We start from the raw sequence: 121,474 nt of genomic DNA, 5'->3' as shown, positions 1-121,474 counted from the left end.
TAAACACAAAAACAAAATATAGTAGAATCTCGACTATCCGACCTCATGGAGAAATGAATAACAGGATTACAACCTCCTTGATCCGGCCTAAGGCGACTTGAACTCTCATGCCTAAACAGAGCACAAAATTATAGCGCCAAATATCGTCTGCTAATTTCGACTGCATTTTTTTAATTGAATTTTTTTCATTTTGTTCTTATTTAAAATCCTTACCACAAGTAAAATTTGGAGAAAAATTGAATTAAAAAAATAATGGAATTTCACACTCATCTCACACAGGCAAGCTCCTTCTTGCTACGTTCTTTTTCGGCCGGAAATCTAAATAATCAACCCTTTTTTTGTCCGAGTTGGGGCGTTTAGGAGTCGAACAAGTAGGCTTCTTTTTTTTCGCGAAAAAATTCTACGAAAAAACGACTTAAACACAATAATAATGATAATAAACGAATACGGCAAGAATATATCCTACGATGGGATAACAGTGAGCAGAGCTACTATGAGGGAGGGCAAAGATGGCGCATGAGTCGGCCTTCCCATTCAAGAATCTATAATCCGGCATAGTCCCTTTTCGCCATGACGTCGCCAAATCATGTCGCCGAAATCAGCACCGTCTTAACGCATGGGCCCACCCGGGCACGGCCCATGGGCCTCAAGAGAAGAGGGGCCTCACAAAACTGAAATCAGGTTGAATTTTTTTAGAATTTACAAGGTAGGGCCGCAGAAAAATCACTTGGCCTGGAGCCCATGATGCATTTAAGACAGCACTGGCCGAAATTCGCCATGTTTGTTGCTAATTTGGCAAAAAGAACAGAGAAATGGGTTAATTTTCATTTTTACATAAGATAATGACTATTTACAGGCGAAAAATTACACAATAAATGATGAATAAGAAATATTTATATAATTTTCGCATCAATAATTATATTCCTGGACTGGTTTATGGTATGAAAATGATGTTTTTGATGGTATGGGGAGGGGAAGTAGGAAGTGAGCATTTATAGAATTCCTATTCTTCCTGTTATTCGGCCCGTTCTTCCTTCACATCAAGCCGGATTCTACTGTGCGCATAAAATACAAACGCAATATACAAGAACATATTACATATATTATTATATAATAGCCCAAGGGATTAGTAGCTCATAATCCGTCTAGGGCATATTGATATTATATACAGTATATTAAGAGTTGACAACAGACCACTGATACAGATAATATTCAGTCCTCATTACATTCGTAAAGACAAAAAAAAGAAGGTACCGTATTTTCCTGCATATAATCCACGATGGCGCATAATCTTCATACGAAATTAGGAGAAAGAAGAAAAACAACGTATAATCCGCGGCAGCGTATTATCCGCAGGATTTAAAAAATAAAATTAAAACTTACCTTGTGTTTCAATAATCAATCCATTGTACGATAATTAATGAAATTTATTCACCAAACAATAGCATTATTCACACACAAAACAAAATTTACAGCTCAATCAAGTCTTCAAATTCAGACTCATCTGAATTGGAATTAAATAAGCGCGACAGTGCTTCATCTAATTCGAAAGAGTCAGTGTTCATCAAGAAGATTTTCATATTCAGAATCACTGGGATTCAATGTTTCATGTCCACATTTTGTAAATGAACTCTTATAGCAGAGTCACCTCTTTCCAGGCATTACTAACCCGTAACTGGCGTTATGAAACGTGCGTAACTGGTGTCGTGGGGTCATTTTTTGACCCCAGCAAGTATTAGTGAATTTTAAAAATCAACAAAAGAGTCTTCATAAAAGCAATGGGGTTTCACACGCTTTCATTCATCCGTCAATTAATTCACTAAATAATTTTTCAAATTTCTTTAATTATTTTCCCAAAATTTTTCTTTTATTAAGACACACATTCGAAAAAAAAGGAGGGATACAGGCTTCTGAAAATTTTTTTAAATTATATATAAAAGTTTTTGAACGCAATTTTCATGAATGAACAGATTAAAATATACTCAGAAAATAAAATTTACAAATTAAAATAACGTTAACTATATTTTCACAAGAACCAAAATTAATCTTACTCTAAGTCGTAAACACAGTACTTGCAAACAACACCATGAAACACTAATCACACGGATCTTACGTACAATTCACTAAGAGTACTATCCTCATGCTCACCTTGAATATCCAAAGTTTCACCATTATTTTGAAACCGTTATCAAGAAAACTGGCACTCTTCCGAGACGACATTTCGATCTCGACACTCCGGCTGTCAGACAAAAAATGGTGAGGAGGGGTCATTTTGACCCCACGAAACTTTGACGAATTAAATAACGGAAAGAAAATATAGAACAAACTCATAAATTTGTCAAGAACGTATAAACTAACTACAAACGTAAAGCTTGAAAGGTACTGATAACAGGATGCTCCGGATGCATTTCTTTCTCATGGGAGTGGTATGTTGAGCCATTACCTCCTAGAGATACAGGTATTGGTTGAGCAATGCGTAGTTGAGGGCTAACCCACTGAGATACTTCAGCGTATGAAACGCGGCGTGAATATTCACCTTTTATGTAGGAATGAATTCTTTCCGTCATCCAAAATTTTCCCAATAGGCTCTAACTTCGCTTTTAAACGATCTGTTCATTCCTGAATCTGACGTAGTCTCGCCTGCTGACCAGCGATATCAAAAGTCTCTCTGCTTGGGTAGGATATAAAGCAGCTGCAGAAAAAAAAAAGCTTCGCAATTTGACTGGCTATGCTATTAACGGCTGTGTATATTCGTGGACTGTATGTTTGATTTCCAAATACTAAGCTAGTTCTCACCAGAGACAGCGGATCGAGTCATATAAGTTCGCACCACTATGAAGTTATAACAATTATTTAATTACTTAAAAACACTGATAGGACCAAAATATCGGGGGAAAAAATCTATTAAAAAATCTAGAAAAGATGCAATTGTGTATCTGCGGAAGGGATACAAAATGAGTGACTAGGCTACGAGATGAGTACATATGCCAGTCTGTTGCTTTACAAATATCATAGAATACACAATTTTTACATGAAAATAGATGGAACAACAATCCAGTTGCAAATTATACGAAATACAAAATAGCAATAACCACTGCATTAGATTAAGCAATTCAGCACGCGATGCACTACAATGCGCAATGTATTACAATAAGCAATACAGCATAATACGGAATAAGCACTGCATTACAATGAGCAATACGGCATAATACGGAATAAGCACTGCATTACAATAAGCAATACAGCATGCAATGCACTACAATGCACTACATAGGTGATGCATAACAATACGCAATGCACACACACACCACAATCAGCAACGCACCTTATTGCAGTGCACCACAATAAGATATACAGCACAATAAGCAGTAGGCACGGCATTATGATAAGCAATACGGCACAGGATGTACTGCAATAAGAAATGCATAACAATATACGCAATGCATCACAGGATGTACTGCAATAAGTAATGCATAACAATATACGCAATGCATCACAATCAGCGATGCACCACAATAAGCAATACAGCACAAAATAAGCAATACAGCACACAATAAGCAATACACACACAATATACCACAATACGTAATGAATGCACCACAATATGCAATACATACTGCATTAATGCATAACAATATGCAATGTACCACAATATGCAATACATACTGCATTAATGCATAACAATATGCAATGTACCACAATATGCAATACATACTGCATTAATGCATAACAATATGCAATGTACCACAATATGCAATACATACTGCATTAATGTATAACAATATGCAATGTACCACAATATGCAATACATACTGCATTAATGCATAACAATATGCAATGTACCGCAATATGCATAACAATATGCATAACAATATGCATAACAATATGCATAACAATATGCAATACATACTGCATTAATGCATAACAATATGCAATGTACCACAATATGCAATGTACCACAATATGCAATACAGCAGAATAAGCCGTAGGCATGACATTATAATAAGCAATACTGCACACGATGTACTACAATACGTAATGCAATGCACAATACGCAATGCAGCACAAAGCGCAATACGTACTTCATTATAATAAGCAACGTTAATTTTTAAAGGGATGTTGGAACTCATATACATAGTACTCATATAGTGCAACATTACTCATATAACAATATTTTTTATTTGCAAAAATACTCGACGCTTGTCAGGGTTTTCTCCACATACTGGAAGCATTGGAAAAGTTACAAAACATTGTACGGATAAACGTGACTCAAACGCATTGTTGCGGAGCCACGGTAACCAATGTGAACATTTTAAAAGGCACTACTGCGGCCTACGAACTATAACGTTTCTTTATCCGCAGAATATCGTTATATCGGGATTTCGCTGTATACTAATACAGTGGGGATCCCGCTTATAACTTTTTCGAAAGACCGTCATGAAAATTTTATAAGTGGGAAATCTCGATGAGTAATTAGTAAGAGTTGAGACCATGAAAATCTGTCGTACTAAGTGGGAAAACGTCCAAGTGAGAACGTTGTAAGCAGGATCCACTGTACTTTAATTGGAATGTCAATTCACTGTGATTTTCAATGTTGATTGAATGTTGTGTGAGTTCTCTTTTAAACTTAAGAATTCATCTAACAAGGGAAAGTGAGGTCTTCAAAAGTTTTGGAAAAATTACTAGTGATTCTACTCATTTAAATATAAATAAAAATATAAAAACATCCGTCGGAATTACTATGGTTCACTCAAAAAAAGTGAATGAATATTAACATTTTTAACACTTGTAGAGTCCAAGAATGAATTAGAGTGTTCGTATGTTGTTTGAATGACGTTATTCTATCAGGTTAATATCAGGTGCAACACAGACAAAGAAAGACAAATAAAAGAGATATACAGTTGATTCCGCTTATGACGTTCCCACTTATAACGTTTTCCCGTTTAATACGACTCATTTTCGTGGTCTTAACTCTAAGTATAATTGTCATTAAGATTTCCCGTTTAAAGCGTTTTTCCGCTTACAGCATTTTTTTTATGTCGGTTTTTTTGAAAAACGTTATAAGCAGGATCCACTCAATAGTTTCTAGAACAGAGAAGCTGGAAGAAAAAAAGTGAAAAAAAAAACAAAACGTTTTTTTTACAGATATCGCCAAGAAGCGTGAGAAGCGATGAGTAGCCAACTGTTATCATTTCTAATAATTTCTGCGACCTTAATAATTGCATTCCGTCGTTATTTTTTCATTTTAAATGTGTTTCTGGGTGAGATGAAAGTATTTGAATTTTTTTATAATTTTTTGAGGACGGCACCTTGAGACCGTTTCCTTGTAAGCTACCGCCTGGTAGAAAAAGAACCGTAAAGGTAAAGAGTTCATTCACCGATGAAAAAAAAATCACGATGGTGTAAAGGAAACTACGAACCACAAAAAAACTGCGCATTTTCTGTGAAAAGACATCCTCCATTTCACGGAAAAATGATTTTTCGAAAAAATAAAAATATTGAAGTATACACACACACACACACCTATATTGAGTATGAACGTGGATTTTTTCTATTTTGAAAACCCAGCTTGGTTGATATTGTTAAACAACAAGGAGAGATTTTTTTTCCTAAATGTGGCAGATCTGGCCACATAATCACAATGGTGACTGCGAGTGCTGCATCTAGATTCATTTTATTATTAACGGTCGTGTGTACAATGACTTTCTTTATCGCAGTGTTGTTGATGTATGAAGTTACGCCATATGTCTCATTTCAAATAGATTGTTCTTCGAATGAATTGGAAAATGCGAAGAGGCGAAACGGTAAGCTCTCATAGCAAATCATCATATGAAAGCATATACTGATTAGGAAAAAGTGTCCGATATGTTTCTTAGAATGAAAACTGAATGATAGAAGCGCCAGCACCTGGGGACTATTTTTTAAGAAAAGCAAAACAGATTTTTTTTTTTTAGAAAAATCTTAATTCCAAATTCTCAAGTCGATTTTTGGTACAACAAATGCATAGAATTCTAAGGTAGGGGGGTTGATCTTCATACTTTTATCTTCTTTCTTCTTCTAAGAAGCAGAGGTCTTCAACCTTTTTCTAGTCGCAAGCACTGCCTGTACCCATCATCAAAAAAAGAGCGCCGTCCCAAGTAGCACAAAGATATAGATCTATATCGTAAAATTTCAGTTTCCAATATAGATCTATATCGGGCCACGTTATCGTTCTGGCTAAAAAAGGCATAATCGGAGATAAATAGATCTATATCGTGAATGTGATATATTCAAATAATTCAAATTTTGGACGATAGATGGCGCCCTTTCGGGGGAAAAAAAGTTTAACTATTTGGAGGTGGGTGGGTCTGAACCCATGTAACCTAAACCCTTCCCATCTCTTACCCCGTATGTTACCAACCCACCACTACAGCACTGATTGCTAACTGTTATTATAACATTAATTCACAAGTTAATTAACAAGTAACTAATTTTTTTTTACTTTTATTATCAATCAAATTTATTCATTTTCATGTATGCACAAAAGTTGCAAAATAGAAATTGTGAGACATATTTATCATTTTGAGGCAGATAATTGAAAAATTATGTATAACACAAGAAACAAATTAATGTATTGTGTAGTATATTAATTATTTAAAATTATTAATTTATGCTAATAAAACAAAAAATACAGAATAAATAATATGTGAAAAATATGGTAAAAAATGAAAACATCAAAGGAAAAAAATAAATAATTTTAAGAAAAACACACATACAACAAAAACAAGAGCAATTTTTTTTAATTAAAAAATATGTGCAATTATAAAGTGTTAATTAAAGTTACGGTGGATAAGTTCTCGCTCCTCCTAAAATACCAACATCTACGATGTAAAACATACACAGTAAGGATTCAATTATAACTGACGAAATGATTTTGATATATCAACATAATCAATCCTATTAAAATCAAAATTTCATATAAAAATTATTCATTCAAACGTTTTTAATTTCAATTCAAACAAAAAATTGTACGCTCGACTTTAAATTTTCTCCAAATTTTTATTTGAAGGAAATATTTTTATTTAAAGGCACACAATATGTTGATATATCAGCATATTGTGTATCTGATATATATCTTTGTCAGGTTCACGATATAGATGTATGTCATGTTCAGGATATAGAGCTATGTCTTCTTTGATAGATCTATATCAGGTCTATATGGAGAATCTGATATAGATCTTTGTCAGGTGCACGATATAGATCTATGTTTTTCAAACTGTATTAAAATAATTTATTGTCCCAAGTTGCTGTCCTTCAAAGTAGAGATTATTCACATGGAATCAAATACATATTCGGCTGAAAAATTAAAGACTTGATCAATTAACATCATAAATAATTTGCACCATATAAGACGAGATCGTTCTATATCATAGTTATGACATCTGTGTGATATTCCTATGGCATTTCGATATATAACAATATGGTGCAAATATTGTACTATATCGCTGTGCTACTGGGGCTTATGGCAAGTTTGACATACGAACGCATGCAATCAGGATTGGTTTCAATCCTTGAATGCAATTTGTAAAAGGTGTTCAATTGGAACGCTGTTCAAGTGCTCACGAGCACGAAGTCGGACACGAGCATCGATCACTCTGGGTGCTTCAGGGAGCACTGTGGTGCTCGCGAGCAAGGTTGAAGATGCCTGTTCGAAACCAATAATAGGCACTGATGATAGGCACGTAATTACCCTCGTTTGTAAGCTTGCGATCGTTAGTTTTTGTTTGCACAGCAATACCTGACCACCTCGATTTATGTGATTTCGGAATTAAGCGATTTTTTCTATGAATAATGTACATTCCTCAAATTAAAGTCTACTCACGAGAGTATTGCTGTGCCGAATGTGTAACACCACACACAATGAGTATAAGAAGCTGTGCTCCTACTGTTGTTAACAACCTTTAATTGTACTAAATGTTTGCAATGCATTACAATGGGGCACTAGAATTCCCTGATAAACAAAAAACAAAACAAATTAGTTTTTGTATAAAAATTTGAGTTCTATATGCTTCTATGTCCTAATTGCTGATTAAAAATGATAGTAAATGTTGTACCCACATAATTATCGTCTTTTTCACTTTTCATATTAAAATTTTGAGTTTGCTGGGTTTTTAACCATAACTCATTAAATCTGTAAAGGAATAAAAAATGAGTAAATTAACATCATGCAAGTCGGAAACACATCATAATAAATGTATTCATCAATTGTGCAAGAAGCAATCTTGTCAATAGAATATGTTTTTCATTTAATTGATACTGAATGGCCCTTTGATTGTACATCGAATGAATCGAGAAACCCTGCACCATATGTGATACTGAGTACCATGTGATACCACCAGGCATTCAGTTTAATGGGAAGGGGGCATGAATAAAAGCACTTTTCTCTATAAAAAAAATTTTCACTAAGTTAATTCGAGCTCAACGACCTTTCATGTTACAAAAAAACACAGATTTTTAATGTTCATATATACACTGAAGAGCCAAAAAAACTGGTTCACCTGCCTAATATCGTGCAGAGCCCCCGCGAGCCCGCAGAAGTGCCGCAACACGACGTGGCATGGACTCGATTAATGTCTGCAGTAGTGCTGGAGGTAATTGGCACCATGAATCCTGCAGGGCTGTCCATAAATCCGTAGGAGTAAGAGGGGGTGGAGATCTCTTCTGAACAGCACGTTGCAAGGCATCCCAGATAAGTTCAATAATGTTCATGTCTGGGGATTTAGGTGGCCAGCGGAAGTGTCTAAAGTCAGAAGAGTGTTCCTGGAGCCACTTTGTAGCAATCCTGGACGTGTGGGGTGTCGCATTGACCTGCTGAAATTGTCCAAGTCCGTCGGAATGCACAATGGACATGAATGGGTGCAGGCAAAGCCGCTTGAAAGGTAACTCTTAAAGGACTCAATGCAGCTTTGGGTGCAGGTGATCAGACAGGATGCTTACGTACCTGTCACCTGTCAGAGTCGTATCTAGACGTATAAGGGGTCCCATATCACGCCAACTGCACACGCCTCATACCATCACAGAGCCTCCACCAGCTTGAACAGTCCCCTGTTGACATGTAGGGTCCATGGATTCATGACGTTGTCTCCATACCCATACACGTCCATCAGCTCGAAGCAATTGGAACCGAGACTCGTCAGACCAGGCAACGTGTTTCCAGTCCTCAACCGTCCAATGTCGGTGTTGTCGGGCCCAGGCGAGGCGTAAAGCTTTGTGTCGTGCAGTCATCAAGGGTACACGAGTGGTCCTTCGGCTCCGAAAGCCCATATCGATGATGTTTCGTTGAATGGTTCGCACGCTGACACTTGTTGATGGCCCAGCATTGAAATCTGCAGCAATTTGCGGAAGGGTTGCACGTCTGTCACGTTTAATGATTCTCCTCAGTCGTCGTTGGTTCCGTTCTTGCATGATATTTTTCCGGCCGCAGCGATGTCGTGGATTTAATTTTTTACCGGATTCCCGATATTCATGGTACACTCGTGAAATGGTCGTACGTGAAAATCCAAATTTCATCGCTACCTCTGAGATGCTATGTCCCATCTCTCGTGCGCCGACTATAACACCACGTTCAAACTCACTTGTCTCGATAACCTGCCATTGTTGCAGCAGTAACCGATCTAACAACTATGCCAGACACTTGTTGTGTTATATAGGCGTTGCCGACCGCAGCGGCGTACTCTGATTGGTTCCATATCTCGTTATTTGCGTACGCATGCCTGTACCAGTTTTTTTGGCTCTTCAGCTTATTTGTAACTTGTTGTTCATTTGTAGTTTATTCATTAATGCTGACTTTTGAATTTGAGAGATTAGGTAAAAAAAAACAGGTAAATGATATGAAAATATGCATTAGATTTGTTTTAATTAATAAGCAATCAGTTTATTTAAATCAATAAAATCTGATTTTTTTGATTGTTTTTAAAAAAATATGACTTTTTTTTATACCCTGTGTTAGGCTTCGAACATATTCGAGTCCTTTAAGATTTCCCAAAAAGCCTCGAAAACTTGTTGAAATATCTAAGATGATCTCCCAGAAACGATTCTAGTGTGAGATTAATAGGCTTGAGCATTGAGACTCATCTGACCACTTGGAAATGGCTGTTTCTTCGTTATAGATAAAGCCTACTCACGCCATTGCGTGAATACCACTGCTTTAACAAACAAAAAGTATTAGTGGTCCGCTTCGCATTAAAATTTCAAATGTAAGCAGCAAAAGCTTTGAAGTGTGATGAAAACATTGCTTTTGTTCCCTAGTTTGATTTAAGCCAAGTATCAATGAACTTATGTGCCCGTCTGAGATTGATACGGGGGAAACTCCTCCCAGTACTTTGTTAATTACGTCAACGGGCTTCTATGTATTTCACTACCTATAAACGGACACTCCCCGTCAGCGAACAGAAGTTTCGATCCCAAGGATCGCCGTCATCGAGAGGTTCCACTGCAATTTGTCTTGCTGGAATGTGCGTGATAAAATTGCACACACTAAGCAGTCAAAATTAGGCCACGAACGAAAATTTGAATCTTTTACACCTTTTTCTTGTTTGTTTTTGATTGGACAAAAACAAAAAAACACAAGCAGTAGGAAGAAAGCATTTAAACTCTTTAAAATGAGTTTAGGACGAGATTCAAAACACTATGGTGCCTCAATATCGACCCTGAAGAACAAAACAAACAGCAATGAGATAAATGAGACCAAATTAGCAGTTCCACTCTCGGTGCCGCCTCAAAGAATGGGCCAACACCTTCTAGAGCAGAGAAGAGCCGTGCCAGCACCTTCTGCTCTAGGTGTTGGCACGGCCCGGGGTTTCACAAAAATGAGAACTAGTTGGAATTTTCGAGAATTTGCCTGGAAAAATCACTTGGTCCAGGGCCCATGATGCTCTTAAGACGGCATTTTCCACTCTAAGGACTTGAAACTGCAACATGGACAGACAAAAAGGTTGAAAGGGGACGTGTATCAAAAATAACCAACCATATTACCCTCGTTCATTATTCTATTTGAACAATGTGCGTATGACTAACTTTTTGGCGCATTTTTGATAGTTACTAAAATAAATTTTACACCTTGATATTTCTTATTTTACAGGCAACCGTTCGGTGTTTTCGATCGCATCATACGCTGGTGAAAACAAAGATGCTTTCAATGACATGATTGGAAGTATTTTGCATCCCAAAACACATTGTGAAGTACCAATCATCCTTGGTGGATACAAAATGCTTGACGATAAGATAGACGGTGATAAAATTGTGTGCATTAAACCGGGTCACGGAATTTCTTCTGATTGCGTAATTTATTCATTCGGGTTTGTACTTTTTTGTGGATATAGCTTCCGACTTTTTCTTAGTCCCCCCCCCCTCTTCATTGTTAAACCCAAGCAATATTTTTGGTGCAATAAAAATGGTACGTATAATCAGAGCGGTTTTATACACGATGTAGTTCTGACGAGTGTAGGAAACTATTGAGCAGCTGCTGAAAAGTGGTAAATAGTGGCTTTTTGTGCTCAAGCCTCTGTATGAGAACGTTAATTCGAACTGTGACAGAGGGGCAGTATTGATTGAGGAATGGAGTAGGAAAGTCGTATGCATTGAGATTACGCATTTTGAATGCATTAAGTCAGGAGCGTCTCGAGCGTACCTGCCGCCCGGGTGCAAAGGCCTATTCGCCGCCCTACAAACGACTCTGGTGGGAGGCTGAGAGGGCCTTTGCCTTGGGGAACCCTAAAATTATACAAATTTCTTTTTAGGAAAAAAACCCGCACACCATACCATTGTTTATCGAGAAAATATTCGTGACCGTACGTCCCGCTTTTGAAGAAATTGTCCTATTTTCAAAGGAGTTCTGTTTTTGGTCCAGAATTATTTTACCGCTCTCATTCATTGCAATTCCTTCGAATTCCTGGAATTTATACATTCTGACCGTCAACCCAATGCTGCACACTTCCTGTACTTTCTAGTGACGACAGCGCAGCATTCACCGTAGGTTTCGGAGATTCCAACAATGCATTTCTTCTCATCTCTAGAGACTCATCAAGGCCCAGTACCTCATCTGCTGTAAGCCCTCATTATATTGTCCCAATCCCTGAAGCAAACATTGCCAAACGAAAAAATAAGCGAAAAAAGGGGATCAGCAGCAGTTTTGACTTCAATCCCTTATAAAAATGATCTCATAATAGTGAATTAAGAAAAAGGAGAAAATGAAAGACGGAAGAAACTCAAACTGGAATTAAAAAAAGGAAAAATGTATAAAAAGAAAAACGAGGTAAAAAGAAAAAAGAACTTAAAGGGGAAAAAGAAATCCAAAGTGGCTAAGCGTGCTTTCTTTGAGGACACTGATGACAGTGACGTCAGTGATTGCCTCTTCTGTGGAGACTATTTTTCCAAGTCCAAACAAAATGAAGGATGGATCAGATGCTCAAGCTGTCTACATTGGGTACACGAGGCTTGTTCCGGTTGCGGGGAAGAAGGCAATGAGTTCATCTGTGATTTTTGTAAATAAATTAATAAAAATACAATAGCTAGCAAAATGTTGTGAAATAATTTTTAAACGCCAATAATTTTTAAATAAATTGGACAATTTGTTATAAAATTAGTTTAAAATGTATTAAAATGTTTCAAAACGTATTAAAATGTTTCAAAACCTTTGTATTGAATAATAATATTGCTTTCATGAGAGAAAATACGCATTCATATTCCTTAAAATGCAATCAAACAATTATTTTTTGTATCGGGCAAAATGGCCACTCGGTAGGGTTGCGGGAAAATAGTTTTTCCAACAAAACTAATCGAAATAAAGTCAAAATAATATTTTTTTGCATGAACTTAAATATCTAAACTATCTTATACAAAACTTTCATTTGTTTTTTTTCAATATTTACTTATCGAAAAAAAATATTTTTCCTTAGCGTGGCCATTATGCCCACCCTTCCCCTATATCTAATACATCGTGTTTTGTAAAATTTTTGACTTCGTTCACCTCTTCAATTTTCATTTTTATAATCAAAACTCCACTAGGTGTTCACTATTACCTTCCTTTCCTGTACATCTCCTTTTTTGAAACTTCGCTTCTTACAGTATATTTCTAACCTTTTAACCTTGAATCCTTTTAATGTACTGAATTTCATAATTGAATTTACCATATTGAAATTTGCATGCTCTTCTATAAAATGTATTTCTCAATTTATAGCAACTCAATTTATTATCGAAAATGTTTATGATAAGGTAAGCGCTGGAGAACATCGATTAGTAATTTAGAACTAGTAGGCCTGGCCACCCAACAGGAACGCCTATTTCCATTCAAACCATGCAGAGAGAAACCCTTTCCCCCGGTGACGACCTATGAATTGGTATAATATATCTTTCATGTGTTCATTTTTGTATTTTCTTTGAAGTTAACAACAAATTTTAATATGTATATTCCAGTGTGAACAATGATTGGTCGTTCGAAGACGCAGCGTGGAAAAAATTCAAATGTGAAATTCATGCCTTTGATCCCAGCATACAAATGAGAGACCACTTTCGAAGAAAAAGAATATGGTTCCATAGTTACGGGATTGCGGATTCCAACGAAACTATGTAAGGAGCTGTCAAAAGTAGACAATTGTGTTTTACTTAATTTCCCATTTTGCTTCTAACTGCAGTATTTGAAGTTCTCGAACTTCAAAGTATTCATTCGAATATGCATAGTTTAAAGTTAGGTTCTTTACGAAGAGATGTTATTCGCTGATATCAAGTTCTTGCTGATGTGTTTAAACGTTCCCGTTTTCTGTAACATTCCTAGTTTTTGGCCGATAAATCCACCGTCCCGAAAAATGCTTTTCGAACGCCTGTTTACCCGATTATTTTGTTTACGTAATCAACGTTTAATGAAATTTAGTAATTTATCAATCAGCGCAAAACTGCTTTATTATAAATTTTATAACTACCTGCGTGTGTTTTAGTCTCAAACATTCTAGCATTGAAGAACCCAAGTCATCTTCTCCGGCAATCCTTATGGAACAGGACGAAGCCAGGGGTCCTACCATCCCCTCATGATTATAAAAGGATATCCGAGAGAAACTGACGTGTCTAACACTAGCGATTATTATAGGTGTCCATTCTGAGAGCATGCACATTAGACAAAAAGATGTTCGAGAACTGATATATTTAATTACGGTCGGCCAGCAGCAACTGTTGAGCAGTTGGTACGCCGACGTGTAGAATCGGAAGTAACCGAAAGGTGCATGGGTCGAATCCCATTCGTGACGCTGTTTTTCCCCCTTGTTACCTTACATCCTTAATTTTTTTGAACGATTATATATATTTTTTATTTTTTTTTTCTCTTGTAAAGCTGTTATTGAACGTCCAGACATTCCCGGAGGTGTGTGGGGTCACGAAGGGCTTGCTGCGGGAGATGACGTACCAGCCAGCCACACACGTTTTATTACTTTTCGCATAATAAAATGAAAGTATTTGAGGTTTTGTGTGATTGTATTATAATAATTTTTCTCAAAAATAAATAAAAACATGAATTTTTCCACAAACGCAACGCTATCGCGAGTGTAAAATACCATAATATGAATCTCACAGTCAGTGGTTCCTTCCACTTCTTCAACAAGCATCGTTTTCCCTCCGTGTATTCGGAGGAAAACCCAAAGAATAATCCGAAGAAATAAAGTAGGGGGGAACCATGAACCCCTTTTGTTTTCAATTCTGTGCCGTCGTTGTACCAACTGCTGAACAGTTGCTACTAGTCGTTCATGATTAAATATACCAATTTTCGAACATCTATTTGTGTCTAAAGCGCATGCGCTCTCAGAATGAGCACATATATATATATATATAGTCAGTTTCTCTCGGATACCCTTTTATAAGCGTGGGGAATGGTAGGGCCCCTGGTACCCAAACTTAAAAAATTATTCTCATTAATTAAAAATAATCGCTGGGTTTGTCTTGTAAGGTGGGTGTCCCTGATATGGCCATGCTAAGGTTTGAAAATTTTCCTAGACGAAAAAAATCAAAACCATTTATTTTATATCGTTCTCAGGTTTTTTAATGGACTTTCATAAAATAGATTTCGCATTCCCAAGAAAATACTTTTACTAGTCCAAAAACCAAAAATCCTGAAGTCTAAAGTGGCCATATCAGGAGTATGTGCACCTGATATGGCCACCCTTGTTCCATATTCTACGAATCGTGGCTTTTCAAGTTTCATAGGGCAGTTTTGCTGAAATTAAATAATTTTTGTGGGAAATGAATAAACCTGATACTAAATAATCTTTTCTTAAGTCAAAAGAGGATTCAAAACAACATATTCCATTAAAAAAGAAGTTAACAATTCATTTTAAAAACAAAATCTTTGTCAGCGGCATTGAGGCCAATATACTCTTCGTGGTAGAAATTGCCGCAGACTACGCAGAGTCGCATGTCCCTGACTTCGTTCGCCTGACAAAGACTGCAGCAGCACCAACTTTCCGCTGCTGTGGTTTTCTGAGTAGTTTGTTCTTTGGCTGGTTGGTCAACGGCTGTTTCGCGGTTAGTTCCTTTTTCGGTTTAGACGATTGAGCTTCTGTTGGCTGGAAAACATTTTATTTTATCCCACGCGAATTCATGGCTGGTCTTATGACCCTCGTTGTTTTTCTCTCCCTTTTTGGCGTTTGCAGAAGTGTATCAAAGCTGGGAGATTTGCTGCTGCATGATTCAATTCCTGGCACAGGGTTAATCTCCATCCATTCACAGAGCACCAACATCAAGAGGATCATCTGGATCAGACGATGATGACCCAGATGAGGTGCTCCAAGATGATGAAGAGCTGACCTGTTCCTGATATGGCCATCCGTGGCCATATAATATAAACATGGTCATAACAGGGGCACCCACCTTACAAAATATATAAGTGTATATAAGAATATTTTTGTCTGCACTAAATGTACAGATAGTAATCTGTTATATGCAGTCGCGCAACTGGAAACAAGAATTTACTCTGTCAGCCGGGGCAAGTATTTATTTTGGAGCCCCACTCCCCGTAATATTGAAAGAACAAAGAGCAAACTGAAGTGTTCCCGCTATATTTCACCAAACATCAACTCTGGCCATATCGCTATATTGCAAATTACTGCCATTAATGAGATGGGTTGGAAATGAAGGCACTGGTCTCGCCTTAAGTTCGTTAGGGAAAATATCTTAACTATATCCTCCCTCGGGTTCGAACCCGGGACCGCCACCTTCACGGTGGTAGGCGAGCACCACCATCTCGGGTGGGTTCAATGCTTAAGGCAGTGCACGTACTGGTCTAGCGTGTGGAGCACCAGACCCATCGCATCCTCTTGTGACGATGATCACGAACTCGCCAGAAAGGAATATTCAGTACATAGCAATTTAAAAACGAGTTAATTGTTCCAAGCTCACAGATCCCGTGAATTTCACTGAATGAGGATTATGACTAAAACCTTGTCTTATTTTGTTTGCTTTTATGCTTTTTCTTCGAGAAAAAAAACTTGCATATGCTCATTTTTATAATTTTATGCAGGACAGTTGGGAAGCAAAAATGGAAAATGATGACTTTTGATTCTATATTGGCTGAACTTAAACATGTCAACAGAACCATAGACATTCTGAAAATGGATATCGAAGGTGCTGAATATTCAGTTCTCGAAGATATTCTCAATAAAGGATTGTTAACGGTAATATTTTATCATTCGTTGCTTTTTTTAATGTGATATCGTGAGTTCTCGAGAAATACTCCGTTTTTAAAGTTCCCAAAATGTGGAGAATTTTGAAACCTCTAAGATCAGGGTTCTTAACCTTTCCACAAGAAAGAAAATAAAGTATACCGGAAATCCTTTCTGCCTATAAGATGAAGGCCACGGAACCCCCCCCCCCGCCAATAAAATTAAAGCCCCGGGGCCCTTTACAGAATAATATTTAGTACATAGTAATGATAAACTGATTGTTTTTTCCTCTAAGTTCACGATTCCCCCACCCCCGAACGTTATCCAAAGACTCCTAGGGTTAATAACCTCCTGCTCCAGATACAAGCACAAAATACGTGAGCTTAACCGCACCCGACCAAGGGTTGATAATTCATTATTTCTCTCATTCCATAATGGGCACTCCCCGTTAGCTAACATTTTTGAAGACTATTGAACAGGGCCTCAATGTATTTCGCTATATATTAACGGGCACAACTCGTTTAAAGGGCAAAAATTTCGATCTCATAGTGTCCGTTACCGAGAGATTCCGCTGTATGCAGAGGTGGATTTATGGTTTAACCACCTGTGGGCTGCACAGAATATGCGGCCCTTCTCCAATTCTAGTCCGATTCTCTTGACCTCTCATACCTCAAATTTACGGTCACAGACAACAGCCCACTTAGCCCCCAGCCCATTAAATACCCCCCTGTCTTGGTACCCCCTTTAAACTACCCCCCGGTCACTCACATTCTTGGTCACTTTTTTGCACTTTCACCGACCAGGTCTGTTGCTCTTTAGGCTACTCTTTTTGTCGCTCATAGACCCGGTCTCTTTGTTCACTCACGTACATGTAAGCTGTTTAGATCACTCTTTTGGTCGCACACCGACCGTTCCCTCGCTCTCTTAGATCACTCACTGTCTTAGTTCCTTGCTCTCTAGGTAGAGGTGGATTTACTGTTTTACCGTCTGTGGACTATGTTTTTCCACCCTTCTTCAATTCTACTAATTTTCTTGACTGCCCATGCATCAGATTTGCCGCCCCTCCGAACTTGCCGCCCTAGGCTATACATTGAGCTATAGAGAAACTTTCCTTATAGCTCAGTGAGGCTATAACCCGCTAACCCCCGCACTTTGTAAATACACTTCTAGCTGTATACCATTATATAAAAGGTACACGGGGTATATTATGCTTTGTGAAATTTAATTAACTTCTGGGAACGGTCAAAGGATGAAGTTTTTTTTCTGTTTTATTTTCCAGTAGAAATGTGCTCGGTGCGCTAACTGCGCTTACAAGGTTACAAGGAGGTTTCATAAGTTGGGTTTGTGATCACTGTTACGCGTTGTACTCTTTCCGTTTCGACTACTTCTGAAAGTGCAAATTGACCTGATACCGATATTTCGAAGTCAAGTTCTTCCTCCGTTATAATTTATTTAGTCATTTAAATAAAAGAGTATAATATTTTTCTTTGGGGAAAGTAAGGAATTGAAAGGGTTGCACTTTCCTCACGTTTTTCCTGCGTTAGGGCAAGTGGAATCCAATGAATTCAAGCTGATTCTGTTCCTACTTGCACCGGCTTTATCAACTGTGGTACAAAACTGAAGGAAAGAATAAAACTTCTAAGTCGGCACAAGCTTCTTCTATTGACCTACAAGATTGAGTATCGAGAAATAGAGGAAGAACGAAATTTCACAGCGGTTTTGCCAGGGGCGGATCTAGAGCTAGCTGTTGAGAGGGGTGATTTTACAAATCGCTGAAAAATAAGTCTCAGCAGTTTTTGACCCATTTTTGTCTTTCATTTTCTACCGTATCACAGTCCCGTTTTTCTGTTTTTGCCTCCATCTCGACTTTTTTGAAAAATGTCCCGGTTTTATCCATTTTAGTCGAAGTTTTTTTTTTTTTTTTGTTTATCTTTTTTTCATTTGTTGTTGCACAATATAGAAATTCCGAAAATTTCATAATCATATTTCATAATTATCGAAGATCGCTTGAAGGGGGAGGCGATGATCACCCATATATCTGCCCCGGGTTATGCTATGGCCCCACTATGCTCCACTCCCCAGACGATCAAAAACTTATTTTGATGCAAAAAAAAATATTTTCATTAAAAAAAATTGAAATATAGGAAGAAAATTCCATAAAATGCTATTATACCCAATTTCTGTTAATTTTAATGCTGTTTGAAAGCTAAGAAATCAAAATTTCTCTTTAAGAAATTCATTGCTACTCACCTTTAAACCTTTGTGCCTCCTCGATCCTCCGTACGACTCTGATTGGGATTGCCCTGCGAAAATATATATAGAGCGGCAGGGAGAAAGTAGACGATTTTCCCTTGATCACCTTGCGATCCTTGGTGACCCCCCCCCCTTTCGAAGAGCATGTATCCGTTTATGTGCGGAAGTCTAGCAAATCACTCAAGGACAACACATGTGACGCACTGAATGGGCACAAACCCGTTTAGCCGACTTATTCCCCCTATAAGTGAGACAGGACAGCGTGGGATTATCTGTTGAGGTCTAAGAAGCCTACTAGAGAAGGAGGTCTTTTGAGGACTAATCAATTAGGGGGGGGGGAATAAATATTAGTTCAGGTGCCCACAAACTGGGAAAGGTTTTACTCGTTTTTCGCATTCCTAGTAAAGATGCCATTAAGAATATTTCATGTTTTAGTGAAGGGCGGTTGATGACGTAAGCATCATTCAAACCCCCTTGAGCAAATCAGAGATGAAGTGATCATAGGCATGAAGTGAGCATGAGAATGATCATAGGTAAGATGAAGTGAGCATATGAGCAAATCAATGAGAAAGTGACCATAAGAAAGATCAGTTATGCATGAAAGTTAACGAAAAGCAAGTGACCCACAAAAGTAGTAAAGATGCACGCCAGTGAGAAAATAAGCATAGGAATGAGCAAGTAATTGAGCAAGGGAGCATAAGAGTGGCAATTGAGCAAATAAGTTAACAAGTTAGTGAGCAAGTAAGCATCTTAATGAGTGAATGTGCAAATCAGTGAGCTAGTCAGCCTAGGAGTGGCAATGGAGCAAATACTTTAGCAAGTGAGCGCAGAAGTGGTGAATGAGCATGTTGGTCAGCAAACGAGTGTAGGAATGAGTATATGAGCAAATCAGTGAGCAAGGGAGCATAGAAATGAGTGTATGAGCAAATCTGTGAGCAAGGGAGCATAGGAATGAGTGTATGAGCAAATCAGTGAGCAAGGGAGCATAAGAGGGGCGATTGAGCAAATAAGTTAGCAAGTAATGAGTGAATGTTTAAATTATAGTGAGCTAGTGAGGATAGGAGTGGCATTGAACAAATATATTATCAAGTGATCACAGAAGTAGTGAAAGAGCACGTTAGTGAGCAAATGAGCATAGGAGTGAGTATATGAGTTACATACCGCGACCGGCGAATGTGATTCGCCATACGGGAGTAGGAGTGAGTGTATGACAAATTAGTGAGCGTAGGAGTGAGTGTATATCAAATTAGTAGGCTTAGGAGTGAGTGTATGACAAATTAGTGAATAAATGGGCATGGGAGCGGGTGTGTGACAAATTAGTGAGCAAATGAGCATAGGAGTGAGTGTGTGACAAATTGGTGAGCAAATGAGCGTAAGAGGGAGTGTATGACAAATTAGGGAGAAAGTGAGAGCTGAAGTGAGTGAATTAGAAAATTCAGTGAGCAAGTGAGGTTAGGAGTGGCGATTGATCAAATAATTTAGCAAGTTAGCACAGAAGTAGAGAATGATCAAGTGAGTATATAGCGAGTGTTTTACAAATCAGTGACTAAAGGAATGAGTGTGAGGAAAATCGGTGAGCAAGTGAGCACTGAAGTGAGTGAATTAGCAAATCAGTGAACAAATAAGCACTGAAGTAGGGTATGAGCATGTTGGTGAGCAAATGAGCATAGGAATGAGCGTATGAGCAAATCAATGAGCAAGGGAGCATAGGAATGAGCGTATGAGCAAATCAATGAGCAAGGGAGCATAGGAATGAGCGTATGAGCAAATCAATGAGTAAGGAAGCATAAGAGTGGCGATTGAGCAAATGAGTTAGCAAGAAATGAGTGAATGTTGAAATCACAGTGAGGTAGTGAGGATGATAGGAGTGGCAATTGAACAAATATGTTACGAAATGATCACAGAAGTAGTGAATGAGCGCGTTAGTGAGCAAATGAGCGTAGGAGTGAGTGTATGACAATTTAGTGAGCAAGTCAGCGCTGAAGTGAGTGACTGTGCCAGTCAGTGAGCAAGGGTGGTTAAGAGTGGCGATTGGTCAAATAATTGAGTATAGAAGTAGAGAATGATCAAGTGAATATAAGAATGAGTGTGTTACAAATCAATGAGAAAAGGAATGGGTGTGTTACAAATCAATGAGCAAATGAATGAATGTATGACAAATCGGTGAGCTAATGAGCACAGAAGTTGTGAATGAGCAAATCAGTGAGCAAGGGAGCATAAGTGCTGTGATTGAGCACATAAGTTCGTGAGAGAGCAAATTAGTGTGCAAATGAGCATAGGAGTGAGTGAGTGAGAAATTCAGTGAGCAAGCAAGCATACGAGTGTCGATTGAGCAAATTAGCGAACAAGTGAGCACAGACGTAGTGAATGAGTGTTCAAGTGATCATAGGAATGAGTGTATTGCAAATCAGTGAGAAAAGACATGGGTGCATGACAAATCGATGAGCAAAGAGCAGAGTAGAAGTGAATGATCAAGTTAGTGAGCAAATGAGCATAGGAGTAAGCGAATGAGCAAGTTAGTGAGCAAGTGAGCATGGGAGTAAGCGAATGAGCAAATCAGTGAGGAAGGGAACACATGAGTGATTGATTAAGCACATCAGTCACAGAAAATTAGTGCTCACCGACTTCCTCATTATCCCACTCACTAGCTATAGTCATTGAATTCAATTCAAATAATTTGCTTGTTGGTAAATTTCGTGGCAGTGACTGGAACCTGACTGACACTGAACTGGTGTATTTAAATAGCAGCACACACTGTAACGGGCCGGATTCATCGGCATCTAAACTAAGACGTTACGTCGACTGCACTGATGTGTGTGTGAAGATACCTTTATAGTTCAAATGAATTTTTTCCCTTTGTTTACACTTCTTTCATTTATGAACTGTTCATGATCATCATTTTGTGAATTATTCAATCCCTAAACTGTGGAATATATTTCCAAAAAATTCCTCAAAAATTGGAAGTCGTTTTTTTCTCCGTTTCACTTCGTGAACAACCAGCCGGGGGTTCCCGTTGTTCCCAAGTGGATCCCATCGTCAACTAAAACAGAAATTAATATTGAAAAGGGGACACACTGCAGAAGACAAAGTTAAAACATTAGTCCTAAAAACTATGATTCAAAAGAACCTGCTGGCATATTTTCAAGACGTTTCGTTGACGTCTCCAACGTAGGTACTAGGCTGAATTTACACTAATGAAAAAAAACGGTTCCACTTACCTCAGTGTACCTTATATATGTATGTATGCAGTGGGTGCCCTCATTAGGACGAATTCGCTTATACGAATATTCGCTAAATGTGAATTAATGTGTGCCGTATACATATAGTATCTCAAATGAAAAAAAAAACCACTGAAATTGTGTGGCGCTTTTTTTTACGCATGTGTCCACTATTGAGTATTTTGATTATATTTGACATCCATACTTTCGCAAGGGCAAATTATTTCAGCCACCTCGTTGAGCAATTTGCCTGTTGTGGCCCTTATATTTGTACCATAGTAACTTCAAGTAATTGAAGTTCAATAATATTGGTGCCAGATACTTTTTAAAACCTGAGGAAGTGATGAGCATGACTTCAACAGCGTTTATTTGTAAGGCAATGTCTGGTGGGAACTTTAAGACACATACGAGTGCCAATCATCTTCATCAGAGCAGTATCTTTTCCTTTCTTCATGGCTTATTTCAGTTGCGTTATAGGATGTTTATATTTCACGCAATCTCACAGTACAGTATTTGATTTATTTTATACTGGAAATGAAGTATTTTCCAAATACGTACTGTGTTTGATTCACGACTCGATTCATGCTTAAAATTTCCGTTTGTACGAACAGGCTGTTAACAACTTATGTGTGGAAATTCATCTGCTGGATAATCCATATTGGAGCAGTGTGATGCGGCTTATGAAACGAATAGAGAGCAATGGGCTCAGGCACTTCAGCACCAGAAATAACACGGTGATGCCTGCTATGAAAGTTCCAGGATTTTACTCCCGATACGAGCATCTGTTTTACGAAATCGCTTTTTTGAGAATATAATGCCCTGTTTACATTTTGCAATAAAATACATATTACTTACGCTACGTCGTCTTTCTTTTTTTTCTTAAAAATTCTGAGGGTGAAAACTGAATTTGCTTAAACCGTGTAAACTTTAATGAGCTCCGGCGAGAGAGCCGTGGTCTTGGGAAATTCGAACTCCCATGCGTATATATTTTATTATCGGGACCCGAAATCACTCATGCTCTTCCCAGTATCATTCTTGAGAAAAGCCGCCACGAATAAAATAGTAATAAATACGCATATATATATATATACCCGCGTTCATATGACCGTGTAATAAAAGTAAAATAAATGAATTTATGTCGGTAGAAATCGAATGGGGGATGAGAAAAGTCAGATCAGCCACGGCGGTGTGTTTACATGTCTGGCTCAATGCTTCATTTAACAAGGAGTCGTTCAACTTCGAAACCTTGAAATCATCATCATTCCCAGTCAATATTTATTGGATCTGAAAGTGAAAATACTGTAAACAATATACACGAGATCGAAAGTCACAGTCATCCATCCATGTTTTTACATTGTCCAGCTTCCACATATCAGTTCGATTATCTGCATCGGGTCTTCAGTAGTCATAGGTCCGCCGTCGTCTAGGCCGGCAGCAGGTTTTATATGCTCGCCTGACTGCTGCACTCTCGTGAGGGTGGGTATGTGGTGTCAGCAACTCCTCTCAGTCTTGGCCGCACTCCCTCACCTGAGTAGTAGGTTTTTGTGCGGCTCTACAACATTTCCATGAACATTAGTGTTAATCTCCTAGTCTATAAATAACTGCTGCATGCCCATGATGATACATACGTCGGGTCGGGCCTCCTCGGTTCGCGTGCTCCTCTGGTTTTGTCGTGCATTTGATGCAAGTTCTGCTCTAGGAACCTGACAAGACCTATCAGGCGACGGAAGTTCATAGGACTACGAAGGGTCCCTATCTTCCAGGGTAAGGTATGAGACTGGCATCTTACCAAAGTGGGCCATTTTTGGACACCGGAATTAAGAAGCTTCACAATTACAAGCAGAGGGGGGTTGAACGCTTAAACCGTTCTAAATAGACTGGAAATGGGCCGTGCTCTGTGACCGCTATTATTTTTTCTCTGGGCCAAACGTGATGGTGCCACCGGACCCGTCGTTGAACTTTATAGGCGCCTTTGGCCGCATTGGAATTTCCACTACATTGCCAAGTCTTCAATAGATCCTCGCGCAATAAGCGTTGGCCAAAGCTCCTTGACCAATTACTACTGCGAGACAGAACAGACTCGTGAAAAACATCGTGAGACGAAACCGCGTTCGGAGCGTCAGGTTCACACATGGAAAGTGAATGATTTGATGCCAATGCGTCATCCTCCACCACACTGATACGACTCCCTCAGTACAGATCTAAATTCCGTGTGCCCAAAAGAAAACCGTGCTTTATTTTGCGTGACGCAAATAATTAATTATTTAATAAATTAATGCTAGAATACGATGGTGCAAACACAGACTATTATGGGGTTAACCAGGACTGGAATAGGGTACTTTTCGATGTTGAATCGGTATTTTGTTTGTCCCACGGTGATCAAGGTATTCGTGTTTGGCTTCTCAAGCTCTCAAACACGAAGTATTCACTAAGCAGTGCATGAAGCGGTTAGTGAAATTTGCTACTTCCGTTACGGTATGAGGGCCTAGCATATGAGTGCTGAGGGCCTAGGGAGGCTTTGTATTTTGACTGAAAGAGGGAATTCCGATGTTTATCGAGAGATTCTAGAATATTACATGATACCATCGGCTGAAGATTTATTGGCTGATGATTTCATCTTCTAACACTTCGAAATCGACCATTGCTTGGCTCGATAAAAAAAATTAAATTGCTTTCTTGGCCTTCAAATTCACTAGATTTGAGCCCTGTCGAGAATTTACAGGGTGTCACGAAGAAACGCCTTCTAAAGTTTGCTCCAAAAGACAAAAATGAACTTTTAATGAGTTTGAAAACCACGTGGGTTCAGTATAAAAATGCAAAAATCTAGTAGATAACATGCAAAAGCATTTACAAGAGGTTATTAAATCTAAGGGAGCTACACAAAGTATCGAAAATTTAATTGAAGCAATTTTCAGCCATTTATACATTCATAAGTTTTGTAACATTATCGTAATTTTTTTGTATCAAGTTAAAATTATTGTAATTTTGTGATTTTTCCGAAATGCCGATTTTTTTTCTAAATTTGTAACGTTTAAAGTTTTATTTATGTGTTATATTTTTCTGCAATGTGTAGAATCAGTCGACTTAGTTCGAAAATTGTGGACATTTTCATTTCAGTGAAATAAAATTGATTTGAAAATTATGTAATACATTTTTCACGTTATTCGAATTTTTGAATCGAAGCTGTATTTTTCCTTGATTTAATAAAAGCAAAAATTAAATTTCTGATAGCAAATTAAAATAATCAGGTGAGGATAGAAAAGAAAAACCATATTCAGTAGTGGAACCAACCAAAAAGAGATAACGGAATTATAGACCACCGTTCGATTGACAATTCTCCATTTTTTATATTTTATGAACGCATTCTATCTGCAATACATGTAGAAAAGTAATATTTAAAAAAATGACATGATGTGTGTCACTACGGCTGTTCAAACCATTGTTTCGAGCGAGATAACCAACATTGCGAATTTCTGATTAAACAGGGGAAGATAACAAAAATAACAATGCTATCTGTTCTTTCGTTATGTGTTATCTATCGTACTCAAAAAAACTGATTAATTCGGTGAAATTTCATTCGTCTCTTTCGTTCTATTTCTTCCTCTGAGAATATTTCTATCACTAATCAATGTGTTCAAATCATCAGTGTTTAGGTTTATTATTTGCACGATGCATATACGATCAGTCTCATAAGTGTTGCCTTTTTTTGTGTAATAAAAATTAAACTATAGCACACCACACGTCATTAACACTTTTTTTTTTGTATAAAAACTAATAATTATTACTGGCGTAAAACGATAACAGAAAATGGGTGTTCGAAATGTTCATAACATTATGACACGAAAACATAGTGTATACCTAAAATGTCAACAAATCTTGTCTGGTCCTCTTAAAAATTCTTTTCCAATTCTTATTCCTAAGTACGGTAGAAGCTACGTATTACGGACCACTTCACAATTTCGCCATCTGTTGATTTTTTATTATCCAACTCATCATTATTGATTTCCATTATGTCTTCATGAGTAGTACTTTCATATTCTAAGTTCAAATTACTGCTGATGTATTCCAAAACGATCGAAATTTTGGTATTCGGTTTCTTATGTTATTTTTGTGCTAGAAAATCGATGTAAATAGGATGCTGAAAGTCCTGGTAGGGAGTCTTGGTCAGTCCCGACAAAATCGTTGACCTAAGAAAAGTCTTGTCTACAGTGCCATAACTAGGCAGGTGCACCCGCACAGGGCCCACTTGAAAAGAGGGACCCAGAAGGGGGGCCTAAATGCAAATTCTTGCACGGGGCACAGGAATGACTCGTTACGGCACTGATTCTCTGTGTATATTTACTGCCAAAGTAAACCGTAAGGACCCGTTCAATGTCCGAATTTCGGGCTTTGGCTGGCCCCTTCACACCGATCTATATATATATATATATATATATATATATACGATCGAACCCTACGATTCGGGGTCATCGTGACATTGGCCTATTTTCTGTGTGATAATTATGGCCATCGAAAATTATATTTAACTATGGCAACTCTAACAATTACAGGAATCTGAATATCGATATCTCAGGGATCGATATGTAGGGGCTCCCGGCCAAAGCCCAAAATTCGGACATTCGTCAGGTCAACTGGGTGGACCGGTTCGCCATCGGGCTTTGGCAGTAACATATACTGCGGATACTATCGACCGCCCAATAATTACACATGTGATTTCTTGTGAAAAACTGATATGGAGAAGTATTTTCAGGTTTTTGACTTTGACCAATAATTAAAAAGTTATAACGCTTTAAAAAATTATTACTTCATAAAGCCGTGTTTTCCTAGGAGTAGAATTTCTGCGCCATGGGCGGCGTGAAAACGCTGATTGGTTAAAAACTTTAAATTCAGGTATTTTTTACCAATAAGAGTTTTCACGCTGCACGAGCTGTAGAAACCTGCTTCTAGGAAAACCTGATTTAATAACGGGACCATTCAAGTATTACGTAAGCAGATTTTCAGCCATTTTTAACCCACCCCCCCCCCCTTGTCAGCAAAACACTGACCCCCCCCCCCCCCCGTCAGCAAAATTTCGACAGCAGCTTAGACTATTTCATATCTTCAAAAAGGGGTGGTTGATGACGTAAGCAACCTTCAAACCCCCCCCCCTGTCATCAAAAGTCAGCAAATCGGAAACCCCTCCCCCCCACCACCTCGATGCTGACGTAATACTTGAATGACCCCAAACGAGAAAGCAAAAACTAATTTTTTTTCTTTGTGTGTGTGTGTGTGCACTTTCAAATTTTCACGCGATCGTTAAACCAGAAAATAATTTTTTTTTGCTTCGATCAAAATTTGCGCAGAATGTCTGTATTCGTGATTTGTCTCGTTTAAATGAATAATGTGTCGCCAATGCAATTTTATGAGATGAGATTTTTTTTTTCAAGTTCCAACTTAGAAGTTTCTGAAGATTTTTTGTTGCACGAAGGCCTCCACAAGCGTGGGGCTGACAGAGCTCCAGCCCTGCAGCACGAGACAATAATCATCACAATTTTTGTTTTTCTTGCTATAAATTCATTATAGAAGGACCCTGTGAAATATCTGGCTTGGGGGCCCCGCCAGAGATCCAAGTCTACAAGACCCTGGCTCTGTCCTTGAGAGATATAACCTCTAGGACAGGCGCGAATCCAGAACGATGTGACGGAGGGGTGGATTATGTGAGTTAGTTTGATCATATCGTATTTTAAATTTTCCCTTATTCGGCTCTTGGGAGGGGCGGTCAGTACCATCGCTCCCCCCCCCCCCCGATACCACAACTGAGTGAAGGCAGACAACTTCAGCTAGGAATGGAACAGAAGCAGGCATCGTCAAAGCTGCAAATGAAGCCGAGTTAGACATCTTCATCTGCGAATGAAGTCTCGTTGATGTATCTCTCTCTCTCATTGGTATTATTTCACTGTTACCATAGGCGGAGATAGACTTGGAAGTCTGGAAGGCACGATGATGATGATGTCAATTTATGTATACATATATACATTAAATCAGTCAACTCCACCTTTGACGCTGGGGGACAATGGTGAAATATACGTCCGATCCTAAAAGGGGAAACACTTTTCTACAGGATGTTTTGTTAATGGACCGACAAACTCAGAGGGCTGTTAGTAGGCATCAAGAGAAACAAAAATTGCGATGGAGCATGGTGTCGCAAACCACGTTGAGAGGGTGAAAATCGCGAAAATCGCATGCAGGCTCTAAGTCCAGAGGAGACGAAAGGTGGATGTCAGCTGATTGTTTTTACGTCGTTATAGACTATGCAATGACTTCAGCGACCGCCACTTCCAACAACTCTTGTAATAATTAATCAAATAAATCTTTTTGTAGTTATTATCGTACATTTTGTCGTTCCAGCGTGACGTCGAAACCTGTATGCGTTTTTTGCGATTTTCACCCTCTCAGCGTGGTTTGCGACACCATGCTCCATTGCAATTTTTGTTCCTCTTGATGTCTACTAACAGCCCTCTGAGTTTGTCGGTCCATTAACAGAACACCCTGTATATTAGTTTTTCACATGTAATCACGTATGTAATTATGGGGCGATCGATAGTATCCACCCTGTATACATGGTAATGCGTCGTAAGATTAATATTATTGATATATCTATAAATTGTAGAATTTGAGGTGTCTATGTTGAACAGTTAAATTCAAAATCAAATATCCCATTTTATGGTTCAAATATTTTGCCCCCTATTGCGGCGACACTTTTTCCACCTAAATCTAGTCCTGTTCTCTTCCAAGTCCAAGGCAAGAGTTATTGGCAGGGCCCCCATATTCAGAACTTTTATTGAGCCTCCTACTGATTTTCTAGTAAATTTAAAGAGGGAAAAAGCATTCTTGTCAGCCATCCTCACCTTAGTCAGCCATGCATGCAGATATTGTAGAGGGCCGAAAAATGCCTAACCCTTTCAACGATTTCAATAAAAATTACAAATTATATATATATAGATATAGATATATATACAAGAGATGCTGTACGGTTGTGTGGGCATCGTGATGGCAGGGTCGTAACTATGATTTTTGAGAGGGGGCAAACGCAATTTTTCCGTCATCACATCTGTAAATTTCGATAATTTTATAACGGTGTTTTTTGTTACCTCCTAAAATTTGCCGCAAGATAAAGTTTGCCACCCGGTGAAATTGTCCCCTTTTCCCCTCCACTTCCGGCTGGTCCCCACATCCTGCAGCGGGGAACTTTGGAGGGAGACGAATCACTTGCCATGGTCACTTGCTTCTATAGTGAATTTATATAGTGAATACATTCATATAGTGAATTTATAGTGTGAAAAAAATTATGAACATTGTCCCGCCCCCCCCCCCGAGCTGGAGCCCTATCAGTCCCACGTTTGTGGGAGCGGAGGGGGGGGGGGAGGGTTACGGCCTCGGATTACGAGAACCAGGCTTCGAATAACACAGGTTTTCCAAGGGAGCGCGAATGTTAATCGGGCTCCCGTGTCAAAAAGTCTGTCCTCAGAGCTAGAACCCCTAGAAAGGTTTTTAAGATAAACAGCAATAGCGAAGGTGGGGGTGGGGGGGAATTGGGATCTGGTCTCCCCGCCCCCGTCTGAAATGAGAGAAAATGACAGAAAAAGAAATGGGAGAAATGATTGACTGAAGGAGAAAAGACGACCAAACCTATTGCTCTATCACTTAGGTCCCCCCCCCCCGCTCTCTTCTCCAACGTTAGAGACTATATCATAGTAACTTTTTCTTGTTATTGTTAAAATATATAATAATGTTTATTATACATTGTTATTATATATATAAATTTATAAATGAAATATATAAATTTTGTGTTACTCTTAAAATTTTAAAAACTGAATATGCACAGTTAGTCTGTAATCAAAGTTGTATGTTCAAAGCTTTCAACGGCCTTACCTATCCATCAGAAAATTATGAAACTTCAGGAACGTCTTAATGGAGAGAGAGTTAGGATATACATACAATGCATTCCGCTTATAACGTTCCCGCTTTGAACGACCGATTTTGTGGTTCCAGATGTTACTAATTCTCATTGAGATTTCCGTTTAAAGCGTTCTCCCGCTTAAAACATTTTCCCATGAGAATTTTTGAAAAATGTTATAAGCGGGATTGACTATTTCGAAGTCTCCCTTCTAAAGAAAATCTCCGCATAGCCTAGAGTTTTTCAACTGCTGACGACACTGGAAGCATTCGCAAAAAGTTGGGTGACAAAATTGTTTAAACGCTCATATCTCAAGAAGTAAGCAACGTAAGTTGCAAAAGTATCGTCACTTGCACATTGCAAAGACAAATCCAATGATATGACTCCTGTTTTAATGTGATCCCGTCTAGGCACTAAGCCCGCTGCCCTGATTCGTAACGAAATTATTTCCCGAAAAAAAAGTTCGAAATTCACGTAGACGTCAACGGTGTCGGGAAATACAAATACGAAATTGGAAACCACAATAGGCAAATTGTCCAACGAGATGATTAGACATGACTTTCCCTTTCTGACCGCACCGGTTCTAGACATTTTTCAAGCGTAAGCGAATGATATTTTGGCGATAAAAAATCGCCCCTACTCTTCAATTGGTACCCTAAAAAATCGGCCCTTTTCAATCGGTGCCTTTTATGGCCATGTCGCGAGACTTTTTAACGGGGAGATTAGCTCGTATTTGCACCTCGGAGTTGGGAACCACAGAAAACCAACTTCTCCCGATTACCACTGTGGCGACGGTTGGCTTGAACTTGAAATACCAGACAAATACAAACCTCTAGCATAAAGAGGATATTTGTTGGGAAAAGTAGCAACAACCTCCATCAACATCAATTTATCCACCTGACCAAACATGAGAACACTTTTTCAAAGTAGACAAGCCAATGGCCGTACCATGCTAAAAACACCGGTTCTCGTCCGATATTTTGAGCTGTAAAATTCCAATGGGGGGAATAGGTCGGGTCAAGGCCACAATTAGGGACGAAAAGCAGGCAGGTATGGCGCTGTCCAAAAGGGGGCGCAAATTTCACTCTTTTAAGCTCTCCTTCGTCTTCACACAACGAAATGTCCCAGTTTAAAGTTGGTGTGCGGCTTGAGAGAGGTAAAAAAATCAGGTTTGTACCAAAATCCCTTGGCTGAAGCCCTTTCAGCCTCCCACTAGGGTCGTCCTTAATTAGGAGCGGTAGGTGAGCTAGAACCACCCCTGCCCTCAAAACGATTTCGAAGTTTCGAAATCTGCAAGAAAGAAAATGCCGTCATGATTAGGCTGACCATATTCACTCGAGAAAAATACGTGAAATTTAGAATCAAAATATGGGGGAATACGGAACATTGCCAATAATCGCCAAAAATGATGCCAAAAGTAAGCAAAGTTGCCAATTTGTGCTAAAATGACAGAAAAGAAGCCAATAGGGGAAAATGAAGCGCCACTTCAAATCGCAGTGAATTAAAAAAATATAACAAATATGTGAAATAAATATTCTTGTTTGTAGTCGTAATTATTGTAATGTAATTTCTGAGTTGGGAAGATCATTTTAATCGTTGATTTCAAGAAGAAAAGTCAAGTTGGCTTCGTTGAAAACGTGAAAAACCGGGATATTTTTGCAAGAAAATCGGGACAACCAGAAAAAAACCGGTACTGTCCTGGCAAATACGGGAAGTGTGATCACACTGATCATAACAAATCTAACATAAAAACGCCGTGTCTTTAAACATGCCGCCTCATGAATGGCGCCGGACCTGTGCATCTATGACACAGCCTAACATAATTTTTTTTCCCTATGAATTCAGTGTGATTTCCAGCGGCTCTTCAGTTTCCCCTCAACGACAATTTTTTACAGATTCTGTAATCTTTTCCTAATTCCTTTGTCATAAGTAACCGTTTGGTGGTTTTCTCACAGATGTCGTGCGATATTTTCCTGTATTTGCGTATTTCGAATCCCAGTATTTTGTATTTTGCTCGACGAAATATGGTCACTCGAATTGTTCTGTTTTGGAAGGACAAAGCGAGGAATCGCCTACCTTTGCTACACGCATGCGTAGAGACCCGGGTCAAGGTTTGATTTGTAGATTATCTTCTAGGTTTGATGATTTACTTCTTCCTCGTTCCTGTTGTTGTGTAGTGCAGTCGTTAAAGAGACGCCACTGGAATCGGAGAAAGAAACTGCATTAGCTCCTCCAGCTTAGATTCGAGATGCAACGGGATAAGGCTGCCGAGCAGTTGAGTGCTCATCAGGAATCGCAGAAAGTATGTATTTACGGGTGCCGTTCACGAAAATGATATCAACGCAATACTACGTACTTATTTTAACAAAAAGGAAACACTTATAAACAGCCCCCGCCCAGAGGCAATATTGTCGTGAAGGAAACATTGAGGGTTAAAATTGTCAGTTCCCGTATATACAGGAGGGTGAGTTGCATGTACATTCATTCATCCATCCCAGCTTCAAAAGTGAAGTCGACTGATCTAATGTACATATGAATTGGGATCATAATCGCACCCCCCCCCCCCACAGGGCTATCTCAGCCTATGCATTCATTAATTATTTGGAGAGGCTGTGTGCTCCATTCTTAAGATTTATAGGACACCCTCAAAATCCAGGTTCTATGACTCTGCCCCCATAAAAAAACCCCATGAGCTGATATAAACGCATCAAATTAATTAGGGAGGAGGGGGGGTTGCAAATCACTGACTGTGTATATTGAAGCTGTTGAGCAGTGTTTCCCAAAGTGGGCAATATCACCCTCTGGTGGGCAATGGAATGGTCCAAGGGGGTGATAGAACCTACTGGTTTAAAATAGGATCCTATGGGTTTACTTGAGTTGGGGGGGGGGGCGGAAAAAATTTCTGATGAAGGGGGCGATGGAACAAAAAGTTTGGGAGACTGTTGAAGGAGGTGGTACTTTCTGCCCATGTCAATAATACAATTTTTTTAATTGGAAGAGTGAGCGGTAACCTTCTCCCACCCTTACAACTGCCAAACACAACTTTAATATCCGTCACAAATGTGTTCACTAACTAGCCAAACTTTGACCATATTTGCAGAAGTCGCCACAATTCAGCACAGTTGGGCCGTACTTGTAGAGACTGCAAAAATGACTGGCAGCTATTTTACTTTATTTTTGTGCAGCGATTTCTAGAATTATGGACATTTCTAGTTAAGGGCGTAGCGGGGGGGGGGGGGGACTTGGGGGTCTGGTCCCCCCCCCCCCCCCGAAATGTGAGAAAATGACCGAAAAAAGGTTAAAAGATGGCCAAATCCATTGTTTTGTCAGTTTGGTCCCCCCCCCCCCGAACGAAATTTCTGGCTACGCCCCTGTTTCTAGTTACAAACCACTTTGTCTTTAACCACATTTAGCACAAAAATGTTTCAACCAGATTCTTCCTGCTCTTTCTAACTTGATTACAGTAATGTGGGTTCACAAGGAATATATACTTTATGTATGGGGGGGGATGAGGGTGGATTGATCGAATGTATATGAACTGGCTTCATGATTCTCCTTCCCCCCCCCCCAGACTTTTCAGGTCCATCTCTGCCTATGATTTTATGAAATCTACTGATGTACCGTGTATACTAATGGTTCTTAATGTATATGTGTTTAGGTTAAGCACCTAAACACATATGATGTGCGATATGTTAACCTGTTCATGGACAATGTGAATGCAAAGAAATAGTGAGAAATCTGTTCCATTAGAAAAATAATATAGTATAAAAATAAAAGATCTAGAAAATATATAAATTACCAGTGTTTTGTGATGAAATGTGAAATAGTTTTGGCATCACCCTCTTTCTCAAGCCGCCACTGCTGACTTGAGCCTAAATAAGACCAGTTTGCATTTACTGGAAATTGGAAGACTGGACACACCCTGCTTCCCATTTCGGAGAGATATCAAAGTATTCTCAAAGGATGAATGTATCCATAGTTTTATTATAAACAAGAAGATATTGTTGTCCCAGACACAAGGGCAATAAAAAGTATAAAAAATAAGTTAAAAAATTATCGCCAATTTAAAATTACATAACAGATAAATAAAATCTAAACAATGTCAATTGGCAATCAAAATTATAAACAAAATCATAAGATGGTGTATAGTCCATCCCATAAAGAATCTAGCTTCCACATATCAGTTCTATTGTCATCATCAAGTCTTCAGTAGTTCCTTACCTATGGTAACATCCATATGTCACTGCTGTAATAACTGACCATTTGTAGATTGCCGTTGTCTAGGCTGCAATTCGTACTCCCTCACCTGACTGCTACATTCCCTTGACTGCATATATGTTGGGTCTGTGCCTCTTCTTGGTTTGCATGCTCCTCTAGTTTTGTTGTTCATTTGATGCAAGTTCTGCTCCAGGAACCTGACAAGACCTATCAAGCGGCAGAAGTTCATACGACTACAAAGAGTCCTTGTCTTCCAGGCTAAGATATGAGACTGACATCTTACCAAAGTGAACTGGGCCGTCATTATTTGACCACCATTGTCCCACCTGTGGGGATCGATTGAATCGTGGACCTTGTAATGTATATTTATCATGGTCCCCAATTTAATTACTGATGCGCTCATGGTACATTTACTGAGAATTTGTAAGTCAGTTTATATTACAGTAGATCCCGCTTATAACATTTGCCTTTAGAATGAGAACTGCTTAATAAGACTTCATGGTTCCAACTCTTCACGTTTTGAGATGCCTGCTGCAGATGTAGGTGAAATGCCAGGAATTATTTTTCAGGGGTTAATTTTTGCACCATGGCTTATTAACAACCCACACACTGTATTAAACACCAGCCATGAAATCCTAAAACAATATTTAAATTTATATTAAAATTTATTTGGTGCTGCGTGTGAAAAACGTAACACCTAATAAACCCTCTTAGCGGCATTGATGGATATCTCGCCTGCTTGTCTTTTATTTTATCAATGGCAAGCCTAGATATTTTATAAAGTGGATTTCGAACTGGGACACATTTTCTTATCCTCCCTTACTTTGCAATTGCTGAAAATCGGGGGAAAGCTTACTCCACGTAAAACGAGATGGGCTATCTATAGCAAAGCTTGAAGGGTCACCATGGCGTCTTCTAAATTTTTTTCAATTTTGTCAAGCCTTGATTTGTGTGTGTGTGGGGGGGGGGGGTGATGCAGGGCTTGATATATTCTAGGTGCCAGGACATCGCCATGACAACTAGAAAATTTGTATAGGTTCCTACAATTTTCTATATTCAGTTGATAAATTGGCATCTAAGAATGACAAAAAAAAAATTGATTTCACTACAGTACATTTTTTAACACAGGAAGTAGTTACTAAGTCCTACAAAAAAGAAAAATATGTATATTTATGACTTTCTCGAGCAAAAACCATGCTTTCGGCCCGTAAGGAATTTGGATGGCACCTTAATTGGGGCTTGACAAATCCCTGGCGTCAGGTCAACTAAAAAAATTGTTATTGAGGCCTAAAATTTTCTATGTGATTATTAGTTTAAGAGCTAAGCATATTTCTTTCTTTTAAAATATTTGGGCTACACCTGGATTTTTATTTTTTCTCAATTTGTCAAGCCCTGGTTTAATGATTTCTGTTATGCTGTTCCCAAGTACCAGACAGTTGCAGTGTCTGGAATATTTCTTCAATGTTTGACTGGAACAAGTTGAAAAATTCTCGAAAGTGTGAACTCTGTTGAAGATCTTCATTATAAAAATAATTTACACAAATGAAAGCTTGGGAAAAAAAATTGTTAGTGTGCAGCTCTATAATTATATTTAAGGAAACCAGAAAAAATTATTATAGGGGATTAATTTGAAGCTTTGTCATGTAATTGTAGATAAAATCTGCCATACTCAGAAACGAATTGAACAGGTAAAGGAGAAAAAATTGTAATTTATGTATTTCTATTTTTACTGTCTTGTATTAATATTTAAAATGCATGTATTTTGTTTATAGACTAAATAAGTGATGAAATAGAGCTTTCTGTTATAATAGTACAATTTCTTTCTGAAAGCAAAGTGCAGAATGTGTGTGTTTGTTTCTGAATGGGAGATGGTGATTGTATGACTTTGAAATCGTTAGGGCCAAAAACCTGTTTTAACTACTGCTGCTGGATGCCCGATCGGAGATAAACTTAATGCTCTTACTGTTGGACCTAGAGGACCTCAGCTGCTTCAAGATGTTGTTTATCTTGAGGAAATGGCACATTTCGACAGGTAAGTTAACTCTATTAAATACAGTCCATGCTGCTTAATTTGATCACATCAAGACTCAAGAGTTTCTGATAACAATAACCAAATGATAACTACACACCTAAAGAAAGTCCTGTTTGCAAGTAGTTACTGTCCATCCTGTTTGGTTGAATATTTGGTGAAGGGCATATGGTAAACTGGTATTGGTAAAATTGGACAACTGTTTCTTTTTCATACAACTGGTTGCAAAATACTGAAAATCAGTCTTTTTTTTTTAATTCTGTTTTAAAATGGAACTTTTTTGCCTGTAAGCTTAATATTTTTTTATTAAGCCAGGAGGAGGTATTGGAATGTAACTGCCAATACATCATGGATAAAGATTTTTTTTTTTAAATTTACAATTTGTTTTATTAGTTCAGATCCTTCAAGAATGTCGTTTAGAAGAAAAAATTAACTAAAGGAAAGGAATTTTTTTCCCTTCATACCTTTGCCTTCACTATAGAAAGGCTATTGCAAAAGTAGATATACATGTATATGAATTACACAATAATATGGGCTTAACATTACATTAAGTACAGAAATGTTTGTCAATGAGGGGGATTATTCCCATGTTATATTAGTACATTCTGTTCTTTGTGAAAGCAATAATACCTGTCCGTGATTCATCAACTGTATTAGCTTGTAACCACTGTGGCACATATAAGATTTTTAAATTCAAAAACAAATACACACACCAACAAATAGGAATTCTGTTATGACCATCATACTGTTTTTTTCATGTGTGTTTATGCCTAGTAAAATATATATTTCTATAAAATTCTTCGCTTTTAAGACCGTTGGCAGCAAAACCATGTTTGTCCTCTTTGACAAAAATTTCTTAGTTATGAACATGGTATGAAGAACAGTTTGCGCTATAGTATTTTTATTGTCATCAATCATTGAAATCTTCATTGGAAAACGGAAGGAAATATTAAATTTATTGAAATTAAAATAACACTTTGAACACCTGGTATACATAATGATGGTTCAAATCCCACTTGATTCAACTTGAATCGCCAATCTTTAGGGAAGAGAATCATCAACAGAGGACACCCACTCAAGCTTCTTGACTTCTGCCACCTTGGGATCAAGCTTTAAACTCAAAGGAAATATCCACACATTTTTATTTCTTCCATATTGTGTCTATTTTATCAAAATGCATTTTCTGATTGTTTAAATTTTCAAATGACTTTGCCATAATACCTGACAATTCCATGTATAACTACGTAAGAAAAAAACAAAAGAAGAACCTAGAAATGTATTTACAAATATGCATATCATTTTTGTGATTGGATAAAATTTATTTCTCTTTTCAAAGGGAGCGAATTCCTGAAAGAGTTGTCCATGCAAAAGGTGCTGGTGCTTTTGGTTATTTTGAAGTAACTCATGACATCACAAACTTCTGCAAAGCTAAAGTATTCTCTGAGGTTGGGAAGAAGACACCTGTGGCTGTAAGATTCTCAACAGTTGGTGAGCATATGCAAATATTTGGTCTCTTTCACATAACAAAGTCTGATTTCATGCCGTATTTATTGCCATCCCACCAAAATAAAACGGGACAAGGAGTCTGTTGATTCCAGTTTTTGATGCAATCAAATGAACTGGCGTTGATAAACTCATTAATTTCAAACAGATTATGTCAAACAGGTCATGTCAATTAATTTTTCCAGCCCACTTAAAAGCAGCTGGCAGACTCACTGATTACATATTCAGGCTCTTCTTTAAATTGGCATTAGGTCATTCTCAGGAAATTAGACAAAAGAACAATCATCAAAAATAAATGTCAGTGAAAAAAATTCTTATTTGACAAATTATTTTGCGGATGGGAAAAAAGTTGTGTTTATTTATCTCATCTTTCTTAAGAAAACCCCCAATCCCTATCTTACTCATGTTAAATTCAACTTGCTTTATATGATTTCGTCTTGCATGATTTGGAGAACCAATTAATCATAACGAGGGATGCCTGTACCAGTAAAAGATTGTCAGAGCCAGGCAAAAAATTATCGGGCAGTAATGGTTCCTGCCTCAACACTGACTTTTAAAACATTTTCTTGTTACTGTGGTTCCCGAACAATGCCTTTCACAGATGTTTTACAATGGTTGATAACTTCTTTAATGTTCCCTGTATAACTAAATTAATAAAGATACAAAGAAAGCCATAAAGAAAAATTTCAAGACTCCAGATATATATCTTACTAAATTAGATGACTGGATTAAACTTAGAAACAAACAAATTAAATGAAATTTTCTCTCTCTCTCTCTCTCTCTCTCTATTCCAATAAATATCCCGCAATTGCTCTCAGCCATTCAAGATGAAATGTATAAGATAGAAAGCAGCTGCAATCATTTTAATTTTAATAGAGCAAGGTTAAATCCTGACGTGGCTTCCTGCGACGACAAAACCTATCGATACTTTTAGTTCAGTGCCTTTAATTTATTTTAAAAATTCGATGTATCACATTAATGTGTCTATGGAAATATGATTAATTAAAATAATATGAAGCTCCAATAAAATACAATTTTCATAATTTTTTCTTTTAACTGTTTATCTTGTCTTTTTGTTTCGTTCATCATTATGATAGATCCGGGACATTTCGAAAGTGTTTCAGGCATGTGGGCGCTCGTCTTAAGTTTTACATGAATTTCGATTTCTGAATCGATCCTGAGGTGCTCAAGCACCTTCTGACAGGGCCGTAGCTAGAATTTTCGCCACCCGGGGCAAACAACATTTTGGCCAGCACACCTCAAAGTACTGGAAGTGCTCAAGCGTCCTCCGCCACTGTGTATTTATGGTTTTGCTGCCTGTAGGCTGTACAAATTTTGCCACCCTTCTTCCGTTCCACTCTCATATTCTTGAATACGTATGATTGAAATATATGCCACCCATCCGAACCTTCCGCTATGTAGATGTAGTATTGAGAAAAAAAATATTAAAAATAAACTTTTTTTACGAGCCGAGATAAGTCATCTCTCTGGCCTATAGTATTTATGAAAATAATCACTTGGGCTGTTTTTTCCCCCCCCTCTTCATTTTGTACCTATTACTTTGCTTTTAAAGTGGTATGTATATGAAAATTTGACAAAAAATAGTTTCGAATTGAATTTGAAATCTAAAATTATCTGTGCTCGAGTTCTTGTTGTTCTACCTGGACTGGAAGTATTTCTACAATATTTTAATATAAACGGCTGAAAGGCATTATATATGCTAATGTTTCGCATATATAATGTTTTTCGCAAAATAAAAAAGTCAGATTTTTTCAAACACCACTTGTTCAAGTGTCTTTAAACATTGTCTCTCTCTCAGCACTGAGGTATTACATGCTTTGGCATAATTTTTTTTAAATTAAAATGCCGAGAAGGAATTTCGGGTCACAAGATATGGGTGAATTTTGGTTATTTTTACAAAAGGTTCCATGTTGAAATTAATATTCGAAAACAAATAACAGCTAAAATTGTAAAAGCTCTCGTTCAATTGTATAAATATATCCACAGACTTTGAGGGAAAAAAATCGAGTTCCTAAAGTGAATAGTAAATTTTTAAGTGATTTTTAAAAACGGGGATGTTTCTCATAGGAAAGCATGGGAAGCCACAGTTTGTTTGGGCTTACCTGGTCCCTTTAAAAGAGCGATCACTGGCTTCATCTGGCAACCCAGATTCACCATACTTTCTCAACAGATGCGCTGGTCACGTCACCTCCTGTTATTCTTTCCTCCATGGCTGTGGTACCATATCATTCTATCCATTCAGTAATTCTCTCATTCTCTCAATGGTATGATTTATTAAAACATTTCTTATATGATACACTGTACATCAGTATTCTTAAACCTTCTCACATGTATATCAGTGAAAATGTGTGAAAAATTTCACAGTCCAAAAAAAAGGAGAAATAGAATGAATTCACAGACTTCTCTTTCTTCTCTTGGTGATGGATAATGCAGAAATAAAACCCAATATCGATAAATCTGGTCAAGGAATGAGAATTTTTTATTACAAAAGCATTTGTTTTTCTTTGTTGAAACAAAAATTCATATACATTAACTGGGTGGCTCCCTATCAATCCTATTGAGAATTAGTTAGGATTGAGACCACATAAATAAGTCGTATGAAGCTGGAAAACGTGATAAGCGGGATCGACTGCATATTTTTTCATAGCAAACAAGGTGTCTGAGCTTCAACTGATTTGATTTTAGAATTTTCATCAAATCTGGAATTATTTTTCTCATTAATTCAGAATTTTCATCAATTAGTTTTCTTTATTCTGAATTTTCCTAAATTTTGAATTTTCTGGATTTTTTTTTTCATCGATACCGAGATTATTTTCTTTCATGAATTCTGAATTTCAATTGATTCCGTTTTTCTAATATTAATTCTGAATTTTCAATCCTGTGATTTTTTTTTTTTCATTAATTCAAAGTTTTCATCGATTTAAAATTTTAATTTTTGTGTTAATTTACAGATTTAAATGTGTATTTTTTTCAGTATTCCTGTATATATATTCTGTGGTAATGCATGAATCTATGGATGCCAGATTCCCCTCCCCAGAAAATAGATAAAAAAGGGCTAATGAGCCCCAAAATTATTTTCTTATCAGGCTGCACGTCTGATAAGGGTAACCCTGTGTATAGCAGTTTTTATTAACCTGTTTTGGTCTCGCGAACCATTTTTTCCTGTATCTGTTAGTTTGCTTACCCCCCTCCCCCTCCCCACATGCAAGTAATTTCGTAGGTGTAGAGCATCGTTTCTTAAACTTATTGTACCCAAGTCTCTCTTCTCCTTTGTCATTGCTTAACCGTGACTCCGTGGAATTGTTTGAAAAAGGACCACTTTAAAGTCTTGAATAGGCACACATCAATAAATCAACTTGTCCAATGCACATTTTGAGAATGACTAGCATAAGGGGCACCTTCAGCAGGGTTGTAACTTGGTGTTTTGCCAACCCCACAACTTTAAAAATCGATAATTTCATAACTGTGTTCTTTGTTCCCACCTAAAACTGATGACTCATAATTTTTGCTGCCTGGGGCAGTTGTCCCTTCCCCTCGCCCCCACTAATTTGGCCCTGCTTTCAGTGTCATCACGCATGGCTCGGACCTCGGGTGTATAAGAGGGTATAATTAGATCTGGTATAAACATTTCTGAGACATATGTAAACTAAGTCGGTATCCAGCTGTATAGGAAACCTTGAAAATGTCTCGTGATGCTCTTGAGAGGCCTTAAGTACCTCAAAATATATTCTGTTACTATATATATAAAATTGGGTTTCACCCTCTGTTGTAGGAATGTGGCGGTTGAAGACAAACACTTCCTTCACAAATCATAGATAATTAACATTTATTATACAATTAAATTTACAAAACCTACAAGAATGAGCGGACCACATGTCTGTCTGATTTGAGTCACAAAACACAAGTCCAGTTCCACCAATGCACAGGCATGCTCTTTTCCCTATTATATGGACAGCACCATCCAGTGGTGGATGCTGCCACTACACCTCATAGATAGCCAAGTGCGTAACAATGATAAATTAGCAATTCAAAATGTATTTATCAATTGTACTCAATTTTACAGTATATTCAAATGACCCGCAATATTATTCTGTGGTGATGGTTTTCAATTTAAATTTTGGAGGACGTGGCAAATTCAATGAACATACAATTTATTTGAATTGATAGGAAAAAAGTTCTAAAATATGCATGCTGCAATTATTCAATTTTAGTTACGCCCACTGCTCTGTCTCAACAAAGGTGCAGGTGATCGAAAAAGACATGGGCCATGCTGGAAAAAATGGTCCATACCAGAACTGCCCTTAGAGGTGTGAGACAGGTGCAGTCGCACCACACTCCATACTTTATAAGGGCCCCAAACCAACACCACCTATAGAAGGTAGGTGGTGTTGCCTGAACTCACTAAATTATTGGAAGCTTTCATCAGTTCTGAAATTATTTCGTGTATTAATTCTGAGTTGTCATCAATTTTGAAATTTTTTTCTGCCATTGATTCTGAATTTATCTCAATTCTGAAATATTTCTTTCATCAATTCTTATTTTCATTGGTGGTGCTGGAATTATTTCTTTAAATTATTTTTTGATTCATCGCCTGAAAATTTCATTAGTTTTGGGAATTGTTTCTCATTATTTAAATTCACCTTCAGTGCTGAATTTTCATAAATTTTTTCAGGAAAAGTGCATTTTGTTAAGAAAGGAAATTTTCTTAAAGCAAAAAATTATAAATTATGCTAAAATTATAGCGTTGCGATGTGCCAGAGATTGGAATATAAATTAAAAATGCCAAAAAAAGGAAGTTTTAGCTAAAATATATGTTTAACGTAACTGCTGAGACACAATTTATGCAGATTTTGTGAGAATGACTCATATGGGTTGTCCTAATGAGTAGTCAGATTTCAATACAGATAAGCTAGAAGAGCATTTTGATATGCCACTTGGGGAGTTATCTCTTGATAGCAGCATTTGATAGAAAAAGCATTGAAAAATGTTAATGAGTAATTGCTATCATGGTAATTATCATTGCATTAATCTTTGCATTATCATTGCATTAATCTTTGCATTATCATTGCATTAATCTTTGCATTATCATTGCATTAATCTTTGCATTATCATTGCATTAATCTTTGCATTATCATTGCATTAATCTTTGCATTATCATTGCATTAATCTTTGCATTATCATTGCATTAATCTTTGCATTATCATTGCATTAATCTTTGCATTATCATTGCATTAATCTTTGCATTATCATTGCATTAATCTTTGCATTATCATTGCATTAATCTTTGCATTATCATTGCATTAATCTTTGCATTATCATTGCATTAATCTTTGCATTATCATTGCATTAATCTTTGCATTATCATTGCATTAATCTTTGCATTATCATTGCATTAATCTTTGCATTATCATTGCATTAATCTTTGCATTATCATTGCATTAATCTTTGCATTATCATTGCATTAATCTTTGCATTATCATTGCATTAATCTTTGAATTATCATTGCATTAATATTTTTATATATTTTTCACAACTTTTGATTCGTAACTTTCAAATCAAAAGAAAATTGGCAAGCAAAATAGAACTGAAATTTTCAGTTCTATTTGCTTAAAAATGCTTTTATTTTATAAATATGGGCAATGGGAAATTACACTCACTATTATATTTCAGGTGGTGAGAGTGGCTCAGCTGATACATTGAGAGATCCTAGAGGATTTGCTGTTAAATTCTATTCTGAAGAAGGCAATTGGGATTTGGTTGGCAACAATACACCAATTTTTTTTATCAGGGATCCTCTTCTGTTTCCCAGCTTCATTCATACACAAAAACGCAATCCTGTCACTCACTTAAAGGCAAGTATGAATGATAACTTTTTTGTCTATGTTTAGTAAAAATATTGAATATTTTATTTTACGTTTTTCCCCTCAAAATATTTAAGTAACAATATCAGTATGTTCAACCAATCATTGATTGTATTTATGCATTCTTGGTTCTTTATGTTGTACCCTTATTGCTAAGTTTGATACTTCCTTTGTTCTGGTGACCATCATAAATCAACCACACATTTCTAATTTTCATAATCATCTATCAGTTTATTACTATTTGGTGCAGTAGTCCAGGTGGATAAGATACTCATATACTGTACCAAAGGATACCGTGTCAGAATCCTGACACTCAGAGACAGCAGAAACGGTGATAAAATGACACCATACCAACACATTGTTGCTGCAGGAAGTCCTCCACCGAGAGTCAGAGTTGCAGCGATTTAAATCAACTGATTTAAAGAAATCACTGATTTAAATTAATTTATTTCAGATATGAAAAAATATGTTTTGATCAAATAAAATTATTTATGCAGCTTTAAAGTGATTTTAATTTTTTATTAAATTATTTTAATTATATTTTTAAATATTATTTGTAGTATTATAATATATATTAATATATTAAGTATCAGAGATACCTTAGTCGTACAGATTTAGCTGATAAATGGTTACCCAAGATTTAAATAATGAAGTAAATATAAAAATCATCTAATGACATGTCTTGTAAGTCCTGCTCGGGTACCATCGTATTGAATAAGTGCTCTAAGTGTAATTCTAGTGCTCTAAGTGTAATTCAAATTTTCATTATCTGTGTGATGGTATGAATGAAAAAGCTTTTCGGAAATTTGCAACCGGTAAAAGCAAAAAATGGTTATGTGCCATATGCCTTTAAGACACCATGACTTCATCTGCAAGATCTCAAGATTGGGAATCTGAATCCTCCCAAGATATCCTTCACAAAATAATACAGCAAAACAACAAACTTAAAAAGTTTGTTTCCCTCAAGATGTATGGTTTTACGTAAGCAATAGATTTCAACAATGAAACAATCAAAGAACTGAAAACAGCTATTGAAACTCTTCAAAAAACAAACAGTGAACTGATTTCCAAAAACTGTAACTCCTTTCCATAGAAAACATCAAGATGAAAAAGGAAATGAAAAATTTGCATTATGTGACATGATTGAACTAAAACAATATTCTAGACATACCAATATCGATCTCAAATGATCCAGAAACTGAGAATGAAAATCAACAATTTTTATTTTTTAATACAGTCATTGCCATAAAAATTTGTGCACCAAGAAATAATTGTGGGATTGAAATGAAAGTTGGCCTGAAGGTACATGTCGGGCAGATATGCAAATGATTAGAAATGCAGCGTGATTGTGCATTGCGTAATGCCACTAGAGGGCGTTGAACTTTGTTCTCCTTGGAGTATAAAACAGGTAAGCAGAGCTAGCTGGAGTGTATTTAATCGTTAGCAAAGGAAATGCTGAGGTAGACATGCCGTTACGCCGTCGTCGAAGACCATATGAGCAGTTGTCAGAGTTCGATAGGGGAAGAATCATCGGGATGATGGAAGCTGGGTAGTCAGCTCGGCAAGTAGCTCGTCAACTTGGCCGTTCTGATTTTACTGTGAAGAAGTGTTGGGACCAGTGGACAGAAGAGACGTCATTTACACGGCGACCAGGTTCAGGACGCCCTCAACAGACCTGTCGTCGAGAAGACCGTCACATCATCCGAAACGCACGCGTAGAGCCAACTGCCTCATTGGCCGCTATCCATACACAGGCAGCAGCTTCACTACGGGCCCCTGTGTCTTCCCAAACCATCGCAAGGCACCTGGCTGAAGGACATCTGGTATCGCGACGCCCATTACGTGTGCTGCCAATGACACCCACCCACCAACGCCTCCGTTTGGAGTGGCGTCGAGCACGACGGGATTGGACTGCAACGGAATGGAACCAGGTCGTCTTCAGCAACGAATCGAGATTCAACTTGAGCAGTGATGACAATCGTGTTCGTGTGTGGAGGCCCCGTGGTGAATGCTTCAAGCCTGCCTTTGCTTTACAGTGGCACACCGCTCCCACAGCTGGTGTCATGGTATGGGGTGCCATTGCTTACGATACACGGTCACCCCTAATATTGATCTATGGCACAATGACAGCCCGACGGTACGTCCATAACATCCTTAAGCCACATGTGTTGCCACTCATGGCAGGGCTCCCAGGAGCCATTTTTCAAGAAGACAATGCTAGGCCACACACAGCAAGGATGTCACAAGACTGCCTCCGCCACATTACCACCCTTCCCTGGCCTGCTCTATCCCCAGATTTGTCACCAATCGAGCATATCTGGGACCATTTGGGATGGCAAGTTGGACACCCTACGAGGTTGGTCGAACTAGAGGTGCATTTACAGCAACTGTGGAACGAGATGTCTCAGGACATCATACGGAACTTGTATGCCTCAATGCCTGCTCGTATCGCATCGTGCTAGAGGGAGTCCAACAGAGTACTAAAACTTCTGTATATAGTCAAATATAGAAGCGAATTACCTTATTATCAATATGCCTGTAGTTGCCTCATATCAATGTATTTTGTATCAACCGCTACTGCTATGTGAACATGTATTTCAATATGATTATTACAAAGATTTATCCAAAATAATTTTTTTTATTATTTAGCTTTATTTTTTTATTGACTTTTGTGCTATTTATCAATTTTTTTGTCTTTATTTTTAATTAGTCGCTCTGTACAGGTTTATGCCTCTAGACGACAAACATTGAAATTTTACTGTTTTTGTTACTAATTTTAAAAATAAAAAAATTTGAAGTTATGGGATGTGTGGCAAAGAGCTGACTTAGAAAATCAGTCATTTTGCATGGCAATCGATGGATGGACGAATATCCATAATGAACCATTTGTGTGAGTGAGTGTTATTAAACAGTGTGGTAAAGTCATCCATGTTGATACTATTGACACATCTGGCACATACTACTACTAAACCACACATGCACCTCGTCCATATTCTTCTGTGGAACCTCTAACGAATCGGTACATGCTGGAATGTACATGTACGTGTTGTGAACCTGATGTGAAGTTTGTTTGTGTAATGTTTGTTTTAAGTGCTGCCATCCGACACCTATTTTTGAAACTAAATGAAGTGTAACGATTGAATAACTATCATTATAGGCCTGTTGCTCTCTGTGATGAGTCTTTTTAACGGGGAGATCGGCCCGCATTTGCACCTCAATATTGGGAGCCACAGGAAACCAACTTCAGCCGACCACCACTGTGGTGACTGTGGCGTTTAAATCCCCCTGCCCTGGGGTCCTCGTGATGGGAGTCCATCACTACGACCACTCAATCTGGCACATACTGCAAATTATTTACAAATTTGTTTTTTTGTTCAGTGAAATCAGCAGAAGAAAACTTCAGAAATGTAAAATATCAAGTTTTGTTACAAATAATAACTGCAAATATGGTTTCTTCCAAAAAGACTTCGGATGAAGATCTTGGTTATTTGGGACTTGCATATGGGTGCAGTGGCCCACATTTTGAACCTGCTAGCCAAAGATTTGGTTAAAACTGTTGTAACAAAGCACGATACAAGTATAGTATATTTAAATATTTTCACAATCATCTCTCAAGCATGGTATCATACAGAAGGTGGAAGTGCATTGATACTTCCTGTAGAGGTATGATGGAATACTTATTGTCAATCTCTTGAATCTCATGTTAAAATTGGTCAGTTGTTACCAATGTTTGTGAAGACGACATATCCCACAGATAGGTGAGTACATCTCCAGTAAAATTGTAAATATTGGTTTAAAAAATAAATGTTGAAGAGGTCATGATTGCGATTTTTAAATCGATAGCCAAAACTATTGATTTTGTGCTAAAGAACAACTGCTCCCTAGCTTAATGGGTATTAGCATGGAAAAAGCTAAGATTGAAGATAAAAGAAGCATCAACATCAAACAATAAAATGTATCTGTTTTTATATGCTTACAATCATATTAACAGATGCACACTTTGATGCATTTATTCTAAGTGTTAATTTCTAATATGGGAATTGATGTTACAAAAGAAGAGAGAAATAAGGGTCTTGAATTTATCAAACAAAACTGTGACTCTAGGTTCTTGACAATTACATTATAGTTTTTGCAGAAGTTGCAGCCATTTCATGCCAAAAATGTTTTTTTTTAACCCTAAGGTTGTTGATATAATGTCTCATTTTAAGCGGTCGAATAGTTTTTATAATGTTTTGGGTAGATGTAAATGGGGAGTGATATGCGATTTTGAACATGCTAACCACAGCCAAAGTATTAACTGCCTGTACTGAAAGGATTTTTTTGAACATTTGGTGTAGTGTTCATTCCAAATAGTAAAACTAGTCTTTCAAATGAGCAATTCTTTAGAGTAATATAATTCAATATAATACACGTAAGATATCTATTTAATAAATGTAAGGTTTTCCCTTATAATAAAATGTTCGGATATATTTCACAAGTATATGATTATTTAGTTTGCAAATATTTTTTGAATAGTTATTTTTATAAATTAAAATTTCTTTAATTGTATACTCTAAGAAAATACAGACTAATGGCTAGTATGTTAGTAATATATATATTTAAATATATATTTTGTTAAAATCAAAATCGTGATTAAAACAACCCTACCGATAGGTTAGCTCACCAACCTTTCATATGAAACAAATGTGTCGAACACTGCCATTCAGATTTGGCAATAAAGTGTAGGTCTGTCTAATCAGCCCTTGTGTGCAGAAAATGGCTGTGGTGCAACAAAAATGATCAAATGATTATTGTTTAGGGCCTATTTAAGTATTGCGTAAGCAACAAAGTGGGGGAGAGTTTTGCCTTTGCTTGCTTTTCATGACAAGGTACGAGAGGTTTCTCAAACTTTTATGATGATCCCTAAGCCCCACACTCATTCATTGAACGATGGCTGCAAAAACCTGATCAACCAGTTAATTATACAGAGGCTTTACTCTTGTATTTTTTTCATTATTCCAACAGGCATGATAAGCATAGATAAGTAATTCAGAACTAATGGGAAATGAAAAAACTTTGTTATATGTGAAAATTTGTAATATGTGTTCACACACACACCTTATAAGCAAGTTAGACTGTATGAATACAAATAAAATTTTAATTCTTGACTTTTACAGGATGTGGATATGTTTTGGGATTTTCTCACCCTACGTCCTGAAACCACCCATCAAGTATCATTTTTATTCTCTGATCGTGGTATACCTGATGGCTACAGACATATGAATGGTTATGGCTCACATACATTCAAACTTGTTAATGCAGAGAAAGAAGGAGTTTATTGTAAATTTCATTACAAGGTAATTATGAATGCTTTCAATATAATTTTTGAGAAAATTGCATCCACACACACATAGATATCCTTGAAACTTGTGAGACTATATCATATTACAAAATCCTTTTTTTTCTGATGAGTTTTAAGTTCATTTAACTATTCTGTTTTTTTGAAAAACTTCTTGATCAGGCTGTCATTGGTACAAGTATATCTACATTTTTTTAATGTCAGTAGTTTAATTATTACATAATCACAATTTGTATTAATGACCTTTTCTATTACACAGAGTGCATAGCTAACACCTACCAAAATTACTGGCAAACTGTTGATCCTAGAGTCATACTTCCAATTAGAAAAAGTATACAAATAATGTGTAGACCTCAGATATGTCATTCACATTGCAAGGGTTTGTATAGTTATTAAAATTTTTAAAAAAGTATCTTCATACGGACTCGCTCTGCTCAAAAATCCTATTAGAAAGTTGCTGCCGTCACTCTCTTGGGGCCAAAAAAATTCCATGTTTCTAAGTGCAAATATAGTGCTATTTTTTTCCCCAAACTTTTTTCCTTTGGTTTTTGAATTCAAATATCTCAGCGAATTTTGCAGTTTAAAAATATTTCAGCACTTAGACTTTTTTTTGGTCTCTGGAGAGACAGAGCTACAACTTTCTAATAGGGCTTTTGAAGAGCGCAGGGGTCCATGTAAAAAAATTATTTTTTTTATACACATATATTTTGATTATTATATAATCCATTGCTACATGAAGGATGCATCTGAAGTCTCTCTCTACACATTAATTTAGATATATTTTCTAATTGGAAGTATGCCTCTAGAATCAACTGTTTTCCAGTAATTTGTATAACTTATTGAGAACTTTGGTCTCAACTTGTTATAGCACATTTACAGATTTACCCTTTAAGCAGCATTGATGGAATATCTTGCCTTTTTAAAACCTTTTATTTTAGCATTTACATGCCCAGATATTTTGTAGAGTATATTTTCAACAGAACACTTTTATCTGTATCCCTTAGTTTTAACATACTGAAAATCTGGAGAATGACTACTCAATTGAAACATATGACATTTTGAAGGGGGTTTAGTGATTTCTTTTGATGAATTGATGATAGTGATTTCTGCTTAAAGGGTTAATGAAAGTTGAAATCATTCTAATTTTTATTTGTTAAGAACTTTGATGGTTGACAACTATTCATTAGAATAATATATGGGTAAAATCAGGGTTGGCGGAAGTGAAAAATAATTGCTGTTGCTCGAGCTGAGTGCACTTGATATTATGCTTCAAATATGTATGTGACCATTTGTCTTGATTTCAACATGTCCCATTTTTGGACCTTTAAATTATTCATCTTCTGAAATTGAAGTTTTTCCTGTGCAAATTTTTATTGTTGTATACATGACTAACTATTACCCGTACTATTACTAGTAGAATTGGAAAGTTGCATCATGATAGAATAGATATCGGAAACATTAATTTGGATCAATTTTTTTTAGTTTTTCTTAGGGGGAAAAACTGAACTTCCCCCGAAAAAAAGTCCACATTATCAAGCCAATCCTAGCAAACCTTAAATTTTGATTGAATTGTTTAAAGTGCTAATCCTGTTTTCATCGGATACAACATTATTTCAACTCTTGATAAAACAATTGAGTGATGCTGTTAATATAACCAGCACCTCCTAGAGATAGAAGGCTTCCGCACGCTGCTCGTGCCGTCAGCAAGTAGTTCATTCTCACTCCTCACTCATTATTTTCAGCGAAAATGCTGAGTGAGGATGAATGATCTCTGCTGCCCATGTCAGTATCATTGCTATGTGGAAAATAAACGATCGGGCTCAGAATTGGTAATTTCTATGCCCCACATCCAATCACTATGCAGTATTTATGAGCCAACCAGGGAGATTCTACTCTAAAATAAGAAGAAACAAAATAGGATGCTGTGATTCAAAATGTGGCAAACTTGCTAGGTAGTCCTAATGTTACAGATGAACTTGGTAACCTATGCGAAGACCTGCTATCTCTAGGAGGTCCTTATATAACTGTTTTTTGCAAGTATAAGTAAATTGAATTAAGTAAAATATCAGCACCAAGTATACCTTTGCAAAAATCTTCTTTTTGCATATGCAGAATTTTTCCCATAGTGGAATTTCTTTGTGATCAATTCTGAAACAGTTGCATATATGCCAAGATGCATCAGAAGAGTGTTGCATCTGCATATAAAAGAAAACACTACAGATTTTTTGCTTATCACATCACCTGATCATATCCTTGGGTCTCCAATCTGTGGCTGCTATCTTCCAGAAATTCAGATCCCAATGTATTTGTTTTTATTGCTTTTTTCTTTAATTCAGAAATACTGTATGAATATACATTTATCTCAATAACCAAAAATTAATTATTGCAAAATATAATAAGATTAAAAATTATAATTTTTAATCGTACTCTTCTACAAATCAAATGTAAAGTAACCCGTTTTTAAAGTGTAATAAAAAATTCAGTGGTTCATAGTTTTGATTCCAAGAGAGTATCATTAGTGTGTAAACTTTTCTCCAAATATGCTTGAAGTAACAAAAAAAAATTAAAAAATTTGTTTCAATGTCATTTTCTTTTACACAATTGTAATTTACTACAATGAAAACTTGCACCAAAAATAAATAAAAACTGACAAAATTTTCTCACTTGATTTTGTCTTGACCGGTTGTAATTTTGTGAATCCATGTTTATCAACTTTTTTTTTTTTTTTTTTTTTTTTTTGCAGACCAATCAAGGTATAAAAAATATTCCAGCTCACCTGGCTAATGAGTTGGCTGGTTCCGATCCTGATTACTCCATCAGAGATTTGTATAATGCCATAGAAAATGGATCTTACCCATCATACACCTTGCATGTGCAGATAATGTCTTTTGCAGAAGCAGAGAAGTGGAAATTCAACCCATTTGATTTAACAAAGGTACATTAGTGAAATACATTCATCTTTTTGAAACTGTCCACAGCTTTAACTGCCCATTGGTAAACTATGAAATTTAAGAAAAATCTTCATGAAGGAAAAGAAATTAAGAGCAAAATAGTTAATTCTGGCATTCACTACTCGCTAGATATGCAGTAGACTCAATTATCTGGCTTTGTGCTATTCTGACTTCTTCCAATAATCTGACATTTTTAGGTAGGTTTTCTTCGTGCCTGAAGAAAACATGTCACTGCATATCTGTGCGCAGAAGTTTATATTATTTGAATGCACTTTTTCAATTAAATTCCAGAAATCCGGCAATTTCGTTAATCCTGGTCTGATATGTGCTTGGTTAGTGAGTCTACTTTATTTTTTCAGGAAGTTGTATAGTACACATAGTATTTTTCTGCAAATATTTGACCAAAATGATCGAGCTTCATCGGGCTCTGAGTATCTAAACATCTCAAGCAGGGTTCCCAGCAACCTTGAAAATCTATGAAAATGTAAATATTGGGCAAGTTTCAAGGAGTATGCAAAGGTTTGATAAACCTCAGGGAAAATAATGAATTCTGTGCTAGAAAAATACTGAAACTCTTGAAAAACATTTGGAAGGTTAAGATTTTGAATTATATTTATTTCTTCAGGGGTTGTATTTTTTCAGAAGTGTATTTAGATGAGGTGCTGAGTAAGCTACAGGTTTTGCAGCAAATTTAGAAAGGCAGCAAATTTTGGTACTTGGGGACAAAGAACATTTAATTAGATTTCGCGAGAGGGGGGCAGAGGTAAATTTTTAAGTTCACAAGACAAGTGGCAAAACCATAAATCTGGTTTTGGTGAGAGAGATGATCAAGCAGATTGTGCTTGGATCCCTGCCCAGCAGTTCTATATCTATTCTCATTTCTTCACTAAAGAGAATATGTCGTTGAGTTAACAAAAATGTGCTTTGCTGATTAAATATCTTTTTATAACTGTTTCTAAAAAATTAATTTTTCCCCATAATAAATATACCCCCCACCACAGAATTGACAGTTTTCCTGCCAAATAAGATTATTTTAGACAGTGTCTTTTTTTAATTTAAAACTGTTCAGCTTAAATGTTTTTCTTTTTTTTGGGGAGGGGGTTGTTTCTGTGGTCTTTTTCCACTGAGATAACATTATAAGACTTTGTTGTTGATGCATCTTTTTGCAAGAAGAAAACTGTTGCTTTTCCAGTAAGCACTTTTTTTTTCATGTGTGAGCCCTTCACTCCAGAAGAGAAATCAAATTTAACCCGCACAGCAAGTACATGCTAAAATTTTATTCATTAGGATATATGAAGTCTTCGAATTCAGTGGCATGCACACATCACTACAAAACTTAAGTGTGCAGGAAGGGCTAAATTAAGGAATTTCTTTGAATCGGGTGAGAATATTTTCAACACAATGGTATTTTATTTTGTAAAATATTGTGAAGTTAAAGGTTGTGCTTTAAAATTGCAGTTCATATTTTTAATAGTAAAAAAACTGCAGGTAATGAAAAAGTTGGAAACCAATTTATGCAAATAAAGAATTTTTTTAATTTCAAAATAAAACTAAACCATTAATTCTAGATTCTTTTAAGAGATTTACCAATTAGGTAGAGGAGAAGTGTCAAAGTTACGTTGTCATTAACCGAACACTCAATAATAATTGAATATTTTTCAAAACTGATTACATCACAAATGCACAATTTAGAAGTTTCTAATGAATTCTCAATTTTTGAACATTAACTGTTTTTTCCATGCCCCCACATCCTGCAGCCGGGCCCTTAGGCTGAGATCTTTTGTGAGCCTCAGACAAAATTTTTCAAGGACCCCCTCTATAGTGAATTTATAGTGTTTTTATAGCAAAAATGATAAGAATTGTCTGGAGGCGTAAGCCCCATCCTTGGGAAAAGCCAGTTTTTCCTGTCCCTAAAAATTATATCTTGAAGGGAAAAAGCCATGCTAAAGATATTTTGCTTTTATTAAATGGATGAATGGTGATTGATTATATCATCTTTATATTGTATGACATGGTTATGAATTTTTTTTCAGGTGTGGCCGCATTCAGAATTTCCTTTGAAACCTGTTGGTAAAATAGTGTTGAATCGCAATCCAAAAAATTATTTTGCAGAAGTTGAACAGTTAGCGTTCTCTCCAGCACATATGGTTCCTGGTATCGAACCTAGTCCTGATAAGATGCTGCAGGTTAGTAAATATCAGTTATCATGTATCACAATATATTTAATTTTCTTTCCATTTCACCTATATTCTGATTTCTAATGTTGGAATATTTTTGAACATGTCTTTTTATCTTGTAACCAGTCAACTGTTCTATTATTTTCTTGGTGTGCTGCCTGCAGTTCCCTTCCCTCCCTTTTTTTAAGATGGGGCGCTTTTTCCCTTTTCTTGGAAGTTTGAAGCTATTAATTTTTTTATTACTTTTTTATGAAAACATTGAAATTGAGTTTATCATGTTCTTTCCTGTACATTTAAAATCATCATCGATAAAAATAATAAAACTAATTACTAATTAGTGTTTTAAATACACTACTGGCCACCGTAAATGCAACACCCTGAAGGAAGCATGCAAATAATATGAAATTTACAACATGCATTAGCGGAGGTGAGATATGCAAATGATTAGAATTTCAGCGCAGACGCACATCACGCACGCCTGTGGTGCCACTTCAAAGCGCTATTTAAGGCTTGGAGATTTCGTCGATTTGAAGTATGGCAATTGTGTTTTTCTTGTGGTTTTTTCAAAAAACCGATCAATTATGCCTCGTAGAAAACAGCGATCATCTTTTGATCAAGTATCCGAGTTCGACAGAGGAAGGATAGTGGTCTACCGAGATTGTGGATTATCTTTCAGGGAAATCGGTAGTCGTGTTGGACGAAACCAAACAACTGTAATGCGGATATGTGATCGTTGGATGCAGGAGGGTACGACGGACCGACGTGTTCGATCACATCCACCTCAGTGCACCACTTCACGTGATGACAGGCGTATTGTGCGTATGGCAGTGACGGATCGCTCAGCCACATCACGAACCATAGCACAGCACATTCAGTCTGTACCGCATCATCCAGTGTCTGTGCGTACCATTCGACGCCGTTTACAGCAGAGTGGTCTGTCCGCAAGACGTCCATTGCTTCGTCTACCCTTGATGCAGAACCACAGATGTCTCCGCCGCCAATGGTGCGATGAAAGAAGGATGTGGACGGCACAATGGAATGAAATTGTCTTTACTGACGAGTCACGCTTCTGTCTGCAACACCACGATGGTCGGATTCAAGTCTGGAGACACCGTGGAGAGAGGATGCTGAACAGCTGCGTTATGCACCGCCACACTGGTCCTGCACCGGGTATTATGGTATGGGGCGGTATTGGATATCACTCTCGCACTCCTCTAGTACGCATTGCCGGTACTTTAAAAAGCCAGCACTACATCTCCGAGGTGTTGGAGCCAGTTGTCCTTCCTTACCTTCAGGGCTTGCCCACAGCCATATTTCAACAGGATAATGCGCGACCACACGTGGCACGCATTCTCCAAAGGTTCTTCGTCAATCGCCAGATTGAATTGCTTCCCTGGCCAGCTCGCTCTCCGGATCTTTCGCCGATAGAAAACATGTGGTCCATGGTTGCTCAACGATTGACCCAGATTACATCCCCAGCTGCCACACCAGATCAACTTTGGCAACGCGTAGAAGCTGCTTGGTCTGCTGTACCCCAAGAACACATCCAAAGTCTCTTTGAATCAATGCCGGGGCGTGTGGCAGCGGTGATCTCCAACAATGGTGGCTACTCTGGCTACTGATTTTGGCAGGAACCACACTTCACAAAATTCTATAAATTTAATCATTTGATGCTTGGTCAACATGTTATCTACAAAATAAATATTGTTGCCATATCTCTTGTCTTTCTTGGTGTTGCAATTTGGGTGGCCAGCAGTGTATAAAAGTATTGAATTTTTAATTAAATGCAAAATGTGTGTGACAGCATAGGTTGTTCAAGTTCAAAATGAATGCAGGAAAATATTTCTCTGTAATTCACGTTAAAAAGGAGGTATTGAAATTTAAAATGACATGTAAATAGAATATTTTTTCTTGTATGTTACTAATTATAAGATATGGGAGTGAGCCCTGTCAGTCCCATTCTCGTGAGGGCTATGGCGGGGGGGGGGGGGTTTAGGTTCATAAATATGTCCTGTGACTGTAAGAAATGTTGCTGATGGATTTATGTGGATCCATAGCAGCTAAACCTTTGCTAAAAGATATAAGTTAAAAGAACACATCTTTTTTTGTGTGTGTGTGTGTGCGCGCACGAATCAAAAATCGGGAAAAAAGTGCTTGGAGATGTAGCCTTGCAAAGCATGTTATGATAGTAATAATCTCAGACCTTGAAATATAACTGCTCAACTCCATCAAATGGTAGGATAATAAAGTAGATGGATGGCTGTGCAGGTGGCAGCACATGTATGACAAATTATTCCATCATGTCCATGTGGTAAAGACTGCACGACGGCAGATGCCATGGTAGGCATTACCATTACATATGGCCATGATGGATGGTAAATCCTGTCGTAACAAGTTGACTGGTTAAGCTATTGAATAATATGGAAGAGTATAGGTAAAATACTCAGAAAAAGTCACCAACAAAAAAGGCAAATAAAAATTAATTGCAAAAACTTATGCATTTTGCAACTCAGAGTTGTGTGTCGAAATGCATAATATTTTTTTTGTAATTTCCTTTTATTTGCCTTTTTTGTTGGTCACTTTTTCTCAGTATTGAAAAGTCTGACAAAGGGTTTTGAAAATTTAGACTTGTACCAAGTTTAACTATTGCCAACTTGTATATACCATTTGAACTTATACCCCAGAACTTTTCCTTTGGGTGGTAGCGAGAAACAATTATATGCGAGAGCTTGTGCTCAAAGCATGATAAAAATACACATTCAAATTCTAATTGATTCATCAACATTGAAATAAAATCCTAGTGAACAAACAGTCAACTAAAATTGTCTGTCAGCTGATCCACCCAGTCAGAAGAACAGTAGCCTAGTGTGTGTGTGTGGTTTTTGTAGTTTCACAAAAAGATGAATTTCATGTTTAGAAAGTTGTGCAAGAAAACTATTTTTTATATAATGCATTCTTTATTTGATTCTAAATACTTGAACACACTCCATGATCTAGCAGATATTTATTTAATATGGACCTGTTTTCACACATTCAGACCTGATAACTCTCCGGATTTAGGTGGGAGACTCAGGATTTCTCATCCTTCCTCTTGCTCTCTGGATTTTGGCAGAAAATTAGATTTTACGCAAGCTTTCACGTTGTCGTGACATCAATGACTGCCATCATCGTTAAGGAAAACACCCATATAGGACAGCTGTGGTAATTTCCATCGAGCAGCCATAAAAAAGGTCTTGGTCACCGCATTTAAGCAACTGGCAAAGATGTGACTTTATTTACTGCGCGTTTATTGACAATCATTTATCAGGGGCGTGACCTTGGTTGCCAAAATTCCTGTATAATTGTTATTGTCTTCCATTAACAGCCATTTTTCGTCATCAGCTGTGTATTTTGAAGTTTTTTCAACTCTGATTAAATGTCTTCAGAAAGAAAATATGAAACTTCAAGCTGTATAAAGTTAAATAAGTAAGTAATGTAAAGCTTTTAAGAGTTCATATATCCAAGATTATCAATCACTGATAGCATCCACAAAAGGAAACACTTATGTTTTATGAACAGTATAAGTAGATGCTTCTCCATTCTGCATGGAAAGACTGACATGGAATTATATTCTGCTCAGGGGTAATATACTGAACCTGCCTTGGGGGAAATAATGGAACTTTGTCTTAATTGATTTTTAAAAAAAAATTCGTTTTTTTTTTTGTTTTTTTTTTGATCGAGTTTATGAGTGCCGGGGGGGGGGGGATCTCCGGATTTCTATCTTCCAAAAGTTAGCACGTCTGCACATTGCTGAAATTGATATATTTTGTGGTCTTTTTAAGCAAACAGCACACTATGTTTGTATCGTAGACATACACTCATGTGCAAAATTAAGAGAATTAGCACATGTCAAATTTCTGAAAAACTAGTAGACAGAATTTAATGAAATTTCGTGTGAATACACAGTTATAACAATGAAAGAAATGTACTATATAAAAGCCATAGTGCGCACACGTGATTGTCAGTAAAGCTCATCATTGCAAGAATGTCCTAAATCCATGTTGCGAGATCGAACCGAAAATGAGATATATGGGGTATGGTCCCCTCTCAGTCAGACAGGTCGCACAGCGCGACGGCATACTGGACAGGAGACAGTTGAGTCCCTGTGGCAATCGGTCCCACTCTTGCAGCAACTCAGTTTTCAGTTCTGAGATGGTTCTCTGAGGGGAGTTGCAAAATGCAATTGCACTCCCAAGAGCATCCCAGACATGTTCTATAGGGTCAGGAGATTTGGCTGGCCAATCCATGCGTTGAATATCCTCACTTTTCAGATAATCATTGACCAGGGGAGCCCGATGTGGACGAGCGTCCATGAACAGAAACCGAGGGCCAATTCCGCTCCTGAAAAGTCGAACGTAGGGCTCTAAGATCTCTCTATACCTCCTAGCAGTCACTGACCTTCTGCCAAACACATGGAGAGGTGTGGGGCCGTCCAACATGATGCTTGCCCAATCAGTGACACCACCACCACCATAGTGGTCTGTTTCCCTGATGTGGAAGGGATGGTATTAGGTACCAGGCTCTCTCCAGAAGAGTGTACATCGAGAATCAGTGTCCAGGCTGAATCTCGACTCATCTGTGAAGAGCACGGTGCTCCACTGATGTTGTCTGCACCATGCTAAACGCGCTCTTGTGTGCTGCAGTTAGTGGGATGCAAACAGCGGGTCTTCTGGCATAAAGCCCTCTCTCATGAAGCCTTCGGACAACAGTCAACCGTGAAACTAGAGTTCCAGTGGCAGCATGCAGCTCACGTGAGAGCTGTGATGCTGTAGCCTCCAATCTACAGACGATTCTTCATCTCATTCAATCATCCATATGTTTGTGGCTACTCTATAGCTTATAAAATTTACCAAACTCTTGCGAGAAACACAGCAAAATGTCGCCAAGTAATATGAATACACGAATTGCGGAAAGCACCTCATGCTCTTATCATCCCCTCTGCAGGCACAGCTCCGCCCACACACGCACGTGTACGCTTACGTATTCGACACTGAATATTTGCATACTTCTTCTGTGGCATTATTAGTACCTTTGGTTCAGTACTTTTTGTGAAAATAAATGTGCAAATTCTCTTAATTTTGCACATGAATGTAGTTTAATGGCCATTCTTGTTTGGGTGCCAGGAACTTTTTTTTTGAATATTCAACTGCTGCTTCATTTTTAGGAGACTCGTGGACCTTCTGGAGATGTTTTGGTGAGGGAGAGTCGAGGAAATGACCAAGTACATTTTGCTGGGACCCCTTCTTTTAAACCAGACGAGAAATACACTATCTTGTTTCTAATGCGTGTGTACGTGTATTCTTTCACCAACTTGAATTAGAAGAAAGGGGAAGGTAAAATATTGGTTTGAAACACTGTCTTCAACACTTTTTCTCTGTTTTCCCCATTTCCAAAATGTTAACAAAAAATAGTTGTCACACTTTGCAGCTTTCTACAGCTGATAAATGACTTGCATTCCAATCAGATGAGGTTGAAATGAGATCCCTGCCTCCTACTTGCAATATGTTGAACTTGTCATTCATTTTAGTAAACATTGCTTTATATCTTGTAAATATGTTTTTGTTAGCCACATGGTGTATTATGTTTTTTCCCCATATCGTGTAACAAAATCACAAGATGTACAACTTTTTATAAGTATTTATCTTGTTTGGTTTTTCAAGCTTTTGCTCAATAAACTGTTTATTCTATAACTTTTCTAGAGCAATGTATGCATCAATGGCAGATGAATGAATTGTATTCATTCAAAATTTCTTAATATTTAGGGTAGGTTGTTTGCATACACAGACACTCATAGACACAGACTCGGTACAAACTTTTTGCAAATACCTGTGAATTGTCCCTATAGATCCACTGCAAAGAACTATCAGAGAGATGGACCGCAGTGTGTAACTGATAATCAAGGTGAGTCTTCTTCCAAAATTTTATTTTATATTTTAAAATGTTAGTGAGGACTCAAAAGAAATAGGTTATTTCGAAATTTGATATAAAAATATTACATATGCAATGCATTCAGACTATATGTAGCATAGTGGTTAAAGGAAAATTGTGTAAGCTAAAAATAGTAGCTTTGGGGTAGTGCAACCAGTTCCATTGTAATAATACCACTAACAAGTTATAGCACATGAAATATTTGGAATTTCACGAAAAGATACTTAATTTTTATTTTTCTCGGGAGAGCTTCCCTTCCCCCACTGTATGGCTTCTTTCCCTTCCTTTCTACTGTGTATCAAACTTGTGCTATCATGACCTAGTATCATTACTTTAAAGTTCGAACAAGGTTATGTACTGTATTGGTACAATTTCTGGGTTATCCAAGAAGTTTTTTTGACTTCCTGGAAACCATGCAAATTATTTTTTTTTTTTTACGACAAATTCTCTAATCCGAAAATATTTAATATTTATTTCTCCTTTAATTTTTCCCCCTTCAACAGTACTTTAATAACTGCTGTATTTTTAACTGTTGTGACGGTCAAGGCCGACCGTATTCACGAATATAGGTGGCGCGCCCGAGATTTGCTCTTATGGCAGTCGTGTTCGAGAGTGGTTCGAATGAAGTTGTTGTGATGTTGCCCACACAGTGTATATGTTGTTGTAACCGGATTCCCCCCCCCCCCAGATGTAAAATTCCAGTCCCTTGAAAGTAAAAATATAGTAGTTTCAACCCTACGAGGCTACACTGTTAATTTATCCTATATCCACCATCTCCTTCCTTTGAAAGAGTTATGGGAACAGTTCCTAGCAACCTGGGAAATCGGGTGAAGTCAACAAAATTAGAAAGTCAAGGAAAATATAAAATATTTGCCAAAAGTCCGGGAAATATGCAAATAATGTGATAAATCAAGGAAGAGTTCTGCAAAGGGAAAAAACTGAAATTTGAAGAAAAAAAAGTGGCAAAATCTTGAATTTTTTTTCTTTAGAAGTTTTGGTCAGGGAAAGTCAAATTTTTGTTATGGTCGGGGAGATTTTGCTAGTTAAAGATTGTGTAGCCTCTCAATGTGCTAAAAATAATATGGTATATGCATGTAAAATTATGTAAAATACAAGTTATATAAAAAATTCATACGTACAAAGATGGGACAAAGAAATGAAAACCTGTTTTTATGTTGACCAAATTCAATGGGTTCTTTGGATGAAGACCATACACATACTCGTCTCATTCTTTTATTCACTCATCAGCAGGTAGATTATGGTGTTTTTGGCATGCTATATATGGGGTTGTAAAGTCACATCCTTATACACCTTTTATCTTATGAAGTTAGTGATAGAAGCATACTCTATTAGAAAATGTATACAAATAACGTACAAAAACTTTCTAATTGGAAATTGGACCGTTCAAAATAATAAATTTTGTTTCTCAGTACATATTAGACCTGTAGTAAAAACAATCTGCAAAGGGTAGGCTGACTTTCAACATGATATTTACATGACATGAAAATTCAAGCATTTACCATCTCCACTTCAAAATATGGAAGACAGATGACACCAGCTGCAAGAACATGAAACAAGCTCAACTCTGACAACATAAATACATTAGGGCCGTGTATATGCATTCACAAAGCGTTGCATCATGTACTGATTTATTCGCTCTGAAATTTTGCAGAGGTATGTGTACGAGGTGCATGTTTGTTAAGTAGTGTAATAAATGACATGGGGGGGAGAGAAAAATAGACATGCTATTTGGATACTCTTTAATTTAAAGTATGTTTGTCACTAACTGTTCAAATATAAAGGGTGTGTAAAGATATGACTTTACACCCTCTATTTATAGTTCAATAATTATTATTAGCTAATTAATGTGCAGAATTAATGTTTTTAATAGCCATCAATACAGACTCGATGGTATTATCAAGGTTTTTACGAGAAAAATCCAACCCTCTGGATCAACAGATCTATACCTCAAATTTAAATTTGGTTTCATGTTCAGTTATTGGCATTTTGAAATGTAGCTAGCACCACCTATAGAATGGGGGCGCACGTGCTCTCACGCACAACATTGAACGATAGGATTCACCAACACAAATCCAGCATAGCCCCGCTATTCAGGTGTAAAATTTGTAGCTATGAATTGCATCAATTGTGATAGATCAGATTTGTGGACCTCAGGGAAGAAAAGTTGAAGCTGAGACTTCTTGCGTGATAAAAGTTAGAATGTTTTTCTATAAATAGGAAAATAAGAGATGACTTTCATAAACTTTTCATGATTGCTCTGATGGGATTTAAATCGGAATCATCTGCTTGAAATGAATTAAAATATAATGGGTTTTTGCAAAATAGAAAAATCAGTTGGGGAATTTATAGATTGATTTATCAGTAAAAGTATACTGTGCTCTAATTGATTAGTATATTTTAGTTTTTTTACATTGATATGTTAGTTCCTCAGTGTTGATAGGTTTCTTTGCAAGTTATGTGTTTTTAACATGGTAACTAAATGTAGTTAAACTAGTAAATTAAACTTTCCATGGTAGAGCGTTTGATTGCGCATGTTCTCAAACATTAATCATTCACCTGTTACATGTACAGCTGATATTTAAAAAAAATTTTTGATTTAGGTTTGCCAACTTTTTTAAATTGAAATAGAGCAGCATCCACTGAATTGCACAGGAGACAAAGTTGTCAAAACAAGTTTAAATTGTGTTTTTGTTGCATAATTAGCAACGTAATCATTTAGGAATAAAAATGAAGGAAAGGAGGAAAAAATATGTTCACTTGTGTTTTACAATAAAGTTTTAGGAGAAGGATTCTACCCCTTCACTGTTCAAGACTAAAATACAGTATAACTGTCTTTTCTTCAGAAGAGACTTCCTTGTTATTGGTTGTCTAGCTTAAGAGCTGGGAGAAAGGTCTCTATTTTCACCCACCTATTATCTCCACTTAGTATAACTGCTGAATGATCAACAACGTTGGTTGTGGTAAAAGAAAATTCACCAGTTCCATCTGATCATAAATAAATACAGTATAACTACTGTATTAAATTTCCTGCCTATTGAATGAAAAACTAAGATTCATTAATTTTTTTTCTCTTCGAAGTTCTATAAGTTGAGTCTAGTAAAAATTATAAAAACTCAGCACTCATTGTAAAATTAGGAATAACTTTATACATGACATTTATGTAATAAAATTATTATTAAAAATTCCAAATCAACTTGTTTTTTTCAGGTGGAAGCCCAAATTATTTTCCGAATAGTTTCAGCGGTCCTGTAGATCATGATAAGTACTGTGAACAGGCATTCAAGTGTTCTAGTGATGTGAAAAGATACAATAGCTCAGACGAAGATAATTTCACTCAGGTTGGAATATTCTGGAACAAAGTAGGTGGTGTTTTTATTATAGATTTTTCTTATATTGCCATAGATATTACTATAGCTATGCACATATGAATTGTCCTGTGTACTTATCCATAGGTGCTGAATGAAGAAGAGAGGAAAAGATTGGTAAACAATATTTGTACTCACATTGTACATGCAAAAGAATTCATACAAGAGAGAGCGATCAAGAATTTCAGCAAGGCTGATGTAGAATACGGTCGTTTGATCAAAGAAGGATTGGAGAAATTAAAGGTTGAATTCTGTTCTTAGTTTTTTTAGTGTACATTTTTAATGAATAATTTTAGCCTTTATCTAGCAATTGAGAAAAAACTTTATGGAAAATTTCAAATGATAAATTAGTTTCTTGTGATTGATTCAGCACCAACACACATGGTAGCTGTTATGAAAGAAAAAGAACAGAAGGCTCTTTATTGTTATTTTATCATGAAATTTACAACTTTTTCTCTGGTGCTTTTCTTCATGGAGGCATAAGTGGATACAAGTGTGAGTGGGGGTATCACTGAGGGTGTTCTCCCCACTTATGCCAATAACACATTTTTCATTGAAGGGGTGTGACTGCTGCCCCCATCACCCTCCACTGTGTCCACCTGTGGGGGGGTCGGTTGAAATGTGATGTCCTTCACATCTTGACAAAATATGTCATTCTAACACAAAGGGAAGAAATTCATTCCAACTCTACCTGTTTTATTTTGCTTCTTTTCTCATCAAAGTTTTATTGTAACCCTGTGAAGGAATTTTTTTCTGTATTTCTGTTTAGTGATCCGCTATATATATATATATATATATATATGTGTTTTGTGAGAAAGAAAACACATATCGGTGCAGTAGATTCCTTTTTCTTTCTCACCTATCTTTTCACCCCCTTCTATTTCTAACGCGCGAACAAAGAAACCAGCTATTTTTAGATTTATCTCTGATACTTTGAATACAGATCATCCAAATTTGTTGCCAAAAGCCTGTATGTGAAGGGGTTAATATGGCAGCAAGTTAAGATATGAATGCACATCTTGTGCGCATTGTAATAAGGACAGGATGACCAATGTTTCATAAAATTTGAAAGAATTGGAATGTTTGAATGCGGTTAGTGAAAAGCTCATTTCAACAAGGAGGGATTTTTTTCTGCAATTAGTTCTAATTTTTTTCAATAGATGGAGCTGCATAAAAGCCCATTACATCTGAAATTTGTTTAATCTTTCTGTGTCCAAAACGTTTGTAACATTTCAGCTGGTGCTTCAGGGCTGAGGTAGATCAACGTCATAATGAAAACCTTATATAAGTGCTAGTAATAGGAAAATTCAGGGGAATGAGCTGTTAATCATGCACCCAGCATTTTATAAGACTGATTTGCGTATATCCAGTGATTTGCGTATATCCAGTGATTTGCTTCAGTGCAGCATGCTTTATAGACAAAAACTTGAACTAAATCTTACCTGTACTAAAAGTGCCATGCCACCACGGTCATAACTTTGCATTTTTAAAAAAAAAAAAATTGTATTTGACACCCCTCTCCCCCGGGTCACAAAATTGACTTGTATACTGCTCCCCCAAGAACATGTGTGTGTTCGGCATGAAGAGCATGCGGAACTGATTGAACTTTTGATTGAAAACACCTGATATTTTCATAGACGTCCAGTTTATTGGCAAGAACAGCAGTTTAGATTACTTCTGTCCACTCATCCATTAGTTCACTCATCCCAGTTCTCGAAGAATGACCTGAGCTTGAAATAGTAGTCACGCCAAGTAGTCTTTCGATTTCTTCTATGTAGCAAACAGTTGGCGAGTTTTTTTGACATAAAAATAATCGGAAACGTTTCAGGAGAACCCCCTTTTGCACGTCAATAATTACATGCTTAATCTTCAGGTTCTCGTGTAATGAGCGATGTTACACTACTTGTCAGAACCATGATGAGGTGGGATACCAGAAATTTTTCAGTGACCGTCAATTTGAGTTGCCGTTCAGCAAGAGATAGAAACAATGTATCACTGATGATAGAAGTAACTCTTTCGTAAAATCTTCAGCATAACCATTGGGGTTTCTAAATGGCAGATTTTGATTGACACAATTAACTCTAGCTCTTGAGCTAATACGATCAGATCACGCTTTTTACCTTTTAGCAAAGTAAGCCATATTTCTAATATATAAATCAAAGTTTTAATAATAAAATAAAAATGCACTTTTCAGATGCACAAAGTGACTGTAAAAAAAAAACATTGGATGTTCGTTTTCGCAATCGAAATAAAACTGATTAAGAGTATTTCTTCTGTTCGATCAAAGAAAACGTAACCGTAACACTTTCCACTTGAAAAAATTGCTTTAGCAAATGAAATACTAAACACCCAACGAATGAAACACTTTTGAAATTTACGAACATTTTCACACTTCCACGATTTATGAAACCGCTCCCCCCCCCCCACAAAGCTCAGACGTTAAACTCGCCCTGTACATTCACATTAAATGGTGATAAAAAGCCTTGATGAACCGCTCAGGTTGGACGCGATGAATTATTTTCAGGATGAAAATTAACATCAGTGAAGGAACTTTCATGTGCCAATTTGTAGATACATTCAGGTTGAACATTGGCAACTCTTTCCAGGTTAAGAAAAAAAGTCATCTTTTACATTGGGTGACAATTTGTAGGTGCACACTGTTTAGAAAAGCAATTTATTTACACACACATTACAACATGGAAGAAACAGTGCCTACAACACAACAGCATGACCTGGATGATGATCGCTTCTCCCCTTGATACTCTTGAACTCTTTTCGAGAGCTGATCTCAAGCGCCACCTACATTTACAGGGGTGGTCGGCCCTGACCGTTATAATTTTATAATATGTTATCGTAAAAGAACCAGTTACATCAAGAGCCAGAATATATAATCAAATGAGCTAACAGTTTTCAGTGGTTTTTGGCATGATAAAGTCTGATTTGAAAATATTGGCTTCAGCTTTCATGACCAGCTTTCAATGAAATAGTTTGACTTGTTAGGCCAGTCCAAAAAAATTTTTTCCCTCACATTTCTCCCACATCTATGATAGTCATCTTTAGGGGTTTGTGATAACATGTGGGTGTTTGCAACGAGTGAAAAGGCATCATACATCTTAGCCATTCAAGTTGTTCCTTATATAGATTTCTGAGATTTTATAATGTTCCGAGAGTTTTATTGGCTGGTTAGACTTGATGCATAGGCCAATCAGAGCCATTATGCATCAGGTTCTTGTTTTTAATACATTTGAAATTGTGATTTTTAATGGGTTTGATCATAAAAATTTTTGAAATTGTGAAGAAAGAAAATTATTAGTCCCTGTTAAATTTCATTTTTTTGAAAGACATTTAAACAATTTTTTTCCTTTATTATTGAAGAAAAATTATTTATTGATAGTGTGTGTTAGTGTAATACCAGTATAGTTCGATGGTTAAACATTTTTTGTTTTGTATAAAACCTTCTTGAGTAGTTGCGATAGAACAAAAAAAAAGGTGATGTTATATATCTTTTTTATTCCAGAAAGAACATTCCAAAGTATATGGTAACCTTTGAAAGAAAGATCCAATGACAGAAGTCAAAAATTGTAATTCTTTCCAAACTGAATTCTTTCCAACTTGAATTCTTTATCCAAACTTTTCAACCATAGACGTTTTAATTGTTTTTAATTTTAAGCATGATGAATGTTTGTTATATTTTGATTCTTTTGATATATATTGATTCATGCTTAAAAGTTTATGAAATTTGGTAATTATTTTTGATATTGTTAATTTACTGTTTATTTTAAATAAACTTTTCTAAGTTTCTTTCATAGATTTATTGTAGTTTACTTTCATGTTGCATCTGTTGTAAATTTATAAACTGCTTTAAAATGGTACAAGTAATGTTCGAAAATTAAAGATACGGCTATACTATTTACTCAAAATATTTTTGTTTCATGAAATGCCAAATTATTCACTGGTTCGTGCATTATTTTTCTATATAATTGGCATCATTAGTCCGACATTTACTGAGATTCAGATTTGAGTATCTTGGCTTGTGATGAATGCATATGGACCATTGTTGCTGAATATTATGCAAGATTATTATTAAAGAATTCACAGCACCACATCCTTACATTTTGTTGATTTGGTTTGCATAAATGCAGAAAATTTCTGTGTGTCTGCTGGATGCTCACACTTGAAGAAATGTATGACAAAGCATGCTTCGTAGTTGCTAGGATTCTGAATCGCTGCCACCATTGTAAACTCTTGCTGCTTAAAACATACTCGGCATAGCAGTGACAAAAGACCATGAAGGAAAGGCTAAAGGATGATATATGGTGAAAGTCACCACTGCTAACATACGCAATAACACATTACTTCTCTGCCCATGTATTGTGTATCTTTACTTTTCAAATAATCCTTGTATATAAAGAAATAAAGTAATGGGTTATGAAATATATCGGGTTTCACACCATTATACAGTGAATGGGAGTTTTGCTATCTGTAATAATTGAACTTGCAAATGCCAAGGCAGTCACGTAGGAAAAATGTTGATTTGCGGCAGTGTTTCCTCAAACTTTTGTTATTTGTGGCTCCCTTTTCTTTGTCATCATTCATCTGTCTAGGATAGTATAGAAAAGATGAAAAGATACACTTCGAAGGACTGAATGGGTATATATCAATACAGGGCAACTTGTTATAACATCCCCCTTGAACTCATAGCGCATACTTTGAAAACCACTGACTTGAAGAATAGATATATGTTTAATTGCTTTTTATAAAAAAAATGGCTATATATAAAGAGAAAAATGATAGTACGTGGGGGGGAAAGAAAAGTTCAAATATAAAGTTAAAATCTAGGAAATTTGTTAATTTAGGATTAGAGAAACATGCCAGTTTCATTGAAAACTGAATGTTCAGTCTAAGTTAAAAAAAACTATCATGAGGGGTGGGGAGAATCCTTATGTTTGATGAATGATGCTGGAAGTGTTCGAAAACTTCCTTAAGGGGATTTAATACCTTTAACATGGTAAAACACTATGCTCTAATATAGTTTCCCAACCTTTTTGTCCCATCGCCCCCTTCAGAAAATTTTTTCTCCCAGCACCCCCAACGCAATCTAACCCATACAATCCTATGCTATACCAATAGCTGCTACCGCCCCCAGGAAGCGTTAACATCCACATTGGGAATCACTGCTCTAATAGAAATATCATTAAAACTAGTATTTAACAATTGATTTATTTTAAATTTTTCACTTCTTAATTGTATGTGTTATATTAGGTAAAAAGTTTTACATATCTTAGATACTTAATTTTTTGTGAATTTAAAAAAAAAATTTATTAAAAACAGCTTGCACGCAGGATGAAATACCATGACATCAATGTAACTGAATAGAAATTGATTTTAAATAAAGAAAGCTGTTCAATTTATGAAATGAAGCAAAAGGTTGAGATTTCATTGACTCAATCGTATTTAAAATTGAATTTTAATGTTTGAAATTTCAATTTTAAAATATATTTTTAAATAAGATTGAGTCAATGAAATCTCAAACTTTTGTTTCATTTCATGAACTGAACAATTTCCTTTATTTTGATTCAATTTTTATTCAATTACATTGATGTCATGGTATTTTATCCTGCATGCAAACTGTTTTTAATGCATTTCTTTTCTTAAAACTTAAAAAAATTAAGTATCCAAGATATTTAAAACTTTTTACCCGCATGGGATAGCAGATACAATTAAAAACGTGAAAAATTTGAAATAAGTCAATAGTTAAACACTGTTGTTAATGATAGTTCTATTAGAGCATAGTGTTTTACCATTTTAAAGGTATCAAGTCCCCTTAATTACTTTGTACATGTTTTTTTTTTTCAATCGGAACTGCACAGCAGGACTACATTTTATTTTTTTATTGTAAATTTGTTAAAAATGTGGTTCCTAATTCGGTATCGGAAATCTGGGTGCATTTCATAAATTCTACCAAAAGCTGTAGCTATATTTTTCACAATGTTTTTGAGCCTACTACTCCATGGTTTCCTACCTTTTTCTCCTTCAGCTACTTTGGTAACTTCTAAATTTTATTAGTCTTCATTAATTTACTCTTGCCAGTTTCAGAGATATATCACTTCTACTTCAACAAATTCGTTGCCGAAAATCTCTAGAAAAGAGTTTAATTCAGCAATGTTCCTACATTTGTCCAATTTTTGGGTGAAAATTTCGAATAGTAACTTTTTTCTAGCTCATCAGTCAACTAATTAGACTAACCATATTCTATTGAAAAAAATACTGGAAATGCTGATCCTAATTTGAGATATCTGCAATTCCCACCAAAAAAGTTGTTAAATGTGGAATAAATCACCAATTTTGGCTGGAATGAAAAAATATTGCCCTTGGTTTTGAAATATGATTAAAATATTAACTATAATAGATTAAGTTCACGTTTAAGTTTAATAATCAATCTTCTCCCTCTAAGTACTCAGTCTTTTTTCTCGATTAACCATGCTTTTTAAAATTCTCCATGGACATTTTCGATACCACCGGTATTATCTCCAAGCCAACATATATCTTTAGCAGACTTGATCATCTGCTTAAGATAAACCCTATCTCTGCTTCCACGTTTGCTTTAAATTTAGCTTCTTTCCGCATACCATTTCTAACTGGAACTCGCTCCCCTCCACTGTCAGATTCATCCACGGCATTTATATTTTCGAAAAATTTAAAACTTTTTTTTTCTGTCACCATCAACCACATTCTCGTGTTTAGGCCTCGGCCAACATTATTGTATAAATCTACTCTGTGATTTTATATTAACTCGAAATGGGCCCGTTTCTAAGCAACGAAAATTAGTGACGATTTTATGTAATGGAAGTTAGTAACGTTTTTGTGAGAAAAATCTTATGTTTTTGTGTTACGGAAGTCTGTTATGATTTCGGGTAAAGTTTTCATTTAACACTCTTGCATATATCGGGACCCATCGGGACCAAGTTACGTGCATGTACCGAGAGGCTCCCACATCCTACAGCAGTGCCCCTAGGCTGGAATAGATGGCGAACCCCAAAACCAGCTTTTCCACGGGTCCCTCTGTGGTTAATTTATAGTGTGAAAAAATCAAAAAGTGATAAAACACTCCGGCCCCTGTCAGCCCTGCCCTTGTGGGGGTCATGCCGAGAGGTGTGCCATATATCACCAGTGTTCCCAACACTGGGTACGCGGTGGGATTGCACATATAACCTTCATGGGGAAGTTAAAAGGTTTCATTTCCAAAGGCCTTTGATGAATCTCATTGTTTTCTCGCTGCTTTAACATTGATACATTTGCGATAGTGGAATCTCAAGATATATCCGGTCGGGGGCCCCATAAAATTTGCAAATTCGGTCATGGGTAATTGCGTGGATGGCCTGGATTTTATTCGTTGGTAAAATGAATTCAAATGAACATTTGTTGTGTCCCTCACAGGGGTATACCCGATAAGCTTCCGAGTCAGGGGCCCCGTTTAATTCTGGGGGGACTAAGATGAATCTCCTTTTCTGTTGCTTAACACTGTAGAATTTGCAACAGCGGAAGCCTGAGATAAATAGTCTGGGTCCCCCGCAACTGTTGATGTGGGGCCCTCGATTTTATTCGTTGTAAAATTGATAATAACGAAAAATTTTCATGGCCTCTCATGGGGATGTCCGACAAGGCTACAGGTCTGGGCTCCCATGGGAAATTTGACAGGTTCCATTTCGGGGCCCCTGCATGAATTTCATTTTGTTTCACATTGTAAAATTTGCAACAGCAGAAGCCCAAGATAAAGCCAATCTGGAGGCCCACTAAATTATGCAAAGTGGTGTCCCGGATAATTGGTTGGGGGCCCTGGGTTTTATTCTTTGGTAAAATGAATACAAATGAAAATATTTCATAGCACTCGCCGCGGGGGATGACAGACAAGTTTCCAAGTCTGGGGTCCCATGTTTGCAGGTTTCGTTTTGGGGGCCTTTGATGAATCTCATTCTTTTCTGTTGCTTAACGTTGTTGAATTTGCAATAGCAGAAGCCCGAGATACAGCCAATATGAGGCCCCCTAAAAGTAGGCGAAATAGTGTCCCAGGAAATTGGTTGGGGGGGCCCCCGTAATTTATTTGTTGATAAAATGAATACAAATGAAAACTTCTCGTGGTACTCGCAGCGAGATATCCAAGTCGGGGGCCCCATGTTTACAGGTTTCATTTTGGGGACCCTGGATGAATCTCATTCTTTTCTGTTGTTTAACATTGTAGAATTTGCAATAGCAGAAGCCCGAGATAATTCCAGTCTGGGTCCCCCACTAAAAATCTGCGTATTGGGTCCCTGCTACTAGATGTGGGCCCTAGATTTTATTCGTTGTAAAATTCATAAAAATTAAAAATTTTCATGGTCCCTCTCAGGGGGGATGTCTGACAAGGTTTCATTTTGGGTGTCCCTATATGAATCTCATTGATTTTTGTTTAACATTGTAAAATTTGCAACACATCGGTAGCCCGAGATAAATCCAGTCAGGGGTCCCATTAAAACACTGTGAATTGGAGGAATTTTCTGGGGTTGATGAATCACATTTGTTTTTTGTTGCTTTATTACCGTAAAATTCGCTTCTTCAGTAAGCTGGTGCTTTCACGTGTCCCTTTCCATAGCACGCTGATGAAGTGGGGCGAAATAAACAAAAAAGATGGAATGTCCTCCCCACTTGTTAATATAACAGTCCCTGTGGAGGCTGAGATGAATATTTTTCCTTGTAATCATCTCCAAAAGATACGTCTTTCGAGAAATCTTATATTAACAAGTGGAGAGGACATTTCTTCATGAATGTCGCCATCTGGTGGCCTCCGTGTATGTACGGAGCCTTTCAACATACACTGCTCAAAACAATTAGGGGAGCAAGCAAAAAAGTGAAGAAAACCGTGCGAGACAACCACGTATTGGCATACAATGGATAGTACACGCGTATCAATGCGCAATACAGAGAAAAGACGTAAAAAAAATTTGGAATTAAGCTTTAATTCTTTGAAAATATGGAAAAAACATGAAAAGATGATTTAGGGCAACAATTTGGTTACATGTAAACGATAAAAAAAAAGTACTGTTTAGACATGATGCATGAGTTTTAATAGGGCGTGTGGTCTCCTCGAACAGCTAAGACTGCTGCACACCTGTTTGCCATGGATGCGATGAGGTTATCGATCAGACTGTGGGGAATACTGTTCCACTCCTCAAGAAGTGCAATCTGCAAGTCTCGGACAGTAACAGGCGGCCTTGGTCGCGCAGCAATGCGTCGTCCGAGTATGTCCCAAACATGCTCGATTGGATTCAGGTCAGGAGAGCACGCTGGCCATTCCATACGCTGTATTGTTTCAGCTTCAAGCATGTTCTCCACCAGACGAGCTCTATGTGGTCGGGCATTATCATCCTGGAAAACAAAGGAGTCTCCAATAGCTCCAGCGTAAGGGATGACATGAGGTCGCAGTATCTCGTCTGCATACCTTCGGGCCGTCAAAGTGCCATTCCGAATGATATGCAGGTCCGTACGTCCGCCTATACTGATTCCACCCCATACCATCCAACCAGCTCGTCTGTATTGTGGCCTTTCACAAACGAATGCGGGGTTATTTCGAGTGCCCCTGTCCCTCCATACCAGAACACGTCGGGTGTCACACTCCAGACTGAATCGGGACTCGTCTGTAAACAGCACTTGGCTCCAATCATGTTGCTCCCAATCTCGATGTTCAGCAGCCCATCTTCTTCGGGCCGCACGGTGGCGTGGGGTCAACGGACCATTGGCCTACGTGCATAGAGCCCTTCCTCATGAAGCCGATTACGTACTGTTTGGCTGGACACCCTTCGTCCTGTTGCCAAGAGCAACCGTCTTTGCAGCTGCGTAGCATTCTCTGTTCTGTTTCGACGAGCTGTTAACCGTACGTACCGGTCATCAGTTGCTGTAGTGGCGCGTGGCCGACCTTGCCCTGGTCGACGTCTAACATTTCCTGTTTCTTGGAATCGATTCCACAGCCTTGCAACAACACTTCTGGCGACTCCAACAGCATCCGCGACACTACGTTCGAGCAAATGCAACCGATAAATTTATTGGTTTCTTTTTTCAAGTTTTATAAAATTGCGTGCAAAATTCATCTTTAAAAAGTAGTCAAAGATGCGGACGAATTCGATCTGCGTCGTGTGAATAGCTTCGAATAACCTAATGTACAAAACTTGAATGTGCAGATGCGGAGCCCGCACTTAGGTTTTGACACATGCGGACGATGTCCGGGCCCGCATGAACACCTCGAAGATGGGGGTGAATTTCGGCTAGTCTGAAAGGCTCAGTATATTCCAATTGTTACAACTTCTTCTAGACCCACATCCGCTCCGTGTGAAAGGGCCCTTACTCTGTGGAGCTTCTAACGAATTGGCACATGGAATGTACGTGTGATGTGAAGTTTGTTTCTATGTAATGTTCGGTGCCGTCTTAACGCATGGGCCTACCCGGGTACCATAAGAAAATGAGAACTGATTGAAATTTTCAAGAATTTGATAGGTACGACCTCAGAAAAATCACTTGGCCCGGGGACCCATGGTGCTCTTAAGACGGCTCTGGAAATGCTTGTTACAGTACTGCCATTTATTTTTCAAACTATGAGAAAAGTTCACTCTAGAAATCCTCTGCGTCCCAAGAACGAATTAATTTATTTTTCACTGATTCCTAAGTGAAAAATTATTTTGGTTTGCGAACATTCGGGTTTTTTACGGACGGACTTCTGGAAGTTCGTGAACCGAGGGTTGACTGTATCTCCTATTTCATTCGCATTAGTCAATTTTTGCGGCCAATAGGAGCTCGTTCGGCATAAGAGTAAGCAATTTCATGATCACTATGTATCGGTGTAAATTTTTACTTTCAAGTGGCTTTGACGTGAAGAAAACATTGAGAGGGCTGATAGTTATTGGTCGTCCCGTATATACGGGACTTAAGCTTGTACGCAGGAGAGGGAGGGTTGTATTGTATGTTGTACAGTGTATCACAAAAGTATGTGGACACATTCGGGGGAACCATTTTGCGTGTCCAAAGAAAGTGTAGGTTCGAACCGGCCAGCTGAAGAATTTTGAAAAAGCAGATAATGACAAAATTAAAGCATTTACTTCAGAAAAATGGATACAACATAAATACACGTTAGAAATTCCGTAGGTTAACTAAGGTGCCAGATTTGTTTCCTTTAATGATATTTTTTTATATAAAGTTTTGCTGAGAAAAAGAATTTTCTGACCCAAAAAGAGTAGATTTTTTGAAGTGTGCGTATCTAGTGCTGCAATTACATTTTGTTGGTGAGCCGAACATCAATTTTTTTTTTTCAGTTCGAGCCCCTTGCTTCGGCTTTTTATTGACGATTCAAGAAATAAAATTGCCTTGACGAAACGAATTACAAGAAAGGTCTTTCAGACAAAAATATTATTTTTGGGAAGACTTGAAAAGCCTATTACTCTTTTTTTAAAGGCAGTCTAATTCGAGGCACTTTCTTATATAATCGTTAGAATTTAAAAATATAGGAACACTTATGAGTCATATTAAAAAAAAAACAAACTTGATTCTATTCGGTCTGGCTGACGGGATAGCTGATGGGAATGAGCCGACAGGAGTAGAAAAAAAATTGACGGGTGGACGCAGGAAATCTTCAAAAGAGTTGGGTGGTCAATAATTGGATTGAAACTGCTTGAGATTTAAACAGGCTGTTAATTTGAATACCACAATTGAATTTAAGATCACTAAAAAAATACATTTTTTGCTGAAAGAATTTTTTATAATCAAAGGCACACAAAATTTGCAGAAAAATAATTTCTAGCAGAGAGGCTGGTGAATCAAATTGAGGAACAACAAATACAGGCCACAACAGGCCAACGAGGGGGCTGAGAGAAAGATGCCCATATGGATGTCATATACCCTATTAAAAATGCAATTAATACATGATGAAATATTATACAATGCCCATACTTATATGGTTTTCTGAATAGCTTCTCGATTTACCCCAACATGTTTATCGTGTGAATTGTGTACTACCTCCGGGGGAGTAAGCTATTCCATTAACCCTATTAGAGAAAAATTCCCACCTAGAATCCCCTTACCAATCGGTATTGTAAAAGCAGTCGATTGAATTAATAAATCATCTCGTTTTGAACACTTCAATCATATCTCCCTGTTGTTCATATCCCCCGATAGTATTTCTTTTTTTACGGCAGAAATCGTTTTTGCCGTGCACGAACTTAATTACCCCTCCTCCACAATTAATATTTATTTTTCTTATGTATGTAATAACAATTGCTTTAAAGAACCTATGCTTTTATAGGTCGGTGCTTTTTATATGTCATAGAAAATTGCCAAAATTTTTGGGATCTTATAGCTCTTCAGCTCAGTGTATTTCGTAGAGTTGAAAATGTATTCTATCAGATTCAATTTCGAATCTGGCAACGAATCAGAAGTAAACAAAACCACGTTTTGTTAATCCAGAAGTATTATTATCGATCTCTAATACCACGTTTTATGTTGAAAAGGAATTTGTTACTGCCATAATACACGAATCTTGGGTGTGGAAAAAAATCGTTGATAAAAATGAGTGGCCACGTGGCAGACGAGATCGCCAAATTCATTCAACCAAGCCCTAAGATTATCGATTATGAAGATGATCTGAACTCCGGTAAGCTCCATGCAATTGCCGGCTTCTTTTATTTATTTTACGCTTTCCAAGTCTCCGAGTCGAATTCTATTTCACAACCTTTCGGGAGCTTTGACCGTACTTGTTAGGATGAGGAATGAAAGTGTGGGATGGCCCGGGGATACTTAAATCGATCTCGTTTGGCCCTGGGACACTACGTCCTCCCTAAAATGGCGCTGCTTGAAAAAATAAATAAAAATTGGGGAAAAGTGAGTAAGTACAAAGAGCTGTAGAATAATCTTATTTGACGGTGTGTTTAGTGATTTTTTCTTCGGCGAGGAAAATACCCGAAAGCATGACGAGAAGTCGCCAAGAGTGAAACGGGTTGTTTATATTCTTTTTTGACACAAAATGAAGTGTTTCAGACTCTGCCACGAAGCTGGGCTGGAAGCGATCTTGTCAATGGTATAAGTCCAGTGGCAAAGTTCTGGCATTCATTCATTCGTCCATAGCAAAAAGCCTCAGGGCGAAGCTTGTGACGTCACTGAAGTTGTTTATTTCACTTAGTGACGTCAAAGCTTTGCACGGAGGCTTTCTGCTATAGAATGTGTTGGCTCGCCAGAGACCTGTCTATCTGCATTTATGGGAATCTGAACCACTCTTAAGGGTGTGGGATAGGTGCGGTTGCACCGGTCTGTATTTTGGGGGCCCCCCGCATTTACAGTAGCAATAATTTCTTTCATAAATTTTGGAAATCTGCATTTTCATTTAGAAAGAAATAGTTCTGAATTTCCACCATATCAAGAATTGATTTTTTTAAATAATTTCTGAATTTTCATCAGTTTTGAAATTACAGTAAAACCTCGATATAATGATATTATAAAGACCTAGGAAAAATATTGCTCTAGAGGGATTATCATTATATTGAGAGGCAGCAGTTTAACATTCGAATATAGACATTTCTGAGCTAGACTATTCGTCATCGTAGTGTGTTAAAGTGCAGCCTTAATGCATTAAAAACATCAGACCAGTGTACACACCGTGTCGGCGTGGTCCAACCCCGCGGGGAAAAAGCCTTATATCCCTCATGGGACAGCCTGGGCCATGACTGGTCTTACATATGCACACCATATAATGTCTGATATGATCCTGCATCATCTGACGTGATGTAGTTACACGTTATGTCAGTGTAGTATGTTTCCGCCTTAAGAGAGGGGAAACAAAACTAGCACAGGGCTTGAAAAATCCAAGCTCGCCGTGGAGACTGGAGTGTATTAGCGCAAAGAATTTTCTACATGTGATTGCTTAGAGGCCTTTCACACAGAGCGGATGTTAGTCCGGAAGAAGTTTTAACAATTGGAATATACTGAGCCTTTCAGACGAGCCGAAATATCTCCGCACCTAGGAAATGTTCATGCGGGTCCGGACGTCGTCTGCATTTGTCAAAACCTAAGTGCAGGCTCAGCATCCGCACATAGAAGTTTTGACAATTGGGTTATTCGGGGCTATTCACATGATGCGGATGCGGAGCAAATTCATCCGCATTTTTGGCTACTTTTTAAAGATGATTTTGCACTGAATTTTTTTAAATTATTTGCTATAAATACCCTTACAAACACCATATGAAGGTCCCTGTTCGTCAATAGAATGTTCCCACATACGTCGATCCCTCCGTTTCCTTCTGAGACGGAGATATAGCAGCTTTAACTGCCTTTTGTCCATACTTTACAATTTTATACAATAAAACCTGTCAACAACGGCCACTGAAGGGACCAAAATTATAAGCCGTTCTGTTCATTACGAATATTTAATTGACTACATACTTTAATAACTTTTAAATTTAATTTAAAAATTTAATTTTTTCTTTTTAGATTTTTAAAATTATTTATCTGAAATATTATTTTAAATATTTGTTATTTTTTTAAATTTTCTAACTGTTAATTTTTTTAAACTTTTAAAAAAATACTTTTATTAAACAACGTTGTCCACGTACGGTGTTCACTCAGGGCCGGATTAAGATGTTTGAAGGCCCAAAGCACTGTGTAGAAGTATATTTTACTCGATATTTAGTCTACAAACTGAAAAAAACAAAATTTTATAAGTGTCTAATCTAAGGATGAGATTTCACTCTAAAATTTATAAAACTTGAAAAAAGCAACTAATAAATTGATTAGTTGTTTTTTTTTAAAGAATTATTATAAATTTTTTCTATTATAATCCGGACTTAAGGCTGGGATTATACTGAATACATGAATGAACGCCAGGGTCCCTGCCACCAGACTTATCCCGTTGCCGAGATCTCTTCCAGCCCAGCTTCGTGGCAGAGTCTGGAACAAAGTGAGTGTGTACACCTAACAGTCTGAGTGTGTAGCTAGTGTTGTGTATGATATTTCAGTGCTGCTATCTATACTTCAAATTGTGAGTGAAGTGTAATGATTGAATATTTGTAACGTTGTAGGCCTGTTGCTCTCTGTGGCGAGACTTTTTAACGGGGAGATCGGCTCGCATTCGCGCCTTGAAGTTGGGAACCACAGAAAACCAACTTCAGCCGACCACCACTGTGGGGTTCGAACCCAGATCCTCGCATCGCGAGTCCGTCACTATAACCACTTGACCACCACAGCGGCAGGCTGGGATTATACTATAAAGTTTTATAAAAGTTGAAAAATTCAACCAATAGGCACATCGGTTGCATTCATGCAAATGCAACCGGTGATCTTATTGGTTGAATTTCTCACGTTTTATCAAAGAGCTTTTACAAAACTTCCATAGTGTAACCCTGGCCTAAGACAGAATTGTGATATGAATATTTCTAAGCACAGACATTTTGAAAGTCTCCACCCCTCCCCTTTTTTTCTACTTGCAAGGTCTGATATCTCCTGGTTTTTTTTTTGGAACATCGATGTTTTGGATTGGATTTTTCGAACATTGTATGTTTTTGGAATTTTTCTTTCATATTTTTCCGAAAAGACAGATTTTTTTTTCAAAATCTTTTGAAAATATTTTAAGATATTTTTTCCCATATCGACTACTTGTGAGGATCGGAATGAAGGCATCTTTAGACCCATATTTTTTGGGGGTCTAGATTAAGCCACCAAAGAATGGCTCTAGGCTGCCTATGGGCACTGAATTAGGGGTGAAGGAGAAAAATAATTAAAAAAATTGCAAAAAAAATAGTTTTTATTCACGAATTCCAAACTAAAGATGCGGGCGATCACCCGCATCTTTAGTGCTCGTGTGAAAGGGGCCTTAATTGGAGTCTAAGGATAATATAAAATCAAATGGGTTAGTCCAGTGGTTCCTTTTAGAGATTCTCGAAAAAAAAATTATTATTTTAAAAATTCTCAAGAATAATTTTTTAGGAGAATAGGCCTATTCTCTGGAAGTATGTTCATAAAGTACTGTGTGTGTGTGGGGGAATATTCTTATCGAAAATAATAAGAATTTTATTCTCAAGTTATTAATAACAGTCCTTCCAGAGAATATACAAATATAACGCTCCATCAAGCAACATACTCAACGAAGTGGCTAAGAAAAAAATGCCCACATAACAAAGGAATCGCTAAATGTAAAAAGGGGTAATTTTCTCAAGTTTTCAGGAGGGGCAAAAAACTTATATCTTCTCCAATAATTTTTTATTGGTAAAAAATTTAATTGCAGTGTCTGTGGAATGCATTTATGAAACCCTGAGAGAGGATTTTAAATTTTTATTACATAAGAATAGCCATGAGGGAGGGAAATCTGATACAGACATGGCCCCTTTTTAAAATTAAACATTTTAGAGCCGCAATTTTCTAATGAAAAAGTCTCAGGAAACACATAAATAAACAAATGTATGCAATGAAACAAACTTTATTTAGCTTTTTATACTATACGAACTTTCTATTAGACGGGGATCAAAAGTACTCCTCATCTGGTTGTCTCTATTGAGTTAATGGTTGGTGCACTAAAAATCTGTTCCCAAAAATTGTTATACTCCATTGGGATGTATTTTTTGTTTTATTCAAGTCATCCCTTTTACTTTGGTTATTGGAGGTTTTGTCGATGAATAAGCTTTACTTTGGAGTATTATTAGTGGTACACCAAGTTTTCTTAGTGGGAAGATTCTTGAGCCAATACCATTGACGTATTGCGTACAGTAAACTTTGATGCATTCTGGTGGATCAAATCCACGTATTGGTCCACTGTGTACAATCTCACATTCTTCTTGATAAGTATTTTTATCAGGGTGAAATCCCTATCACGGTAAAAAGTAATAGCCTCTGATGGGGAAATGAAATTTAATTTCCTCAAAACGTTCAGACTCTACTAAGAACATCAAAAACCTCATCAATGTGTTGTTATTCTTCCCTCCACAGTTGAACCATAAAAAGTTACAAGATCTTTCCATCTTCAGCTCCATCAATATATGTTTTCAAACAGGACATAACTTAGGCCCTTTGCCTCCATTTGTTTCATCATAAACGAAACATTTCATTTAACCATCTCTTAGGTTATGAATACTGAAGGTATTAACACTCAGCTGCCTAAAATAGTAGATATCTTGCACTGGAATCCGAGGTAAGGATACAGTAGCCATATAGTCAATACACAGACAGAAAATATCGCTGTTTTCTTGGCAAAGCTCTTTAGCTTCTATGATTGCATCATAAAATTTTCTGCTCCTTTTCTGTACTAATAATTATAACATAATTACATAATAACTACTACGTTTTAAACAAAAAACAATAAATAACAACAAAACAAAAACAATGTAAATGAAGAAAACCTTATGAAGGTAACTCAACAGAAAAACCCTGCTGCCACCTGTTAGCGGTCTTGAGAACTAAATGTAAAAAGGGGTCATGTGTCCTGGACATGACCCGTTTTTACTTTTCACATCCGTTTTTTCTCAGCATCTAGAGGCGAGACTTGACCCATTTCACCATAAAACGATGCGTTGGCATCTCTATTCCATTAATCCATCAAAACATAAAAATTGAAGAAATGTGACATGACACCTTTTTACATTTAGCGATTCAAATATAGATGTCATATATTTCTAAAATACAGCAACCCCCCAATTGAAAATGAAATTACAAAAACTATAAACAATATATATATACACATGATAAAATATTATACAATGCCCATAAAGAATACTTATGGTTGTCTTATTCTATCATCACATCATCCTTTGGTGTCCCATAAGGGAAAAGCCTAGGCAAATTTTGTCCATTGCTCTAACACCAAGTGGTTTAACATGAGTTGTGGGTCATGTGAATATGAAGAGAAACATTGTTCTGTGGAAATTCCCAGAGTTTGGTGGCCGCTCTGGGGACGAAAGTTATGGTATCTGTTACCATTATATTGAATCCCTGTAAGTGGGACTTTATGGAAAACCACAATTGGTAAAGGCCATATCAGAAAATTTGAGGCTGCTCCTGTCTACGGTACCCTTTTTTTTATAAAAGGAGCAGAGGAGGTCTCAGAGAGATATGGCCGAGAACTCAACATGAAGTTATTAAATAATAATGCATGAGAGTTCAAGTTAGAGCAGAATTGAAACTCGCCATATGAATTCAGGTGTTTAGTGTAATTGAGAAAATTTACCAGGACTTCACTTAGTGTGTCACCTGATAATCACCGAAGTAATTCCTTCTCGGGATAGAGAAAGCAGGACATCATTCCACATAGTGGAGTGGAGTTTTGTCTTCTTTTCCACACGCAGGACAAACAGGTGAATCTGCATAGCCACAGTTGTGCAGGTGTTTCGCTAGGTTAGCATGACCAGTGATGATCTGTATAACCTGTCGAATTTGTTTCCTGTTCAATGAAATAAGTTTTTTGGCAATACTCGGATGGGTTCCCAAGGCCAGCTTGGCCTGTCTGCAGTCCTGCGTTGAGTTCCATTGCCGCAAATATTTGTCTTCTATCCATTGTTTGACATCTCCTTTGAAGGTTGATTGAAACAGGATAGAAAGGTTCAGGTCCAGATAGATTCATGTTCACTGCCTCTTTGGCTATCTGGTCTGTGAGTTCATTTCCCTGGAAATTTACATGACCCAGTAAAAGTTGATGTTGTTGCCCAATGCTGCCAAGTTATTCAGCATGTCAGTGCAGTATTTTACACACATTTGAAACTTGATGAAGTTGTCAAGAGCCATTAGCGCTGCTTGGCTGTCAGAGAAGATAACAATTTGTTTGCCATGATGTTCTTTAGAAAGAAATCAGGCTTTCAGCCAGTATGGCTATTGCTAATACTTCGGCTTGAAAGACTGGTCATTTGCCTAGATAAAAATGTATGTTATGGTAGTCGTGATCCACTCCAAAGATGCGGAAAATTGCCCCAGTATCAGTAATCCTAGAGCCATCGGTGTAACACTCAATAACTCCTGTTGAGATTTTATCAATTATGTGAGCAACTTAATTTCTCCTGGGTATGTGGATAGTGAAGCATTTAGTGAAATTTTTTGTTTTGGAATAGGAGTATTTTGGCATTAGCAGAGGAAGGGATCTCCACTTTTCCCAGTAGACATCTGGCAAGGGATTCTTGAAAGAAGGTTTGTATCCCATATAAGGTCGATTGCACCATGTACCATTTCTTTCCATCCTATATATGGTTTTAAGGTTGTCTTATTATAAGTATGGATAGCTTCTCGATTTACCCCAACATGTTTATCGTATTTATTTTTAAACGTGTCAATTGTGTTAGAATTTACTACCACCGAACGTAAGCTATTCCATTTATTAACAACCCTATTAGAGAAAAATTCCTGCGACACCATAACCCAGCATTGTCCTTACCAATCAATACTGGTGTCTCCTTGTAAAAGCAGTTAATTGACAGTGTACTAATAATTCATGGTCCATCCTATTGAAAATTTTGAACACTTCGATCATATCACCCTGACACCTGTATTCATCCAGTGTAAACATATTCAAAAAATGAAGTCTCTCTTCATAACTCAAGCCCAGTGGACCAATAAGGACATGCGTAGCTCTTCTCTGCACCCCTTCAACCAAGTCTATGGCACTCTGTAGATATGGTCTCCAAAACCTTACAACATACTTCAGTTCAGGACGAACCGAACAGAGAAGCGAACGAGAAGAGAACTTTTTGAAAATGAAACCGAGCATTCTATTTTTTACCACCGCTGAACAATGTCCAGGAAACCTAATAATAATCTGCTTTTATAACCGAATGGTTATAAAAGCAGGATTACCAACAAAACGGAAAAAAGCTCCTTTTCATTTTACACTTTCTTGACAAAAACAAAGTAAGTAAATATCAAATATAACTACTCATTTCTGATAAGTTCATATGTTTTGTATTTTGTGAGAGTTTTCTTTAATGATAATTTATGAACAATTGCCACAATTCAATCTTATCTAATTTGGAATCCTCTGTAATACTTGTATTCAATAAGGTGTATATATATATATATATTTTTTTTTTTTTAATACGATACATCGATAAATTGAAAAAAGTTTGAGATAGAATTAAGAAATTTAAGCAAAAAAAAATAGTTATTTTATTTATTTATTGTGATTTATTGAAATATGACTTGACGTTCTATGCCTATGTTTATAGTGTAACGAAAATAAAGCAAATTAATAGTGTTATCGTGTTATCTCAATATTGACGAAAATGGACATAGTACTTTTTACATATACATAGCATTTTAACTGCTATGTTATATTAATCCCCTTATTTCACGGAATGAGCATCGCGTTGTCTACGTTTTGAAAAACATGATTTTAGAGACTGGTGGCTTACACTAAGAGAGATGCGACGTGTATGTTCATTTTCGTTTCAAAAAACCCAATTTCCAAGAGATTGGCCTATTGAATTACATGATATTCAACTCTCAATTGACCAAGTAACATTTTTAAAATTGGCAAGCATTTAGCAATTATTTCCGAAATTAAAAATAAGCATTTAATAAATTTTGTATCAGAAATGTGCGGTGGATGCGTGGCCTTATGTTCATAAACAAAATGTCATTCATATAATTGATATATTGATAGTTCTTTTTTTCTAATACAGCGACACATATGTTCACGTGGTGCTTATTCCAAGAAACATCGTACTGTGTTAAACTAGATGCACAGTAATAAAAAAACATATGCATTGAAATTTAGAAACAAAAAGACCATAATAAAATATATATTAGTTATTTCTCATTTTGTTTTTAATTCCAATAAAAAAAAATTAATGGCCACTCAGTAAATCCCTTATTAATTCGTATTTAGAATCAATTTAATATAATAAATTGGATCATTCAGGCCTGTAGAATTGAAATTTTGGAAAATCGTCTGGAAACTGAAGAACATGCCAAGTTTTGGAAACCACGAAGTTTCGCAGTGCACTTTTGGTCACTGATTGGTCATTGGCTCATTTTTGAATATCATGTAAAATTTTTCGCAAAAATTGATTTCGGTATAACAGGAAAAAATCTATAAAATCTATATTATTATAACCTTTTAAATGCTAAATTAACTTTTCATAGAATTTTTTACATAATCTTTGTATTATTATATTTTTTATTATGTAGCTTTCAATAGCATAGGGAAAAGAACAAAAGCAGTTTAATTAATAAGAATTTCCTTATTTCTAAGTATTCACTGAGATACTTTGGTTTAATTTTTTGTTTTGAACTTATTTTGTGAGAATTTATCTGATTTCAAAATAATTTTCTAAGGTTTTAATCTCAACATTTCTAAAATCTTCACAACCAAACTTTATAAAAACCTCTTATAATGGCCAAGAGGTTAGATTCGTAGATTCAAACTCAAAGTTGTTATTGGGGAGGGGGTGATTATGTCAAAAATTGGTTTGTTTTAAATGTTTCAGCCAATGAAAACATTTATATTTCATAACATAAACAAAAGTACAGCAGATGCGGAAAACTGGCTGAGTGAGGAGATATCAATGTTTCAGATAGGAAAATTCATCTCTGCCCTCACGGGGACCATATACTGCCATCTGGTGGCCCTGATGTCATCTGCGAGCTATTAGCAGAATGTTGTCACCGTCCATTGGATGGAGCCATTCAGCATATACCTATGCTCCAAGGTGAGGAAATTCTGTCTTCATCGCTTAATTGGTAGAGCGCTCGTCTGACAAACGAGAGACCAGGGTTCATGTCCCAGTGAGGGTAGAGATGAGTTTTCCTTTCCTGAAACATCGATATCTCCTTACTCAGCGATTTTTCTGTATCTGTCGTATTAACAAGGGAAAATGATGTCTTTTGTCATAAACAAAATTAGTAAAAGAAATTTCATTATTTAAAAGAAAAATGAATATTCTCGATTATTCTCCAATTTTTACATCCAGGAGAATATTCTCATTCTCCGAGAATATTTTCACATCTCATCTTTAGTTCCTTTCATTATCAGCAGTTCCCTTGCCGTACTCAATTTTTATCCACAATTCCCCATAAATGTCTGAATCATTTCAAAACTCTGATACCTCTAGAAGCTGTGATTCACATTTTTATAACCATTGCGCTAATAGTTTCCAACCATATAAAACTAGTGAAAGAAATGAAAAGTAGAGTAGGCCTATACTGTACAGTGCTATTACCATCGGAGTATCTCCGACAAATCAGACATAAAACCATCATACCTTGAAATATAGGTTTTACCTTGATCTTGCATTATACTGATCTTGTTATGGAGCCAAAGTTCTTTAATAAGGTAATGGTATTAAGTGAGAGTTTCACTGTGTAAGATAATATTCATGTACTAAATGAATTGATATATTTTTGTGTGTGTGCTATTTTATTTTGCAGAATCAAATGCTAAACTCATTGAGAAGTCTTTTGATGTTTTGGAAGATATTCCTGTCTCATTCAGTAGGATCAGAAGAAAAACAGACTTACTTCTTCATGAAACAGATTCAAAATATGCTGGAAAGAAAATATCGAGACAGTCCCTTGAGAACCGAGGTGAACTTTGCCGATTAAATTTATTTTATTCTACTTTGGGTTTACCTTTTTTTGGTTATTGTAAACAAAAAATGGCTTTCTCCAAATATTTCACTTATTAGAAATTTGTGACTACTCGACATGTAGACAAAGAGTAGCAATAAATGAAAGAAAGAAACAAAGCTTGGGTCTACAATCGCCAGATGTTTGCATGAAGAAAATAAGAAGGTTTGTTAGCATGGAAAACAAAAAAAAAGTTCCTGTGTATAAGGAAAAACAAAAAAATAAATGTAAAGAGCCAAAGTTATTAGGTTGTTGCAAAAATTTTGGGTGAAAAGCTTCTATTTTTGAATGAGTAATGCATCTGATCATCACACCCCTGTCCCACCACAAAGCATATTCAGGTAAGCTTCATAAACCAGGTGCTTGTCCATCCTACTCAGTATGGATCTGACTGGGCGAGATGGAAATAAATCTCGAATCGAGAGCCAGTGGAGCCAGGTTCGTGGGGTGGTGCCAACCCTCTTAATGTCTGTTGCATGGTTTTTGCTAAAGCTACAGAGCTATAGCCTTTGACTGCAGGGCTTAGTGCTACATAACGGCAGCACCAAGCTGAAGTCCTACCTTATGTGCAAGGGCAAAGTATCCAACAGAAGGTTAAAACCAATCTGTCGCATGACGGTTTTGTTGTACGAGTAAGCAAAATGTGAACAATCATAATATTTTATGCAGTTGAACCCTGTTAAAACTAAGTTGAAGAAAAATCACTGAGAGTCAAGAGATAGGACTTTTTTCATTCTGAATTTGGTGTGTTTCGATTTTCAACTTGGAGTGGAAGTTATTCATTTATTCATTCTCCCCCCCCCCCCCAAAGCAGAATGTGCTGAAACTGTGATGCACATCACAGACAAATCAAGCAGCTTCGGAACAATCTTGCTAAAAATTATGAGGAAAGAACTCTTTTGCACAGAAAACACTATAAAGGAATTTTTTACTGCATAATATTTTCAGTTCAGTATATTCTGGAACAAGCTCTCAGCTTGTTGCAGAATAATGCAAAATATTCTACTTTGGGGGACAAACATATAGGTTCATGGCTGCATTTTTCATATGCTCTCATCCAGGCCTTTGTAATTTGCATATGTCCGAATTCGCATGCATTTTGCTGCATTTTTATTATCTGCTTTAACTCTTTTATAGCCAGGGTGTTTTTCCTCAAAATAGACTTGTCCAAGTTTCGACTAATCTTTTTTCTCTATATTTACTCTTTTCCTCCTCACCCTTCTATGAGACTTAGACTTGTTTTTGGAGTTTCCACCTCTGACAAGATCTTTCATTTTCTTCCTCACCCAACACAAATCCAAAACATACACATATTCCCTATCTTGGCATTCATCAGGCTCACGATTATGCAGTGTCTGTCGGCTAAGATTAATTTTTCGATGCAGTGAAATATCAAGTGTTAAATAGACAATATTGCCAAATAATAAGCATTGAATCACCATTCTTTGCTAAATAACAAATATTAAATCACACACTTTGCTAAATAATGAGTTAAATCGCCAATGACAACCCCAACAAAGAATTTAAAACCACTAACATATCAAAAAATTTCTTGAATTGAAAATGTCACCAAATAGTGAGTGCTAAATTTCCAAAAATCATCTCAATTTTTGCAACTTTTTCTCCCATTTGATAATTTCTTTCTGAGTAGTCAAATTGCTAAAAACAAGAATCCAGCAGGAATCACACCTAAAAAGATTTTGAGGAAAAAATTCAACCATAAATATTCACCCATAGTCAGTTTCTTCCTTTTCATTTGCAACACAAATGGTAGCACCACCTAAGCACATAACTCCTTATGTACCAAAGACCATTTAGATGTTTTATGGGTTTTTAAGTTGGTTCACTCCTTGTCAATATATTTTTGACAACTTCATATGTAATTTTTTTTCCAAGGATGATGGCTACAAATGCCAAATTTTATTGCTCAATTCTATTTCATTAACTGTAACATAGTTGTTACCATTGATACATAGTGCTTTGTTTGTCATTTGCAATGCTGCAGTGGGCACCATGTTGGGTATCACTGCTATAACAAAAGAGTCTAGCAACGGTCAAGGAATAGTCAGGATAAGGTCATGTAAATGTCACCAGATTTTCTTTTGGGTATGTGGTAGACACACTATAATATTTTCAAGGTTTTTTTTTAATTGCATCTTGATTAATGAATGACTTTTTTTTCACTTTTTTTATGGTATAATTTTTTATAGTTTATATATAAATATAATTATGGAAATGATTGGTTTTTTTTTTTTGGTGAAGATTATGATGAAGATTCAAGCTGTTGCAGCAGTGATCAGGTTTCTAGCCATGTTGATACTAATTCTGTGAGTGAAGATATGATCAGCTCATTTAAAAAGCTTCTTGCCTCAAAGGGTCTTGGAAAGTGAGATTTTGTTTCAATCTGAAACTTTTTTTAAAGTTAAATTTCAGATTTTTTTTCGGATTTTTAAAGCTTGAAAAAAAAAATATATAAAAAATTATGTAGTTTCTAGTTTCTTGGATATTCTGTTAATTTATTCTGTTTGCATGTGATATTGCTTATGGCTAAATTCAACATATTTGATAACACCAGCTAAACACCAGGGACACAAGCTGTTTGAATGTTGGGGTCTGGTCTGTTCTGGGCACACCGGAAAAGTTAGATTTGATAAGGATCACAAATATGCATTTAGCCAATTCAATGGATTTTTAGAATAAAGATATTCAATAATTTTCCAGAATTTGAGTTTGAAATTCCCAGCACACTGGAAAATGCGAGTATTCCTGTCATGCTGGTTTCCCTCAATGTTTCCTGGCATGCCTGCTTATGCGGGGAAATATGGTATTACAATATTATTATGCTGTGAAATTCTTTAATTTCTTTGCAGTTCTTATTCAAATTTTAAACACATGGTATAAGAATACAAACATAGTTCTGTTTACTAATTTTTCAATTTAGTTTATGAGGTTTTTACGCAAATTGAAGCTATTTATAATCTATATCATTGTTATACGTTTCACCCAACATTGTTCCATTAATATACATACTTTTACTTCCTTGAGATGACTAGAACAAATTCTATCCTATTTTTATATGGTCATTTGTTTTGGCACATCGTGACCTAATCGGTGCTTGTGCCAATAAAACCAAAATCCAATCCAATTTAGTTCATGTTATCTATAAAAAAAGAATATAGCAAAAGCTAATGTCAAATTTGAATTATCTCCAACAAGTAGTTCATAAAACACAAAGGATCCTAAAATGCTCAGTTTAAGTATTCTAGAGAAAAATCTTAATAAAATATTACTGTGATACCACTGTAAACTTTTCTATGAAAAGCTGGTCTCCCTAACTGTTTCCTGACATGTCGGTTAATGCAGGGGGAACATGGTAGACAGGGTTGGCAAATTTCCCACTTACAAATTTTGTACTTGAAATAGTAACCCCTTGTTATATCAGACATCTCAGGAGGCATTAGAAAAGTGCAATATAACAGACGACTTGATCTAGGTTGTCATATTATAGTTAAATTCTTTGCAGACTATTCTGGTAAAAAATTTTGAAACATCTGAATGCGTTTTATAATGAGGGTAATATTGTAATTGGGTTAATGTATTTTTATTCTTTGATTCTGAATTTCAGCCGTGAAGAAAGCATGCATGACTCTGAAAATGTAGAATCTAGTCACAGTGATGAAGACAGTGAAGGAGAATCTGATTCTGAAGAAACTGAAGGTTTTTTTGCATTTATAACTTTTTATAGCTGAAATTGTTAGAAATAAGTGTAGTCTTTCTGCATATGAAAAGTATGGGTGATTCTCTTGATATATTATATATTCTCAAGTTGGGTAAATCATATAATCTGTTCTAAAAACTTGAAAAAAGAGAGGAGCAAGATGTTAGAAAACTGATTTCTCAGTTAATACCATAAAACACACTCCATCATAGAACAATTGCTGCTTTTCAGGGTTGTTTGGTTAAAACCATGGTTTAAACCAAGTGGTTTTTTCACAAAATTACAAAAATGGCCTAAATATAATCTTTTTTCTTGAAAAATATATATCAAAATGTTTCATTCTTATCACATTTTCTATTCTTGGGGTACATTCTGACGGTGTATCTTTAAATGGTGTAAGATGGTATGAGTGGTTTTTTTTTTTTCAAAAAAAATCTCAAAAGTAAAAGTGCCCTGAATACAAATTTTCTTATATATTAAGTATCTTAGTTGCTAGTTATATACAGTATTGAAATTTTTCTCCTTCTTACTGGATGGATCTCATTCTTATGGATTTTCTAATTTTGCGCTACATTCTGATGGTCGATCTTAAGCAAATCCATGAATGAGGATTTCATCACACATATGTGGTGGTGTGGTCCAAACCATCCTGGTAGGGGCAGGTGGTCTTATAATACAAAAAGACACCAGCTGCCCTAAAGGACAAAGACCACTGTACTAGTAGTTACACTGAACTGGGTGACCATTTGGTTAGGGTGTACAGTAGTAAGTGATTTATGATCAGTATTTTCTCCCAAATAAGGTTTTCTGCAAACGAAATAAGATTTAGTAGAGGAAAGTAAAAATAAAGTAAGCAAAAGAGCCCTGCTAAAATGTCTTTCAGGGAAAGAAGGGAGGGGGCATAACTAGTTGTACCTAGAGACCTTTGAATACGCTTGCATATCAAGGCGTCTTAGTTGCAGCTACTCATTGTAGAAAGGTAAATTTGCTGATAAGAGTTAGATAAGATTACAAAGAAATTCATGTTTGAAAACTGGTTGAAAATCTGTTTGTATTCTAGGCGTATTTTGCTGAAATCTATGCTCGTTATCAGCAATCAAAATAACAGCAATGCAAAATTCACGGGATATGTGATAACTTTGTTATATGTGAAAATTCATTATATCTGTGTTCGTTATAAGTGAACCTGACTACAATTAAGTAGTAGTAGCTGTGACCTGGCATTTGTCGTCTTGTTTTCACTATTGCTATCTGCTATTTTTGCCATCAAAATTTCAATCATCAAAACTATATGTTATGTTATTTATTACTATAATTATTTCCCTAATTAAACAAAAAATAGAAGCTGTCACCTCGTTTAAAGACAATCCCTTTGAAGGACCAACCCTTTACCATTCCTTGAAGGATACTGGGAGGTTCATGAAAGTAACCAATTTTTTGCTTTCTGAAATGGACTCTTCCAAACTTTTACTGCTTACTTATCCCCTTAATCTTTTCAGGATATCTCTTCAGGTACATAGTTTGGGTTTTTATTAATGCATATTTTGGCATTTTCAAGTGCATATTTTTAGAGCATATAATTCAGGCTCTACTGATATAGGTAGAGATATATTGTATAATAACCTCTTATTATTATTGTTATAGAAAAAGACACAATGGAACAATTTTCCAGACAAAATGTAGAAAATGAGGTTGATAAAGGTCGTGCTGTTAAAGCCCAACAAGGTAAATAATTTTTTTCATATTCTTTGTTTGAGGATTTAGTATAGTTTGACATTAACAAGAAACGGCACCCATTCCCAAATTTTAAATTTCTATTTTTTATTGTGGTTTTTAATTCCTAATTTTTTTGAGAAATTTTTAGGAAAAAATGTGTAGTGTGTAAAGTCTGTCTCAAAAGTTTAGATGATACACTTTTCTTGAAATTCCAAAAAAATATGTGAGTAAAGTTACCCCCTTTTTGGTTCTTCCCTGAAGCATTTATACATTTAGAATATTTATATTATCGAAAATACAAAAAATGGCTGTCTCAGAATTTTAGAGAAAATTCAGATTTACCAAAATTATAAGCTTTTAATAGCTAATAAACTTTTAATTTTTTTCTAACAACCTCAACCACTATCCCCTATGGATAGGGTGGTCAGATGTCCCAAAAAAGGCTTTTGGGAGGCCTATTTGTTCCAGTTTTTGCTTGCACAATGAAATAGAATTTTTAATAGTTTGCCAATTTAACTTCTAGCTACGTTAGATATTATGCTAGGAATTTATCATTTCACTGTTATATTTTTGGCGTGTTAATATTTTATGTAATCAAAGGACGACAAACTGATTTTGAACCATTGTAGCCCTGTATACATTTGCAATATATATATTTTTTTAATTTGGGTCCTACAGAAACAGCTCCTTGTGTTCCACAGAGTATGCCATGAAGCTTACAAATGTAAGTAACAACAACAAACATATACCATTCAAGAAACTCAAAAATTGCAATACAGCATACTACAAAAAGAAAGGATAAATCAGATTAGTTTGTACAATAACAACATACGGATGCAATTCTAAAGCGCAATATGCACCAGTCGATGCCATATGGTATCAATGGAAATGTTTAAAAAAAAATCAATACATATACATGAATAGAAAATATACGACCACACATAAATATATACATTCGAATCCTGTTATAGCGAAAATTTAGTTTTCACGAACACTTTTCTAATCCCCCAAATAAGTTTACATAGGAACAATGCTAAGGTGACCTGGAATTCCTTTATAATGAAATTTTGTTTTAACGAAGTGATTCCTCCGGTCTCTTGGTGTTCGTTATAACGGGATTTGACTGTATATACGAAAATAGTGAGAAAAGAAAAAAATAAAAAGAAAAAGGAATAAGTAATTAAATGAAAATTTGATTAATTATTCAAAAATCAAAAACAGCACTTGCAAAGAAAATAAGAATGTACATTAGTACACACTGTATATACAAAAAATAAAATGGAAACCAATTATTTTTTCGCAAAGATATTTTGTACATATATTTTCAGAATGCGAAGAACTTCCTTTGATCTGACCAAATCAGACAATGCAGGCGGCCAAGAAATAGACAGTTTCTTAAGTTCTTTTCTGAAATGAACCCTCTCCTTCGTCAGATTTTTGCATGACAGAAGAAGATGAGTAGGATTTTCTTCATCGGTTCCACATGTACACAGCGAACTACTGGCAAGTTTCATTCTTGCGAGATAACTTTTAAAATTCCCATGTCCAGTAATAAATTGAGTCAAGTGTGAATTTGTGGAGAAATGGTAACATTTCATTCTCGCTGGAATCAAAGGAAAGAATTTCTTTACCAGCCTGGAATTTTTGGAACTGACATATTCTGTGTTCCATTGATGGATTGATTTGTGTCGATAAACATATTTATAGTGAGATTTTGGGACTTTCACATTTTCCATAACATTAAGAAGTGTAGCAGATCATCTGCCCTCATTTCCAGTGATGCCACAGTGACTTCGAACATGTGTGAAATCGTATATATATGTTTTCTTTTTAAGATAATTTATAAGACATTGTGCCTCCACCACAAGTTTTTCTGTTGAATTTATATTTTGTAGACTTTGCAAAAAAGAGAGAGAATCTGAACAGATCGGCGTGCTATTATTATTGTTTCCAACACAAGATGAAATCCACTTGGTGGCAAGATTCAAGCAGAGGAGCTCGGCTTGAAATACAGAAGTTATTTTCTAATCTGAATCGGTGAAACAGGAGCTCATCTTCTTGCTTATAAACAACGTAAGGGAGACCCACTTTACCATCAATTTTATTGCCATCAGTGTAACAAATGAGATCGTGCTTAGGAAAAAACTCTTCATTGTAAATTACAGTGCGATAGCAGCTCGTGTCGCTGGGTGCGGAAGAGATGAAAAAGGAACTATACCCGAAAGGGAATTATCATCACAATTTCTTGAAACTATGTTCTTGGCCTCCTTGTTGTAGAGAATAAGGATGTCAATAGGTGTTTGCCCAGAAATAGCAAATGGTGCCTCGTAGCTAATTGAACAATTCTCAAAAGAAATCTTCGTTGAACTTTCAGAATATTCTTCCGATTGATTTTCTTTTTCAGGAAATCACCCCAAACTCTGGAAGCATATGTAAATATAGGAATGATGGCCTGATTGTATATTAAACACAAGACATCCGATTTCAATCCAAATGTATTTTGAGAGACTCAAAAGACCATTCAAAACACTTTCACATTTCCTAGAGAGGTATGTGATGTGTTTTTTCCACTGGAATTTTTTGTCGACAATGATTCCTAGATTTCTTCAACTGCCACTCCATCCAGAGTTACATTGACTCCACCTTCATCCGGATATTTTTTATGTCCGGATATTTATTTATTATGTCCATCATAACTTTACTTTTTGTAGGATTGAATTACATCTTGTAAGATTTGGCCCACGAAGTAACCAGATCAAGAATTACCTGAGAAATTCCGCAAGCATCAGTAAAATTCTTAAATCCAACAATCAATAGCAGATCATCAGCAAAAGCAATCTTTAGAGTAGTTATGTCAAAGTTCTTGTACGGGTGTTTTTCATCTGGTGATGCTAATAATCAAAGCTCTTCATTCGAGAATATACCTTCCAAGAGGCTGACAGGGCTCCAACTCCCATCATCATCTGTAGCTAGTAATAGGAGGTGTGTAGTTTTAGGAGGGGATGTTGGGACGGTACAGCGACCCATGGTTTCACATTTTGCAGTAGGGCCCCTAGGCTGAGATCTTTGGTGTGTTTCATGTCAGATTTTTCAATGGGAAACGCTGATATACATTTTAGTGTGAAAAGCAAAAATAGAATCATATCTGACGAGAATCCCCCCCCCTTCTTGTGGAGGTCATATAGGGACCTCAGTTGGAGCTTCCAAGATTCCACTTGATCTTGTACAATGATTTATGACAATAAATATGGAAATTATGAGGTAGTGCTTAAGCCCTCTTTCATTTTTCCCTGGGGCTATGATGTTATTGGGATGGCAGTAGGGACTCTCTCTCTCTTTTTTTTCAATAAATATTCTAAAATTATTTCTTTGAGTTTTGTGGAACATTATCATCATTATCATCAAGGGTTCAGCAGAACCGCCTGATAACTATCAAGGGTTTCACAAGAACTCTTTCCGTTGGGAACCCCTTATAAAAGAACAAATATAGGTAATAGAAATGGGTAGTTAGAACATTCTGGAGTCAAACAGCACCAGTAAAGATAATTCCAGTATCGTGTTGGCTGAAGGAGGCATTTATCACGAGATAAACAACACATCCAAACTTATGCTGGTGGGATTCGATTAAAGCACACATGCTCAACCCACGACCCACTGGCCAAATGTAGCCCTCTGTGTCATCTGATGTAGCCTGTGACCTCAAACCTAATTTAGTAAAGATGAACTCAGTGGCACATTTTCAAGTAATTTAAGTGACCTGCAGTTTAGTTACATATCATATGAATGGCCCATAATCATAATACAGTGAAACCAGTCTAAGATGGACACTGTGAGGCAGAAACTGGTCTTAAGCGGAATCAATATATAGTCAGCTCAATGATTAGTGCTTTTATTTGCACCTTTATAATAGAAATCTGTCTAAAAGGGAATGTTATTTCTGTCTATTGATGCTCTGTTTCTCCTACACGTTTCACGGCATATTCCTTGATCACTTCATGACCCGTAGCACATTCCCAGATCAGTTGAATGACCATAGTGTTGTTCCACATAACTTGAGTGGCCCACGATACATTCATAATTCATTTAATTGGCCAACGACACGTTGAGATTTTTGAGTGACCCACAGCATAGTTGCAGATCATCCCCAAAGCAGAATGTTTTGCATTGTTCTGCAATGAGCCCTCGACTGAAATTTTCTTAAAATTCTTCCCCATTGTTGTGCGATAGCACTGATTGTTCTGCGACGTACGTCGCAGACTTCGGCATATTCTGCTTTGGGGCAGATCACTCTAATCTGCAGCACTGTTCTAGATTACTTAATTAAGTGACCCATGACCTCATGTCAATGAAGTAGTCTGCACTCTTCTAAAGGTTAAACGCCTCTGGACAAAAGAAAGGAAGGCCAATTGGAAAAATGTTGATAAAGACTGAAAAAATCTAACAAAAAATTGAGCGAGCCATTTTTTTTAGAAATCACTTTCTCTAGAGACAGGTTGTACTTGGAGGTGGGAGGTGTGTTGAGATGAATTGAGCAATGAGAAATAGCATTTCAACACTGAAAAATATTGCATTTACTTGCGCATATTTATATGCGCAAGTAAAATTCGTGCTTTCACCTCAAAATTATTTTGATGTGTAAAAATTTACGAGAGTGAAAACACAGTTGTAATAAGTCTGTCATAAAAAATGCCACCCATGTTATCATGCTGCCTTAGTCGGCCACCTCATTACCTCATGCCTGGCTCCGGCCCTGTGAATAACGACAGGTATTTCTAATCTTTTTGCTTTTAACTGGGCAGAGAGAGTGTGGGAAGGAAACACTTTTGTTGCCAGATTTTCATTTGGGAGTAGAAACTTTTAAGTCGAAGTGGCCAACAGCTGGCCTGCGAGGTGATTTTATGTGACCCCTGTCTAGATAAAATACAGTTTATTAAATTAAATGTGTGATCATTATTTGAGCTATTAATTCTAACAGCAGACTTCCTGATCAACAAACTAGTTAAACTCATTGTTTCTTGTAGTATAGTAAAAAATAATTTAGCATGTACCCACATACAACCTTTTCGAGCACAAAATTGCTCATTAAGTTTGTTATGGGCATTTTTTTCCACCACTTTGTTGGGAAATTTATCTGTTCTGACCTGTGTATTTGTAGCGGAATGCATATTTGGTGTTCTGCTCACTGTGACATAACTTTTCTTAAGTGGATGCAAACTCACTATGGCACTCATAACTCCCAACGACTAGACTATAGAGATCCGAATAAGTGTAAATGGCAAAAACATGTTGTATTAGATAGTGTGGTTCCTATTGTGCCTTTGACTGAAAGAGTTTCACACCCAGACTCTATGATTGCTTGCACCAAAAACTTCTTCTCTAACAGAGAAGCAGTTATCTCTCTAAATTTTGAGATGACAGGTTGATGGCATTCCGCTTTGCACCAGATTGGAACTTCTGCAAACCAAACCACAGATATTCTTGTTAATGAAGGTAACTTAAGCAATAAGAATACGTGTATTGCAAATCTGGCGCAATTTAATTTTATAGGGGTACGAACCATTAGGCGATATTGCATGCACATCTACAGGCAGTCTACCTGGTTCATGCAAAATTGATCCCTATTATCTTGGTACCATCACATGTTTTCTCATTCCAGGCGCCCCTTTGGAGTGGATAGTAAATACAATTCTCCTCTGTGGTGGTTGAGTGGTCATAGTGATGGACTCACATCGTGAGGACCTGGGTTTGAACCCCACCGTCACCTTACAGCCGAAGTGGGTTTTCTATGGTTTCCAACTTGAGGCGCAAATGCAAGACGATCTCCCCCTTAAAAGTCTCGCCAGAGACAGCATCAGGCCTATAACATGCTACGCATGTCTCTAACTGCCAACGAACAAAACAGTTCTGAACAACTATTTATTACTATTATTAAGACATACATTAGTCAAGACATTAACTCAAGGAAACCCTTCACTAGCAGGAAAAATGCAAAGTATACTTATGGTGAAGTTGCCGGGGTGGAAGTGACACTCGACTATGGTCATCAGGAAATGATGCTCCACCACAGATGTCAGTAGAATCACACATGGAACTCTGTGACAAACCGAAGGCGTTGACAAGGAGGCGGTATCAGATCACAGACAATGGCAGAGCCATACATGGAATTTGGCGATCAAGCAGTGGAATCAGATATACGAATATCATGACAAACCAAAGGCGTTGACGAAGAGGCAACATCAGATTGCAGACATTGGCAGAACCATATGTGGAATTCGGCGATCAAGCAGTGGAATCAATTGATGGACATCGTGACGAACACAGGACGTTGACAAACCGGTAGCATCAGATCACGGATATCGGCATCATACGAGGAGGCTGTATCAAATCATGGTTATAGACTAAGCCAGCCAACACCAGATCGCAGTCGGAAGATCTGCAGAGGTATTAAGATCGAGAACGAGCATTAGACATTCTTGAAGAGCAACTGACGGGAATGTCGGACCAGCCGAGTTCGGTTGACTTACGAGTTTAGCGCTACTTGAGACTGAAGATCGATTTGAAGCACGGACGTGATTATATATAGCTTCCAAATCACTCAGCATGCAAATGAGGAGCAACACACATGCATCGCCATCAACATCAGCATTCTAAGTGGTATGTTTGGAACATCTGTAAGTAACAAAAGTTTGTTTTTAGTCAACAGAAACAACTTGTTATAAACATACAGCATGAGATAGACGTAACACAATCTCAATAATAAAACATAACATATGCACTATTATTACATGAGTAAAGGTCAGGCGAGAGCCAACAAAGCCATGTTACAAATGGCACAATTATTCAATCATTACACTTCACTCATAGTTAGAAAAACTGATGGCAGATGACGGCTCTACACATAACACACATCACACAGAAACAAACTTCACATCAGGAGCACTACATGTACACGCACATTCTAACATGTGGCAATTCTTTAGTAGTTCCGCAGAGGAATATGGATGAGGTGCATGTGTGGTTCAGTAGTGGTAAATACTATCCATGTGGCTGGCTTTCTAGCAAGCTATTTACCTTGATAATAAAACTCTTTCAAGTGTACCAGTGCATGAATCAATTCATTGCAATAACCCTGTGCGATGCAGGGGATTCTGTTATAGGAGGGGTGCCAAAATCAGGTATGGGGGGGGGGAAATAATTGCAAATTTAAAAAAAAAGTGTTTCCGAAAAATTTAAACTATGAATGTAGGGGATAGAACAATTTGTAGAATAATCTGTATTTTTGTGGATTAGCTACTACTACTTTACTGCATACCAACTCCGGTGATATTGCCATACAGTAATTTTCTACCAATTGAGTTGGGTTGAAAATGAAGGCACTATCTATCAGTGGTCACTTTAGGTTCAGTAGGGAAGGAATTTGTTGTCTATGTTCTTTACCAGGATTTAACCCACAGACCTGATGGTAGCGTTCATGGTGGTAGATGAGTACCTTACCACTGCACCTTTTGGGCGCTATTGAAACTAGCTGGAAACACAACCAGATAAATATTGAGTAAGTGTGAGTTTTTGAAGTGAGTGCCTGAGTAGCACAGTGGTAGATGGTCCATGGGTTTGAATCTGGGCATTGAACTTGCCGTATGGCGATATATGACCAGAGTTGGTATGCGATAAAGTAGTAAAATGGTTTTGAAAACACAGTAGTACAAAGTACCAGGTAAAAGTTTAATGACTAAAGTGCCTGTTTTTCTTCACATTACTCATGAAATATACAAATCTGGGTTTTCCAGGTCATTTTACTGGTGCAGCCCGCAATGCTGCAGCTCTCCACCGTGTTAGCCCCCCTGAAACAAAGAAGTTAACCAACCATGCTTTGAATTGATAGCTAAATAATTACTTTTTTTGGAACTTTTTTTCTGAGTTAACCCAGACATTTTTATTTATTTTTAACTGGCTATAATACCCGGCGCTGCCCAGGTTTTCTTCAATGAGGCTTTTTTGGATCACGTGATATATCCCTCTTCCTTTGAGGGACATACAAACCGTTAACCAATATGTTGACTTCCTATCCCCTCCCCCCAAACTTCAAGTTATCCATCTGCTTGTTTTTGCTTCAAAAATGCTTAATTAAAGCTATGGAATTTCTTTGTACTTTACAAGCTCATAATTAATTTTAAAACATCCTAAACTATATGAATTTATGCAGTTGAATATTAAAAGATAATGCGGAGACAATTTTCATGTGTTTCAATTCATATCAATTCATTTTTTTAAAGGGTCACTAGGTATTTCAATTCCCCCCCCCCCCCAAACTTAAAGTTATTCATCTACCTGTTTCTGCTTCAAAAAATGCTTAATTAAAGCTGTGGAATTTAGGCGATGTACTTTTTACGGGCACATATAGTTAACTTTAAAACATCTTAAAGTACATGAATTTATGCAGTTGAATATTAAAAGACAATATGAAGACATTACATTAATTTTCATGCTTGAGAAGATATAAATAAAAAGCTGAAATCAATGTTATTGCATGGATATCCAACTCAAATGTAGGTCTGGCTAATTACTTCATATTTAATTTTCTGCGCTTCATATCTCTAAGTAAACTTAGTACAGTGGAACTTTGGTTAACGAGCGGTTCAATTAACAAGCAAAAATTTTGAAAAAGTTTTGATTCGATTAATGAGCGATGATTCGCAATATGAGTAAAAATTTCGCTCTTTGACCCGGAAACCGTTTGCAATTCATTTAACGCTGGCCATGAAAGCCTCAGACAATATTTCGCTCTTTATTTATTGTCACTGTAACATTACTTTGGGCCTCCCGTGGTGTAGTCCTAGATCTAGTCATTTTGAAATCTTTATTCCTTTTTGTAATGAATGGTTTGTGCGGTCCTTACATAACGTTATCACAACTGAGCTTATGGTTTTTCGCTTTCGTCCGCACGCATACTACTGTGGAATTGTAGGTAATATTCTCCCCCACAGTCTCCAGTCAGCATACCTTGCTCGAAAAATGAACACCCGTGTACAGGCTTGACTGGTTAGGATACAAAACTAGATGTCGCATTGTAACCACGAGTATGAGAGCTTGGAGTTTTTTGTTTTTTTAAATATAAATTCCGCTTGGCCATGAGATGACTGTAGTCAAACTGATGGACCTCCATTGCCTGCAACAACATCGTATGGAGGGTATCTTTTCTGAGGAAGAGAAAAGTGCCTCACTTCAAAAAAGATGAGAGAGATGTGTAAAATGCTGGAATCTGTGCAAAATTCTATAGAAAAGAACCAATCAAATAAAGCTGTAGCAGTATGTGAGAAATGAATCTGTCCAAGGAAAATGCAAACTCCCCATTTTTGAGAAATCTTAAAAAGGAGGCAACAGCAAGTGTCATTAGATACGTTCTTTTTCAAAGTCGGACAAAGGGAATAAGTTTGCAGAAAAAAGTGGGACCCAAAACACTAGTCCTCCTCCCCTCTCTGTCGTCGTTTAGAGTAAGTTAATATGTAAATATTATCACATTGCATGTTTATTTATGACGTTATTATATCATATATATATATTTTATCTTATTATTTATTATATTATTATTATTATGCTGTATTATTGAATGAAGCCATTTTTATTAGTCACTTTTATGTGAATGAATAATTGTGGAATAAATTATGCAAATTTCCATTATTTTCTATGGGGAAGTTTGATTTGAATAATGAGCTCATTGGGAACGAATTAAGCTTGTTAACCGAAGTTCCACTGTATTTCAAAAATTCAGAAATCAATACAATTTTTTAAATTATTGATATGGTGGAAAATCCACTAAATTTCCGCATTTCTACAGTGAAATCGGCAATTTTAACACTTTTTATGGGGATTATCCTTTGTCTGACCCTCAAAGTGATGCTGATTATGATTCTGATGTCTTCAAAAAGCTCTCATTACTGGGAGGATTGGAAATTTACCAAATCATTATAAAGGCATAAACTATTATACATATACTGGCAGCATTAAAGAAGTGACAAACCATTTTGTAAAGGCATATACACGTATGAAATGCATTACGAGGGAACCACGGTAACTGAAGTAAACGTTCCGAAAGTGATTGTTGAGGCCCAAAAACCATTGTTGCGTGCAGTTTTCAGCCCATTTCGTGCATTTGCTCTGCTCTGACGAACTTTTAAAGTAGCCTATATCATTCAAGTTAGGTCCCATTTGGTATATATGCCAAATTTAGTGACAATCGATTAAAAATTGTAGATTTGTATAGAGAACATACACGCACACATGCAGACAGAAAATCAATTTCGTATATACATTACAATTTGAGATACTCTATTATTTTGGTAGTATTTTTTCACAAGAGCTTTGAAATGAACCAAGTTTTGTTCCTCAATTTATAAGAAGGAAAATGATTGTTTTGAGAGTCATGTAAAGTAATTGAGAATGTAATGAAGTAACGTGAGAATGCTGTCTGTATATGGAATAGGGGAGGGGTCTTTTGGAAAAGAAAATGAGAATGAGATTTTATTACTCTCGAACCATATTAGGGTTTACCCACTTAGAGATGTTTTCTTGGACTGCAGTACATTTGGAAAGAGATGTTTTGCAGGCACAATCCTTTTGGAAAAAAAGTTTGTTGTCTCCTCCAGGAATTGAATCAGAGTTCTTGCATACTGAGCAAGTGCACTAACCAATACACCCTAGTTAATATTACCCAATTGTGGTCCTTTTTGCCATGTTTTTTCCCTCACTTTTTCTGCCTTTGATCATCAGTGTATGTCATTTTGCAGAAAATGAAAGAATTCAAAATTTTTAAACATTTTGCCACTTGTTAAATCCCCTGCAAATAATTCTCATTCTTTTTTCACTGGTCTACATATAATAAAAATTTTAATAGATAAATGGACAAAAAAGTTTGAAATCTTATTGAATCTTTCTTTTTGTGTTTCATAGAGCTGTGGTTCAAGTTGTGTGAGTGCCGCATTAAATTTCAAAAACTTCTTCTTGCTAGTAATAGAATGCCCCAATTCAATGATTGGAATGAGTTCAAAGACAAGTCTGATGATATGTATCGAAAAGACCTTACCAGAGGTGCGCTTTTTATTTTATTTCTTTCAACTTATCTAGGAAAAAATGGTAAGTGAAATGAACTGATTTTGATATTGTGTTTGAATTTTTTCTTGTTATAGACCTGTCAATGCTTACATGAAATTGGAATATATAAATATTTTTATGACAATACATGGTTTACATCATTTTATAAATTTTCATTAGATGTTAAAAAAATTAATATTGGATTGATTACTTGAGTTTGTTGAAGTCACAAAAGTAGTCAACACAGTATTGCTGTATTAACAGTTTATGAATTAATCATTCACAGTTGCTACAAAATACAGCAATACCTAAAAATTATGTAATAGGTGGGATTGACGACCGCTGCGTAAGTTGACGCACATAACTGTGGCTTAATAGGCACCAACTTTTTTTTAAAAAATCTGCATTGATGTTATCTGTCATAATAATCTAACAACTCTGGACTTTTTACTTTCTTTATAATTTTGGCTTGATTGAATTGTGCTAGGATTGTGTTTCAAATCATAATTTAAAATTAGATTATTCCTGATTTAAGTAAGAAGTAAAAACTTGAGATTTGTTGAATTAATGTAAAGATTGTTTACATTAGTAATTATAAAAAAAATAGTTTGCGAATGATAATAAGTCTGTGACAGCTATTCCAACACAATGGCACCAATATATTTCCAAAGACAATCTTCAAAAAGTTAGAAGTAACCCAACCAATCAATTGCCATCACACTGACTCTCAATTAATAATACCCAAGTGCAGCCAATAAAGAAGTCACCTAGAAGTTGATAAAATCATAAGCAGGTCAGTGAGATTACATGATCACTTGTTAGCCATTTCTTCCTCTAATGAAGATACCCAACTTTTATTTGCCATTTCCATTGCTTATAGGGTTTCACATGAATGCTAGAACTTTCCACTATTGCTGAAATTTCTTCTCCAGCCTGGCTTTAAGAAAATGCCTAGAAACATGGCTAATTAAAGGTTCTAAAAACATGGCAAATATTCTCATCATTTATAATAAATTTTGCAAAAATATGAAATGCACCGATCTCTATTTTTATTTATTTTTATTTTCTTGCAGTCTGGAAAAAAATGAAGCGACTTCTTTCTTGTTTTGTTGATTTTCAAACTGAGCTTCTAAAGTCCAACGTTCCTTCAGTTGAAAAACATGGCGAGAAAAAAGATATGCAAGACAGGTGAATTTTTTGCTATTTTTCTTAATTTCAGAGATATTAGTGTTCTTTCCACTGGACTTAGCCTTATGCATTGGTGCAAGGAAAAATAATGCATATGATATGAGTGAAAGAAGCATATGAGTGAACAGCATTTAAATTATAAATATATCTATGACCATATATCTATACCTTTGACCAGCAGTGCATAAAATTGTCTTATAACTGAGAGAAATACAGTGGAACTTTGGTTAATGAGCAATTTGCATAACAAGCAATTCACATAATGAGCAAAAATTTGAAACAAATTTTGACTTGGTTAACGAGCGATGATTCACATTACAAGCAAAAAGTTTGGGCTTTGTTTATTTATTTTGACTGAACTGTGGATTTTTTTTTTGTTTTTGCCCACACGTGTTATGGAATTTTGGTAATATTCTTCTCTACAGTCTCTCCGGTAAGCGTGCCTCACTCGGGAAATTAACACACGTGCGAGTGTGAATTCTGGAGAACACTGTGGGCTGATTGCAATATTAAATGTGACATTGAGGGGCTAACTGATGAACAGGAGCCACTACTTGTAGAAGAGATTGTGTGCTTAGGGAAAACCATGGACTGGAAGTGCATGAGGATGGCATTCAAGAACTAATGGTGAAAAATGTCTAGAAGTTGACTGTAGATGAAGTTATGGATCTCTTTTGCACGTACCAGCAAGAGTTCATGGATGGTATCTCATCTGAGGAAGAGAGAAGTAAGAAGTCTCTTTCTCTCATAAAATGAGATTAGAGAGATGTATAAATGTGGGAATATGTGCAAAACTCTGTAAAAAAGAACCACCCAAATATAGCTGTAGCAGTGTGCGAGCGATGAATCTGTCCAGTGAAAACTGTCATTTCCTATTTCCCAGAAATCCTAAATAGGAGGAAAAATCAAGTGGCATTGGATAAGGTTCTTTTTGAAATTCACGTAAAAAGAATAAGTTTGCAAACAACAGTGAAAGTGTAAATCATCCTAAACGATAGTCCTCTTCTCTCTCGTCATTTAGAGTAAGTTAATTTGCAAACATTATTGTATTGTATGTTTAACTATGGATATTATGTTTAAAGGGGAGCAAGAGCTGCACCAATTGTGCCAAACTGCACCAAAACGGTTTGCTACATGGTGTGCCAAAGCGCTGAATACTTGTTCATTTGCGCCAATTCTTGTTTGTGGTTCGCAGAGGTACCGCTAATGCACTGTAGTGCGTCAAATACCCGGAATTCGGGAAAAAGAAGCATGTGAAAATTTTGTTCATGGGACGCGTTCATTCCGAGACAAGGAAAAAAATACAGAGGTGGAAAACTTCTATTTTTTCACTTCCCGCCATCTACCACAATCACATTATCTCGTGACCTTGGAAAGTAGTTCTACTACCTTGAAGTACAAAATCCTGTACTGTTATTGGTATAACCCGCGGGCAATCAAAGTCCCTGAATGAATATGCCAAATTTTCCGCTTTCTGAGAGCGTTTTTTCTCCTGCAGGTTATACGCCGTGAAATAACGGTAATTTCGCGAACAGGGGTGGCTCAAGGAAAAAAATCTCTGCCCATGCAGAACATATTTTGGTGCTACTGGCCACATTTTTTTTTTTGGTAGACAAATCTTTTTTCACCCTTTCAACTTCATTTGGCACCCCTTCTACAGCAGCTATCAATATGGCCTCACAGTCTGCCCCTGCATTAGTGGTGGTGGTACGCTCTTAAGTCTTGACAATAGTCAAAGGAAGGAGTTTCATTTCAGTAATGCATGTTTTAGTAGTGACAGAGATAAGATACTTCAGAAAAAATTTAAATGGACTTTAATTTGGGGAGAAATATTTATTTAGAATTATTTGTTCAAAAAAAAAAAAAAAAAAAAAAAAAATAAATATATATATATATATATATATAATTGGCAAAACTTTTGGCATTTCACAGAAAAATTACTCCTTATATTGCAGTTGTTGTTAATTTTTAGTTCTGCTCCCTTTTCGAAATTTCTGCTCCAAAAATGAAATTTTGCTGCTCCAAAATGGATGAGGGGCGCTTGCACCCCTGAAAAGTTAATTTCCCTTCATTTATGGTTATAGCAGCATTTCTCAACCTATTGTCTATGATGATGACCCAGGTGGGTCTGCAGACAGACTTGATAAATTAATTGTAATTGAATAAAATTATATTCAATTGTTTAAATTTATATGAGGGTTTTCATAATTCAAATTGGACCTCCATACTTTTAATTACTATATCTTATCACAAAAAATACGGGAAACTGATTTTGAATTCTAATTGTAGTTAAAAAGTGATTTTTAAAAAAATTGTTAATTATAGTCGAATTCTGTTATAATGAACTCCAAGAGACCGGAGAAATACTTTGTTATAACGAAATTTTGTTATAAAGGAATTCCAGGTTTTCGCATTATTCCTATGTAAACTTATCTGGGGAATTAGGAAAGAGTTTGCTATAAAACAAGATTTTTTTTTCTGGCTTTAATGTATTCGTTAAAATAGGATTTGACTGTATTGCTGAAGCGCTGGGAAATGAACTTTTGCAAACCACTGTAGACAAACATGTGTTTCACTAGCAAACGTTCATCATGAGGTGAGTATATTTTGTTGAAAGAAATGCTGAAAATTGGGATCTTTTAAATCGGCAAAAAAAGGACAGCCAATTGCCACCAAAAAATTTGACAAAATCACCAGTTGTTGCTAGAATTGTTGAGTAATTTCTGATGAGTGGGAAATGAAGGGGTTGCTGGAATCATAATGAATTGTTGTGTAGTTTGGGAGGAAACATGTTGAATACAATTACACAACGTTTCCTGTATGTCCTGATTCAGCATTTTTTAAATAATCGTTTGCCGTAGAGGTATGGTTTTAATTAAAAAAATGCTCTCAAAATGTGTTCAGAAATCACTCTGTACCAGTTTCAAGAGTGAAAATACAGTATTTCACAAAATAAAAAAAATGATTTCTGAATGGATTTTGAGCTTTTTTTTAAATTAGAACCGTACCTCTATGATGAATAGTGATTAAAAAAAAGCTGAACCAGAACTTACAGGACATCCTGTATGTGATGGGTATTTATAAATTGTAGCCATGATTATCATGTTATCATAATGTAATTTATAAGTTATGAAAACTATCTCTATTCATGATTTTAGTAAAGATTATAAATTCAAACAACAAGGAATTCAATTCTTCATTGAAAAAACTGAACAATTGTATAGTGAAAGTCAAAATGGCCAAAAGTAATTGAATCTAAGCAAGTGGTTCAGTAAAATACGCGACAAATGCAAGCGCTTATGTTGTAAAGTAATGGTCTGTCGAATTGTCTTAGACATATTGCCGGTTCTTGGGTACAGAAAGGTTGAGAAACGCTGAGTTTAAAATGGGGCAAAATATCCAACTGAATTTTGTTAACCCACTTATTAATTATAATTTTTTTTGCCGTATAAATACATTTATTTGGAAATATGTCTAAAACAGCATAAATTTGGTGGTGCAGTATGATCATGCTGTGCTTCTCGATGCAACAATAATTCTTATACAGATTTTTATCTGGATTCTTGTTTTGTCTGTAAAAGTATTATTATATTGAGATTTTACTTTATTAGTTGTGCAAATGAAAAAAAAAACCGATTGTTCAAATTATTGTAGAATTGCAGTTCATCATTGTTTACATACAATAGTACTTACGAGTACTGATCACGAATTTGTTTGGTTGGACCAAGTTCTTCTACCTGAAAAAGGTATTATTTGACAAAAATGTTGACATAAAGCAAAATTTGGGATAATAATAAAGGGAGTGGGGGGGGGGGAATATTTTGCATTCACCTTAACTATTTCATTAGTATTACGCTTGCAACAATAGCTGCTTACAGTGCTGATGAATTAATTCATCATGGATTTTACGTTGAAATATTGGTTTACTAATTCTTCCATCTTTGAAAGCTCATTTGGAAGGACTGAGTCCATACCCCATGAACTGTGTGAAGACATTCTCATTCCTTTCCAGTCTTGCTGGGACTGCTGTTGCTGATGTGGAGACATCCAGCGACACAACAAAACTTGCAATGTGAGTGAGAGCAGCTTTTCTTGTCCTCGTAGCTTTATTTCCATTTGGCTCAATAGTAATGAGAATCCCAAGAAGGGGAGGGGGAACACAGAAATTTCAATTCGATCAGAATTGTATAGATATCCACACTGCAACCACCCTTTTTGAAAGCGAACACAGAATCCTCAAAACAATAACATTCTAAATCATACTTAATAAAACCATCAGCACCAATGTGCCAATCATGAGCATGAACACTATTTTAAAGAAATTCTCCAAGTTAGATAATTGTTTTTTTTTAAACTTAAATTCTCATGTTTGTTATTTGAATGAATTATTTGCAATTTATAATCGTGTTGTTTCTTGGACTAAAATCTCGGAATTTCTTAGTGACGAAGAAATTCTGAGTGAGGAATTAAGTGGCTCAGAGGCTGGAGAAGAAGAAAAGTCAGAGAGTTTGACAATTAATGAAGCTCACATACCATATTCAACGTCTTTGAAAAGGAAATGCTCAGAAGAATATTATAGTGACTTTATTGCAAAACGACATGAAACTCTTGAAACATACAGGTAAAGTATGATTATTGTACAGTCAGCACTTGTTTTTATGAACTCGTATGGACTTCAGATAAAATTTTCCCTTTTTTTTGTTTTGCTTTGCTTTCCTCTTCTGCAAGAATATTTTCTCATTGTCCTGAACCTAAGCCAACACGCAGGATCTTATATTATCTTAATCATGGCAATAAGTTTATTATGGTGCTCAATCTTTAATTTGATGTTTTCAATTAAGATGGTGTTATTTATTATTTTTTATATTTTTGTTCTTTCAAAGATTCTTCTTGTCACTGCTAATATGAGCAAATATGTTTCTTTCATTTCTCAGAATTAAAAAGTTGTATTTATATAACCTGAATACATGTATTGACAACAAAATCATTTGATTTCAATTTTGCAGAAACTCAGTTATTCAAGTGTGGGATCAAAAAACTAAATTGACTTCAGGTCGTATTACACAGAAGTCTTTCAACATGTTCGACCAAACAACAGTCGTGGATCAAATAAAACAGGCATGTAATGTTTTAATACAATCATACTCGTTTTTTTTAAATTCATTTACGAGTTAAAGTTATATGTTATGTTCACATTTTTTAGATGCAAGTTTTTTTCGTTTTATAGTGTAATTAAGGAGATGAGTGGATTATTTTTAGCACAGTAGCTGGTGTATTATCTCCCAAAAGCCTGGGAGATAATACACCATTACCACATATATGTGATGCAATCCTCATTCATGACTTTGCTTAAGATTCAGAATGTAGTGCAAAATTAGAAAATGCAGTAAGAATGACAAATTTTGAACATGGAATTATTTAAATTATGGAACATTGACACTTGGGGAGAGGTGAAAACGGAAACTGGTATCACCTATATTCTCATGATTATTTATTTATGGAGTACAGTTATCTCACAAAATTTTCTATTTTGGACTACAATTTCAAATTTGCAACATATACTGATTTTTTTAGCATAAAAATGAGTGAAGAAAATTCAAATTTTTGGGAGTACAAACAACAATGATAGTTGGCTTTGACTATATAAAAATAGACATTGGAACAGCTTTGGTATAAGGGACAGGTTGGCGATTTTTGGCGACTTTTTTTTCCGACGTCAAATATGTCCAACGGTCCGAGAAAAAGTCGCCAGACACTACGCGCGCCAGAAAAAAAAAATAGCCAGCATAGAAAACAGCAAAAAACAATAAAAACAAATGGTATAAACAAAAATGAGCTCTGGATTGTTTAAAAAATAAAACTGTGGATAATAACAAATCAATCAGGGTTTAAATAAAACACGGACTGTTGTAAATAACAAATCAATCAGGGTTTAAATAAAACCCGGGCATTGTTTAAATAATAAATCGATCAGGGTTTAAATAAAACCTGGCCATTGTTTAAAATAAAGCCAAAGCCCGGACCGTTGTTTAAATAATAAATCGATCAGGGTTTAAATAAAACCCGGCCATTGTTTAAATAATAAATCGATCTGGGTTTAAATAAAGCCCGGACCGTTGTTTAAATAATAAATCGATCTGGGTTTAAATAAAACCCGGCCATTGTTTAAAATAAAGCCCGGACCGTTGTTTAAATAATAAATCGATCAGGGTTTAAATAAAACCCGGGCATTGTTTAAATAATAAATCGATCTGGGTTTAAATAAAGCCCGGGCCGTTGTTTAAATAATAAATCGATCTGGGTTTAAATAAAGCCCGGACCATTGTTTAAATAATAAATCGATCTGGGTTCAAATAAAACCTGGCCATTGTTTAAAATAAAGCCCGGACCATTATTTAAATAATAAATCGATCAGGGTTTAAATAAAGCCCGGGCATTGTTTAAATAATAAATTGATCTGGGTTTAAAATAAAGCCCGGACCGTTGTTTAAATAATAAAGCGATCAGGGTATAAATAAAATACGGGCACTGTTTAAATAAAGGGAAAAAAAAGGGATCAATACAACCTCACCAGCGACGAAAATGTAATTCAAACACTCGGAACAAGCACAAACGACAAAATGGCTGTACAGCTGTTTGAAAAGATGCGCTAAACAACTAACGTCGCCTGGCAGAATTTTCCAGAACAGCGACAACCCAGCAGAACAACACCGAACCAGAGTGTGGCAACTTATCGCCGGAAAAAAGTCGCCAATTTGGCGTGTCCCTTATACCAAAGCTGTTCCTAGACATGTTGCCACACTGACATAATAATAATAAATAGAATGATAATAAACAGTGGAAAAAGGGTCGCTACAAATGTTTACCAAGTGTATGTAGGGGGTTGTCACTGTGGTGGTCGAGTGGTCATATTGACGGACACGCATTGTGACATTCCGAGTTTGAATCCCACCATTGCCACAGTGGTGGTCAGCTGAAGTTTGTTTTTTGTGGTTCTCAACTTTGAGGTGTGAATGCGAGTCAATCTCCCCATTAAAAAGTTTCACCACAGAAAGCAGCAGGCCTACAAACGCTGCAAATATTTAATCATTACACTTCACTTCTGAAATATAAATTGTAGCACTGAAAAACCAGACACAACGCTAGATACACACTCAGACTGTTAGGTACACACTCAGACTATTAGGTACACACACTTACACTTCTGACACAACTCACTAGGTAGTAAATTGCCCATAGATGGTGATGAACCTGAGTTGTGCTCAGTTTGAAAGAAAGAAAGGTGTATGTATAGTTGAATAGTTGTAGAAAGTAGAGATGGGACGAGTAGTGATTTCACCAAATAACTGAATACCAAATATTTAGCAAATTTCTTTTCCAAATAAATGAATACCAAATATTTAGCAAATTTCTTTTCCAAATAAATGAATACCAAATATTTAGCAAATTTCTTTTCCAAATACCAAATATTCAGTAGCCAAATATAAATTTTCTTAACATTCATCACAATTATAAATAAAATTGGTGTTCTTAATTGAAAATAAAATTGGTGTTCTTAATTGAAAATAAAATTATAGGTAATTTTAGATGATTGATATTGAATTTAAATTGTGCAATATATTTAAGTAAGTATTGAAGAACTGTTAATTGAAAAATTTTTATTGCCATGATACTGACGATCAAATTCAATGATGATATGTATTTTATTACAGAATTAATATTACAGAATCAATTTTTTTTTCAACACTTGTTACAATTTTACATCTAATCAAGAAAATGTCAACCACTATTCACTCTCATCTAGTAATGCATCACAAAATTCACGACTTATTTTACCTCTTTAGATTTTCTTTGCTCTTTCAGTAGCTCAGTACATATCTTGTCTAGGTACATCCAGTGCCACAACTAGGGGAAGGGAGTAGGCGGGACCTAGTGACCCCAGGCGCTAGACCAGAGAGGGTGTAACCTCTCCGTCAACATTACAAAGGGGCATCAAAATGTGTGTGTGCTTGCCCCGGCAGACCAAGCATCTAGTTGCAGCCCTGGGTACATCCTTTAGATTCTATTTTGAATTTTTTTTGTTCTTATTCTAGAAATTTGCCTTGACATAACCCTTTCATACCTGAGTATTTATGTTTTGGAATTTTCAAAATGGTTTTGCGATACTAAAAAAAGCATTAAAAACATAAATGTCAGTAAATCTTTATTTTTCAATTTTTTTCTCAAATTTTTAATTAATTTTTTTCTGAAGAAAGAATTCATCTTGTTCAAACTTTTTCAGCTAAGATGATGCAGAGTATATTCATCTTTACATACAATTTTTTCCAGAACTTTATTGCTAAATTTTATGTAATAAATCACACTTTTCCCAGAGGCACTTTCTCCTGTAAGCCAGCTTAAAAACCCCCTGAAAGTTCAACTTTAAGTGCTGCCCTCCGATGAAAGCCTCTAAAGTCCATGTTCACCATACATATGCAACTCAAAACGTACACAATCCTTTAAGTCAGGGATTGACTCCCTTATGTAAAAAAAAATACAAAAATTCTACAGAGAGAAAAAGCAACCCGCACATTTAATATATACCAGGGTCTGAAAGGGGTAGTCTCACTTTCATAGAAAGGAATTTCGACCACACATTATAATTAGTAAATTTTTAATTTTTTGAAAAAATTCAAATTAATAACTTTTAAAAACTAAGTTTGATACACTTAGAGATTTACTTAAATATTCAGCCAAATACCTAAGCATTATTTGGCTGAACTGAATATTTGGCAAAAGGGCTGAATAGCAGCAGAATGTTTGACCCATCTCTAATAGTAGGTAACAGTTTGAATAAATTGACTACACATGACATTCAATGCAACAAATGATACCTACTAGCAAAAAGGTGTTAGATTATTTTGTCCATCTGAAATAACACATACATCATCTTTGAACCCAGATTTATTATTTGGTAAGCTTTTTCAAATGATGTGTCACAAGATTAACTCTTTTAAATGCAAAAAGTGCTGCTACTTGAACTTTGTAGAGGCTGCCATTCAGACCCTTTCATACATAATCTTTTTAGTATAGTGGATGCTGAGATATTTTAGAAACAAACCTCCTGATATCACTGACAGAAAGCAAAGATTAAAGGAAGAAGATGTAAAGACCACTGCAATGTTAGCTTTTAATTGATTACTTTAATACTTATTCTCATGATGAAACTTTTTTTTCCCCTCAAAGTTTACATATCTCTAGAGATGATGCAGGGGTTCTGTGTCTAAGTATGCTATCATTTCATATATAAAAGATACGTATATATACAGTGAAACTAGAAATGTGAGGCAAGAATATTCTCCTGGATGTAAAAATCGGAGAATAGTCGAGAATATTCATTTTTCTTTTAAATAATGAAATTGTTTCTACTAATTTGGTTTATATTACGAAATATAAACTAGTCTTCATTGCCTGAAAAATTTAAAATAAAGCAATTTTTGACATAATTCCCCCCCCCCTTCATGACAACTTCTAGTTCGAGAATATTCTCAGAATATTCTCTTGGTCATTATGAGAGGTTTTTAAAGTTTGGTTATGAAGATTTTAGAAACGTTGAGATTAAAACCTTAAAAATTATTTTATAATTATATAAATTTTCAGAAATAAGTTAAAAACAAAAAATTAAACCAAAGTTGATTGATAAAGGAAGCTATTCTCCTTTCACCTATCACCATCATTTAAAAGTTGTGCAATTCAGCCATGTTGGTGTAATTTTCTTGCTTCCAAACTTTAATATCTTGGGCTACAAACTTTTGACGAGAACAGAGGATTTTTGAGAATATTCTCTTGAAGGACTAAGGACTACTATTACAAATTACTAGAGAATATTCTTATAGAAAATAATAAGAATTATTCTCAAGTTAGAGATTATTTATTATAATACATGTTATATTACACATGTTATTGAGAATACTCTCTGGAAGGACTTCTATAACTGAAGACTGGTCTCATCAAGGAGAATATTCTCTGGAAGGACTATTATTAATATGACTTGAGAATAATTCTTATTATTTTCAATAAGAACATTCCCCAGTAATTTATGAAAGTAGTCCTACCAGAGAATATTTTCCTAAATATTATTTTGGAGAATTTTACATCTCTAAGTGAAACCTTGATCCAAAAATATTCTGCGAGGCAAGAAAAATTATCATTGTAGAGATCATTAGATCAAGAGCCATCATCATCATCATGTGCACCCAAATTTATAATGTTGCAAACATCTTTTGTAAATCTTCATTGTTAGTACCATCAGCAAACGCATTTTAAAGAGCGCAAAAAACTTCAATTAATTAGTTGATTAATAAAATTCATTCAGATGTACTGCCCCTGTAAAGAGGTTTACCGTATTGCATTTTTGTGTCTTGCAGAAAAAAGGGTAATACTAACAGCTTTATCATTTTTGTTGATCGTGTAGTATAAAACACTGATGTTATTAGACACTCTAGGAATAGGAAGCATGAAAACAAGTGATGAAGTTAAAATGAAATTCAAGACTATTTTGACCGAAATATAAAAAAAATATTGTTGTGAGAGAGTTAAATTGTGTGTTAAATCTTCACTTGTAATTTTCTTTTTATTTCGAAGATTTTATCAGACAAGCAAAGACTTATCAAAAGAACTCAAATCAAAAGAGCAGATTACCAGGTCCTTGGAAAAGATGACAGCTCCACAAAACAAGAAGAAAACAATACGGTGGCTGAAAATGTAAACATTTTATGTTATTCAATTTTTTTGGGATATATTTCCTCCCTCCTTTTGTTGTAATTAGGTACTTGTATATATAAATCAGATGTTAATTGAAATTGTTATACATGTCACTTAATGAGCAGTTCAGTTATTTTGAAATTGTGTATTCTGAACTTCACAACTCTTTTCCATTTACAGAGTCCTTCCAAATAGAATTAATTCACTATGCAGTTAAAAGAAAAATATAAAGTTGCTCTCTCTGAAAATAAAGAATCGGACAGACATGGTGTATTGATAACTACAGACTCTTCATAGCAGACAGGGATAGATGTTATATATTGAGGGGCGAGGGCATGGCAGTCACAAACAAAACTTCAGAAAAACACCTACATATATACAGTCTAACCCTGCTATAGTGTCCTTATTGTAGCGCCAACCCTGCTTAGTGCCACAAATTTTCAGTGAACAAATCTTGTGTATAGGGATTATAATATAAAAAATCCTGTTTAAGCACCAATTTGTTATAATGCAAACTATTTAGAATTATACAAAGTAAATGTATCATTTACTAAGAATTTTCACAACATTTCATCTCCCATCATTCTGCTTTTCTTTGAAAAGAAGTTGAGGGTTTATTCTTTTCATTCCACTGGTATTATTGGTCAGCATTAAGCAATTATTATTGGTACAGTTTATGACAACAAATGACTTCAAGAATAAAGAAGGGGGGTTCTTAGAAAGCACATTGGATACCTAAACACATGTTGGGACCAAAAGAAACAACATATGCAACAAAACAGATTTATTGATTAGGGAAAGTTTACAGTGAGAGTACTGTATCAGTTTGTTCAAGGTTTCCAAGAAAAGTTTTTCAACAGTGCATATTTTCACTCGCTGGTCATTACATTTCAAGTGGTATCATCTCCACGATTTGCTCCATTCAAATCATGTTAGAAAGAGTTGTTCTTTCAATATGTGAAAAATGGGAAATTTGTGATTATAAAACTGGTACGGACCAAAAAAGGAGCAATGACACTGTTATTTCCGTTTGTTTATTTTGTTTTTGTACTTATAAACTGTGTTGCTAAATTTATGCAGAATCAGAATAATTTTTGAAAGTTAAGTGTATGTTTTTCCTGATAAGTTTCTATCAAGAAATATTTAAGTAATTGCACAGCTTTTATAATTTTACGAATTTTCTCATCTTAAAATTGAATGCATATAAAATAGGTTATGTTATTTATCGAATAACACTAGTAAAACAATGAGATACAGTAGCTTGTAATAAACATGTGAATTTATGTAATGGAGCTTCTCTGAAACACTATTTCGACTATGATCTGATATAATGCCAAACTTGGTATAGCACCAAAATTTTCTTTGAGATGGATGGTGGTAGTACAAAGGGGTTTAATTATTTTTATATTTTACATTATATTATATGCACTGAAATTCCTATATAATGATACAGCGGACCACAAAAAATAATAATTACTATTATAATGCAGACCAAAAAAACCAGATTATTGTATCAAGAGGCAGCATTATAATCATGCGTGTGCAGAAAAACAATAATCTTGAATATTGGTCAGGCTCTACATTTTCCGTATATGTCTGCGCAACCATGTTACAACAGATATGAATATGCTTATTGGTTATATATCTATCAAAGTATGTTTCTCATGTCTGTGTGTGTGTGTGACACATATGTGAATGTGTGTAGACATGATTCCACCTTAATAAATAAAATAAACGTGTAGGATATGTATTTCGTTTTCTTTTTATCTTCATTGGTACTTACATGACCTTGATATTTCTTTTTTTATAGACCTTTCAAAAAAGCATTGCTAATGAGAAGGAACATGATCCAGAAATATTTGATGATGAAGATTTCTATCGACAATTGCTTAAGGATATAATTGAAAGCAAGTCAGTTAGCATTGATCCTGTTATGTTTGGGTAAGCTTTGAATTTGGTAGTATTGTTTTACTTTATCTGATTTTTTTCTTGTTTATATAAAGTACGCAGGGTTTGTACGGGCCAGGAAAAACCCATAAAACCTAGAATTTTCGGGGGAAAAAGAGTTTTATGTAAAAAGTTAGGGAAAATAGTTCATTTTTGTTCCAAAACCTGGAAATTTCTGACAACAGACCAAGAAATTTGTCAAGCTATTGTATAAAGTAAAAAGTAGTAGAAAAAAAAATTTTTTTTTGCTCCGAAATGGAAATGGAGAATGCTAATTGTGTTCTGATAACATAGTAAATATTGATAATCTGCGAATTTTGCAATGGAATGCAGAAAGCCGTAGAAATTGCAGAGGAGAAACAAGGGTTTCGTAAGTACGTGCCGAAAAGCATTTTGCTGTGACCTTATCGTAACTGCATACAAAGTATTTCCAAATACTTATTGTAACTGCATACAAGGTATTTCCGAATACTTATCGTAACTACGCATCATAGAAAGCCATGCATAAAATGCATCACAGGAAGCTCAGTGGAGATAATTTTGTGAGTTGACTTCAGTGAGCAATACCAGATGAAGCATGTGTATATTATGATTTACATGTGGATATTTTTTATTTGAAAATGTTGAAATTAAATACTTACCCTGGAGAGGTTAGAAAACTGTTTTTTGTCTAAAATGGGTGGATAAAAACCTGAATCTTCAGTGGGCTGATTGGATTGAAGCAGTAAAAAATGACCCACATATAAAGTTTGGTGTCGGCTTTGCAGCAAACCATTCAATTTGAGCAACATGGACAGACGAACTATTCTAGAGCTATTACAAGCATTTGAAATTAGAGGAGTTTCGTAAACAACCACGTGGAGATTACTAAATTTTTCAGTTTCAGTGCTAACGTGAATGCTGATTATAAGCCAACTTGCAAAGAATTTTGATGTCCCACTCATCCTATAATAACTCAAGGATGTTGGAGGAATTTTTAAAGTAATGCTTTCAGATAGTGATATTATAAGAAAGGGGAAATTTTGTATTCCTTGATTGTGTTCCATTTTTCCATCAGTTATATTTGAAAAGCATAAATGGGTAAAAATAATGTAATAATTAATATCCTATGATTATGATGTTATGGTAATAATAATAATCAATATAAATAATTTTCTTTTAATTCAGCGAGTTATATAATTAATAATAATTAATTTTTGTTAAACTTTCCGCAAAATGTTTTCTGGATTTTTTTAAATTTTGACCATAAAACCTGGAAAAAGTCAAAGAAATTTTTTACAAAATGAGTATGAACCCTGGTCAGCCATGGTACTGCTAGCTCCCTCTTAAAGGGAGGGGAATAACTTAAATTGCCCAACTGCAATGGGTCATGTTCAGTTTTGAAAGTGACATGCTTAAGTAAAAATTTTTTTTAATTGTTGAATGATCACAAATTTACAAACATAAAGACCAATTAACAGCACAGTGCACCACAAAAGTTTAGACACTAGTTGAAATCACCCAGTATCTGAGAAATTATAATTGCAACATCACAAATGAAGTACCACTTATTGAGCATGTACTTTATTTGCAAAATTTTAAAATTAGACTATACACTTTACAGACAACATAATGACAATATATATATGCATATATAATACATAAAAACTTTTACATTCTTAAAACAGTCCTTTTCATCAATTTCATTTTGTGCTAACCCCAAAGGTAAATAAAAATAAGTAGTAATGAAAGAGAAAGGGATAAACAAAACATTCTACTAATTGTTTTTGGGTGTTAGAGTTTTTTTTCATGATGTAAGGCTGCTGTGTTTAAAGTTTCCAATCACGGTTTCACCTGCTCTAGTGCCAAGCGTCTTCAGGAGTGATGCAAAGTCCAGGATGATCCCATACTTATGTGCTTTGTAGTGTGAATTAACCAAATACTTCTTGAATGGCTTTATGTAAGTTAGGGAAAAAATGAAAAAGAATAGGGAACTATCCTCTTGGGGAATACATGGTTTATAAATATACTGAACTATTCCTTTCAAAGAAACTGAATGCCAGAACAGAATATTTTATAATGCTGGTAGACTTCCATAGTTCTAAGTAAAAGAATGCAAGTTATTGATACTATAATACCATAGTTTTTTGTGTTTTTCAATAGAATGGTTCAAAATTAAGAACTTTCTTCTATGTTATCTTTATGTAAATATAGTGAAATAGTTGTAATTAATCTTTTTCTTTTTCTGTTCAGTAAGCAACTAGAAATACAAAGAGCGAGAAGTAAAATGAAACGTAAAGTTGACACAAAAGCAAGCAAAGGGAGAAAAATTAGGTTTGTATTGTTTCTGCTCTACTCTATACCTATTTTGCTACTAAAAATGATTTTTGCAAAAGCTAATTCAGTGATAACTTTTATTGATTAGGTTTTCGTCAATCGAAAGAAAGTTTCTCAGGCGAAAGAGCAGTCATCAGTATAATTTCATTTTCTTCTCATTGTTCCCAAACCTGTAGTTGTCAGTATAAGCAGAAGGCACCTAAGTTGAATTACCGATGCTGAATCTGCAGATTAGCTATAAGTCTGTACAAATGCTGATTGACTGACTTTGAAATTCTCACAGCATGTACTCATGTTTCTTTTGCTTTTCAGGTGCTACTACTATTACTTAACTGTATAAGCACCTCATACACATTCCTGCATGGAATATATAACGAATCAGTACACGTAGAAATATGATGCTTGTGTGTACGCATGGCTTTAATGTATCTGTCATCAGAGTTGTGCTTGTTTTGTGATGTTGCCATCTGTTTTCCATATTTTAAAGTACAGATGGGAAAAGCGTGAATTTTTGTGTTATGTTAGGTGCTGCTTTTCCTTGACAGGTTCTTATGGACTTAACTGATGTTTCATGGGAATTATCTGTGAGTTTAAAAGGCTGTGATTGAACAAAAAAGCACAGATGCATTCTGTTGGTGATCTTGCTCATTTCAGTGGTGGCCATGGAACACAGAGGTTATCACATTTGTCAGAGCAAGGACATCCTGCATCACTTTTCACTAATTGTAGACATTTTGATGTTTGAATATTTATTGGCCATTATATATATAAATATATGAAGGAGAAAAAAAAACACACACACACAGAGCACTCATTAAAAGTGTTAGACTTATAATTAGCAACAAATCTTCTAATTCAACATTCAGTAATGCAACTTAGAAATTTCCTGATAATGTCAACCATGAGTGTTAAGACGCATTGAAAAGAAAATGATTTCATGAAGATGATGGTCATTTCCTCTGAGAACTTTTTTCAAAAGAATTTGTTTCTGTTTATGCCTCTATTTTATGTTATTGCGTTATGTCTCTACATTATATTGTTATATATTACATAGGTTTGATGTACATCCTAAGTTGGTTAATTTCATGGCTCCGATTATGAATACATCTATGACATCTGATGCAAAGTAAGTGGTATCTGTGACTACCCCAACTATCTGGCTCATACTCTGGTTTTCATGCAATTATATTTTGATCATGAATTTAAAAGTTTTATTTTGTATTTCATTCTTTACAGGGATGAACTATTTCTATCCTTGTTTGGGCAACGCAGAACATTACCTGCAGTAACATAAGATTTATAATTATCGCTTTTCGTTGAATTGAAAATTGCTTCTCATATTGATAATTTTTCACATGAATAAAATTTACTTTTATAACTGTTTGCTTTAAGTAGTTTTCATCATCACTCTCTCACATACACACAGCCTCTATGATCGAGATTTTGCTGCTCATGGCAAGTATTATTTCTCCAATGAAATACAACTGCAGTATTTAGAAAAGGTCTTTCAGTACAAGTCTAGAAGTAGATAGATGACGAATAATGACAAATAGAAAGTGAAATACAGTAAAACCCCTCTTTTGTGGACACTTGTGGAACAAAAAAATTCCCCATAAAAGTGGGGTGACCATATCAGAGGGGATTCCTGTTTAAATTGCATTATACAGTATTAACAATAACTTAAATGATTTTTTATTTGAATATGAATGAAATTCTGACAATATGAGGTGCGTTTAAAGTCATGAAACTACATCGCATAGATACATAATTAAAATTATAAAAGAAATCATGTACAGAGTATCCATACTGAATTTACATCTTTTGGAAAATGATCAATTTTTGTTGGGTTTTGCTGAGTATTCTAACAACTTCCAAATGTATTTAACTGCAAGACTAAAGCCAATGACTTTCCATCATTTGTGTTTACAGTATTTAATCAATGCATTGAATTCATTTGCAAGAGCATGAACCGAAATATTACGTTTTTCACTGTATTCCAGGCATAATTTTTTCTCTTAGTGATAGAGGGGGATGATTATACTAGAGATGACCATATTAAACAGCGTGGAATAATGCACAACCACAACTTGCAACACATGCATTGGCGTACGCAGGTGGGGGGGGGGGGGAGAAACACAGGAAGCATTAGCATGCTGGTGATTGGTTACTGCGAGCAAAAAAGCTTGCAAGATGTCATGAGAGGCAGAGTTTTGGGCGAAACTGAATTTTAAAGTTCATTAACGAAAAATGAAAATATTTTTTATTAAATCAGTAAATGACAGCAAAGATGAAAGGATGGGAAAAAATTGAATCAAGTTTTTTAGACTGAATCGAACACACAACCTTCGGTACGTGAGTCTCATACTATAACCTTTACTCAAATGGTAGATATCAGGCTCAAGCACAATTAAATGTATCTATTGTTAAACGTCGCCAGCAAAAATGTCACCATGAGTAACGTAATGGTTCATCACTCATTTCGGCTAATCACATTGCACTAAATTTCTAAATGGTAGCTAGAAATGTAGAGATTGTTTAAGCAAACCAGCGAATCTCCTCAACGACCAGTACTTGGACAGGCCAGACATCGAAGTTCCATCAACATTAGAGCAGCAGATG

At 36.1% G+C, this 121,474-nt stretch overlaps 3 protein-coding genes across 3 annotated transcripts; all 3 read left to right on the top strand.

The window, feature by feature from the left end:
• The first annotated feature begins 10,640 nt into the window (after positions 1-10,640).
• Positions 10,641-22,965, top strand: LOC149076716 (putative methyltransferase-like protein 24). The gene is made up of 5 exons (XM_089242295.1): positions 10,641-10,857; positions 11,120-11,336; positions 13,453-13,605; positions 16,538-16,691; positions 22,762-22,965. Exons 1-5 carry the CDS (start codon positions 10,641-10,643, stop codon positions 22,963-22,965), a joined length of 945 nt encoding a protein of 314 aa, XP_089098421.1.
• An 8,845-nt stretch (positions 22,966-31,810) lies between these two features.
• On the top strand, positions 31,811-67,345 carry Cat (Catalase). The gene is made up of 11 exons (XM_089244342.1): positions 31,811-32,388; positions 36,203-36,336; positions 37,670-37,821; positions 43,528-43,709; positions 48,875-49,054; positions 51,800-51,991; positions 54,041-54,193; positions 59,986-60,124; positions 63,380-63,531; positions 63,625-63,780; positions 67,055-67,345. Exons 1-11 carry the CDS (start codon positions 32,335-32,337, stop codon positions 67,085-67,087), a joined length of 1,527 nt encoding a protein of 508 aa, XP_089100468.1. The 5' UTR covers positions 31,811-32,334; the 3' UTR covers positions 67,088-67,345.
• A 9,260-nt stretch (positions 67,346-76,605) lies between these two features.
• On the top strand, positions 76,606-120,232 carry LOC149076714 (protein AATF-like). Its single transcript, XM_089244341.1, has 15 exons — positions 76,606-76,630; positions 78,395-78,502; positions 85,942-86,097; positions 88,402-88,525; positions 89,765-89,856; positions 91,502-91,582; positions 102,521-102,658; positions 103,735-103,849; positions 108,291-108,470; positions 108,856-108,967; positions 114,473-114,592; positions 116,403-116,533; positions 118,772-118,852; positions 119,910-119,981; positions 120,092-120,232. The coding sequence occupies exons 2-15, from the start codon at positions 78,415-78,417 to the stop codon at positions 120,147-120,149; spliced, it is 1,548 nt and encodes a 515-aa protein (XP_089100467.1). The 5' UTR covers positions 76,606-76,630; positions 78,395-78,414; the 3' UTR covers positions 120,150-120,232.
• The last annotated feature ends 1,242 nt before the right edge of the window (positions 120,233-121,474 follow it).

The sequence above is a fragment of the Pholcus phalangioides genome, unplaced genomic scaffold, assembly GCF_987345545.1.
Source record: "Pholcus phalangioides strain wild (caught in Gottingen) unplaced genomic scaffold, Ppha-v1.0 ptg000015l_1, whole genome shotgun sequence".
Taxonomy (NCBI): Eukaryota; Metazoa; Arthropoda; class Arachnida; order Araneae; family Pholcidae; genus Pholcus; species Pholcus phalangioides.
This window is presented reverse-complemented; position numbering and strand designations above follow the sequence as displayed.

What these genes read in the sequence shown, in the direction of transcription:
- LOC149076716 (XM_089242295.1), top strand. Translation starts at nt 10,641, where the DNA reads ATGAGTTTAGGACGAGATTCAAAACACTATGGTGCCTCAATATCGACC. An exon ending in GCGGATTCCAACGAAACTAT is followed by an intron (nt 13,606 to 16,537) that starts GTAAGGAGCTGT and finishes AATTTTATGCAG; the next exon opens with GACAGTTGGGAAGCAAAAAT. An exon ending in TCAATAAAGGATTGTTAACG is followed by an intron (nt 16,692 to 22,761) that starts GTAATATTTTAT and finishes TTGTACGAACAG; the next exon opens with GCTGTTAACAACTTATGTGT.
- LOC149076714 (XM_089244341.1), top strand. Translation starts at nt 78,415, where the DNA reads ATGAATGAACGCCAGGGTCCCTGCCACCAGACTTATCCCGTTGCCGAG. An exon ending in ATTGATCCTGTTATGTTTGG is followed by an intron (nt 116,534 to 118,771) that starts GTAAGCTTTGAA and finishes TTTTCTGTTCAG; the next exon opens with TAAGCAACTAGAAATACAAA. An exon ending in AGCAAAGGGAGAAAAATTAG is followed by an intron (nt 118,853 to 119,909) that starts GTTTGTATTGTT and finishes TATATTACATAG; the next exon opens with GTTTGATGTACATCCTAAGT.
- Cat (XM_089244342.1), top strand. Translation starts at nt 32,335, where the DNA reads ATGCAACGGGATAAGGCTGCCGAGCAGTTGAGTGCTCATCAGGAATCG. An exon ending in GAAATGGCACATTTCGACAG is followed by an intron (nt 36,337 to 37,669) that starts GTAAGTTAACTC and finishes CTCTTTTCAAAG; the next exon opens with GGAGCGAATTCCTGAAAGAG. An exon ending in ATTGTAAATTTCATTACAAG is followed by an intron (nt 49,055 to 51,799) that starts GTAATTATGAAT and finishes TTTTTTTTGCAG; the next exon opens with ACCAATCAAGGTATAAAAAA.